The 144,179-nt window shown below is 42.6% G+C and overlaps 1 pseudogene; it reads left to right on the top strand.

Annotated features, from left to right (window-relative positions):
- Nucleotides 1-65,210: 65,210 nt before the first annotated feature.
- LOC128657155 (zinc finger protein 260-like) lies at nt 65,211-119,570 on the top strand (annotated as a pseudogene).
- Nucleotides 119,571-144,179: the final 24,609 nt, after the last annotated feature.

Here is a 144,179-nt window from a genome sequence, read left to right as displayed (position 1 = left end):
AGTTACTATTTCAGACCATGCCCCAGTTACTCTAATCATTCAGCCTCAGCTTCCTAAGCCTCCAAATAATACTTGGAGATTCCCTCTTCACCTCTATAACAATATTGAGTTTCGTCGCCATTTAAAGGCCTCCTGGACACACTACGCGTCGGACAATGCTTCCCACTCAAGTGCTCCAGATCTATTTTGGCATGCCTCCAAAGCGGTGATGAGGGGCCACATAACCTCTTTCACAGCACATCATAACAAGCAACTTAAGAGGGTGGATGGGGCTCTTCTTTCTCAACTCACTGAGGCCTATAATAACTATCTATCTACCCCTATATTGCTGACTAGGAAAACATACTATGACCTTAAACAAACTAGGGATACATACCTCGCTCAACAAGACAATAAAGTCAATATTCACAGGCAGGGGCGTTATTATCGGCATGGTAATAAGGCTGGCAGGTTACTCGCCAAATTGGTTCACTCTTATAAGCCTAAGTCCCAGATCCTAGCTATTAAATCCAAGGGTATCATAACTGTCGACTCTAAAGACATCATGGCCGAATTTGTAGACTATTATACTTCCCTATACTCTAAACAATTAATTAATTCAGAAGCAAAGCACAAGTTTTGGGATGCAGTGCAACTCCCTACTCTTACGGAGGACCAGACCTCCCTCTTGAACTCTAGGATACACCCTCAGGAAGTTCTTAAGGCCATTCGGCAGAACAAGCAGGGCAAAGCGGCGGGCCCTGACGGGCTACCCGCTGAATATTTTAAAATACTGGATGAAGAGCTAGCCCCTGTCCTATCTTCCCTATACTCTGCGTACCTGGCAGGTACTGAGCAAATAAATGACAGATTTTCTGAAGCCAACATTTGTCTTTTATTGAAACCCGATAGGGACCCCACTCTTACCTCCTCTTATCGCCCCATTTCATTGTTAAATGGAGACTATAAACTTTTGACGAAGATCTTGGCGGATAGATTGGCAACGGTTCTACCACATATAGTCCATGCCGACCAAACTGGTTTTGTAAAAGGAAGATCGTCAGTGTTGAACATCAGGAAAACTCTTGGTGTGGTGGCCCATTATTGGTACAACGCACATGCACAACCCCCCTTTCAACTGCCAGATGCTTGCCTTTTAGCGCTTGACGCTGAAAAGGCGTTTGATCGAATTGAGTGGGACCATTTACACACGTCACTATCTCACTTCGGTATCCGGGGTAACTTTTCCAACTTTTTACAGCAATTGTACATGGCCCCCAAAGCTTCTCTCATAATAAACGGGGGGCTTTCTCCCTCTTTCACGTTGCAGAGGGGTACGAGACAGGGGTGTCCCCTTTCTCCTCTCCTCTTTGATCTGGCCATTGAGCCCCTAGCATCCTACATTAGACAGCACTGTGCGGGTTTAAACATACATGGCCGACGGCAGCATCTTTCTTTATATGCTGATGATCTGTTGCTCTTTGTAGGTGACCCGGGTGCCAATTTGCACCCTCTCTTGGATATTATTGAGGAGTTTGGCAAGTTTTCAGGATACAAGATTAATATCGACAAATCTGAAGTCACGTGGTTACAGAACTCTTGTAAGACAGATCTGGCGGGTACTGGTCTCACAATTACTGACGGCTGCTTTAAATACTTGGGCATCCGCATACATGTCAATCCTCATAAATTATATTCTCTTAATCTTAGTGGGATTGTAAAGGATATTAAACAAATGTTGCTGAGTTGGGTGAAGCTCCCCCTTTCTCTTTCAGGAAGGGTGCATCTTTTCAAGATGGTTGCTCTGCCTAAGCTTCTTTACCCCTTGCAGATGTTGCCCTTGCTTCTCACCCAGCAAGACATTGCCTCCTTGCAGACTTCCATTGGCAATTTTATTTGGCAGGGTAAGAAACACAGGATAGGTAAGACTCCTCTGTCAATGCCGGTGGGTGGGGGTGGGCTCCGTCTTCCTAATATCATGTGGTATAATTGGGCAGCCCTTTCTAGGTTCATACTGGATTAGCTGGTAGGGAATGACTTTTACACAGTCCCTAATCTAGAGTCTAACTTCATCAAACCGCTACACTTGGCTTTCTTGCCTCATGCGGATTTTAAATCATTACCCATATTTGTACAAAATCATATCTTATTTAGTGACCCTTTGAGAGCCTGGGACAAGATTTGTAAACTATGGGGATTGCAGAAATCTACTAGTAAATACCTCCCAATACAGGGTAACCTCAACTTCCTTCCTGGTTATACTACACAAGCATTTCAGATATGGCAAGAATCAAAAGTGACCAGACTTTATCAACTACTGCATCCCTTGACCTTTGACATATTACCTTTTCAAGACTTGCGGGTGAGTTATGATCTCCCCAGCACCCACAGGTTTGCGTACTTCCAATGCAGACATTACATTTCTACACTAATTTCAGGGGGACTGTTGTCTAAGGAACCTTCCAATATAGACAGACTTTGTGCCTTGGCAAAACTGGGACCTCACAGACTCTCACACACATATACTCTGTTGTATCGTCATTTTGAGGATTCCACTCTGCGTGGGATCGTATCGAAATGGTCTCATTTTGAAGATTTAGAGGTGGACACAACGCAGATTACTTTGAGAGGGCAATTCAGGGTACCATTTCTGCAAAATTGAGAGAATCGCACCTAAAGTTCTTGCACCAAGCTTATATTACCCCTGGCATGCGTGCAAAATGGGTTCGAGGGGCACGTGATCTATGCAGTAAATGTAGCCGGGTGTCCCCTGACTGGATTCATCTGATGTGGGGGTGCCCAAAGGTGCAGAGGTTCTGGCAGAAGATTTAGTTTTGGCTGGGCAAACTAACCAAGCAAATTCTACCCCTCTCAGCACAGTATGTGATTTTTCTGACGCCTAGAGACCAGACACATAAATCCAACACTTTCATAACTACAGTTCTCATGCTAGCTAAACAGGCTATCGTTAGGGAATGGGTGGGAGAGAGAACCCCTCCATTTCAACAGCTGCTTAGAGCGGTACACACTCAGATGTTAATTGAGCAGGCAGACACAAGGGGAGACCCTGAGAAAAGAGTGAAGAGGTTTCTTCTTAAATGGGAGGTATATTTCATGCAGTTACCAAACATAGTTAGGGATAGAGTTCTCCTTCCCTCTAAAAACAGTCTGTATGTCTTAAACGAAAATCTAAAGGGTAACTGGTGTCTTTCCACTGATTCAAACTGTTGAGAATTCCTTTCATTTGCGGAGGCGCGGTGTTGGCTGGATGGGGGGGGGATCCGGAGATACCCTGGGTGAGTATGAGCATATTTGTTGTTTATTGATCTTTCCGTTTTTCCTTCTATGCTATTCTCTTTCTTTCCTTATCTTAGTTTGCTTTTTCCCTTTTCCTTTTCCTTTCTTTTTCTTCCCTTTGTTTGTCTGTATATTTAGATATTTTCGATAAAAAACGAGTCCAAGTACATGCATGAAGATTTCATTTAAGTATCGGGCCTTTTAACACGGTCACTGCCTTATATGTCTTACTATGCATATGTTGATATCGAAACCTATAATACCAATGTGATTGTACTTGTTTTGTATGTCTTGGATTCTTTTCTATAAATAAAGTTTAAAAAAAAAAAAAAAAAAAAGTGCACACTTTTTTTTACTGAACTTAAAAAATGATCCAATCTTCCTGAAATTTTCAACACATTATACTAATGCCTTGAAATGGTTGCACATTTAATTTCAAGCCAATTAACCCATTAATGCCCAAACCGGAGCCACCTAAAGTAAACAACCGGTTAGCAAACTACAGCACCATGCCACAGCAATCTGCCGTGGCCCTACCTGCCCCTGGGGATTAGATGAATGGAAAATAAGCCTCTATGAAGTCCTCAAGAAGTCTTAGGACCCTCCACGTGAAGCTGCATGAAGCTGTCTGCAAATGTAACTGCGCAACTGAGGCGCGAAATTTAGGGCCCCCCCCCTCCACTCCGGAGTTGTGGGGCCTTCAAAAATCCTAATTAGGTGTCTAAAATATGCCATGTGGAATAAAACCCCGTAAAACACATCCAAAGTAATAAAAAAAACTTGTATAACGATTATATTTTGCTTAAAAATAATCGATTGCCCCTTTGACAGTGTCCACCAGTGTTTGAGCCCTTATTTAAGCCTTCCTTCTATACTGAGTCTAGAATATGGCTTACCTTCCCCACGTGGGGATTCTTGTCAGTCTTCTAGCATTACTAAGTCTTGACTAGAAAAAATGACTACACATACCTTATAGCAGTTAAGCCTGCAAACTGTTCCCCCCAACTGAAGTTTTCCGGTACTCCTCAGTCCTATGTGGGAACAGCAGTGGATTTTAGTTACAACATGCTAAAATCATCTTCCTCTCAGCAGAATTCTTCATCACTTTCTGCCAGAGAGTAAATAGTACAAACCGGCACTATTTAAAAATAACAAACTCTTGATTGAAGATATAAAAACTACAAATCTAACACCACATTCACTTTACCCTCCCGTGGAGATGCTACTTGTTAGAGCGGCAAAGAGAATGACTGGGGGGGCGGAGCCTGAGGGGGAGCAATATGGACAGCTCTGCTGTGTGCTCTCTTTGCCACTTCCTGTAGGGAATGAGAATATCCCACAAGTAAGGATGAATCCGTGGACTGGATACACCTTGCAAGAGAAATTAAAATTATTCCTATTCTAGAACCCTTTTACAAAAAAAACAGCCTAATCTAGAATAAACTACCAAGGGCCCTTAAAAGGGCCTTTTGTAGGGCATTGCCCTGAGTTAAACAGCTCTTTTGTCCCCCCAAAAATACAAACACCCCCTAACACTATACAAACCCCCACCCCCCAAACTACCAAGGGCCCTTAAAAGGGCCTTTTGTAGGGCATTGCCCTGAGTTAACTGCTCTTTTGCCCCCCCAAAAATACAAACACCTCCTAACACTATACAAACCCCCACCCCTCAAACTACCTAAACTAGAAAAATAAAACCCACCCAAAAAAACCTTAAAAAAGCCTAACACTAACCTTCTTCAATCCGCAAAGTCCTGATCCAAGTGGTGAGAAGTCTTCATCCAGACGGCCTCTTCAATCTTCATCCAGACGGCATCTTCTATCTTGATCCCGGAGGCGAGGAACAGGTCCATCCTGAAGACATCCGGCGCAAAGCATCCTCTACATACGGTCGTCGCCGTACACTGAATCTTCAATGCAAGGGACGCGATCCAAGATGGCGTCCCTTGCATTCCTATTGGCTAAAAAATTTGAATCAGCTGTTCAACTGTTCAAATCAGCCAATAGGATTTAAGCAGCTCTAATTCTATTGAATGATGAATCAGCCAATAGAATGAGAGCTGCTTAAATCCTATTGGCTGATTTGAACAGTTAACAGGTTTTAAGCAGCTCTCATTCTATTGGCTATTGGTGTGAAGAGGATGCTCCGCGCCGGATGTCTTCAGGATGGACACGCTTCGCGCCTCCGGGATCAAGATAGAAGATGCCGCCTGGATGAAGATTGAAGAGGTCACCTGGATGAAGACTTCTCGCCGCCTGGATCAGGACTTCAACTCCGGGATGAAGATCGTTCAAGTGGGACTTCAAAAACTGTAAGTGGATCGTCAGGGGGTTAGTGTTAGGCTTTTTAAGGTTTTTTGGGGTGTTTTTTTTTTTTTTTAAATAATTTAGACTTGGATTTCAGTCCTACATAAATTATATCACTGGGGCATTATGTTTTACTAAAATGAGACAAGGCTCTAAAATGTCTCTCTCTCCCCTAGTAAAAACCTCCCTGTGCTTAGTGGTACAGATGATCTGTATCTCTCAGACATATCACACATGTACACTTACCTGTACTGATATTGTCACTGATATCCTGCTTCACAGGTTCCAGCTTACATGTCACAAATGTAAACTCACTTGTGACCTGCATCCCTCAGACACATCACACACATACACTCCCTTGGTCCATGCACCCATCAGACGCATCACACATGTACACTCACCTGTGACCTGCGTCCCTCAGACACATCACACATGCTCTCACATGTACCCTGCACCCCTCAGATACGTCTCACACGTGCACTCACATGTACCCTGCACCCCTCAGATACGTCTCACACATGCACTCACATGTACCCTGCACCCCTCAGATACGTCTCACACGTGCACTCACATGTACAATGCACCCCTCTGACATATCACACATGTACACCTGTACTGATATTGTCACTGATTTCCTGCTTCAGAGCTACCAGATCATCAGTCTGTTCAGCATTAATTGTGACTTCAGTCTTAACATCACCTGCATAGATCATATAAAAATGGTTAAATTTTAGCACTGATCAAGGAAATTATATTAGACACATATACACTCACCTGTACCCTGCACCCCTCAGACACATCACTCACATAAACTCACCTGTACCCTGTAGATACATCATACACATACTCACTTGGTCTCTACGTCCCTCAGACACATCACTCACATAAACAAACCTGCACCCTGTAGATACATCATACACATACTCACTTGGTCTCTACGTCCCTCAGACACATCACTCACATAAACTCACCTGTACCCTGTAGATACATCATACACATACTCACTTGGCCTCTACGTCCCTCAGACACATCACTCACATAAACTCACCTGTACCCTGTAGATATATCATACACATACTCACTTGGTCTCTACGTCCCTCAGACACATCACTCACATAAACTCACCTGCACCCTGTAGATACATCATACACATACTCACTTGGTCCCTGCGTCCCTCAGACACATAACGTACACACCTGTGTGCTGCATCCATGAGACTAAGCGCAACCATTGACATTAACTTTAGTGTGATGCTGCGCACAGTCATTATCAGAGACATGAAATTGTCAGACAGATTCAGAGAGCAGGCAATTTGTAACAACTTTCCAATTTACTTTTATTATCGAAATTGTTTTGTTCTCTTCGCATCCTTTGATACCAAGAAAATTAAGAAAATTATATAATAGAAGTAAATTTGAAAGTTGTTCAAAATTTTATTCTATCTCTGAATTATGAAAGAAAAATGTGGGGTTGCATGTCCCTTTAACAAGGCTGACATTTATTTAGCGCACCCTATACTTTGAATGGATAGCACAGGATTTGTTACTAACGCTCGTATTACATTGGCGACATAAGTGTTACACTCAAGCACATTACAAAATAGCATTGGAAAAATTAGTGCTTTTGGAGACCTGAAGTAAACCTTTCACAATACAGATAGAGCGTGCACTTTTAAAAAACTTTCCAATTTACTTCTGGTACCAAGAGAATGAAGCAAATGTTGTTATATTTTGTTGAAGGAGCGGTTAAGCACTACTGGGAGCTAGCTGTACACATTTGGTGAGCCAATGACAAGAGACATATGTGCAGACACCAAACTTTAGCTAGCTAGTAGTGCATTGCTGCCCTTGAGCCTACCTACCTAGGTATGCTTTTCAACTAACTATACCAAGAGAACACAGAAAATTAGATAATAGATGTAAATTGGAAATATGTTAAAATTGTACTCTTCATCTGGAGCACAAAAACATAATTTATGCTTACCTGATAAATTCCTTTCTCCTGTAGTGTGATCAGTCCACGGGTCATCATTACTTCTGGGATATTACTCCTCCCCAACAGGAAGTGCAAGAGGATTCACCCAGCAGAGCTGCTATATAGCTCCTCCCCTCTACGTCACCTCCAGTCATTCGACCAAGGACCAACGAGAAAGGAGAAGCCAAAGGGTGTAGTGGTGACTGGATTATAAATTAAAAAATATTTACCTGCCGTAAAAAACAGGGCGGGCCGTGGACTGATCACACTACAGGAGAAAGGAATTTATCAGGTAAGCATAAATTATGTTTTCTCCTGTTAAGTGTGATCAGTCCACGGGTCATCATTACTTCTGGGATACCAATACCAAAGCAAAAGTACACGGATGACGGGAGGGACCGGCAGGCTCTTTATACAGAAGGAACCACTGCCTGAAGAACCTTTCTCCCAAAAATAGCCTCCGAAGAAGCAAAAGTGTCAAATTTGGAAAATTTGGAAAAAGTATGAAGCGAAGACCAAGTTGCAGCCTTGCAAATCTGTTCAACAGAGGCCTCATTCTTAAAGGCCCAAGTGGAAGCCACAGCTCTAGTGGAATGAGCTGTAATTCTTTCAGGAGGCTGCTGTCCAGCAGTCTCATAAGCTAAACGTATTATGCTACGAAGCCAAAAAGAGAGAGGTAGCAGAAGCTTTTTGACCTCTCCTCTGACCAGAGTAAACGACAAACAGGGAAGACGTTTGTCGAAAATCTTTAGTTGCCTGTAAATAAAATTTTAGGGCACGAACTACATCCAGATTGTGCAGAAGTCGTTCCTTCCTTGAAGAAGGATTTGGACACAAGGATGGAACAACAATCTCTTGATTGATATTCCTGTTAGTGACTACCTTAGGTAAGAACCCAGGTTTAGTACGCAGAACTACCTTATCCGAGTGAAAAATCAAATAAGGAAAATCACAATGTAAGGCTGATAACTCAGAGACTCTTCGAGCCGAGGAAATAGCCATTAAAAATAGAACTTTCCAAGATAACAACTTTATATCAATGGAAGGAAGGTGTTAAAACGGAACGCCCTGTAAAACGTTAAGAACAAGGTTTAAACTCCATGGCGGAGCAACAGTCTTAAACACAGGCTTAATCCTGGCCAAAGCCTGACAAAAAGCCTGAACGTCTGGAACTTCTGACAGACGTTTGTGCAACAGAATGGACAGAGCTGAGATCTGACCCTTTAAGGAACTAGCGGATAAACCCTTTTCTAAACCTTCTTGTAGAAAAGACAATATCCTAGGAATCCTAACCTTACTCCAAGAGTAACCTTTGGATTCGCACCAATATAGGTATTTACACCATATTTTATGGTAAATCTTTCTGGTAACAGGCTTCCTAGCCTGTATTAAGGTATCAATAACTGACTCAGAAAAACCACGTTTTGATAAAATCAAGCGTTCAATTTCCAAGCAGTCAGCTTCAGAGAAGTTAGATTTTGATGTTTGAAAGGACCCTGTATCAGAAGGTCCTGTTTCAGAGGTAGAGACCAAGGTGGACAGGATGACATGTCCACCAGATCTGCATACCAAGTCCTGCGTGGCCATGCAGGCGCTATTAGAATCACTGATGCTCTCTCCTGTTTGATTCTGGCAATCAATCGAGGAAGCATCGGGAAGGGTGGAAACACATAAGCCATCCTGAAGGTCCAAGGTGCTGTCAAGGCATCTATCAGGACCGCTCCCGGATCCCTGGATCTGGACCCGTAACAAGGAAGCTTGGCGTTCTGTCGAGACGCCATGAGATCTATCTCTGGTTTGCCCCAAAGTCGAAGTATTTGGGCAAAGACCTCCGGATGAAGTTCCCACTCCCCCGGATGAAAAGTCTGACGACTTAAAAAATCCGCCTCCCAGTTCTCCACTCCCGGTATGTGGATTGCTGACAGGTGGCAAGAGTGAGACTCTGCCCAGCGAATTATCTTTGATACTTCCATCATTGCTAGGGAGCTCCTTGTCCCTCCCTGATGGTTGATGTAGGCTACAGTCGTGATGTTGTCCGACTGAAACCTGATGAACCCCCGAGTTGTCAACTGGGGCCAAGCCAGAAGGGCATTGAGAACTGCTCTCAATTCCAGAATGTTTATTGTTAGGAGACTCTCCTCCTGATTCCATTGTCCCTGAGCCTTCAGAGAATTCCAGACGGCGCCCCAACCTAGTAGGCTGGCGTCTGTTGTAACAATTGTCCAGTCTGGCCTGCTGAATGGCATCCCCCTGGACAGATGTGGCCGAATCTCTTGATCCAGATTCAGAGAAGGGGATAAGTCTGAGTAATCCCCATTCCACTGACTTAGCATGCACAATTGCAGCGGTCTGAGGTGTAGGCGTGCAAAGGGAACTATGTCCATTGCCGCTACCATTAAGCCGATTACCTCCATGCATTGAGCCACTGACGGGTGTTGAATGGAATGAAGGACACGGCATGCACTTTGAAGTTTTGTTAACCTGTCTTCTGTCAGGTAAATTTTCATTTCTACAGAATCTATAAGAGTCCCCAGGAAGGGAACTCTTGTGAGTGGAAAGAGAGAACTCTTCTTTTCGTTCACCTTCCATCCATGCGACCTTAGAAATGCCAGTACTAACTCTGTATGAGACTTGGCAGTTTGAAAGCTTGAAGCTTGTATCAGAATGTCGTCTAGGTACGGAGCTACCGAAATTCCTCGCGGTCTTAGTACCGCCAGAAGAGCACCCAGAACCTTTGTGAAGATTCTTGGAGCCGTAGCCAATCCGAATGGAAGAGCTACAAACTGGTAATGCCTGTCTAGAAAGGCAAACCTTAGATACCGGTAATGATCTTTGTGGATCGGTATGTGAAGGTAAGCATCTTTTAAATCCACTGTGGTCATGTACTGACCCTTTTGGATCATGGGTAAGATTGTCCGAATAGTTTCCATTTTGAACGATGGAACTCTTAGGAATTTGTTTAGGATCTTTAAATCCAGGATTGGTCTGAAAGTTCCCTCTTTTTTGGGAACCACAAACAGATTTGAGTAAAACCCTTGTCCCTGTTCCGACCGTGGAACTGGATGGATTACTCCCATTAATAAAAGCTCTTGTACGCAGCGTAGAAACGCCTCTTTCTTTAATTGGTTTGTTGACAACCTTGACAGATGAAATCTCTCTCTTGGGGGAGAGTATTTGAAGTCCAGAAAGTATCCCTGAGATATTATCTCTAGCGCCCAGGGATCCTGGACATCTCTTGCCCAAGCCTGGGCGAAGAGAGAAAGTCTGCCCCCCACTAGATCCGTTCCCGGATCGGGGGCCCTCAATTCATGCTGTTTTAGGGGCAGCAGCAGGTTTCCTGGCCTGCTTGCCCTTGTTCCAGGACTGGTTAGGTCTCCAGCCTTTTCTGTAGCGAGCAACAGATCCTTCTTGTTTTGGAGCAGAGGAAGTTGATGCTGCTCCTGCTTTGAAATTCCGAAAGGAACGAAAATTAGACTGTCTAGCCTTAGGTTTGGCTCTGTCTTGAGGCAGGGCATGGCCTTTACCTCCTGTAATGTCAGCGATAATTTCTTTCAATCCGGGCCCGAATAAGGTCTGCCCTTTGAAAGGTATATTAAGTAATTTAGACTTAGAAGTAACATCAGCTGACCAGGATTTTAGCCACAGTGCTCTGCGCGCCTGAATGGTGAATCAGGAATTCTTAGCCGTAAGCTTAGTTAAATGTACTACGGCATCTGAAATAAATGAGTTAGCTAACTTAAGAGCTTTAAGCTTGTGTGTAATCTCATCTAATGGAGCTGATTCAAGTGTCTCTTCCAGAGACTCAAACCAAAATGCTGCTGCAGCCGTGACAGGCGCAATGCATGCAAGGGGTTGCAATATAAAACCTTGTTGAACAAACATTTTCTTAAGGTAACCCTCTAACTTTTTATCCATTGGATCTGAAAAGGCACAGCTATCCTCCACCGGGATAGTGGTACGCTTAGCTAAAGTAGAAACTGCTCCCTCCACCTTAGGGACCGTTTGCCATAAGTCCCGTGTGGTGGTGTCTATTGGAAACATCTTTCTAAATATCGGAGGGGGTGAGAACGGCACACCGGGTCTATCCCACTCCTTAGTAACAATTTCAGTAAGTCTCTTAGGTATAGGAAAAACGTCAGTACTCGACGGTACCGCAAAATATTTATCTAACCTACACATTTTTTCTGGTATTGCAACTGTGTTACAATCATTCAGAGCCGCTAACACCTCCCCTAGTAATACACGGAGGTTTTCCAGCTTAAATTTAAAATTTGAAATATCTGAATCCAATCTGTTTGGATCAGAACCGTCAGCCGCAGAATGAAGCTCTCCGTCCTCATGTTCTGCAAGTTGTGACGCAGTATCTGACATGGCCCTAACATTATCAGCGCACTCTGTTCTCACCCCAGAGTGATCACGCTTACCTCTTAGTTCTGGTAATTTAGCCAAAACTTCAGTCATAACAGTAGCCATATCCTGTAATGTGATCTGTAATGGCCGCCCAGATGTACTCGGCGCCACAATATCACGCACCTCCCGAGCGGGAGATGCAGGTACTGACACGTGAGGTGAGTTAGTCAGCATAACTCTCCCCTCGTTGTTTGGTGAAATGTGTTCAATTTGTACAGATTGATTTTTATTTAAAGTAGCATCAATGCAGTTAGTACATAAATTTCTATTGGGCTCCACTTTGGCATTAGCACATATAGCACAGATGTCTTCCTCTGAATCAGACATGTTTAACACACTAGCAAATAAACTAGCAACTTGGAAATACTTTTCAAGTAATTTACTATAATATGAAAACGTACTGTGCCTATAAGAAGCACAGAAAGAGTTATGACAGTTGAAGTTAATAAACTGAAAGGTTATAGCATCAAATCTTTGTAAAAAACACAATTTTAGCAAAGGCTTGTTCCCATTAGCAAAGGATAACTAACCCTGATAGCAGAAAAAAAGTTACAGAAATAAACGTTTTTTATCACAGTCAACTACAATCTCACAGCTCTGCTGTGAGTGATTACCTCCCTCAAAACAAGTTTTGAAGACCCCTGAGTTCTGTAGAGATGAACCGGATCATGCAGGAAATACAATGAGCTTCTGACTGAATTTTTTGATGCGTAGCAAAAGCGCCAAAAAAGGCCCCTCCCCCTCACACACAACAGTGAGAGAGATCAGTAAACTGTCATAAATTAAACAAAACAACTGCCAAGTGGAAAAAATAATGCCCAAAACATTTTATTCACCCAGTACCTCAGAAAATGAAACGATTTTACATGCCAGCAAAAAACGTTTAACATAAATAAATTGTTATTAAAAAGCCTGTTGCTAGTCCCTGCAAATTAGGCTAAAGTCTTATGCACACAGTATAATTCCAGTGAAGTGCCATTCCCCAGAATACTGAAGTGTAAAATATACATACATGACAGCCTGATACCAGTTGCTTCTACTGCATTTAAGGCTGACTTTACATTATATCGGCATGGCAGAATTTTCTCATCAATTCCATTGTCAGAAAATAATAAGCTGCTACATACCTCTTTGCAGATTAATCTGCCCGCTGTCCCCTGATCTGAAGTTTACCTCTCCTCAGATGGCCGAGAAACAGCAATATGATCTTAACTACGCCGGCTAAAATCATAGTAAAAACTCAGGTAGATTCTTCTTCAAATTCTGCCAGAGAAGGAATAACACACTCCGGTGCTATTATAAAATAACAAACTTTTGATTGAAGATATAAAACTAAATATAATCACCATAGTCCTCTCACACATCCTATCTAGTCGTTGGGTGCAAGAGAATGACTGGAGGTGACGTAGAGGGGAGGAGCTATATAGCAGCTCTGCTGGGTGAATCCTCTTGCACTTCCTGTTGGGGAGGAGTAATATCCCAGAAGTAATGATGACCCGTGGACTGATCACACTTAACAGGAGAAAGTGTAATTTTGCCTTTACTGTCCCGACCCTATGAATATATGCACAACAAAACATACAGTGGCTCACAAAAGTGAGTACACCCCTAACATTTTTGTAAATATTTTATTATATATTTTCATTTGACAACACTGAAGAAATGACACTTTGCTACAATGTAAAGTAGTGAGTGTACAGCCTGTATAACAGTGTAAATTTGCAGTCCCCTCAAAATAACTCAACACACAGCCATTAATATCTAAACCGTTGGCAACAAAAGTGAGTACACCCCTAAGTGGAAATGTCAAAATTGGGCCCAATTAGCCATTTTCCCTCTGCGGTGTCATGTGACTTGAAGTGTTACAAGGTCTCAGGTGTGAATGGGGAGCAGGTGTATTAAATTTGGTGTTATCGCTCTCACACTCTCTCATACTGGTCACTGGAAGTTCAACATGGCACCTTATGGCAAAGAACTCTCTGAGGATCTGAAAAAAAGAATTGTTGCTCTACATAAAGATGGCCTAGGCTATAAGAAGATTGCCAAGACCCTGAAACTGAGTTGCAGCACGGTAGGCAAGACCATACAGCGATTTCACAGGACAGGTTCCACTCAGAACAGGCCTCGCCATGGTCGACCAAAGAAGTTGAGTGCACGTGTTTAGCGTCATATCCAGAGGGTGTCTTTGGGAAATAGACGTATGAGTGCTACCAGCATTGCTGCAGAGGTTGAAGGGGTGGGGGGGGGTCAGCCTGTCAGTGCTCAGACCATATGCCGCACACTGCATCAAATTGGTTTGCATGGCTGTCGTCCTAGAAGGAAACCTCTTCTAAAGATGAGGCACAAGAAAGCTTGCAGTTTGCTGAAGACAAGCAGACTAAGGACATGGATTACTGGAACCATATCCTGTGGTCCGATGAGACCAAGATAAACTTATCTGGTTCAGATGGTGTCAAGCGTGTGTGGTGGCAACCAGGTGAGGAGTACAAAGACAAGTGTGTCTTGTGTTGCCTACAGCCAAGTATGGTGGTGGGAGTGTCATGATCTGGGTCTGCATGAGTGCTGCCGGCACTAGGGAGCTACAGTTAATTGAGGGAACCATGAATGCCAACATGTACTGTGACATACTGAAGCAGAGCATGATTGCCTCCATTCGGAGACTGGGCCGCAGGGCAGTATTCCAACATGATAACGACCCCAAACATACCTTCAAGACAACCACTGCCTTGCTAAAGAAGCTGAGGGTAAATGTGATGGACTGGCCAAGCATGTCTCCAGACATAAACCCTATTGAGCATCTGTGGGGCATCCTCAAACGGAAGGTGGGGAAGCAAAGACTCTAACATCCACCAGCTCTGTGATGTCGTCATGGAGGAGTGGAAGAGGACACCAGTGGCAACCTTTTAAGCTCTGGTGAACTTCATGCCCAAGAGGGTTTAGGCAGTGCTGGAAAATAATGGTGGCCACACAAAATATTGACACTTTGGGCCCAATTTGGACATTTCCACTTAGGGGTATACTTACTTTTCTTGCCAACGGTTTAGACATTAATGGCCGTGTGTTGAGTTATTTTGAGGGGACAGCAAACTAACACTGTTATACAGGCTGTACACTCACTACTTTACATTGTAGCAAAGTATAATTTCTTCAGTGTTTTCACATGAAAAGAAATAATAAAATAAAATATTTACAAAAATGTGAGGGGTATACTCACTTTTGTGAGATACTGTATATAATATAACAAAAATAAAGTATTTCACTCAGTTATACATATTTAATACAAAAACAAATATTCTATCAGTGATTTAAAGAGATATGGTCTATGATCAGGTGCTGGACTGGAACAGACACAAAGTTGTATATGTAAGTGTTTTTATTTATATGTGTATAAATATACAGGAGTCTATGCAGAAAGGGACTCAGCGAGATCACAATAAACGACCTCCAGATGTTAGCGCCTGAGGCTTTGACTCTTCCGATAACATTCTACTTTCAACTTGTAATATGAGTACAAGAATAGGAGCACTATAGATTTAACTTGAGTGGAGTTAGCACTCAGTAGTGCTTATATTTGTGTGCTTCATGTGTAATCTAGCCCTTAGTTATTAATACATGAGCTGCTCACTGACTTGTGTCTGCTGTGTAACCATCTGAGAAAATATAACTGTTTAAATGAGACAAAATGTCACCATCAGAATATTCCCTTTACTTAAAGGGACAGGATACCTACATTTTTTCTTTCATGATTTAGAAAGAGCGTGCAATTTTAAACAACATTCCAATTTATGTCTATTATCTAATTTGCTTCATTTCCCTGATATCCTTTCTTGAAAAGCATATTTAAATAGGCTCAGTAGCTGCTGATTGGTGGCTGCACATAGATGCCTCATGTGATTAGGTCATCCATGTGCATTGCTTTTTCTTCCACAAAGGATATCTAAAGAATGAAGCAAATTAGATAATAGAAGTAAACTACAAAGTTGTTTAAAATTGTATTCTCTATCTGAATCAAGAAAGAAATCTTTTGGGTGTCATGTCTCTTTAATTAACCTTGGTTAAATATAGATAATGACTTGTTTTTCAAGACCTGTACAGGCCCTGTAGGTTTGTGGTCATTTTGGGTTTAACTAGCACAGCTTCGCTGGCAAAGCTGTGCTAGGACTGTATGCCGGAGTCAAGACCTGTGCTATAGCTGGCGGATATTTAAGGGTAATGTGTTAATTAGTGCAAATCACCTGTAGCCGTATTGATAGGAACTTCATCCTCCTCAGTCTTTATGTGATCACACAAATACGGTTCTCCTCTGAGCTCAACCGCTGAGCCCTCTAAAGGCGTCACATCCATACGGCCTGTACAATAAGAATATACATGTATGTGTAAGTTGTGTGCAGTGCTCGTGGGATGTATCAATGTATCTCTCACACACAATATATGTGCACACTCACCTGTAACCCACATACCTCACACACAATATATATGTGCTCACTCACCTGTAACACACATACCTCACACGCAATATATATGTGCTCACTCACCTGTAACACACATACCTCACACACAATATATATGTGCTCACTCACCTGTAACACACATACCTCACACACAATATATGTGCTCACTCACCTGTAACCCACATACCTCACACACAATAAATATGTGCTCACTCACCTGTAACACACATACCTCACACACAATAAATATGTGCTCACTCACCTGTAACACACATACCTCACACACAATATATATGTGCTCACTCACCTGTAACGTAGATACCTCACACACAATATATATGTGCACACTCACCTGTAACTCACATACCTCACACACAATATATATGTGCACACTCACCTGTAACTCACATACCTCACCTCACACACAATATATATGTGCTCACTCACCTGTAACGTAGATACCTCACACACAATATATACGTGCACACTCACCTGTAACCCACGTACCTCACACACAATATATGAGCACACTCACCTGTAACGTAGATACCTCACACACAATATATATGTGCACACTCACCTGTAACCCACGTACCTCACACACAATATATATGTGCTCACTCACCTGTAACGTAGATACCTCACACACAATATATATGTGCACACTCACCTGTAACTCACATACCTCACACACAATATATATGTGCACACTCACCTGTAACTCACATACCTCACACACAATATATATGTGCTCACTCACCTGTAACGTAGATACCTCACACACAATATATATGTGCACACTCACCTGTAACGTAGATACCTCACACACAATATATATGTGCTCACTCACCTGTAACGTAGATACCTCACACACAATATATATGTGCACACTCACCTGTAACTCACATACCTCACACACAATATATATGTGCACACTCACCTGTAACTCACATACCTCACCTCACACACAATATATATGTGCTCACTCACCTGTAACGTAGATACCTCACACACAATATATACGTGCACACTCACCTGTAACCCACGTACCTCACACACAATATATGAGCACACTCACCTGTAACGTAGATACCTCACACACAATATATATGTGCACACTCACCTGTAACCCACGTACCTCACACACAATATATATGTGCTCACTCACCTGTAACGTAGATACCTCACACACAATATATATGTGCACACTCACCTGTAACTCACATACCTCACACACAATATATATGTGCACACTCACCTGTAACTCACATACCTCACACACAATATATATGTGCTCACTCACCTGTAACGTAGATACCTCACACACAATATATATGTGCACACTCACCTGTAACCCACGTACCTCACACACAATATATATGTGCACACTCACCTGTAACGTAGATACCTCACACACAATATATATGTGCACACTCACTTGTAACCCATGTACCTCACACACAATATATGTGCACACTCACCTGTAACACACGTACCTCACACACAATATATGTGCACACTCACCTGTTTCCCACGTACCTCACACACAATATATATGTGCACACTCACCTGTAACCCACGTACCTCACACACACAATATATGTGCACACTCACCTGTAACACACATACTTCACACACAATATATGTGCACACTCACCTGTTTCCCACGTACCTCACACACAATATATGTGCACACTCACCTGTAACACACATACCTCACACACAATATATGTGCACACTCACCTATAACCCACGTACCTTACACACAATATATGTGCACACTCACCTGTAACACACATACCTCACACACAAAATATATGTGCACACTCACCAGTAACCCAAATATCTCACACACACACACACAACACCCATGTTACCTTCATCCCTCAGACACATGTACACTAACCTGTAAACCTGTGCCCTGGAGAAACAATACACATGCCCACTCACCTGTAACCTGTATCCCTAAGACACAACATATGTGCACATTCACATGTATCCTGTGTTCCTGAGACACAACACACATGCACACTCATCTGTAACACTCATGCACACTCACCTGTAACCCATATCCCTCAGACACAACATACGTGCACACTTACCTGTGATCTGCATCCCTCAGGCACAACACAAGTGTTGTATCCTGTGTCCCTCAGACACACCACAAGTGCACACTCACCTGGGCTGATGCTGTCACTGGTTTCCTCATCTGGTGCTTCCAGCTGATGCCTCACACACAGATCTTCTGTTATCTCAACTTTCACTATATCAGCGTTATCTTCATCTGTACAAATAAAGCAGATTCAGTTTTTATATCACATGATCTAGTTTTTTTTTAACTTTACCATATATCGTTTTTTTATTTCCCTAACAGACAATAGCACCAAATTCACACATTCTCCTCCTTTTCCCTCTCATTCCTTTTTTTTACTGTGATCCTCTATGATCCAGTATAAAAAAACAACATGAACTAAACAAGGGTTAAACTCATTGTGTTATCTGTGCTTATAAAGCAGACAGTAAACTACAAGGGAGAGCAGTAAGTAACTGTGTGCACAGCCCGGCAGACTCTCACATATTACTACTCACCGGCAGGGAGGGAGAGCAGTAACTGTGTGCACAGCCCCTGCAGACTCTCACGTATTACTACTCACCAGCAGGGAGGGAGAGCAGTAAGTAACTGTGTGCACAGCCCCGGCAGACTCTCACGTATTACTACTCACCGGCAGGGAGGGAGAGCAGTAAGTAACTGTGTGCACAGCCCCGGCAGACTCTCACGTATTACTACTCAGCGGCAGGGAGGGAGAGCAGTAAGTAACTGTGTGCACAGCCCCGGCAAACTCTCAAGTATTACTACTCACCGGCAGGGAGGGAGAGCAGTAAGTGACTGTGTGCACAGTCCCTGGCAGACTCTCATGTATTACTACTCACCGGCAGGGAGGGAGAGCAGTAAGTGACTGTGTGCACAGCCCCTGGCAGACTCTCATGTATTACTACTCACCGGCAGGGAGGGAGAGCAGTAAGTGACTGTGTGCACAGCCCCGGCAGACTCTCACATATTACTGCTCACCGGCAGGGAGGGAGAGCAGTAAGTAACTGTGTGCACAGCCCCGGCAGACTCTCACATATTACTACTCACCGGCAGGGAGGGAGAGCAGTAAGTAACTGTGTGCACAGCCCCGGCAGACTCTCACGTATTACTACTCACCGGCAGGGAGGGAGAGCAGTAAGTAACTGTGTGCACAGCCCCGGCAGACTCTCACGTATTACTACTCACCGGCAGGGAGGGAGAGCAGTAAGTAACTGTGTGCACAGCCCCGGCAGACTCTCACGTATTACTACTCACCGGCAGGGAGGGAGAGCAGTAAGTAACTGTGTGCACAGCCCCGGCAGACTCACATATTACTACTCACCGGCAGGGAGGGAGAGCAGTAAGTAACTGTGTGCACAGCCCCGGCAGACTCTCACGTATTACTACTCACCGGCAGGGAGGGAGAGCAGTAAGTAACTGTGTGCACAGCCCCGGCAGACTCTCACGTATTACTACTCACCGGCAGGGAGGGAGAGCAGTAAGTAACTGTGTGCACAGCCCGGCACTCTCACGTATTACTACTCACCGGCAGGGAGGGAGCAATGTATTTCAGTCTGATGACTATTCATGTCATCTGTCTCATCCTCTTCCTTCACATTTAATAGCCCAGTGCCCGGGTTTTCCTCTAGACGCCCTGTAATTACAGCAGGAAGTTACCTGATAGAGCACAGTACAGGGTGTAACATAAACTTATATAACAGAATTTTTTTTTTTTTTTTTTTTTTAAATAATATTCTTAAAGGGACATGAAACCCAAAAAAATGATTTCATGATTTAGATAGAGAATACAATTTTAAACAAATTTCTAATTTACGTCTACTATCTAATTTGTTTCATTCTCTTGGTATCATTTGTTGAAGGAGCAGAAATGCACTACTGGTTTCAAACTGAAAAAAATGGATGAGCCAATGACAATCGGTATAAACATGCAGCAACCAATCAGCAGCTAGAAACTAGGTTCTTTGATGCTCCTGAGCTTTTCTAGATAATATTTCAGCAAAGGATAACAAGGGAAGGAAGCAAATGAAATAAAAGTAGTAAATTGGAAAGTTGTTAAAAATTGTACTCTCTATCTAAATCATGAAAGAAAAATGTTGGGTTTCATGTCCCTTTAAGCCTAATAATCTAGATAATAAAATCACGCTTTGTATTAAATGCAGTCACTTACAGCATTGAGTAATATTGAATCACTTTTGGGAAGAAATTGGAACAGATTTTATATAACACAATTTAAATAATAAAAAAAAAAAAGTACAATAGCTCATCTAAGAAGAAAAAAAATCCCAATTTAAACTTTCATTATTCAGATAGGACTTGTAATTTTAATCAACTTTCCAATTTACTTTTATCATCAAAATTGCTTTTTTCTCTTGGTATCCTTAGTTTAAACTAAACCTAGGTAGGCTCATATGCTAATTTCTAAGCCTTTGAGGGCTGCCTCTTATCACAGGCTTTTTAAATCTCTTTTCAACACAAAGAGACAGAAAATACACGTGGGCCATATAGATAACACTGTGTTCAGGCACAGGGGGTTATTTAAGCTCTAGCACAATACAATGCTAAATTTAAGACAATAGATAATAAATAGTCAGTGTCATGTGATCAGGGGGCTGGAAGAAGGTTCCTAGATACAAGGTAATGACAGTGGTAAAAAGTATATTAATATAACTGTGTTGGTTATGCAAAACTGGGGAATGGGTAATAAACAGATTATCTATCTTTTAAAACAACTCTATGGTAGACTGTTCCTTTAAAGGAATATTCCAGCCAAAATTGGAATCCACGTGGATGCATTTCAGTTTTGAATTGTAGCATTTTTGTAATTTACATGTATTAGCAAAAGTGCTTCTATTAAAAGCTATAGCTGTTTCAAAAGTGTATTTAAGTATGCCCCGTGCACCAGCATTTTCAACACAGCACTTATGAGGGAGCCTAAAGTGCTTGTACCATCTGTTAATGAGCAGCTGCAATATTTAAAATGCTGCTGCACTGAGAATATCTAGCTGTGCGTCACATGCACGTGCAGAGACAAATGCTAACACTAAAACAGTGATAACTTTTACTAGAAGCATTTTTGCCAATACTGTATACTGCAAATATGTTTCTATTCAGAGATGAAATTCATCTATGCGCATTTAAATTTTGATCGGAATGTCCCTTTAACAGATACCAACTATGGGCCCAAATAAACCAGCGTCTTGAAATACTGTAGTCACTAACGGCTAGATTTGGAGTTTGGCGGTAGCCGTGAAAACCAGCGTTAGAGGCTCCTAACGCTGGTTTTAGGCTACCTCCGGTATTTGGAGTCACTCAAAATAGGGTCTAACGCTCACTTTTCAGCCGCGACTTTTCCATACCGCAGATCCCCTTACGTCAATTGCGTATCCTATCTTTTCAATGGGATCTTTCTAACTCCGGTATTTAGAGTCGTGTCTGAAGTGAGCGTTAAAAATCTAACGACAAAACTCCAGCCGCAGAAAAAAGTCAGTAGTTAAGAGCTTTCTGGGCTAACGCCGGTTCATAAAGCTCTTAACTACTGTGCTCTAAAGTACACTAACACCCATAAACTACCTATGTACCCCTAAACCGAGGCCCCCCCACATCGCCGCAACTCGATTAAATTTTTTAACCCCTAATCTGCCGACCGCCACCTACGTTATCCTTATGTACCCCTAATCTGCTGCCCCTAACACCGCCGACCCCTGTATTATATTTATTAACCCCTAACCTGCCCCCCTCAACGTCGCCGCCAGCTACCTACAATAATTGACCCCTAATCTGCCGACCGCAAAGCGCCGCCACCTACATTATAGCTATGTACCCCTAATCTGCTGCCCCTAACACCGCCGACCCCTATATTATATTTATTAACCCCTAATCTGCCCCCCTCAACGTCGCCTCCACCTGCCTACACTTATTAACCCCTAATCTGCCGAGCGGACCGCACCGCTACTATAATAAAGTTATTAACCCCTAATCCGCCTCACTAACCCTATAATAAATAGTATTAACCCCTAATCTGCCCTCCCTAACATCGCCGACACCTAACTTCAATTATTAACCCCTAATCTGCCGACCGGAGCTCACCGCTATTCTAATAAATGTATTAACCCCTAAAGCTAAGTCTAACACTAACACCAACACCCCCCTAAATTAAATATAATTTTAATCTAACGAAATTAATTAACTCTTATTAAATAACTTATTCCTATTAAAAGCTAAATACTTACCTGTAAAATAAATCCTAATATAGCTACAATATAAAATTATAATTACATTGTAGCTATTTTAGGATTAATATTTATTTTACAGGCAACTTTGTAATTATTTTAACCAGGTACAATAGCTATTAAATAGTTAAGAACTATTTAATAGTTACCTAGTTAAAATAATAACAAAATTACCAGTAAAATAAATCCTAACCTAAGTTATAATTAAACCTAACACTATACTATCATTAAATAAATTAAATACAATATCTACAATTATCTACAATTAAACCTAACACTACACTATCAATACATTAATTAAATACAATATCTACAAATAACTACAATGAAATAAACTAACTAAAGTACAAAAAATAAAAAAGAACTAAGTTACAAAAAATAAAAAAATATTTACAAACATAAGAAAAATATTACAACAATTTTAAACTAATTACACCTACTCTAAGCCCCCTAATAAAATAACAAAGACCCCCAAAATAAAAAATGCCCTACCCTATTCTAAATTACTAAAGTTCAAAGCTCTTTTACCTTACCAGCCCTGAACAGGGCCCTTTGCGGGGCATGCCCCAAGAAGTTCAGCTCTTTTGCCTGTAAAAAAAAAACATACAATACCCCCCCCCCCAACATTACAACCCACCACCCACATACCCCTAATCTAACCCAAACCCCCCTTAAATAAACCTAACACTAAGCCCCTGAAGATCATCCTACCTTGTCTTCACCTCACCAGGTATCACCGATCCGTCCTGGCTCCAAAATCTTCATCCAACCCAAGCGGGGGCTGGCGATCCATCATCCGGCTGAAGTCTTCTATCATCCGGCGGCTGAAGAGGTCCAGAAGAGGCTCCAAAGTCTTCATCCTATCCGGGAAGAAGAGTAGATCCGGACCGGCAACCATCATCTTCCAAGCGGCATCTTCTATCTTCATCCGATGAGGACCGGCTCCATCCTGAAGACCTCCACCGCGGACCCATCTTCATCCGGCGACGTCCAACTGAAGAATGACGGTTCCTTTAAGGGACGTCATCCAAGATGGCGTCCCTCGAATTCCGATTGGCTGATAGGATTCTATCAGCCAATCGGAATTAAGGTAGGAATATTCTGATTGGCTGATGGAATCAGCCAATCAGAATCAAGTTCAATCCGATTGGCTGATCCAATCAGCCAATCAGATTGAGCTTGCATTCTATTGGCTGTTCCGATCAGCCAATAGAATGCGAGCTCAATCTGATTGGCTGATTGGATCAGCCAATCGGATTGATCTTGATTCTGATTGGCTGATTCCATCAGCCAATCAGAATATTCCTACCTTAATTCCGATTGGCTGATAGAATCCTATCAGCCAATCGGAATTCGAGGGACGCCATCTTGGATGACGTCCCTTAAAGGAACCGTCATTCTTCAGTTGGACGTCGCCGGATGAAGATGGGTCCGCGGTGGAGGTCTTCAGGATGGAGCCGGTCCTCATCGGATGAAGATAGAAAATGCCGCTTGGAAGATGATGTTTGCCGGTCCGGATCTACTCTTCTTCCCGGATAGGATGAAGACTTTGGAGCCTCTTCTGGACCTCTTCAGCCGCCGGATGATAGAAGACTTCAGCCGGATGATGGATCGCCAGCCCCCGCTTGGGTTGGATGAAGATTTTGGAGCCAGGACGGATCGGTGATACCTGGTGAGGTGAAGACAAGGTAGGATGATCTTCAGGGGCTTAGTGTTAGGTTTATTTAAGGGGGGTTTGGGTTAGATTAGGGGTATGTGGGTGGTGGGTTGTAATGTTGGGGGGGGGGAATTGTATGTTTTTTTTTACAGGCAAAAGAGCTGAACTTCTTGGGGCATGCCCCGCAAAGGGCCCTGTTCAGGGCTGGTAAGGTAAAAGAGCTTTGAACTTTAGTAATTTAGAATAGGGTAGGGCATTTTTTATTTTGGGGGTCTTTGTTATTTTATTAGGGGGCTTAGAGTAGGTGTAATTAGTTTACAATTGTTGTAATATTTTTCATATGTTTGTAAATATTTTTTTATTTTTTGTAACTTAGTTAGTTTATTTCATTGTAGTTATTTGTACATATTGTATTTAATTAATTTAATGATAGTATAGTGTTAGGTTTAATTGTAACTTAGGTTAGGATTTATTTTACAGGTAATTTTGTAATTATTTTAACTATTTTAGCTATTAAATAGTTAACTATTTAATAGCTATTGTACCTGGTTAAAATAAATACAAAGTTACCTGTAAAATAAATATTAATCCTAAAATAGCTATAATATAATTATAATTTATATTGTAGCTATATTAGGATTTATTTTACAGGTAAGTATTTAGCTTTAAATAGGAATAATTTATTTAATAAGAGTTAATTAATTTCGTTAGATTAAAATTATATTTAATTTAGGGGGGTGTTAGTGTTAGACTTAGCTTTAGGGGTTAATACATTTATTAGAATAGCGGTGAGCTCAAGTCGGCAGATTAGGGGTTAATAATTGAAGTTAGGTGTCGGCGATGTTAGGGAGGGCAGATTAGGGGTTAATACTATTTATTATAGGGTTAGTGAGGCGGATTAGGGGTTAATAACTTTATAATAATAGTGGTGCAGTCCGCTCGGCAGATTAGGGGTTAATAAGTGTAGGCAGGTGGAGGCGACGTTGTGGGGGGCAGATTAGGGGTTAATAAATATAATATAGGGGTCGGCGATGTTAGGGCAGCAGATTAGGGGTACATAGGGATAATGTAAGTAGCGGCGGTTTACGAAGCGGGAGATTAGGGGTTAATAATAATATGCAGGGGTCAGCGATAGCGGGGGCGGCAGATTAGGGGTTAATAAGTGTAAGGTTAGGGGTGTTTAGACTCGGGGTACATGTTAGAGTGTTAGGTGCAGACGTAGGAAGTGTTTCCCCATAGCAAACAATGGGGCTGCGTTAGGAGCTGAACGCGGCTTTTTTGCAGGTGTTAGGTTTTTTTTCAGCTCAAACAGCCCCATTGTTTCCTATGGGGGAATCGTGCACGAGCACGTTTTTGAGGCTGGCCGCTTGCGTAAGCAAATCTGGTATCCAGAGTTGAAGCTGCGTTAAATATGCTCTACGCTCCTTTTTTGGAGCCTAACGCAGCCTTTATGTGGACTCTCAATACCAGAGTTATTTTTATGGTGCGGCCAGAAAAAAGCCGGCGTTAGCTTTTCGGGTCCTTACCGACAAAACTCTAAGGCCTAGATTTGGAGTTTGGCGGTAGATGGGCTGTTAACGCTCTGCGGGCTTTTTTCTGGCCGCACCATAAAATTAACTCTGGTATCGAGAGTTCAATAAAATGCTGCGTTAGGCTCCAAAAAAGGAGCGTAGAGCATTTTTACCGCAAATGCAACTCTCGATAATCAAGTTCAATCCTATTGGCTGATCCAATCAGCCAATGAGATTGAGCTCGCATTCTATTGGCTGATCAGAACAGCCAATAGAATGCGAGCTCAATCTGATTGGCTGATTGGATCAGCCAATAGGATTGAACTTGATTCTGATTGGCTGATTCCATCAGCCAATCAGAATATTCCTACCTTAATTCCGATTGGCTGATAGAATCCTATCAGCCAATCGGAATTCGAGGGACGCCATCTTGGATGACGTCCCTTAAAGGAACCGTCATTCGTCGGGAGACAACGGAAGAAGAGGATGGATCTGCGTCGGCTGCTTCAAGATGGACCCGCTCCGCACCGGATGGAAGAAGATCGAAGATGCCGCTTGGAGAAGATGTTTGCCGGTCCGGATGTCCTCTTCTTGCCGGATAGGAGGAAGACTTTGGAGCCTCTTCTGGACCTCTTCAGCACCGGATGCCAGGACGGATCGGTGATACCTGGATGGTGAAGACAAGGTAGGAAGATCTTCAGGGGCTTAGTGTTAGGTTTATTTAAGGGGGGTTTGGGTTAGATTAGGGGTATGTGGGTGGTGGGTTGTAATGTTGTGGGGGGGTATTGTATTATTTTTTTTACAGGCAAAAGAGCTGATTTTCTTGGGGCATGCCCCGCAAAGGGCCCTGTTCAGGGCTGGTAAGGTAAAAGAGCTTTTAACTCTATTAATTTAGAATAGGGTAGGGCATTTTTTTATTTTGGGGGTCTTTGTTATTTTATTAGGGGGATTAGAGTAGGTGTAATTAGTTTAAAATTGTTGTAATATTTTTCTTATGTTTGTAAATATTTTTTTATTTTTTGTAACTTAGTTCTTTTTTATTTTTTGTACTTTAGTTAGTTTATGTAATTGTAGTTATTTGTAGCAATTGTATTTAATTTATTTATTGATAGTGTAGTGTTAGGTTAATTGTAGGTAATTGTAGGTAGTTTATTTAATTAATTTATTGATAGGGTAGTGTTAGGTTTAATTATAACTTAGGTTAGGATTTATTTTACAGGTAATTTTGTTATTATTTTAACTAGGTAACTATTAAATAGTTCTTAACTATTTAATAGCTATTGTACCTGGTTAAAATAATTACAAAGTTGCCTGTAAAATAAATATTAATCCTAAAATAGCTACAATGTAATTATAATTTATATTGTAGCTATATTAGGATTTATTTTACAGGTAAGTATTTAGCTTTAAATAGGAATAATTTATTTAATAAGAGTTAATTAATTTCGTTAGATTTAAATTATATTTAAGTTAGGGGGGTGTTAGTGTTAGGGTTAGACTTAGCTTTAGGGGTTAATCCATTTATTATAGTAGCGATGAGCTCCGGTCGTCAGATTAGGGGTTAATAATTGAAGGTAGGTGTCTGCGATGTTAGGGAGGGCAGATTAGGGGTTAATACTATTTATGATAGGGTTAGTGAGGCGGATTAGGGGTTAATTACTTTATTATAGTAGCGCTCAGGTCCGCTCGGCAGATTAGGGGTTAATAAGTGTAGGCAGGTGTCGGCGACGTTGAGGGGGGCAGATTAGGGGTTAATAAATATAATATAGCGGTCGGCGGTGTTAGGGGCAGCAGATTAGGGTACATAAGGATAACGTAGGTGGCGGCGCTTTGCGGTCGGCAGATTAGGGGTTAATTATTGTAAGTAGCTTGCGGCGACGTTGTGGGGGGCAGGTTAGGGGTTAACAAATGTAATACAGGGGTCGGCGGTGTTAGGGGCAGCAGATTAGGGGTACATAAGTATAACGTAGGTGGCGGTCGGCAGATTAGGGGTTAATTATTGTAAGTAGCTTGCGGCGACGTTGTGGGGGGCAGGTTAGGGGTTAATAAATGTAATACAGGGGTCGGCGGTGTTAGGGGCAGCAGATTAGGGGTACATAAGTATAACGTAGGTGGCGGTCGTCAGATTAGGGGTTAAAAAATTTTAATTGAGTGGCGGCGATGTGGGGGGACCTCGGTTTAGGGGTACATAGGTAGTTTATGGGTGTTAGTGTACTTTAGGGTACAGTAGTTAAGAGCTTTATGAACCGGCGTTAGCCCAGAAAGCTCTTAACTCCTGCTTTTTTCCGGCGGCTGGAGTTTTGTCGTTAGAGCTCTAACGCTCACTTCAGAAACGACTCTAAATACTGGCGTTAGAAAGATCCCATTGAAAAACATAATTTATGTAAGAACTTACCTGATAAATTCATTTCTTTCATATTAGCAAGAGTCCATGAGCTAGTGACGTATGGGATATACATTCCTACCAGGAGGGGCAAAGTTTCCCAAACCTCAAAATGCCTATAAATACACCCCTCACCACACCCACAATTCAGTTTAACGAATAGCCAAGAAGTGGGGTGATAAAAAAGTGCGAAAGCATATAAAATAAGGAATTGGAATAAATTGTGCTTTATACAAAATCATAACCACCACAAAAAAAGGCGGGCCTCATGGACTCTTGCTAATATGAAAGAAATGAATTTATCAGGTAAGTTCTTACATAAATTATGTTTTCTTTCATGTAATTAGCAAGAGTCCATGAGCTAGTGACGTATGGGATAATGACTACCCAAGATGTGGATCTTTCCACGCAAGAGTCACTAGAGAGGGAGGGATAAAATAAAGACAGCCAATTCCTGCTGAAAATAATCCACACCCAAAATAAAGTTTAACGAAAAACATAAGCAGAAGATTCAAACTGAAACCGCTGCCTGAAGTACTTTTCTACCAAAAACTGCTTCAGAAGAAGAAAATACATCAAAATGGTAGAATTTAGTAAAAGTATGCAAAGAGGACCAAGTTGCTGCTTTGCAAATCTGGTCAACCGAAGCTACATTCCTAAACGCCCAGGAAGTAGAAATTGACCTAGTAGAATGAGCTGTAATTCTCTGAGGCGGAGTTTTACCCGACTCAACATAGGCAAGATGAATTAAAGATTTCAACCAAGATGCCAAAGAAATGGCAGAAGCTTTCTGGCCTTTTCTAGAACCGGAAAAGATAACAAATAGACTAGAAGTCTTACGGAAAGATTTCGTAGCTTCAACATAATATTTCAAAGCTCTAACAACATCCAAAGAATGCAACGATTTCTCCTTAGAATTCTTAGGATTAGGACATAATGAAGGAACCACAATTTCTCTACTAATGTTGTTGGAATTCACAACTTTAGGTAAAAATTCAAAAGAAGTTCGCAACACCGCCTTATTCTGATGAAAAATCAGAAAAGGAGACTCACAAGAAACAGCAGATAATTCAGAAACTCTTCTGGCAGAAGAGATGGCCAAAAGGAACAAAACTTTCCAAGAAAGTAATTTAATGTCCAATGAATGCATAGGTTCAAACGGAGGAGCTTGAAGAGCTCCCAGAACCAAATTCAAACTCCAAGGAGGAGAAATTGACTTAATGACAGGTTTTATACGAACCAAAGCTTGTACAAAACAATGAATATCAGGAAGAATAGCAATCTTTCTGTGAAAAAGAACAGAAAGAGCAGAGATTTGTCCTTTCAAAGAACTTGCGGACAAACCCTTATCTAAACCATCCTGAAGAAACTGTAAAATTCTCGGTATTCTAAAAGAATGCCAAGAAAAATGATGAGAAAGACACCAAGAAATATAAGTCTTCCAGACTCTATAATATATCTCTCGAGATACAGATTTACGAGCCTGTAACATAGTATTAATTACAGAGTCAGAGAAACCTCTTTGACCAAGAATCAAGCGTTCAATCTCCATACCTTTAAATTTAAGGATTTCAGATCCTGATGGAAAAAAGGACCTTGTGACAGAAGGTCTGGTCTTAACGGAAGAGTCCACGGTTGGCAAGAGGCCATCCGGACAAGATCCGCATACCAAAACCTGTGAGGCCATGCCGGAGCTACCAGCAGAACAAACGAGCATTCCTTCAGAATCTTGGAGATTACTCTTGGAAGAAGAACTAGAGGCGGAAAGATATAGGCAGGATGATACTTCCAAGGAAGTGATAATGCATCCACTGCCTCAGCATGAGGATCCCGGGATCTGGACAGATACCTGGGAAGTTTCTTGTTTAGATGGGACGCCATCAGATCTATTTCTGGAAGTTCCCACATTTGAACAATCTGAAGAAATACCTCTGGGTGAAGAGACCATTCGCCCGGATGTAACGTTTGGCGACTGAGATAATCCGCTTCCCAATTGTCTATACCTGGGATATGAACCGCAGAGATTAGACAGGAGCTGGATTCCGCCCAAACCAAAATTCGAGATACTTCTTTCATAGCCAGAGGACTGAGTCCCTCCTTGATGATTGATGTATGCCACAGTTGTGACATTGTCCGTCTGAAAACAAATGAACGATTCTCTCTTCAGAAGAGGCCAAAACTGAAGAGCTCTGAAAATTGCACGGAGTTCCAAAATATTGATCGGTAATCTCACCTCCTGAGATTCCCAAACTCCTTGTGCCGTCAGAGATCCCCACACAGCTCCCCAACCTGTGAGACTTGCATCTGTTGAAATTACAGTCCAGGTCCGAAGCACAAAAGAAGCCCCCTGAATTAAACGATGGTGATCTGTCCACCATGTTAGAGAGTGTCGAACAATCGGTTTTAAAGATATTGTTTGAGATATCTTCGTGTAATCCTTGCACCATTGCTTCAGCATACAGAGCTGAAGAGGTCGCATGTGAAAACGAGCAAAGGGGATCGCGTCCGATGCAGCAGTCATAAGACCTAGAATTTCCATGCATAAGGCTACCGAAGGGAATGATTGTGACTGAAGGTTTCGACAAGCTGCAATCAATTTTAGACGTCTCTTGTCTGTTAAAGACAGAGTCATGGACACAGAATCCATCTGGAAACCCAGAAAGGTTACCCTTGTCTGAGGAATCAAAGAACTTTTTGGTAAATTGATCCTCCAACCATGATCTTGAAGAAACAACACAAGTCGATTCGTATGAGATTCTGCTAAATGTAAAGACTGAGCAAGTACCAAGATATCGTCCAAATAAGGAAATACCACAATACCCTGTTCTCTGATTACAGACAGAAGGGCACCGAGAACCTTCGTAAAAATTCTTGGAGCTGTAGCTAGGCCAAACGGCAGAGCCACAAACTGGTAATGCTTGTCCAGAAAAGAGAATCTCAGGAACTGATAATGATCTGGATGAATCGGAATATGCAGATATGCATCCTGTAAATCTATTGTGGACATATAATTCCCTTGCTGAACAAAAGGCAAGATAGTCCTTACAGTTACCATCTTGAACGTTGGTATCCTTACATAACGATTCAATATTTTTAGATCCAGAACTGGTCTGAAGGAATTCTCCTTCTTTGGTACAATGAAGAGATTTGAATAAAACCCCATCCCCTGTTCCGAAACTGGAACTGGCATAATTACTCCAGTCAACTCTAGATCTGAAACACATTTCAGAAATGCTTGAGCTTTTACTGGATTTACTGGGACACGGGAAAGAAAAAATCTCTTTGCAGGAGGTCTCATCTTGAAACCAATTCTGTACCCTTCTCAAACAATGCTCTGAATCCAAAGATTGTGAACAGAATTGATCCAAATTTCCTTGAAAAAACGTAACCTGCCCCCTACCAGCTGAGCTGGAATGAGGGCCGCACCTTCATGTGGACTTAGAAGCAGGCTTTGCCTTTCTAGCTGGCTTGGATTTATTCCAGACTGGAGATGGTTTCCAAACTGAAACTGCTCCTGAGGATGAAGGATCAGGCTTTTGTTCTTTGTTGAAACGAAAGGAACGAAAACGATTATTAGCCCTGTTTTTACCTTTAGATTTTTTATCCTGTGGTAAAAAAGTTCCTTTCCCACCAGTAACAGTTGAAATAATGGAATCCAACTGAGAACCAAATAATTTGTTACCCTGGAAAGAAATGGAAAGTAAAGTTGATTTAGAAGCCATATCAGCATTCCAAGTTTTAAGCCATAAAGCTCTTCTAGCTAAAATAGCTAGAGACATAAACCTGACATCAACTCTGATAATATCAAAAATAGCATCACAGATAAAATTATTAGCATGCTGAAGAAGAATAATAATATCATGAGAATCACGATGTGCTACTTGTTGCGCTAAAGTTTCCAACCAAAAAGTTGAAGCTGCAGCAACATCAGCCAAAGATATAGCAGGTCTAAGAAGATTACCTGAACACAGATAAGCTTTTCTTAGAAAGGATTCAATTTTCCTATCTAGAGGATCCTTAAACGAAGTACCATCTGACGTAGGAATAGTAGTACGTTTAGCAAGGGTAGAAATAGCCCCATCAACTTTAGGGATCTTGTCCCAAAATTCTAATCTGTCAGACGGCACAGGATATAAATGCTTAAAACGTTTAGAAGGAGTAAATGAATTACCCAATTTATCCCATTCCTTGGAAATTACTGCAGAAATAGCATTAGGAACAGGAAAAACTTCTGGAATAACCACAGGAGCTTTAAATACCTTATCCAAACGTTTAGAATTAGTATCAAGAGGACCAGAATCCTCTATTTCTAAAGCAATTAGTACTTCTTTAAGTAAAGAACGAATAAATTCCATTTTAAATAAATATGAAGATTTATCAGCATCAACCTCTGAGACAGAATCCTCTGAACCAGAGGAGTCATCAGAATCAGAATGATGATGTTCATTTAAAAATTCATCTGTAGGGAGAGAAGTTTTAAAAGATTTTTTACGTTTACTAGAAGGAGAAATAACAGACATAGCCTTCTTTATGGATTCAGAAACAAAATCTCTTATATTATCAGGAACATTCTGCACCTTAGATGTTGAAGGAACTGCAACAGGCAATGGTACTTTACTAAAGGAAATATTATCTGCTTTAACAAGTTTGTCATGACAATCAATACAAACAACAGCTGGAGGAATAGCTACCAAAAGTTTACAGCAGATACACTTAGCTTTGGTAGATTCAGCACTAGACAGCGATTTTCCTGTAGTATCTTCTGACTCAGATGCAACGTGGGACATCTTGCAATATGTAAGAGAAAAAACAACATATATATATAAAGCAAAATTGATCAAATTCCTTAAATGACAGTTTCAGGAATGGGAAAAAATGCCAAAGAACAAGCTTCTAGCAACCAGAAGCAATAAAAAATGAGACTAAAATAATGTGGAGACAAAAGCGACGCCCATATTTTTTCGCGCCAAATAAGACGCCCACATTATTTGGCGCCTAAATGCTTTTGGCGCCAAAAATGACGCCACATCCGGAACGCCAACATTTTTGGCGCAAAATAACGTAAAAAAAATGACGCAACTTCCAGCGACACGTATGACGCCGGAAACGGAAATAGAATTTTTGCGCCAAAAGAGTCCGCGCCAAGAATGACGCAATAAAATGAAGCATTTTCAGCCCCCGCGAGCCTAACAGCCCACAGGGAAGAGTCAAATTTTTTGAAGGTAAGAAAAAATGATTAAATCAAATGCATTATCCCAAATATGAAACTGACTGTCTGAAAATAAGGAAAGTTGAACATTCTGAGTCAAGGCAAATAAATGTTTGAATACATATATTTAGAACTTTATAAACAAAGTGCCCAACCATAGCTTAGAGTGTCACAGAAAATAAGATTTACTTACCCCAGGACACTCATCTACATGTTTGTAGAAAGCCAAACCAGTACTGAAACGAGAATCAGCAGAGGTAATGGTATATATAAGAGTATATCGTCGATCTGAAAAGGGAGGTAAGAGATGAATCTCTACGACCGATAACAGAGAACCTATGAAATAGACCCCGTAGAAGGAGATCACTGCATTCAAATAGGCAATACTCTCCTCACATCCCTCTGACATTCACTGCACGCTGAGAGGAAAACCGGGCTCCAACTTGCTGCGGAGCGCATATCAACGTAGAATCTAGCACAAACTTACTTCACCACCTCCATCGGAGGCAAAGTTTGTAAAACTGAATTGTGGGTGTGGTGAGGGGTGTATTTATAGGCATTTTGAGGTTTGGGAAACTTTTCCCCTCCTGGTAGGAATGTATATCCCATACGTCACTAGCTCATGGACTCTTGCTAATTACATGAAAGAAAGATAGGATACGCAATTGACGTAAGGGGATCTGCGGTATGGAAAAGTCGCGGCTGAAAAGTGAGCGTTAGACCCTTTAATCACTGACTCCAAATACCGGCGGTAGCCTAAAACCAGCGTTAGGAGCCTCTAACGCTGGTTTTCACGGCTAACGCCAAACTCTAAATCTAGCCGTAAGTATGTATTTAACTCCTTGATACAACTTAACCTATCTCAGTATGCTCTCACGACAAGCACTGGTGTCATACATAAAGCACGCTCCTGAGCCTACTTCTGTGTGCTCCCATGACTGCTGCTTCATAAAGAGCATGATCCTGTACCTACCTCAGTATGCTCTCATTACAAGCACTGCTGCCTCATATAGAGCATGATCCTGTACCTACCTCAGTATGCTCTCATTACAAACACTACTGCCTCATATAGAGCATGATCCTGTACCTACATCAGTATGCTCTCATTACAAACACTGCTGCCTCATATAGAGCATGATCCTGTACCTACCTCAGTATGCTCTCATTACAATCACTGCTGCCTCATATAGAGCATGCTCCTGTACCTACCTCAGTATGCTCTCATTACAATCACTGCTGCCTCATATAGAGCATGATCCTGTACCTACCTCAGTATGCTCTCATTACAATCACTGCTGCCTCATATAGAGCATGATCCTGTACCTACCTAAGTATGCTCTCATTACAAACACTTCTGCCTCACATAGAGCATGATCCTGTACCTACCTCAGAATGCTCTCATTACAATCACTGCTGCCTCATATAGAGCATGCGCCTGTACCTACCTCAGTATGCACTCATTACAAACACTACTGCCTCATATAGAGCATGATCCTGTACCTACATCAGTATGCTCTCATTACAAACACTGCTGCCTCATATAGAGCATGATCCTGTACCTACCTCAGTATGCTCTCATTACAATCACTGCTGCCTAATATAGAGCATGATCCTGTACCTACCTCAGTATGCTCTCATTACAAACACTGCTGCCTCATATAGAGCATGATCCTGTACCTACCTCAGTATGCTCTCATTACAAACACTGCTGCTTAATATAGAGCACACTCATGTGCCTAGCTCAGTATGCTCTCATTACAAACACTGCTGCCTCATATAGAGCATGATCCTGTACCTACCTCAGTATGCTCTCATTACAAAAACTGCTGCCTCATATAGAGCATGATCCTGTATCTACCTCAGAATGCTCTCATTACAAACACTGCTGCCTCATATAGAGCATGATCCTGTACCTACCTCAGTATGCTCTCATTACAAACACTGCTGCCTCATATAGAGCATGCGCCTGTACTTACCTCAGTATGCTCTCATTACAATCACTGCTGCCTCATATAGAGCATGATCCTGTACCTACCTCAGTATGCCGTCATTACAAACACTGCTGCCTCATATAGAGCATGAGCCTGTACCTACCTCTGTATGCTCTCATTACAAACACTGCTGCCTCATATAGAGCATGATCCTGTACCTACCTCAGTATGCTCTCATTACAAACACTGCTGCCTCATAAAGAGCATGATCCTGTACCTACCTCAGTATGCTCTCATTACAAACACTGCTGTCTCATATAGAGCACACTCCTGTGCCTACCTCAGTATGCTCTCATTACAAACACTGCTGCCTCATATAGAGCATGATCCTGTACCTACCTCAGTATCCTCTCATTACAAACACTGCTGTCTCATAGAGAGCATGATCCAGTACCTACCTCAGTATGCTCTCATTACAAACACTACTGCCTCATATAGAGCATGATCCTGTACCTACCTCAGTATGCTCTCATTACAAACACTGCTGTCTCATAGAGAGCATGATCCAGTACCTACCTCAGTATACTCTCATTACAAACACTGCTGCCTCATGTAGAGCATGATCCTGTACCTACCTCAGTATGCTCTCATTACAAACACTGCTGCCTCATATAGAGCATGCACCTGTACCAACCTCAGTACCTTCTCATTACAAACACTGCTGCCTCATATAGAGCATGTGCCTGTACCTACCTCAGTATGCTCTCATTACAATCACTGCTGCCTCATATAGAGCATGCGCCTGTACCTACCTCAGTATGCTCTCATTACAAACACTGTTGTCTCATATAGAGCATGATCCTGTACCTACCTCAGTATGCTCTCGTTACAAACACTGCTGCCTCATATAGAGCATGATCATGTACTTACCTCAGTATGCTCTCATTACAAACACTGCTGCCTCATATAGAGCATGAACCTGTACCTACCTCAGTATGCTCTCATTACAAACACTGCTGCCTCATATAGAGCATGCGCCTGTACCTACCTCAGTATGCTCTCATTACAAACACTGCTGCCTCATATAGAGCATGCGTCTGTACCTACCTCAGTATGCTCTCATTACAAGCACTGCTGTCTCATATAGAGCATGATCCTGTACCTACATCAGTATGCTCTCATTACAAACACTGCTGCCTCATATAGAGCATGCGCCTGTACCTACCTCAGTATGCTCTCATTACAAACACTGCTGTCTCATATAGAACATGATCCTGTACCTACCTCAGTATGCTCTCATTACAAACACTACTGCCTCATATAGAGCATGATCCTGTACTTACCTCAGTATGCTATCATTACAAACACTACTGCCTCATATAGAGCATGATCCTGTACCTACCTCAGTATGCTATCATTACAAACACTGCTTCCTCATATAGAGCATGATCCTGTACCTACCTCAGTACCTTCTCATTACAAACACTGCTGCCTCATATAGAGCATGTGCCTGTACCTACCTCAGTATGCTCTCATTACAATCACTGCTGCCTCATATAGAGCATGATCCTGTACCTACCTCAGTATGCTCTCATTACAATCACTGCTGCCTCATATAGAGCATGATCCTGTACCTACCTCAGTATGCTTTCCTTACAATCACTGCTGCCTCATATAGAGCATGATCCTGTACCTACCTCAGTATGCTCTCATTACAAACACTGCTGCCTCATATAGAGCATGCGCCTGTACATGCCTCAGTATGCTCTCATTATAAACACTGCTGCCTCATATACAGCATGATCCTGTACCTAACTCAGTATGCTCTCATTACAAACACTGCTGCCTCATATAGAGCATGATCCTGTACCTACCTCAGTATGCTCTCATTACAAACACTGCTGCCTCATATAGAGCATGATCCTGTACCTACCTCAGTATGCTCTCATTACAAACACTGCTGACCTCATATAGAGCATGATCCTGTACCTACCTCTGTATGCTCTCATTACAAACACTGCTGCCTCATATAGAGCATGTGCCTGTACCTACCTCAGTATGCTCTCATTACAAACACTGCTGCCTCATATAGAGCATGATCCTGTACCTACCTCAGTATGCTCTCATTACAAACACTGCTGCCTCATATAGAGCATGATCCTGTACCTACCTCAATATGCTCTAATTATAAACACTGCTGCCTCATATAGAGCATGATCCTGTACCTACCTCAGTATGCTCTCATTACAAACACTGCCTCATATAGAGCATGCGCCTGTACCTACCTCAGTATGCTCTCAATACAAACACTGCTGCCTCATATAGAGCATGATCCTGTACCTACCTCAGTATGCTCTCATTACAAACACTGCTGTCTCATATAGAGCATGATCCTGTACCTACCTCAGTATGCTCTTTTTACAAACACTGCTGTCTCATATAGAGCATGATCCTGTACCTACCTCAGTATGCTCTCATTACAAACACTGCTGCCTCATATAGAGAATGATCCTGTACCTACCTCAGTATGCACTCATTACAAGCACTGCTGCCTCATATAGAGCATGATCCTGTACCTACCTCAGTATGCTCTCATTACAACCACTGCTGCCTCATATAGAGCATGCGCCTGTACCTACCTCAGTATGCTCTCATTACAAACACTTCTGCCTCATATAGAGCATGCACCTGTACCTACCTCAGTATGCTCTCATTACAAACACTGCTGCCTCATATAGAGCATGATCCTGTACCTACCTCAGTATGCTCTCATTACAAACACTGCTGCCTCATATAGAGCATGCGCCTGTACCTACCTCAGTATGCTCTCATTACAAACACTGCTGCCTCATACAGAGCATGATCCTGTACCTACCTCAGTATGCTCTCATTACAAACACTGCTGCCTTATATAGAACATGATACAGTACCTACCTCAGTATGCTCTCATTACAAACACTGCTGCCTCATATAGAGCATGCGCCTGTACCTACCTCAGTATGCTCTCATTACAAACACTGCTGCCTCATACAGAGCATGATCCTGTACCTACCTCAGTATGCTCTCATTACAAACACTGCTGCCTCATATAGAGCATGATCCTGTACCTACCTCAGTATGCTATCATTACAAACACTGCTGACTCATATAGAGCAGGCGCCTGTACCTACCTCAGTATGCTCTCATTACAAACACTGCTGCCTCATATAGAGCATGATCCTGTAACTACCTCAGTATGCTCTCATTACAAACACTGCTGCCTCATATAGAGCATGATCCTGTACCTACCTCAGTATGCTCTCATTACAAACACTGCTGCTTCATATAGAGCATGATCCTGTAACTACCTCAGTATGCTCTCATTACAAACACTGCTGCCTCATATAGAGCATGATCCTGTACCTACCTCAGTATGCTCTCATTACAAACACTGCTGCCTCATATAGAGCATGATCCTGTACCTACCTCAGTATGATCTCATTACAAACACTGCTGCCTCATATAGAGCATGCGCCTGTACCTACCTCAGTATGCTCTCATTACAAACACTGCTGCCTCATATAGAGCATGATCCTGTACCTACCTCAGTATGCTCTCATTACAAACACTGCTGCCTCATATAGAGCATGATCCTGTACCTACCTCAGTATGCTCTCATTACAAACACTGCTGCCTCATATAGAGCATGATCCTGTACTTACCTCAGTATGCTCTCATTACAATCACTGCTGCCTCATATAGAGCATGCGCCTGTACGTACCTCAGTATGCTCTCATTACAAACACTGCTGCCTCATATACAGCATGCGTCTGTACCTACCTCAGTATGCTCTCATTACAAACACTGCTGCCTCATATAGAGCATGATCCTGTACCTACCTCAGTATACTCTCATTACAAACACTGCTGCCTCATATAGAGCATGATCCTGTACCTACCTCAGTATGCTCTCATTACAATCACTGGTGCCTCATATAGAGCATGATCCTGTACCTACCTCAGTATGTTCTCATTACAAACACTGCTGCCTCATATAGAGCATGCGCCTGTACCTACCTCAGTATGCTCTCATTACAAACACTGCTGCCTCATATAGAGCATGATCCTGTACCTACCTCAGTATACACTCATGACAAGCACTGCTGCCATATAGAGAGAGCACTTCTGAGCCTACCTCAGTATGATCTCAGGACAAACACTGCTGTCATATACAGAGAGCGCTCCTGAGCCTACCTCAGTATGCTCTCATGACAAACACCTCTCCCATATATAGACACAACAGATAATTTAAAGCTCAGCACCTGGAACTCCCATCTGGGGTAGTGCACGTAGGACTGGAGCCACGGCCAAGGCTGCTAACCGGTATAGCAAAAAGGTGTAGAGTCCACAGCACTATGAATAAGCATCTGTTTACTAAAGCATAACGTGCACATTTACCCGACTGTTATGCGTTAGTTCCCATGGGAATAGGGTCCTCAATTCCTCCTGTATGCGTTTGTAAATTTTGTCCGGTCTCTTACAAGTCTTAAATTGTTTTATTTAAATGAATTGTATCCATGGACAGCGCTGCGGAATATGTTGGCGCTTCATAAATAAAGAATAATAATAATAAACAGATACTTATGGTGCTGTGGACTCTACACCTTTTTGCCATATAAACAGTGCTCCTGTACCTACCTCTATATGGTCTAACGACAAGCACTGCTGCAATATATAGAGTGCGCTCCTGTTCTACCTCAGTATGCTCTCATGACAAGCACTACTGCCATATATAGAGCACGCTCCTGTTCTACCTCAGTATGCTCTCATGACAAGCACTACTGCCATATATAGAGAACGCTCCTGTTCTATCTCAGTATGCTCTCATGACAAGCACTGCTGCCATATATAGAGCACGCTCCTGTTCTACCTCAGTATGCTCTCATAACAAGCACTACTGCCATATATAGAGTGCGCTCCTGTTCTACCTCAGTATGATCTCATGACAAGCACTGCTGCCATATATAGAGTGCGCTCCTGTTCTACCTCAGTATGCTTTCATGACAAGCACTACTGCCATATATAGAGCACGCTCCTGTTCTACCTCAGTATGCTCTCATGACAAGCACTGCTGCCATATATAGAGTGCGCTCCTGAGCCTTGTCTCATGACAAGCACTGCTGCAATATATAGAGCACGCTGCTGTGCCTACTTCAGTATGATCACATGACAAACACTGCTGTCATATATAGAGAGCGCTCCTGAGCCTTCCTCAGTATGAGCTCATGACAAACACTTGTCCTGTATATTAACGGTGCTCCTGTGCCTACCTCTGTATGGGCTCATGACAAGCACTGCTGCCATATATAGAGAGTGATCCTGTGCCTACCTCTGTATGGGCTCACGACAAGCACTGCTGCCATATATAGCGTGCACTCTCCTGTTCTACCTCAGTATGCTCTCATAACAAACACTGCTGTCATATATAGACAGTGCTCCTGTGCCTACCTCTATATGGTCTCACAACGAGCACTGCTGTCATATATAGAGCACTCTCCTGTTCTACCTCAGTATGCTCTCATGACAAACACTGCTGCCATGTATAGAGTGCGCTCCTAAACCTACCTCAGTATGCTCTCATGATAAGCACTGCTGCCATATATAGCGTGCGCTTCTGAGCCTACCTCAGTATGCTCTCATGACAAGCACTGCTGCACATATAGAGCATGCTCCTGAATCTACCTTTGAATGCTCTAACGACAAACACTACTGCCATTTATAGAGCACACTTGTGAGCCTATGTCAGTATACTCTGATGACAAGCACTGCTGTCATGTATAGAATGTATTAGTTGGTGTTGTACAAATGAAGCACACCAGAGTAAGACATCGTGCAATGCAAAGTGCCTAAAAAAACAAACAAAACCATGTTTAGATATTTTGTATATAAGAAATTGGCAACATGTGCAATAGCAGATTGGTTGGTACACTATGCATGCAGCTTACCTACCAATAAGCGCTCTTTACGCACACAGATTCACAATGGCCATGAGCACAGTGCCGATCTGGTCAATAACAACAAGAGTAAAGCAGGATTTTATAAACTGTAGTAGAGACTTCTGTACATTACCAATATACACCAGAGGCAGAACCTTTTCTTTTACAAGATACGATGAGTCCACGGATTGCATCCTTACTTGTGGGATATCGCCTCCTGGTCAGCAGGAGGAGGTAAAGAGCACCACAGCAGAGCTGTATATATAGCTCCTCCCTTCCCTCCCACCCCAGTCATTCTATTTGCCTGCGTTAGTGATAGGAAGAGGTAAAGTGAGGTGTTAGTTTAGATTCTTCAATCAAGAGTTTATTATTTTTAAAATGGTGCCAAAGTGTACTATTTTACTATAGGGTGTAGCCGTATTCCTTGTCAGCCTCTAGAGTAGAGCTACAGGTGGCTTTTAAGCAATGGGAACTGGTGGGGTTTTACCCGCACTGTGCCTCCCATACTAGTGCTGCCCCTTTGTGTCTACAGAGCTGCTAGAGGGAGAAGACCTCTTGATCCTGTGGACCTGCTCAGGCTGTTGATCAGCACTGAGGTAAGTGCAGTTTTTTAATCTGGGACACTGGCTAACTCAGAAGGGACTGTGTCATTATAAGTGGTTGGAACTTGAGCACTGGCTACAAGTAGAAGGGCTGTTCTATAACGATGTGTGTATGTCCCAAGGGGGTTACATTAGAGGCTAATGTTATACCTATTGTGGTCCTACGAATGGGGCTTAATTCAGGGGCTGGGAACATAGCTGCAGTGTAAATGCTTAGGGCTATGGTGCCTCTGTGTTAGGCGCTGGCGTGATTACCGGAGTCCTTGCATAGGACTCCGGTTTACGGCTGCATGTTTTTCTTTGGTTTCTGTAGCAGGGGTTAAGAACCGGCTTTTATTGCTGCGCGGTGAACTTCACAGATATGGAAGTTCTTTGCCGCGCGGAGTTACAGCCAATGCGACGCCCACGATGGGCGGGACTTCCTTTGGTGTGCTGTTAGCCGCGCAGGCTGTCTTGCATCCGGAATAGACTAACTCACGACGAGACCGCATGGTAATACACACACGAGCGGTCTTAGGCGTTTTTTCTGTCAGATTTCTCTGGTTCCTTGTTGAGTGTGGTCGTTAGACCGTGGGGGCAGGTAGGCGCCTCAGCAGAGCTGTGGCGAGGTACTGACATAAAATATAGACAGATTGTTTTTTTGATTGTTGCCTTTTGAAATCGTTAATACATATTTAAAGGCACAGTAACTGCCCGTTTCCATATATTCTGTGCTTGTTAACCCTTTCAGGCTCTGACTAAATTGTTTATGCCTCTTTGTTTTTAAAGGCACAGTAGCTGCCCAGGTTTAAAATAATATGTGCTGCTGTTTTTTTTCTATGCAATTAGCTACAAATTTGTGAAATAATTTTCAGACCAAATTGCTTCTTTCTTTCTGTTATGATGGAAGACGATATCCAAACTGTAGCGTGCTCAATGTGTTTGGATGCCACTGTGGAACCCCCTGCTCCATTTTGTTCCATTTATGTATTGAGAGGGCCTTGCATTTTAAAGAGAAGATTGTTTTTGACAAATCATTGACTAAGCTGAATGCTTCTCAAGAGTCTACAGATGAGATGCAGAGCATGCCGCAGCTTTCTCCCCAAGCGCCACAGCCCTTAACGCCCGCTCAAGCGGGACCTTGTATTTCACCAGTATCTGCAGCTTTTACATTTAAAGACATAGCTGCAGTGACGTCCTCTACTCTTTCTGATGCGTTAGCTAATTTGCCCATATCGCACGGCAAGCGTTCAAGACAGGACAATTATGTAGTAAATTCTGCCTCTGATTCTATGATGGCGATTACGGACGTACCCTCCCGGGGTTCTGAGTTGGAGAGTACTGCGGTACTTTCAGAAGGTGATCTGTCTGACTCAGGGAGTGCCTTACCTCTGACCGACTCTGACGTAGTTTCTTTCAGGTTTAAACTTGAGCACCTCCTTTTATTACTGAGGGAGGTGTTGGTTACTCTGGATGATTGTGACTCAATAGTGATCCCTCCAGAGAAATTGAGTAAGTTGGACAGATATTTGGAAGTTCCATCTAATTCGGATGTCTTTCCAGTCCCGAAAAGGACTTCAGAGATCATTGCAAAAGAATGGGAGAAACCAGGTATTCCCTTCTCTCCTTCTCCAGTTTTTAAAAAAATGTATCCTATAGCCGATGCTATTAGAGATTCTTGGCAGACGGTCCCTAAAGTTGAAGGTGCTGTGTCTACTATGGCCAAGCGGACTACTATTCCTATTGAGGATAGTTGTGCGTTTAAGGACCCTATGGATAAGAAATTGGAGGCAGATAAGAAATATAGGCAACACAGACACAAGTATGATGCGAATATTATGTGAAATTTATTTACAGGTAGCGTAACAACTCTTAAGACTGAGACTCCTTTGGAAGAGATACAGGATCGAATTAAAGCTCTTAAGTTAGCTAATTTGTTTATTACGGATGCTTCCCTGCAAATTACTAAATTGGCGGCTAAGAGTTCAGGTTTTGCCATCTTAGCACGCAGAGCTTTATGGTTAAAATCTTGGTCTGCAGATGTGTCATCCAAATCTAAGCTTTTGACTATTCCTTACAAGGGGAAAACCCTATTCGGGCCTGACTTGAAGGAGATCAGTTCTGACATAACGGGAGGAAAGGGTCATCTCCTCCCTCAGGATAAAAAGTCCAAACAGAGAGGGCGACAGAGTAATTTTCGTGCCTTTCAAAATATCAAGGGAGTTCCCTCTTCCTCTTCCGCTAAACAGGAAGGGAATTATTCACAAACCAAGTCAACTTGGAGACCCAACCAGTCCTGGAACAAGGGTAAACAATCCAAGAAGCCTGCTGCTGCTACAAAGTCAGCATCTGGTGGGGGGCAGACTCTCTCTCTTCGTCCAGGCTTGGATAAGAGATGTTCAGGATCCCTGGACACTGGAAATTGTGTCTCAGGGATATCAGTTGGAGTTCAAAAACTCTTCCGCCAGGGGAAGGTTTCTTCTTTCAAGATTATCTGCAAACCAGATAAAAAGAGATGCGTTCTTACATTGTGTAGGAGACCTTGCATGGGAGTAATACGTCCTGTTCCAATACTGGAACAGGGTCAGGGGTTTTATTCAAATCTTTTTGTAGTTCCCAAAAAAGAGGGAACGTTCCGACCTATTCTAGACCTCAAAAGTCTAAACAAGTTCCTCAGAGTTCAATCCTTCAAGATGAAACTATCCGTACCATTCTTCCATTGATCCAGGAGGGTCAATTTATGACTACCGTGGATCTGAAGGATGCATATCTACATGTTCCTATCCACAAAGATCATCACAAGTTCCTCCGTTTTGCCTTTCTGGACAAACATTTTCAGTTCGTGGCTCTTCCTTTCGGTCTGGCCACGGCACCCAGAATCTTTACAAAGGTTCTGGGATCTCTGCTGGCGGTTCTCAGGCCGCGGGGCATAGCAGTGGCGCCTTATCTGGACGATATTCTGATCCAGTCGTCGTCTTATCAGATAACGAAGTCTCATACCGACATTGTTCTGTCCTTTCTAAGGACTCACGGGTGGAAGGTGAATCTAGAAAAGAGCTCACTAGTTCCACGGACAAGGGTTCCTTTCTTGGGAACTCTAATTGACTCTCGATCCATGAAGGTCTTTTTGACGGAAGTCAGAAAGTTAAAGATTCTGAATACATCCCGAACCCTTCAGTCCAATCCTCGGCCGTCAGTGGCTCAGTGCATGGACAAATGCAAAGAGTGTGGTGTACCCAAATGTATCCCACACCCATAGGGGGCGCCTCCTGGCCACTATAAGACCCTAACACCAAAAATTATTATTCAATTATAGAATGGTTATATCACCATAACACAGAAACAAAAGCAAGAAAAATAGTTTATATATATATATATATATATATATATATATATATATATATATATATATATATATATATATATATATATATATATATACACACACACACACCACAATAAAAAAAGAAGAGAATGTCCATAGAGCCAAAAAACAAAAAGGATAATCCAAAATTGAAGTGGCTGCTCTCTGTCATAGGACGGTCATCCTGATGAATTGTAGTCTGCAAATAAAAAGAGGAACAGAGGCGCCAACATGGCCTAGTATTGCCAGAGCGTGTAAACAACAAGTGCAGAAAATGGAGTATACTCACAAGCAGGGAGCACCCATATGGTGCTATTGTAGCAGGCTGGAACCAAGCAGTGGTCCAGCTCACTAATCTCCACCAGCATAAATCCAAAGGGTCCTTGAGAGAGCCTGTTGGTTAGTATCTGAAAGGACAAAGAATACACACACGCATAGCCCAGTACCGTTTGGACCAAAGAGGTATGTGACTAATAAGTTGCACTTACAGGAGACAAAGCACCTCCAGGTGCAGTACCAGCAAACTGGGACCTCTCAGCCACCCAGTGGACTGTATCACCACGAAGCAGGACAGTAGCAATCCCAAGCGAAATGCCCGAATGGCCAGCAAAAAGTGATAATAATGTATGGTGACAAGAACCATACAACAGCAAGTGTATATTTAAAAAACTTTATTTTAAAAAAGTGACGCGTTTCTCAGCCACTTATGGGCTGTTTCATCAGGCTATAAAACATTGCAACACACTTGCTATATAACAGGAAATTATAAAAGCACAATGATCTGATAGGTCAACCAATTAATACAATTAAAAACCTACACCTGTGTTTGTTAATTGGTAGTTAGTTGATATAGTAACCTCAGTATACAAACCTAGCATGTAATACATAAAATATTAAAAATACAAATCGAATCAATACATGTATAAACTAAAATGCACATAAAATCATATATTAAGAGCCAAAACAAAAATATATACAATATAATATAAAACAGTTAAAATGATCAGTATTTCAGTAATTATCACATTTGGTAAATAGTGCGTCCAAAAACCCACAACAAACATATCAGCAGGGTCTTATATATACTAAAAATAGTTTCTTAATTCACTCTTTTTAGGCAGTAGCACACTATAGCTGAAACTCGATGCAGATACCAATGTAATAATAATAGTCGCTTAGTCCTAAAGATATAACTCTTATCAAGACGGTCTTATATTAGCATTTAAGCTTTAACATAGTGGGAGAGGGACCTATGCTTATATATATATATTCATTCCTATTATAATCATTGAAAAGGATACATTGTTTTCAGCGAGGCCCATAAATTCTAATAACTAAATGTTTGTTACCGTGATCGCCATAATGACCCGCCCTCCTGTGTTACCGAATGAGGTGTGTATCTTAGATCTAATCACAGAGGGATAGTGAAAAAGCCCAGAACTACAAAATACCCCATAACTCTACAAAGGGTGACAAAGCCCATATATGTTCAATCCCATTGTGATAGGCCCAAAAGAAAAGAACATGTTATCCACAATATGGCACTTAGTTTCTAAACTAAATGTTTGCGATCATGATCGCCGATGAGACCCAGCCCTCACGTAAGAGCATAGGGTCCCTCTACCACTATGTTAAAGCTTAAATGCTAATATAAGACCGTCTTGATAAGAGTTATATCTTTAGGACTAAGCAACCAGTATTATTACATTGGTATCTGCATCGAGTTTCAGCTATAGTGTGCTACTGCCTAAAAAGAGTGAATTAAGAAACTATTTTTAGTATATATAAGACCCTGCTGATATATGTTTGTTTGTAGGTTTTTGGACGCACTATTTACCAAATGTGATAATTACTGAAATACTGATCATTTTAAATGTTTTATATTATATGGTATATATTTTTGTTTGGGCTCTTAATATAGGATTTGATGTGCATTTTAGTTTATACATGTATTGATTCGATTTGTATTTTTAATATTTTATGTATTACATGTTAGGTTTGTATACTGAGGTTACCATATCAACTAACTACCAATTAACAAACACAGGTGGAAGGTTTTTAATTGTATTAATTGGTTGACCTATCAGATCATTGTGCTTTTATCATTTCCTGTTATATAGCAAGTGTGTTGTAATGTTGTTTTATATCCTGATGAAACAGCCCATAGGTGGCTGAGAAACGCGTCACTTTTTTAAAATAAAGTTTTTTTTAAATATACACTTGCTGTTGTATGGTTCTTGTCACCATACATCATTATCACTTTTTGCTGGCCATTCGGGCATTTCGCTTGGGAGTGCTACTGTCCTGCTTCGTGGTGATACAGTCCACTGGGCGGCTGAGAGGTCCCAGTTTGCTGGTACTGCACCTGGAGGTGCTTTGTCTCCTGTAAGTGCAACTTATTAGTCACATACCTCTTTGGTCCAAACGGTACTGGGCTATGCGTGTGTGTATTCTTTGTCCTTTCAGATACTAACCAACAGGCTCTCTCAAGGACCCTTTGGATTTATGCTGGTGGAGATCAGTGAGCTGGACCACTGCTTAGTTCCAGCCTGCTACAATAGCACCATATGGGTGCGCCCTGCTTGTGAGTATACTCCATTTTCTGCACTTGTTGTTTACACGCTCTGGCAATACTAGGCCATGTTGGCGCCTCTGTTCCTCTTTTTATTTGCAGGCTCAGTGCATGGAGGCAATTGGATTGATGGTAGCAGCAATGGACATCATTCCATTTGCTCGTTTTCATCTCAGACCTCTGCAACTGAGCATGCTCAGGCAGTGAAATGGAGATTATACAAATTTGTCTCCTCACAAAGATCTAGATCAGGAGACAAGGGACTCTCTTCTATGGTGGTTGTTGCTGGATCATCTGTCCCAGGGGACATACTTCCGCAGACCCTTGTGGGTGATAGGAACATAGATATTGACGGCAGATAAGAGCCATAGGCCCAGCAAGTCTGCCCGACCTTACCTAACAGTATAAACTTATCTAGTTTGTAGGATAGCCCTATGCTTGTCCCATGCATTTTTAAAGTCCCCCACAGTGTTTGTTGCTACTACCTCTTGAGGAAGTTTATTCCATAAATCAATCACTCTTTCTGTAAAGAAGTGCTTCCTCAAATTACTTCTGAATCTACTACCCTTTAGCTTGAGCTCATGACCCCTTGTCCTTGAATTTTCCATTTTATGTAAAATACCCACATCCTCAGTTTTACTAAACCCTTTAATGTACTTGAAAGTTGCTATCATATCACCTCTTTCCCTTCTCTCCTCTAAGCTATACATATTTAGGTCATTGAGCCTATCCTGGTAAGTTTTATTTTTTAGACCATGTACCATTTTGGTAGCCCTCCTTTGCACAGATTCAAGATAGTGACAACGGACGCCAGCCTGCTGGGGTGGGGAGCAGTCTGGAACTCCCTGAGGGCTCAGGGTGTGTGGACTCGATCGGAGTCTCTGCTTCCCATCAATATCCTAGAGTTGAGAGCAGTTTTCAATGCGCTTCAGGCTTGGCCTCGGCCAAATTCATTAGATTCCAGTCGGACAACATTACGACTGTAGCTTACATCAATCATCAGGGAAGAACAAGGAGTTCCTTAGCGATGACAGAAGTAGCCAGGATAATTCAGTGGGCAGAGGCTCACTCTTGTTATCTGTCGACAATCCACATCCCAGGTGTGGAAAACTGGGAGGCGGATTTTCTGAGCAGACAGACTTTTCATCTGGGGGAATGGGAACTCCATCGGGAGGTATTTGCCAACCTGATTCTAAGATGGGGCAGGCCGGAGTTGGATCTTATGGCATCTCGTCAGAATGCCAAGCTTCCGAGATACGGGTCCAGGTCCAGGGATCCTCAGGCTGAGCTGATAGATGCCTTGGCAGTGCCTTGGTCGTTCAACCTAGCTTATGTGTTCCCTCCATTTGCCCTCCTTCCCCGGGTGATTGCTCGAGTCAAACAGGAGAGGGCTTTGGTGATCCTCATCGCTCCTGCGTGGCCTCGCAGAACTTGGTATGCCGATCTGGTGGAAACGTCATCTCGGCCACCATGGAAGCTTCCGTTGAGGAAAGACCTTCTCATTCAGGGACCCTTCCATCATCCAAATCTAATTTCTCTGCAGCTAACTGCTTGGAGATTGAACGCTTGATTTTATCTAAGCGAGGGTTCTGTGATTCGGTCAGTGATACCTTGATTCAGGCACGTAAGCCTGTTACTAGAAAGATTTACCATAAGATATGGCGTAAATATCTTTATTGGTGCGAATCCAAGGGCTACTCATGGAGTAAGGTTAGGATTCCCAGGATTTTATCTTTTCTCCAAGGATTGAAGAAAGGGTTGTTGACAAGTTCCTTAAAGGGACAGATTTCTGCTTTGTCTATTTTGCTACACAAACGTCTGGCTGATGTTCCAGATGTTCAATCTTTTTCTCAGGCTCTGACTAGAATCAGGCCTGTGTTTAGACCAATTGCTCCTCCTTGGAGTTTGAATTTAGTTCTTAATGTTCTTCAAGGGGTTCCATTTGAACCTATGCATTCCATAGATATTAAGTTCTTGTTACAGAAGCATTAGTTATTTTGTTGTGAAGAGCTTATTTCCCAGCAGCAATGCCTGAACCAGCAAGCCAGCGCCTAAGAAGGGCTCCAAGAAAACCGTAACAAGTTTCATTTCATAAAGAGTTAACTCTTTTTTTTCAGCTTTTAGAAACTATTGTCTAATCACCTCTGGAGCCAGACTGCTAATTGATAAGATGAACTTGTAAACTTGTTATCTTAAGTACTGTAATCCTATTGTGGCCTGTCAAAGGACAGTGCTCTCTATCTAAATGTGTGATGGGGGATTTTGTGCTTCCCCCCTCTCCCCCTGGGAGTGCCCTGTGTGCATGTAACCTTAATAAAAAGCAGGCTGGGCATCCCAGTCCTGAGTTCTTGTTTGACCCTCAATCGCAGCGTTGACTCGTTTTTGTGGGCAGAAGGGTATCCTAGCTGTACTGCAGCTAAGGGAGATTATTCTATATTTGCGAGACTCATATAGAATACTATGGAAAGCAGCTTCTCCCCTCTTTAGCAATAGGGATCCAGGCTACTAAGCGGTCCATCTCTCAGCGAGACTAAGGGTAACCGTAACATTTGCCGGCAGCGGCGGGATTTTCCTGGATTTCCTAGGAGAGGTACAGAACGGATGGAGAGCGCTTACGAAAAATTGAAGCGTACAACCCTAAAGGATTTACTTGAAAGCAGAGGGGGGTACGCCAGCAACCGGCCGAGGAGAGAGCTGATCACAGAATTGACCGAACTGGATCAGAGCTTCACAATGGCGGAAACACCGACCACGATTAGTGACGAAAAAACCAGGATTGTTCGGGAAAGGCTCTCATTATACGGGCCGAACCCCTCCATGGAATTGGTACAGCAGTTGATGGCGGAGGCGGACAAGGATATACGAGAGACTCGAGCCCACGAACTCAACCTAGCGAACGCACACCGCAATGCTGAAGCCCCGCAGGTAATCATCCCTGTCGAAAATGCTGGGAGGCCCAAGATACCCTATGCGGCATTTCGACCCTTCCTAGAGAGCGAGACAGGGATTGATGAATATTTGGCGGACTTCGAAAGGCAATGTGCCCTGCACCAGATTCCCAACAGAGAGTGGCCCACGATATTGTCTGGGAAACTATCCGGGCGAGCCCTGGAAGCCTTTCGTACTCTGGGTGCTGATGAAGTGACACAGTATGAGCTAGTTAAGGAGACACTGTTGCGACGATACGCTGTAACTCCGGACACGTATCGCCGACAGTTTCGGGGCACGGAAAAGAAGCCTAACGATACCCATATGGAATGGGCGCACCGAATGCGGAGAGCGGCAAATCACTGGCTGAGCGGAAGTAAAGCGGTGACTGGGGAGGAAATTTTACAATTGTTTCTCTTAGAACATTTTTATAATGGCATGGAACAGCAAGGGAAGGAATGGCTGCGAGACAGGCGGCCTTCTACCTTAGAAGAAGCAGCCAAATTGGCCGATGAACATTATGACTCCCGTCTTCACGAACCCATGAACTACCGAGCTCCAGCACGGGTCGAACCCAGAGAGGTTTACCGTGCACCCCCTCGTGCTGAATTCCGAGCCCCGGTGCCCACAGGGCCCGTCCGACACTCAGGACCACCCAATAACAGCTCTGAGCGTCCCAGACCGACTTGCCACCGATGCAAGCAACCAGGGCATTTCATGGCTAGCTGCCCCCTTAATACGCACCAGACACCCAGGAATTACAATTACCCCTCTGGGTCCTATCGTCCGGCCCCGGGCCCTCTGTGTTAACCAAGAGGCCCCTATGGAGGGATATGTGGGGCCGCTTCACGAGGCAGACCCTGTATATGCTGCCTCAGATAACCGCCAGCACCATCGGCAGAGGGTATGGCTCGAGGGGCGATCTACCGAGGGATTGCGAGACACAGGGGCTACTATCACGCTGGTACAGAGTCATTTGGTGCCAGAGCACAAGCGATCCGGACAGACGGTGGCCGTTAGAGTGGCGGGGGGGGATGTGTACAAAATTCCAACAGCTAAAGTGCATCTTGATTGGGGAGCGGGAAAGGGGGCTGTGAACGTGGGCCTAATGGATAATTTACCTGCCGAAGTACTACTGGGCAACGATTTGGGCCCCATGACTTCTGCCTATGCTCCAGTATGCAACAACGAGGCGGACCCAGTGACTACACGGGCCCAAGCCCGGACGGAGCGAGAGCTTTCACCAGTGCGGGAGACACAGGTAAGACCTACCCCGACCTTGCCTGACAGGTTAGGCCCCATACCCTGGGACACCCCAGATGCTTTCGAGGCAGAGTCTAAGACTGACCCGACCTTACAAAAGTACCGGGAACGAGCAGAGACCGGAGGGGGCGGGGCAGATAACGAAACATTCTTATGGGAAAAAGGGAAACTATACCGCTGGACAGAGAAAAGGGGACAGCGTAGGCGACAGCTGGTAGTGCCCCACAAATACCGTCAAGAAATCCTCAAAATAGGCCACGACATCCCCTTAGCAGGCCACCTAGCCGTTACCCGTACCCTACACCGCATTACTCACACGTTCTTTTGGCCAGGGGTGCACGCTGACGTTAGAACTTACTGTAACACCTGCGATGTGTGTCAACGAGTAGGAAGGCGAGGCGATCACCCTAAAGCCCAGCTAGTAAATATGCCCATTGTAGAGGAACCCTTCAGCCGGGTTGCTATTGACCTAGTGGGACCACTGGCTACCCCTAGTCCCTCCGGTAAGCGATACATTCTTACCGTAGTGGACTACGCTACCAGGTACCCAGAGGCTGTCGCCCTATCCAACATACAAGCGGATACGGTAGCGAATGCACTAGTACAGGTGTTCTCCCGGGTAGGATTTCCAAAAGAAATCCTATCCGACCGAGGCACCCAATTTACGGCTGAATTGACCCAACAACTCTGGCAGGTTTGCAAAATTAAGTCCCTCCTAAGCTCCCCATACCACCCCCAGACGAACGGGCTGTGTGAGAGGTTCAATGGGACCCTCAAGCAAATGCTCAAGACGTTCACTCAGGAATACCGAGACTGGGAACGCTTCCTGCCGCACCTCCTATTTGCTTATCGGGAGGTGCCCCAGGAAACGACAGGGTTCTCTCCCTTCGAGTTGCTCTACGGAAGAAAGGTACGGGGACCCCTAAACCTGATCCGGGAGCACTGGGAGGGAGAGATGGAGGCTGACGGTGTCCCAATTGTGCCATACGTGCTGGAACTCAGGGACCGAATGGAGCAATTAGCCAAATCTGTGCGGGCTAATCTCCAGTTGGCCCAGAGAAGACAGAAAGTATGGTACGATCGGGGGGGCCCGAAAGAGAATCTTCACCATAGGACAAAAGGTGTTAGTACTTAAGCCGGTGAAGACAGACAAATTGCAGGCGTCCTGGCAGGGTCCCTACCAGATCGTAGAGAAAAGGGGAGACACCACTTATGTGATAGCTAGCTGCCACGACAACAATCTTAGAAAGACATTCCATGTAAACATGCTCAAGGAATATTTTGAGCGACCAGAGAACGTGACGGCCGTATGTTGTTCCCCTCAGGAAGACCCCGACAGTTTACCCATTCCAGACCTATTAGAAAAGAGCCTCCCCACAGGTATAGTGGCGCAGGTTCAGATAGGGGACCGACTTAGCCCCACTGAAAGGGAGCAGCTCAACCAACTCCTCCAGTCCAAACACCTCACCTTCTCCCCGAAGCCAGGGTACACTACTTTAACCACCCACCAGGTAGATACTCCGGGACAAGCTCCCTTGCGCCAGGCTCCGTACCGAATCCCCGAAGCAGTTAGGACAGGAATGAAGAAGGAGATCGATGAGATGCTCCAGCTCAGGGTAATTGAGCCCTCCGATAGTCCCTGGGCCTCCCCAGTTGTCTTGGTGCCCAAGAAAGATGGGACCACCCGGTTCTGCGTAGACTATCGGAGGCTCAATGAAAATACTGTGACGGACGCTTACCCTATGCCCAGGGTAGACGAGCTACTCGATCGTATAGCCAGGGGAAATTACCTGACCACTATTGACCTCTGCAAAGGTTACTGGCAGATTCCCCTGGCCCCGGAGGCTATCCCCAAGTCGGCATTCGTCACCCCATTCGGCTTATATCAGTTTAGGGTAATGCCGTTTGGGATGAAGAATGCCCCAGCTACATTCCAGCGCTTGGTGGATAGGCTCCTGGATGGCTTCCAGAGTTTTGCTTGCGCCTACCTGGACGACATAGCGATCCACAGTGAGTCCTGGGAGGACCACTTAGCTCATGTGGGAATGGTTCTGGATCAGATCCGGGCTGCTGGCCTGACTCTGAAGCCAGAAAAATGCCACTTTGGGATGGCCGAGGTACAGTACCTGGGTCACCGGGTGGGGTGTGGAAAGCAGCGACCAGAGCCGGCCAAAATAGAAGCTGTCGCCAATTGGCCCACCCCCATCACTAAGACTCAGGTCCTAGCCTTCCTGGGCACGGCAGGGTACTATAGACGGTTCGTACCAGACTACAGCACACTTGCCAAACCCCTGACTGACTTGACCAAGAAGAACTTACCTCGACAGGTCCTGTGGTCTCCCCACTGTGAAACGGCTTTCCAGGCTCTCAAAAATGCTCTAATTAACGCTCCTGTCTTGGCGGCCCCAGCCCTTAACAAACGTTTTATCGTCCATACAGATGCTTCCATGTTCGGGCTGGGAGCCGTCCTCAGCCAAGTAGGCGAAGATGGAGGGGAGCATCCAGTTGCCTACATCAGCCGGAAGCTCCTGCCCCGCGAAGTCAGCTATGCAGCGGTCGAAAAGGAGTGTTTGGCTTTGGTGTGGGCATTAAAGAAATTGACTCCCTATTTATATGGTCAGGAGTTCACTCTGGTCACCGACCATAACCCGTTGGTGTGGCTGAACCGGGTCTCTGGAGATAACGGCAGGCTATTACGTTGGAGCTTATCGTTGCAAACCTTCAATTTCACCATTACTTACAGACCTGGGAAACAGAATGGCAACGCCGACGGGTTGTCCAGACAAACCGACCTCAGCCCCGCATAACCAGCGGTCTGGACAGCCTTAGTCTGCCCCGAAAAGGGGTCAGACCGTGTCTGCCAGAGTGTTCCACAGAAAGGGAGCAATGTTACAGAAGCATTAGTTATTTTGTTGTGAAGAGCTTATTTCCCAGCAGCAATGCCTGAACCAGCAAGCCAGCGCCTAAGAAGGGCTCCAAGAAAACCGTAACAAGTTTCATTTCATAAAGAGTTAACTCTTTTTTTTCAGCTTTTAGAAACTATTGTCTAATCACCTCTGGAGCCAGACTGCTAATTGATAAGATGAACTTGTAAACTTGTTATCTTAAGTACTGTAATCCTATTGTGGCCTGTCAAAGGACAGTGCTCTCTATCTAAATGTGTGATGGGGGATTTTGTGCTTCCCCCCTCTCCCCCTGGGAGTGCCCTGTGTGCATGTAACCTTAATAAAAAGCAGGCTGGGCATCCCAGTCCTGAGTTCTTGTTTGACCCTCAATCGCAGCGTTGACTCGTTTTTGTGGGCAGAAGGGTATCCTAGCTGTACTGCAGCTAAGGGAGATTATTCTATATTTGCGAGACTCATATAGAATACTATGGAAAGCAGCTTCTCCCCTCTTTAGCAATAGGGATCCAGGCTACTAAGCGGTCCATCTCTCAGCGAGACTAAGGGTAACCGTAACAGTTCTTATCTTGGAAAGTTTTATTTTTGGTTGCTATTTCTTCTGCTCGCAGAGTTTCTGAGCTTTCAGCATTACAATGCGATTCTCCTTATCTTATTTTCCATTCTGATAAGGTGGTGTTACGTACCAAACCTGGTTTCCTTCCTAAGGTTGTTTCTAATAAGAATATTAATCAGGAAATTGTTGTTCCTTCCTTGTGTCCTAATCCTTCTTCTAAGAAGGAACGGCTGTTACATAATTTGGACGTTGTCTGTGCTTTAAAGTTTTAGTTACAAGCGACTAAGAATTTTTGTCATTCTTCTTCCCTGTTTATTGTGTTTTCTGGGAAGCGTAGGGGTCAGAAAGCTACGGCTCCCTCTCTTTCATTTTGGCTGAAGAGTATCATTCGGTTTGCATATGAGACTGCTGGACAGCAGCCTCCTGCACGAATTACGGCTCACTCCACTAGAGATGTGGCTTCCTCATGGGCATTCAAAAATGATGCTTCTGTTGAACAGATTTGCAAAGCTGCAACTTGGTCGTCTCTTCACACTTTTTCCAAATTCAATACTTTTGCCTCGTCTGAGGCTGTGTTTGGGAGGAAAGTTTTTTAAGCAGTGGTGCCTTCAGTTTAGGTTCCCTGTCTTGTCCCTCTTGCTTCATCCGTGTACTATAGCTTTGGTATTGTATCCCACAAGTAAGGATGAAATCCGTGGACTCATCGTATCTTGTAAAAGAAAAGGAAATTTATTCTTACCTGATAAATTTGTTTCTTTTACGATATGATGAGTCCACGGCCCACCCTGTTTTTTATGAGACAGGTCTTTATTTTTGTTAAACTTCAGTCACCTCTGCACCTTGGCTTTTCCTTTCTCTTCCTAACTTCGGTCGAATGACTGGAGTGGAAGGGAAGGGAGGAGTTATACAGCTCTGCTGTGGTGCTCTTTGCCTCCTCCTGCTGACCAGGAGGCGATATCCCACAAGTAAGGATGAAATCCGTGGACTCATCGTATCGTAAAAGAAACAAAACTTATCAGGTAAGAATAAATTTCCTTTTTTCCCACTTTCTGCTATGAGATTTTTTAAGTGAAAAATTTTCTGCAGATCATTTTAAATTTTTAAATTAAGCAGTTACAGTAAAGCACCAGCTCAATTGCAATGTGTTGAGTAACTGGAGAATAAAGCATTTTTTAAAGTTTTATAATATAGTACATTGCACATTAGCTACAGAGAAAAAAAAAAGTGTTGTTTTTATGTCTTGAGTCAGTCAATAATAATAAATGCACTGCTGCTTTGCAGCGATGCTCCATATTTGACTGTTCTCTTCAAACAGCACTTTGTTCTGGATGCACTTTGTTAAGGAAAACTTATGCAGTGCAGCCAGAGCACAGTGCAGTTTGAAGACAACAGCCTGATGCAGAGCAGCACTGCAAAGCAAAACAGCCAACAGTTCCTGAATGTGTCCCATTCTTTCTGCAGACATGCTGCATTTTCTGAAATGACATCTCAGATCACAGCATGTTCTGCCTTGGGGCAATATACTATCAACCCCTATGTACCTTTAAGACAAACAGATCATTGAGGTTTCTGGTTAGTTAATGTAAATATTATCCCATTGTGATGACAAAACCAGGTGACATACATGTGACATCCTGCTTACCTCTGTGTGCATCAGGAAGGTCTGAGGTTTGGTTCTTGTCAGACATTGTCTTGCTTAGCATAAATGAATTTGTCAGATATTCTTATAATGTTGTCCCCTTTACTGACAAACACAGTGACGTCTATTGTACGTGATCTTCCCAGTAACAGGAGCCTAAACACAGAGAGAGACAGTCTCATGTACAGTTCGTTGTCATAAGGGGTATACATTAAAGGGGCAGTCTAGTCAAAATTAAACTTTAATGATTCAGATAGCACATCCAATTTACTTTTATCATCAATTTTGCTTTGTTCTAAGCTAATCCTAGGTAAGGTCATATACTAATTTCTAACCCTTGAAGGCCGCCTCTTATCGCTGAGCATTTTGGCAGTTTTTCACAGCTAGAGGGGGTTAGTTCATTTGTGCCATATAGATAACATTGTGCACATGGAGTTACCTAGGAGTAAGCACTGATTGGCTAAAATGCATGTCTGTCAAAACAACTGGAATAAGGGGGCATTCTGCAGAGGCTTAGATACAAGGTAATCGCAGAGGTAAAAAGTGTATCAATACAACCATGCTGGTTATGCAAAACTGGGGAATGGGTAATAAAGCTCTAGGCACACTAAGCAACGGGTCCATATCTGGCTTCCCGCATCATCCTTAGGGAGAATGGGTAATAAAGGGATTATCTATCTTTTTAAAACAATAAACATTCTGGAGTAGACCGTCCCTTTAACTTCTCTAACAATACATAGCTTTTTTTTATTACTATTTACAAAGCTTTAACCCTTTGACAACCTTGTGCTGAAGCTGTTTCCAACCATTTACATTTATGGTTTTTGAATATCTATTCCATTATGTTTATTTCTTCTGTGAGTTACCCACGCAAACTATATGCTGTCTTTTCAATAGACCTAGCACTTTCAGAAATCAACTTTAGTTTGCATTAATGAAATAATTAATGAAAATATAAGCCCAAATTGGTGATAATTCTCTGGAATTCCCTTGTGTACCCATGCATAGTTTTACACTATACTGCATTTATTATTTTTCCACGTCATCAAAATTGTTTAAAGGCACCTGGAGTTTGATTTTGCTGCTTAAAGGGACATGAAACCTAAAAGAATTATTTCTTGATTCAGATAGAGAATACAATTTTAAACAACTTTCCAATTAACTTCTATTATTTAATTTGCTTCCTTCTCTTGTTATCCTTTGCTGAAATGTTTATCTAGGTAAGCTCAGGAGCAGCACAGAACCTAGGTTCTAGCTGTTGATTGGTGGCTGCATATATATGTTGATTGTGATTGGCTCACACATGTATTCAGTTAGAAACCATTAGTGTATTGCTGCTCCTTCAACAAAATTATACCAAGAGAATGAAACAAATTAGATAATAGAAGTAAATTAGAAAGTTGTTTAAAATTATATTCTCTATCTAAACCATGAAAGAAAAAAAAATGTGGGTTTCACGTCCCTTTAAGGTCCTAAAATGATGTTAAAGTTTGAAGTCCTCTGACTTCATGAGAATACGTTCATAATACCCAGTAGCTACAGAACAAGGCTTTTTACCACACTCCCTAAATAGTGTTTGCTGGAGCGGTCTGTGTAATGTGCATTGTGCAGTACTATGTTCAAAGGCAGAAACGATGCAGATATACACAAAAGATGCAGAATTCCACTTCCCTTTCCCCCTCCGGTTACCACAGATCTCCTCCAGTCTCTGCACAACCTAATTAAATGCTGTGGTAACTGGGAGGGGGAAGGGAAGTGGAATTCCTGCAGCGTTAGAACAGACTGTGTGAAATCAGCAGACACAGATAAACACAGAAGCTGCTAAACTCAGCAGCATATTTCCCTTCTGTCCGTTCTAACGCTGCAGGAATTCCACTTCCCTTCCCCCTCCCGGTTACCACAGCATTTAATTAGGTTCTGCAGAGACTGGAGGAGATCTGTGGTAACCGGGAGGAGGAAAGGGAAGTGGAATTCTGCAGCTTCTGTGTATATTCTGTGTTTATCTGCATTGTTTCTGCCTTTGAACATAAGTACTGCACAAAGCACATTACACAGACCGCTCCAGCAGGAGGGCTGTCTGTAAACACTATTTAGGGAGTGTGGAAAAAGTCTTGTTCTGTAGTTACTGGGTATTACAAACGTATTCTCATGAAGTCAGAGGACTTCAAACTTTAACATCATTTTAAGGACCTTAAAGTGAAGGTCAATTTCCATGTGAAAGTGCCCGTTTTTTAAAAAAACTATTAAAAACAAGGGCACTTTCATTCATGAAAATTGACATTTCAGACGTTTTTTTTATAAAATATACTTACCTTTTCTTCTTGAAGCCGCTCCAGTGCTTGACCAGCCAGTCACAAGCCTCTTCATACGTCAGCAATGACGATTACAACATCCTCCAATCACGACTTTCCCCCCGGGGTTAATCATTGCCTGAGGCAATGCCGAGATTCGAGGAAGCCAGTTTCGTCATTGCTGGGTAAGTAAACCAGGAAGGAGCAGACGGGGCATCATTTCACAAGGCCAATTCGGTGTTTCAGAAGAACAAGGTAAGTATTTTTAAAATACGGTGCTATGTCAATTTTCATGAATGAAAGTGCCCGTTTAATAGTTTTTTTTAAAACCGGGCACTTTCACATGAAAATTGACATTCACTTTAAGCAGCAAAGTAGAAAACACATGTTAATTAAAAACTTTTATTTTCTTATACTCTGGACTGAATCATTCACGTTTTGGAATCAGGGAATAGGCTAAGGCAAAGTGACATTAAAAATAGATCGGACTTGATCTAGGTCAAATTGGACTGTAAGTTCACAACATTTTGCTCATACCTTGGTTTCATGGTAATATATCTATTTGAATATATCCTGTTTTTTATAAAATCTGTATCTGACTCATACAAGTGCGTAGTTCAGTTAGATGCTATTCTTGTATACTGTATTATTTAGTGAAGTATGGTCTTATATTCCTTTTATTACGAGTAGGGATGCACCGAAATGAAAATTCTAGACCGAAACCGAAACCGAAAATGCAGGATGCCCTTGGCCGAAAACCGAAACCGAAAATGACTTTTTCCACCAAATTATTTTAAAAGTTTTTTTCTATAATGTTATTATTAATATAAGACTTTTTATTATATATATATATAATATATATATATATATATATATATATATATATATATATATATATATATATATATATATATATATATTATATATATATATATATATATATATATATATATATATATATATATATATATATATATATATATATAATATAATATATATATATATATATATATATATATATACACACACACACAGTATATATATATATATATATATATATATATATTATACACATACTTTTGAACATTTTGACACAATCCTAAATCAGCAGGCAGCATGGGGTTAAGAATTAAGACATGGGACTGAGGCACACAGAGGAATGCAGGAGATGGTATTACAAGTGTACTGCTTGTGGATTGTAGCCCAAACAATTACAGTTCTGTCAGTGTGCAAACGGCTCCTACATGTTTATATTCACTCTTATCTGGCAAACAGCTCGTTATGCAGTTCTAAGGAGGAGGAGGGGACAGCTGCTTGTAATGACACCACGCTGCAGCCCGCTCTGTTTACACAGAAGTCTCCTAATCTTGCCGTGTCAGGTGAAATTTATGACACTTGCCTGCAGAGCCATATAGTTACTTGTAACGGATCGTCCTGTCAGTGAATGTGTGAAAGGCTCATACATATATTTACCCTTATCTGGCTCCCTGTCTAATCGTGACTTTATTTGAAAAAGCAGCTCATCCTGCAGGACTCAATGAGCTGCTTTTTCAAATAAAATCACAGTTAGACAGGGAGCCAGATACGGGTAAATATACGTATTAGCCTTTCACACACTCACTGACCGGAGGATCCACAAGTAACTATACGGCTCTACAGGCAAGTATCATAAAAGTCACCTGACACGGCAAGTTCCTTCTCATGCCGCTCTGCTCTGCTTCAAGACAGGGAGTGAACAGCCCAGCCCACAGTGCCGCACCCCCTCTAACCGCGAGGCATTCTGGGGCATGTAGTTCATTTGAATATGGCCTGGAAATAACCCAGCCACACGGGGCTAAATTTAGGATCAGCTTGCAACTGGTTATAGCGGTCGGTGAGGCACGGGGGAGGACACTTTGGGGGATAAATATCTGTCTGCCAGGGGATGATTTCGTGGGGCATAAGGGTTAATTTACTTTTACATAGAAGATGCAATTTTCGGCCGATTTTCCCCTCTTTCGGCCGAAATGGGATAGGCCCATTTTCGGCCGAAAATTTCGGTGGCCGAAATTTCGGTGCATCCCTAATTACGAGGTTTATCTGTACAATGGATATGTTCATGTTAAGGTAACATTGTTTGTTTTATACCTGATCTCATCCCCATACTTTGCATGTCACTAGAAATTTAACTAAGCAGACTATTTTTCTATATATATATCACTATAGTTACCCTTTGGGGTTACCCTGCACTATCTCCCTATATTGCGCAAGTGGACTGTCAGCAGCTGAGACAGTCTGCTGTGGCTTTAGCAGGAATTATATCCGAACAACTCTGTAAAGCTAGTTAGCACAACCCTAGTTATAGTACGTTTAAAGCTTATATTATGAACGTTTATGTAACCGTATATATCTATAGCACGCCAATAATTTATATAGCTATGAAGGAAAGCATGTCTAGATATTTTATCACTATAATTGAACCTCAACTTCATTGTTAGAAATGTATTTGTATATTGAATTAAGTATGCACACAGCTGCCATACCTCTGTTATTCAAATCCCCTACTGCTATACGTGGATCACATCTGATGGTTGAGACCGGATCAGACATACTAACCACATTATTGCAGTTCCTGTCGCTTTGTATGTTTGTCTCCCTCATTTCTCTCTATCTCTGTCTGTATCTTGTTCATGCGACTAGGTTAGAGATGAGGTTATGCAATTTTGAAATTATTGGCTGTCAGCTTTTGGATATTTTTAGTTAGATCTTCTACATAGCGCCTGCCCTGTGCGTACACATAAATGACAGCCCTACTGATTAGAAATATTGCCATACTTATGTTTATGATTAACATATAATTAGAGGTTATTACATGTTGTTGTTATCTAGGTATATTCTCCAGGGCTTACTCTTCTAATCTATCTTGGTTTAGAGAATAATTTGCTATTATTCCCCGAAAATGGTGTAATCCTCGTTTTACTTCTTGCAGTTTTATTTTGTTCTGTGATGTTAGCGTTTGCTCTTGACTAGTTAGCTTTAAAACATTTAGGACATCTACATGTGAATGATTTAATTTGATAATGGTGTCCATTCTTCTATGCCTCTCAGCTATCTAATTGATTTATTCTTATCCTAACACCCATCACACAGCTCTATTTAGTAAAGTTAACTTACTTCTACCTAGAGTTTATTTGTTCCTGTTAAGCCTCTCTCCTCCCTTTCCCGCTGGTGCTTCCTGCCTGTGGGTCATATCCCTACTCCTTTTTTCCCGCATCGTCAATAGGTGGCACCGCCCTAGGAGAGGGGCTCATCTAGAAATTCCCCCTATGCTCCAAACATTCTAATCCCCCCCCTCTCCACATAATACTACAGAGTAATTGTCAAGGCCCAATACTTTCCATATTTGGGTTTTAGATTTCTCTCAGCTGCATATTTTACACAGTTACTATAAGACCTCTTCTCCATCTATCTGTTCTCATGATTCTAATATGACCATTACACTACAGTATATCCTCTTACTCTAGACAGGCAGGGAGAAGTTTAGCGGACTTTTCCGACATCGGAATCTAATAACTCTAGTATTAACCTCAGTATTTAGCTAGCAGACGAGGAAGCCAATCCATACTTAATTATACTATAAGCTCCACCGCAGTGATTGAACGGCTCCGCCCCTCCATCTCCCCTCCTTTAATTGAGCGGCTCTTGCCCGTTGATTTTCCCTCCCCCCATATACTTCGGCCCAAGAGTGGCCGACCCATATGCTATTTCTCCACAGGCTGATACTTTGATTCAGATATATTTAGGAGTGTTTACTTCTATATTATGGAGATCATTTGCCAGTAATATAACACAAAATGAAGTTCTATCCCATTTCACCTAAAACTTTTGTCTATCACCATGTTAAAATCTGATATGTAATTCTCTCTGTACATGTGCATTTTGTTTTGTTCCCAATATGTGCTTATAGACAATGTGATACTTTCTCTGATGTAATATGACTTCAATTGTGAATTTTGCTTGTAAATCTTTATTTCAACTTCAATAAAAAGTTATTTACAAAAAAAAAACAAAAAAAAAACTTTTATTTTCTTTTAATGCTTTATTTAATTAGCCCATATTTTTGAGAGTATAATGTCCCTTTAAAGGGACAGTAAACACCTTGTAATTACAGGACATTCCTGTTGTGTTGCTATAGAATAACATATCAGCCAAGTCTAACATTAACATCCTTTTTTTACAACAGTTATTTTTCAATAGCCAAACTCCACCCACCATTTTCTTTATTTAGAGACAACAAGGCTAGCTACAGTCATAATGTTAGTATAAAGTGCAGTTGTTATATGATAAAGCCACTTAGAGACATATATGTAGCTGAGTTAGCCTTGAGAAGTCAGCAGGGTGCATCTAAGTTCTTAGAATTAAAAATTGCTTAATTTTCTGAACCAGATGACACAAAAAAAGGTCAAAATAAAGAATGAAAATATATTGCAAAGTTATTTCATTACATAAAACTAAACATTTAAAATAAATAAACTTGATGAGCTTACTGTGTGTGTGTGTATATATATATATATATATATATATAGTTCCCTTTACCTACCATATACAGACCCCTCACTGTATCTTCTATACAGATATATATTATAGAGATGTTCCCTCTGCCTCTCACACACACCCTTCCCAGTACCTTATAGATATACAGTACATATTATCACAGGTTCCCTCTCACTCAAACAGAGCCAACTTCTACAAAACCTTAGTAGAGATGTTCCACCCATGTGTGGGGGTGAAATAGCATTAGACTCGCTATGTAATTTTACATCATAATAGCCCTTTGACTATGCATCACAAACTGCCCCTCCATGTACCTTATATACTATAGAGAGGTTCCCTCTGCACAAGCGCACACAAACTCCCTTCCCCAGTACCTAATATACATATACAATATTCCCTCTACCTAATATGCATTGCACTTCCCTGCAATCTAATATAAAGAACAAAAGACATAGTTTATAGACCTTATATGGAGCTACATATCATGTAGAAAGCTACACATTTATCACACACACAGTATAAACACAGTCACACACTAATACAGTTATAATAAAACAACATTGCACACATATGACACCCATCAGTCTATAGCTAAATTACTGACTTGGTTATTAGGCAGCTGAGAGTCAGCACATCCCAGGAAACAAAGAAGGGAAATTACTATAAGTAAGTCAAAGGAGACAATTGACAGCGTTCCTACCAGCGTGATCTTCAGCAGGAATTAAACGGAAGCAGGAAACCACGAACATACTCCCAGCATGCAGTGCAGCGGAAGCTGTATGCAGCAGCTTCACGTCCAGTAAAAGAGGCGGGGTCCCAACGTTGATACTTTTGTTCAATAATCCTAGTACCTTATCTACAGGTATATAATATTATATAGATATTCCCATTGCCTCACATACAAATACCTCACCAGTGCATTATTTACAGACAAATATTATTATAAAGAGGATCCCTCTGCCTCACACACACAGCCTCCTTCCAGAAGTTCCAATACTTTATCCTCGAGTAGCAGCTAGATCCCTTGCAGCAAAAGGACCGTGAACTCCCAGAAGCCACGTGACTGCAGTGACCTCATCTGTCCTCCTTTTACCGGACTGGATCTAGCTACTACCAGGTAATATATGTGATTTAAGGATATACGCAATGGTTAGTACAGCAACTCGGGAGTGATTTATATGTGATTTAAGGAAGCGTGACAACTAATATTAACCTCCTATAGGTGAGGAGGGGGGCTGTGGGTGCAGAGAGTGGGGTTAAGAGGGTGAACTGTGGGTGCGGAGAGAGAGGGGTTAAGTGGAGGAGGAGGGGTTTATGTGCCAGACAGAGGGGAGCTGAGTACTTGTACAGGCTGAGGCAGGGTGACAGCGGTGCTGTACAGGGGCTGGAGTGTAAGACAGAGAGGGACTGATGTTTGACCCAGAGGGGGCTAATAGTCTGTACAGGGGCTTAGGTGTGGGGCAGAGGAGAACTGTGAACCAGTATAGAATGGGGGGGTTGTGAGAGAGAGGGGGGCTGATAATCTGTATAGGGGCTGGGGTGTGAGGAGGGCTGAACATGGGCTGGAATGTGATACAGAGGGGAGGGCTGAAAGTCTGTATAGCGGCTGGGGGGGGGTGGTGAGACAGGGGTGTGTGTGTATGTGTGAGACAGAGGGGATTGTGTGAGGCAGAGGAGAGTGTGTGAAACAGAGGGGGGGGTGAGACAGGGTGGGGTGAGAGACTGTACAGGTGCTTAGGTGGGAGGCAGAGGGGGACTGAGAACCAATACAGGGACTGGTGTGTATGTGAGAGAGGTATCTGAGTCTCTACAGGAGCTGAGGTGTGAGAGGGACTGAGAGTCGGTGCAGGGGTGTGTGAGACAGGGGACTGAGAGTCTATAAAGGGACTGGGATGTGAGGAGGGCTGAGCATCTGTACAGTGGCTGGAGTGTGAGACAGAGGGGGCTAATATATTTTATAGGTGCTTAGGTGTGAGGCAGAGGTTGACTGAGAACCAATACCAAGACTGGTGTGTGTGTGAGAGAGAGGTCTGTGAGTCTCTACAGGGGCTGGGGTGTGATTGGGGCTGATGGTCCCTACAGGAGCTGAGGTGTGAGATGGAGGGAGGCTGAGAGTCTCTACAGGGGCTTGGGTGTGAGACCGAGGAGGAGCTGAGAATCTATACAGGGGCTGAGTTGTGAGGGTGGCTTAGGGTCTCTACAGGAGCTGGGATGTGAGATGGAGGGAGGCTAAGAGTCTGTACAGGGACTTGGGGGTGAGATAGGGGGGCTGAAAATTTATGAAGGGGCTGAGCTGTTCGGGGTGCTGAGGGTCTGTACAGGGCTGGGGTGTAAGGGGGGGTGATGGGGTGTAAGGGGGGGTGATGGTCTGTACAGGTGCTGGAGTGTGATACAGAGGGGAGGGCTGATATTCTGTACAGGGGCTGGGGTGTGAGACAAAAGAGGCTGAGAATCTATAGAGGAGCTGGAGTATGAGACAGAGGTGGCTGAGAGTCTGCACAGGGACTGGGGTGTGAAACAGAGGGGGTTTAGAACTTTTACAGGGTATGAGGTGTGAAACAGAGGGGGCTGAGAACCAGTACAAGACTGGGCTGTGAGAGAGAGGGACTGAGAGTCTTGTACAGGGTATGAGGTGTAAAACAGAGGGGACTGAGAGTCTGCACAGGGATTATTTACAAGGGCTTAGGTGTGAGGCAGAGGAGGATTTAGAACCAGTACAGGACTGGGGTGTGTGAGAGAGAGGGTCTGAGAATCCGTACAGGGCCTGGGGTGTTAGACAGAGGGGAGCTAAGAGTCTGTACAGGGCTGGGGTGTGAGGGGATCTGTGGGTATGTACAGGGGCTGGGGTGTGAGACAGAGGAGAGCTGAGAACTTGTACAGGGGCTAGGTGTGAGGCAGAGGGGGGCTTTGAACCATTATAGGAGTGCAGTGTGGGAGAGATACAGAGAGAAGAGTTGAGAGTTTGTACAGGGGCTGAGGTGTGAGACAGAGGGGGGCTGAAAGCATGTACAAGGGATGGGGTGTGAGACAGATGGGTTGAGAGTCTGTATAGGGGCTGGGGTGTGAGTCAGAGGGGGCTGAGAGTCTACACAGGGACTGGGGTGTGATACAGAGGGGTTGAGAGTCTGTATAGGGGCTGGAATATAAAACAGAGGGGGCTGAGAACCTATACTGGGATTGAGGTGTGAGAGAGAGCGAGAGGCTAAGAACCTGTACAGGGCTGAGGTGTGAGACAGAGGGGGCAGAGAGACTTCAAAGGGACTGTGGAGTGAATCAGAGGGGGAGGATACAGGGACTGTACAGGCCAGTACAGGAGCTAGGCGGTGAAACAGTGGGGTTCTGAGAGCTTGTACAGGGGCTTAGGTGTGAGACAGAGGGGGGCTGAGAACCAGTACAGGACTGGGGTGTGAGAGAGGGGTCTAAATCTGTACAGGGACTGATGTGTGAGAAAGGAGGGGGCTGATATTCTGTACAGGAGCTAGGCTGTGATGGGGCTTAGATTCTGTACAGGGACTGGGGTGTGAGACAGAGAGGGGCTGAGAGTCTGTATAGGGACTACAGTGTGAGGGGGCTGATACAATGAGCAAGCTGTATTTGAGGGTGTGAGGACTTGATGAAGTACAGTCTGTGTGTTAGGGTGATGGGTACAAGTCTGACCTGTTTATAATAATTGTATATTTATTACTTGTATATGTGATGGGGTCACGGGAAGTCAGTCTGCATGGTTGCCCAAAACAGGATGTGACATAACTGGGAAAAAGTTTGTAAAAAAATGTTTCTTTTTGCTATTAGATATTATTATCATTATTACTGTTGCTATAATTCACCATTTATGACTATCTTAATGAATTTAAGAGGTGAAAAGTAAAGGGTGACATGAAGCCATTTAACTTAATATGAAGAGGAAACCACATCCCAGAGTAATGGAAAAAAATATAATAAAATGAAGCACAAGCACAGCTGTTCAGAGGGTAGTAGGTATATTATGGACCAGTCTTACAGCACATGTAGTAGGGCAAATACTTACTTGGTGCACAGTATTTGTTGTGTCCTCAGTTTAGGATTCTCACATAATTTGTAATTTTATCCTATGATCAAGGTAATATGTGGGTTATATGATTTGGGGCAGATTCCGGTGTGAGCATAAACAGCAGATGAAGAACTAAGGTGCAGCAGGACAGAGCTAGCAGTTTGGGATAATCCCATAAATTACAGGATGCCTGGTAACCAGGGAGCTGTGGCACTTAGTGTTTTAATTCTGCTTCCTGATTTATCAGATAACATTGCATATTCCTGTGTACAGTCACCTTATTTTGCTTCTAATGAACTTAAAGGGACACTAAAGTCAAAATTAAACATTCATGATTCAGATAGAGCATTAGTTTTTAAACACCTTAGCAATTTACTTTGATTAACAAAATGTGCACCGTCTTTTTATATTTACACTTTCTGAGTCACCATCTCCTTCTGAGCATGTGCAAGAAGTCACAAAATATATGTATATGCTTTTGTGATTGGCTGATGGCTCTCACATGGTATGGGGGGAGTGGAAATAGATATAGCTTTGACATTTGTCAGAAAAAAAATCTACCACTCATTTGAAATTCAGACTAAGTGCTATTGCATTGTCTTGTTATCATGCAAATTTACTGGCCCTTTAAAGGGACATGAAACCCAACTTTTTTCTTTCATTATTTAGAAAGAGCAAGCAATTATAAACAACTTTCCAATTTACGTCTATTAGCTAATTTGCTTCATTTTCTTGATATAATTTGTTGAAAAGCATATCTAAATAGGCTCACTAGCTGCTGATTGGTGGCTGCACATAGATGCCTCGTGTGATTCGCTCACACATGTGCATTGCAATTTCTTTAACAAAGGATATCTAAAGAATAAAGCAAATTAGATAATAAAAGTAAATTGGAATGTTGTTTAAAATTAGATTCTCTATTTGAATCATGAAATTAAACATTTGTGTTTCATGTCCCTTTAATATTAAATAAATGTGTCGTCCCATAATGTCAAACATGCTATATAAAGATTGTTAAATTTTATCACTTTATGTTATCTGCGGCATATGCAGCTAGTCACATGTGTACTATTAGATTGCTCATAAGTGAAATAAACATGTTTAATATCACATAATCATCTCTTTACCATAATATAAATACAGGAAGATTTCGGATTATTTCTGATCTCTCACACTGCCGTCTTTCTTTCTTCTCGCAGGTGTCACATTTATAGCATCTGACTCAGTCACTGACAAAGAACAAGATGAACACATGCAGGAAGCTGATGGCAGAGCAGTTCCTGAGTCAGGCCCTGGGCATCATCTGCCTGCTGACCGGAGAGGTAAGAGCTGCTGGGTAATGTCATGTGACACTGGTACTATTTACTGTGCTGCTTCTGATACACCGGACCTATCTTACTAACTCTAGCTTCAGCTCACCCAGACCATCTCACTTAACCTCACTGATCGACCATCTCCTAACCCTAACTTTATCTCACCCAGACCGTCTCACTAACCCTAACTTTATCTCACCCAGACCGTCTCACTAACCCTAACTTTATCTCACCCAGACCGTCTCACTAACCCTAACTTTATCTCACCCAGACCGTCTCACTAACCCTAACTTTATCTCACCCAGACCGTCTCACTAACCCTAACTTTATCTCACCCAGACCGTCTCACTAACCCTAACTTTATCTCACCCAGACCGTCTCACTAACCCTAACTTTATCTCACCCAGACCGTCTCACTAACCCTAACTTTATCTCACCCAGACCTTCTCACTAACCCTAACTTTATCTCACCCAGACCGTCTCACTAACCCTAACTTTATCTCACCCAGACCGTCTCACTAACCCTAACTTTATCTCACCCAGACCGTCTCACTAACCCTAACTTTATCTCACCCAGACCGTCTCACTAACCCTAACTTTATCTCACCCAGACCGTCTCACTAACCCTAACTTTATCTCACCCAGACCGTCTCACTAACCCTAACTTTATCTCACCCAGACCTTCTCACTAACCCTAACTTTATCTCACCCAGACCTTCTCACTAACCCTAACTTTATCTCACCCAGACCTTCTCACTAACCCCAACTTCATCTCATCAAGACCAACCATCTCCTAACCCTAACTTCATCTCATCGAGACCAACCATCTCCTAACCCTAACTTCATCTCACCCAGACCATCTCACTAACCCCAACTTCATCTCACCCAGACCGACCGTCTCCTAACCCTAACTTCAGCTCACCCGACCATCTTACTTAACCTCACAGAGACCATCTGACTAACCCCAACTTCAGTTCACCCAGACCATCTCACTAACCTTAACTTCATTTTTTTTTTTTATTTATCAGTTTTTCAGCATTACATAAAAAGGCAACACAAATCAAACCAACAAAAAAAGAAAATGATAAATTGTGGAGGCGCAGCTCCTAGTCATATTGTAACTTCCATGGAGACACAGCTCCACATCAAAAAGGAAATAGAGATACAATAATCTACTCTACTGCATAGCCATTATCTTAACTTGTGTCACTTTTTCTATGTGCTGAGATTCAACTTTAGCTTCCCTTCAAGCAACCTTCTCTTATCTTAATTTTTGGACATAGCTAAACAGTGCGTTACCTTATTCTGTGTTACAATTTTAAGCTTTTCCTAACTAAACATCAATATAAACCTAAATTAAGGAGTTACAGCTCCAATTCACAATATCACATTCTTGAAGACGCAGCTCCACATAAAAAAAAATACAAAGCCAACCTTGATTAGCTCTCCTAGAAAACTATTGTCATAGATTACATTGCTTTTTCGTCAACTAAAATTAATCCTCATATTACCATTTTCTTTGGAACTTGCGGCATGCCTTAAAAATAAATCAAAACCAAAGAAAACATAATATATCTATAGCAATACATAGAAAAGTAGTGTGTATCAACCTATCCTACTTGGGCCCTAAGTCAGATACAATGTAAGTCATTATATATTTATTAATACAATCCAAACGTAGGATACAAAGTTAAGAAAAAAATTAACATGCGTTTGGTTTAACAAAAAAAAAAAAAAAAAAAAAAAAGGGGGGGGGGTAAGCAAAAAACACAAAACATAAAAATAAAATAGAATCCCTACCCCCCTGTCTCCCCTAACATTGACCCCAGATTATGTCACGCTACTCCAGAACATGAGTTAGCTTACTGATTTTATAACTATTAGTATATTTCTCTATATAGAGAGATCCATGATGCAGGGAATTCATCTAATAACACCAATTCGGCAAAACTATTAGAACTCAAAAAAGAATTCGATATACGTTTTTGAATTTGGTGAGGGTAAGTTTTAATTATAGGGAGCCATCCTACTAAAAAAAAAAATATTTTTTGTTCCCCTAACAATTGTGTGTGGAATGATTCAAAAATGATTTGATTCTGTATTTCTCTAATAAAAAGTGAGAAACTAGGAGCTGTTCTACTCTTCCAGGCTTTCAATATTAGATGTCTGGACAACGTGATTACTGTATTCAGTATATTTCTATAAGGATTTTGATTATCTATTTGGGCTTCAAGAAATATAATCTCTTCAAGCCCAATAGAGACATCAACCCCATAGTTTTTATTAAACCAGTAGGTGACCTTGTTCCAAAATTGGAAGATCTTTGGGCAAAGACCAAACATATGTAGAATGTCTGCATTTAAATATGAACAGTGTGGGCATAGAAATGATTGTGCTAAAAACATTCTTTTCAATCTAGCGGGGTAAAATAATAATTGTTCAGTAATTTCATGTGAGATTCTTTCCAATTGATTGAAACCCTGCATTTACCTAATACAGAGAAACTTGTCTTAATCCTCTCATGGTTCATACCCGGGAAATAAGGTGTCCATGTATTACATATTTTATCTAAAAAAAATTTGGCTCTGTTTAGCCAGCATAATGTTATATATCAAAGATATAGATGTAGTTCCCCCAACAGATTTTTGAATACATGTTCGAATATCTGACCATGAACCACTACTATCAGGTACCCAATCCTTACTATTAATAAAATGACGTATTTGCAAATAGGCAAACAGACTGTTTCTCGGGAGATCAAATTGCTTTATAAGAGTATCAAATCTTACTATCTGACCCGTATCCAGTGAAAATTGGTGTAAATATTTCAGGCCCTTCTCTTCCCATGTCTTAAATATTTTCTTGGTATTTCCAGGGGCAAATTCTGCATTGCCTATTATGGGTAAATATTCAGAAAAGGTATGGTTTATCCCAATCAAGGCGCAGAATTTGCGCCAGGCTATCACTATATTATTAATGGTAATTAGGCTGGCAACATTACCAGGAATTTTACTCAGTGGATTATGTAAGATAGTTTTTAAAGAGAAGGGATAGATAATATGACTTTCAATATCATTTGAGGAAAACCAATTAGATTCTGCTAGCCAGTCAATTGCAATTTTGACTAAGGCTGCCAGATTGTAGAAATTAATATTGGGTAAGGCAAGACCAGCTGTATTACGTTTTTGAGTTAGCTTATCAATAGAAATACGTGACACTAACCTTAACTTTAGTTCAGCCAGACCATAACACTAACTTAAAGGTACGTTCTACTTGAAAATTGCTATTGTTTAAAAATATTCACCAGTTTTGCATAATCATCACTGTTATACAAATATCCTTTTTTCTTTATTATTACCTGTATCTAAGCCTCTGCAGACTGCCACTTATCTCAGTGCTTTTTACAAACTTGCGGTTTCACAACTAGTGCTGGTTCCTGCATAACTCCATAGGAGTGAGCACAATGTTATCTATATGGCACGCATGGAGTAGCACTAAAAGCTAATAAAAAGCACTGAGATAAGAGGTGACCTGCAGGGGCTTAGACACAGGCAGAGATTCAGAGTTTTAGTGGTTATAAAGTATATTACATTGTTAGTTATGCAAAGATGGGGAATTGGTAGTAAAGGCATTATCTATCTATCTTTTTAAATAGTGAAAAAAAATCAAGTAGACTGTCCATTTAAGCTCACTCATCTGCACAACCCTCCTATACAAATCCTCTTCCAGCAAAAAAAAAAAATATATACTAATCCTAGCATCCAAGACCCCTCCCACCATAAAGAAAAAGCCCACTCATACAAAGCCCTACTACATGACCTCTGTTGCAAAAACTCACCCCAGACCATAAAGGCCCCTCTGCATGACCCTAACTACAAAAATGCTTAAAACCCAAGGGACCCCAGCACCAATGGAACCTTCTATCAACCAAGGGCTCAACATTCTGCCCCCCCCCCCCATCACACCCTCTCAAATGTTCCAGCAATGTTGATGTTCTTGGGCTCATGTCCTCAGTCTTTAGCCGCTTTTATCCATATAGGCCACACAGAATTATCCACTATATTTTATTTATGTTTTGTGATGATCGAGAGAAGTAAACAAGAGCTTGTTAGTCCCGGCAAATGGAGTCTGATGATCTTTCTCATACATATTATAGGAATACACCATTGTGAAGAAGAGGCTCTCCCACAGCAGCATACAACAGCTGAGCGGAGAGGTGAGTAATGCTGGGGAATGTGACAATATACACAGTGACTCCCTTTACTGACCCATCTGACCCTGTGTGTATTTCCTGCCTTCTGTCAGTGTCTCTGTATGGTCTCAGTAACATTATCCTTACTCTGTCAGTAAAAGTGTCTGGCAGAACCAGTCCCTGTGTCAGTGCTGAATGAGTTGTGTGTGTTTCAGGTGCCTATAAAGTGTGATGATGTTGCTGTGTATTTCTCTATGGAGGAGTGGGAGTATATAGAGGGACACAAGGAGCTTTACAAGGACGTCATGATGGAGACTCACCAAGCACTAAGGACTATGGAGATCCCAGGAAATGAGAGCTCAGGTAACGCTGTGTAGTAATAAATATCTCACTCAGGAAATGCACAAACACTGCTGACGTGAGTGACACAGAGCAAATCTACAGTGAATCTATCACATGTGATCTAACGATCCGTCTGATTATAAACTAATGTTATACCCAACAAAAATAATAAAAACACAGTTAAAGGGTTAAGAGGAATTACTGCTAAATCAATTTGTATATTCATTTATATATGTAAATGTTTAAGTGCAAAACAGATGCTTTGTTTTGTTCTTAATTGAATACATTTAAATATATATAAATTGTTTCATATCCATTTAACAAAACAAACTGATTTTATTCTTTATTAGAACTAACAGGTCACAGAGATGAAAATCTAGACACAGGAGCACATAGAGACCTTGTGCAGAATATTCAGCCAGTGGAGACCCCGTCAGACGTCTCTGCAGGTAACAGATCTATGGCAGAAGCTACTAGTAATGTTTTCTAATATTGATGTGTTGTGTAATATTACTGTATAATCAGGTTGTGTGAGATAACTGCACTTAAATCCATTTATTAAAAAAAAACCTCATTTTATTTATTAGAACTAACAGGACACAGTGATGAAAATCTAGACACAGGAGCTGCTGAACTTGTACAGATTATTCAGACATCAGATGTCTCTGCAGGTGAGTGATCTATGGTATAAGCTTCACAGTTAGAAAACTCAGATTATAAAATGTTTTCCCCCTATGTTAATGATGAGCCTCAGTACAGACAGATTGTAATAATAAAATCTATTTGGTTCACACTCCTACCTTGTCTTTTCTTCTCTCTCACCCTCTGCTTCATGTGAATAGTACACACACACACATGCCCTCTATTCGCTTTACTCTCACCCTCTGCTTCATGTAAATGGTACACACACATGCCCTCTATTCTCTTCACTCTCACCCTCTGATTCATGTAAATGGTACACACACATGTCCTCTCTTCCCTTCTCTCTCACCCTCTGCTTCATGTAAATGATACACACACATGCCCTCTCTTCCCTTCTCTCTCACCCTATGCTTCATGTAAATGATACACACACATGCTCTCTCTTCCTTCTCTCTCACCCTCTGCTTTATGTAAATGATACACACACATGCCCTCTCTTCCCTTCTCTCTCATCCTCTGCTTCATGTAAATGATACACACACATGCCCTCTCTTCTCTCTCACCCTCTGCTTTATGTAAATGATACACACACATGCCCTCTCTTCCTTCTCTCTCACCCTCTGCTTTATGTAAATGATACACACACATGCCCTCTCTTCCTTCTCTCTCACCCTCTGCTTTATGTAAATGATACACACACATGCCCTCTCTTCCTTCTCTCTCACCCTCCGCCCTCTCTTCCCTTCTCTCTCACCCTCTGCTTCATGTAAATGATACACACACATGCCCTCTCTTCCCTTCTCTCTCACCCTCTGCTTCATGTAAATGATACACACACATGCCCTCTCTTCCCTTCTCTCTCACCCTCTGCTTCATGTAAATGCTACACACATTCCCTCTCACCCTCTACTTCATGTAAATGACACACACACATGCCCTCTCTTCCCTTCTCTCTCACCCTCTGCTTCATGTAAATGATACAAACACAGGCCCTCTCTTCCCTTCTCTCTCACCCTCTGATTCATGTAAATGATACACACACACACGCCCTCTCTTCCCTTCTCTCTCACCCTCTGCTTCATGTAAATGATACACACACACGCCCTCTCTTCCCTTCTCTCTCACCCTCTGATTCATGTAAATGATACACACACATGCTCTCTATTCCCTTCTCTCTCACCCTCTGCTTCATGTAAATGATACACACACATGCCCTCTCTTCCTTCTCTCTCACCCTCTGCTTCATGTAAATAGTACACACACATGCCCTCTCTTCCCTTCTCTCTCACCCTCTGCTTCATGTAAATGGTACACACACATGCCCTCTCTTCCCTTCTCTCTCACCCTCTGCTTCATGTAAATGGTACACACACATGCCCTCTCTTCCCTTCTCTCTCACCCTCTGCTTCATGTAAATGATACACACACATGCTCTCTCTTCCTTCTCTCTCACCCTCTGCTTTATGTAAATGATACACACACATGCCCTCTCTTCCCTTCTCTCTCATCCTCTGCTTCATGTAAATGATACACACACATGCCCTCTCTTCTCTCTCACCCTCTGCTTTATGTAAATGATACACACACATGCCCTCTCTTCCTTCTCTCTCACCCTCTGCTTTATGTAAATGATACACACACATGCCCTCTCTTCCTTCTCTCTCACCCTCCGCCCTCTCTTCCCTTCTCTCTCACCCTCTGCTTCATGTAAATGATACATACACATGCCCTCTCTTCCCTTCTCTCTCTCACCCTCTGATTCATGTAAATGATACAAACACAGGCCCTCTCTTCCCTTCTCTCTCACCCTCTGCTTCATGTAAATGATACACAAACATGCTCTCTCTTCCCTTCTCTCTCACCCTCTGCTTCATGTAAATAGTACACACATGCCCTCTCTTCCTTCTCTCTCACCCTCTACTTCATGTAAATGATACACACACATGCCCTCTCTTCCTTCTCTCTCACCCTCTTCTTCATGCAAATGATACACACACATGCCCTCTCTTCCTTCTCTCTCACCCTCTACTTCATGTAAATGATACACACACATGCCCTCTCTTCCTTCTCTCTCACCCTCTTCTTCATGCAAATGATACACACACATGCCCTCTCTTCCCTTCTCTCTCACCCTCTGCTTCATGTAAATGATACACACACATGCCCTCTCTTCCCTTCTCTCTCACCCTCTGATTCATGTAAATGATACACACACATTCCCTCTCTTCCCTTCTCTCTCACCCTCTGCTTCATGTAAATGGTACACACACACACGTGATGCCCTCTCTTCCCTTCTCTCTCACCCTCTGATTCATGTAACTGGTACACACGTGATGCCTTCTCTTCCCTTCTCTCTCACCCTCTGATTCATGTAACTGGTACACACGTGATGCCTTCTCTTCCCTTCTCTCTCACTCTCTGATTCATGTAAATGATACACACACACACATGCCCTCTCTTCCCTTCTCTCTCACCCTCTGATTTATGTAAATGGCACACACACATGCCCTCTCTCACCCTCTGCTTCATGTGAATAGTACACACGCATGCCCTCTCTCACCCTCTGCTTCATGTGATTGGTACACACACATGCCCTCTCTCACCCTCTGCGTCATGTGAACGGTACACACGCATGCCCTCTCTCACCCTCTGCTTCATGTGAGTGGTACACACGCCAGCCCTCTATCACCCTCTGCTTCATGTGAGTGGTACACACACATGCCCTCTCTCACCCTCTGCTTCATGTGAGTGGTACACACACATGCCCTCTCTCACCCTCTGCTTCATGTGAGTGGTACACACACATGCCCTCTCTCACCCTCTGCTTCATGTGAGTGGCACACACACATGCCCTCTCTCACCCTCTGCTTCATGTGAGTGGCACACACACATGCCCTCTCTCACCCTCTGCTTCATGTGAGTGGCACACACACATACCCTCTCTCACCCTCTACGTCATGTGAATGGTACACACGCATGCCCTCTCTCACCCTCTGCTTCATGTGAATAGTACACACACCTGCCCTCTCTCACCCTCTGCTTCATGTGAGTGGTACACACACATGCCCTCTCTTCCCTTCTCTCTCACCCTCTGCTTCATGTAAATGATACACACACATGCCCTCTCTTCCCTTCTCTCTCACCCTCTGCTTCATGTAAATGATACACACACACACACGCCCTCTCTTCCCTTCTCTCTCACCCTCTGCTTCATGTAAATGATACACACACATGCCCTCTCTTCCCTTCTCTCTCACCCTCTGCTTGATGTAAATGATACACACACATGCCCTCTCTTCCCTTCTCTCTCACTCTCTGCTTCATGTAAATGGTACACACACATGCCCTCTCTTCCCTTCTCTCTCACCCTCTGCTTCATGTAAATGATACACACACATGCCCTCTCTTCCCTTCTCTCTCACCCTCTGCTTCATGTAAATGGTACACACACATGCCCTCTCTTCTCTCTCACCCTCTGCTTCATGTAAATGATACACACACATGCCCCCTCTTCCCTTCTCTCTCACCCTCTGCTTCATGTAAATGATACACACACATGCCCTCTCTTCCCTTCTCTCTCACCCTCTGCTTCATGTAAATGGTACACACACACACGTGATGCCCTCTCTTCCCTTTTCTCTCACCCTCTGATTCATGTAACTGGTACACACGTGATTCCCCCTCTTCTCTTCTTTCTCACCCTCTGATTCATGTAACTGGTACACACTCGCCCTCTCTTCCTTTCTCTCTTACTCTCTGATTCATGTAAATGATACACACACACACATGCCCTCTCTTCCCTTCTCTCTCACCCTCTGCTTCATGTGAGTGGTACACACACATGCCCTCTCTCACCCTCTGCTTCATGTGAGTGGTACACACACATGCCCTCTCTCACCCTCTGCGTCATGTGAATGGTACACACACATGCCCTCTCTCACCCTCTGCTTCATGTGAATGGTGCACACGCATGCCCTCTCTCACCCTCTGCTTCATGTGAATGGTACACACGCATGCCCTCTGTCACCCTCTGCTTCATGTGAATGGTACACACGCATGCCCTATCTTCCCTTTTTCTTTCTTCACGCTCTGCTTCATGTAAATGATACACACACATGCCCTCTCTTCCCTTCTCTCTCACCCTCTGCTTCTTGTAAATGGTACACACACACACGTGATGCCCTCTCTTCCCTTTTCTCTCACCCTCTGATTCATGTAACTGGTACACACGTGATTCCCTCTCTTCTCTTCTTTCTCACCCTCTGATTCATGTAACTGGTACACACTCGCCCTCTCTTCCTTTCTCTCTTACTCTCTGATTCATGTAAATGATACACACACACACATGCCCTCTCTTCCCTTCTCTCTCACCCTCTGCTTCATGTGAGTGGTACACACATGCCCTCTCTCACCCTCTGCTTCATGTGAGTGGTACACACACATGCCCTCTCTCACCCTCTGCTTCATGTGAGTGGTACACACACATGCCCTCTCTCACCCTCTGCTTCATGTGAATGGTGCACACGCATGCCCTCTCTCACCCTCTGCTTCATGTGAATGGTGCACACGCATGCCCTCTGTCACCCTCTGCTTCATGTGAATGGTACACACGCATGCCCTATCTTCCCTTTTTCTTTCTTCATGCTCTGCTTCATGTGAATGATACACACACATGCCCTCTCTTCCCTTCTCTCTCACCCTCTGCTTCATGTAAATGATACACACACATGCCCTCTCTTCCCTTCTCTCTCACCCTCTGCTTCATGTAAATTATACACACACACATGCCCTCTCTTCCCTTCTCTCTCATCCTCTGCTTCATGTAAATGGTACACACACATGCCCTCTCTTCTCTCTCACCCTCTGCTTCATGTAAATGATACACACACATGCCCTCTCTTCCCTTTTCTCTCACCCTCTGCTTCATGTAAATGATACACACACATGCCCTCTCTTCCCTTCTCTCTCACCCTCTGCTTCATGTAAATGGTACACACGCATGCCCTCTCTTCCTTCTCTCTCACCCTTTGCTTCATGTAAATGGTACACACACATGCCCTCTCTTCCTTCTCTCTCACCCTCTGCTTCATGTAAATGGTACACACACACACGTGATGCCCTCTCTTCCCTTTTCTCTCACCCTCTGATTCATGTAATTGGTACACACTCGCCCTCTCTTCCCTTCTCTCTTACTCTCTGATTCATGTAAATGATACACACACTCATGCCCTCTGTTCCTTCTCTCTCTCACCCTCTGCTTCATGTAAAATGATACACACACATGCCCTCTCTTCCTTCTCTCTCACCCTCTGCTTCATGTAAATGGTACACACACACATGCCCTCTCTTCCCTTCTCTCTCACCCTCTGCTTCATGTAAATGACACACACATGCCCTCTCTTCCTTCTCTCTCACCCTCTGCTTCATGTAAATAATACACACAGATGCTCTCACTCTCTGCTTCATGTGAGTGGTACACACACATGCCCTCTCTCACCCTCTGCTTCATGTGAATGGTACTCACGCATGCCCTCTCTCACCCTCTGCGTCATGTGAATGGTACACACGCATGCCCTCTCTCACCCTCTGCGTCATGTGAATGGTACACACACATGCCCTCTCTCACCCTCTGCTTCATGTGAATGGTGCACACGCATGCCCTCTCTCACCCTCTGCTTCATGTGAATGGTACACACGCATGCCCTCTGTCACCCTCTGCTTCATGTGAATGGTACACACGCATGCCCTATCTTCCCTTTTTCTTTCTTCACGCTCTGCTTCATGTAAATGATACACACATGTGCCCTCTCTATCCCTCTTCTAGTTCATTAAATGGTATTCTTGAAACTTTTATTTTATTGTGAACTCAGACATTTGGGCCATTAATAAAGATTAAATATAGGAATAAATTGGCATCTGGTACTTTGTAATATACTGTAAATATCCTTTTAATACAATGACAGTAGTTGAACAATATTTAATCTATAGACTATTATATATAAATTTAAAGGGACATTCCGGTCAAAATTTAAATGCGCATAGATGAATTAAATCTCTGAATTGAAACATTTTTGCGCTATACAAGAATAAGCAAAAATACTTATAGTAAAAGTTTTCACTGTTTTAGTGTTATTATTTTTTCTGCACGTGCATGTGAAGCATAGCTGGATTTTCTTTGTGCACCAGCATTTTATATTCTACAGCTGCTCAGAGCACCTGCGGGACTTGTATCATGTCAGCAATTAACAAATTGAGTCATTACCAGATGGTAAAAGCACCTTAGGCTGGGTTTAAAATGCTGGTGCACGGTGCATACTTAAATACATGTTTGAAACAGCTATAGGGTTTATTAGAAGCATTTTCGCTAATACATCTATATTACAAAATTGCTTCTATTCAAAATGCATCCATGTGGATTCTAATTTTGGCTGGAATGTTCCTTTTTAAGTTATGAAATATGTTTTGGGTGTGTATGCCTCATACTCATACCTTCAAATTTGCAGTATATTTTAAATATTTAACGTAACATCTGAATTTACAAATCTAATAAAATTACATTTTTGATGTAATTGATCAACCTTAATATGCCCTAAATATTAAAGGGACAATCTACTTTATTTTTTTTTTGTTTAAAAGCTATATAATGCCTTTACTACTTTGCTAGACATTTCCTAACATGTCATAACTCTAATACAAAAAGTTTTAAATGTTGGGGTCTAGAAAGAGCAGGAAACGTAGAACCAATTCTGTTACAAAAGGAGACTAAATGGATATTCCCACTATATTCAATGATACCGTATGGCATGAATAGGAATAATAATTATTGAGTATATTTATGAATACTAAATAATTGGGGATTATATCTCAATCTAGTGTTTTTATAAATGATACCCATCTAGGTCACTAGCGTTCAAAATACAATATGAATTAGTACCTCATTATTAATCTTATAGGCAGGCTAAATATGCCTTTGGAATTGTAAAATTATGGAAGACTGTGTTGATTTGAATCATCAGGCCATTATAAACATTTTGTGAATATAAACCTTTATTTATAAATATGACAAATCCGCATTGAGGTATAATAAGGAAAATAAATTAGAGCTATGTTGTTTCAATCTATACATATTGTTGCTAAAATGTAGCTGTTATTGCAAGCTTTACAGCTAGACCTGCACATAAGATGGAATATCTTAGGGCTATACTCCCCAGATATACATTTTGCCCATCTATAATTATCTCTGGATTTCACATATAAATAGCTTTGTTTTATTTTAGCACTGCAGTCGGCATAAATAAACGCAGCGTTAGACACAATATCAGTGAATTCTTCATGCCTGCATTGAAGGAATATCGACCTGATAGGCACACGCCCCCTTAGCATGACCAATGGCAGATGCAAGTCTGACGTTATGAGGGGGCGTGTATGCTAAGCCACAATTGGCGGCCGTTAATGGTGGTTCTTTCCCTATATAAAACACTGGATTTGGACACTCGGTTTGTCTAACTAATATTGAAAAAGGACCTTGATACTGTTTGAAACAAGTCTATTTGCTATAGCTCTCGGTGTGCTCTTCACCACCGTCACCTGAAGTCGACATATCCAGTTATCGGCCAGGAAACTTGAGAGTAAATAGCGCCACTGTTTTATGTAGTGGAATTGTCCTTTTAAGGACAGTTACATACTGGTTACTAATAGATTTTAATAGCATATATTAAAAGTTTATATTTTATCAGCTTACTCAAGCATAATACTGATAGTGAGTGCTTTAGCCCCCTTCTTTCTCTTGGTTATTTTTTGGGTCTTCATATTTACAGAGGGTGGCACCGGATATAGTACTTTTATAGTTACCTTATCCTTATTATCACATTTCTCACTGTCACAGTGAGAATATAAAACATTTTGTTTTTGTTATATTTACTACCCATTCCCCAGCTTTGCATAACTAACATTGTTATATTAATATACTTTATACTGAAATATTTGTATAGACGTTTTCAGTGAATACAATTATACATGGATAATAACACTGGCTGTAATAATAAGCATATTTTCTCCATTACATCATCTTCAAATGAGACAATTTTGTATACATTAGTGATAACAAGTGTATCTAAGATCTATACTTTATAACCTCAGTTTACCTGTTTCTAAGCCCCTGCAAGTCATCTCTTATATCCGTGCCTTTTATTAGCTTTTTATAGCCATACAGTGCTAGTTCATATGGATAACATTGTGCTCACTCCCATGTAGAATGATAATAACTATGCAGGAGCAGCACTAATTAGCTGAAATGCATGATTGTGAAAGAAACTGAGATAAGGGGGCCATCTACAAGGTGATCACAGAGGTAAAAAGTATACTAATATAACCGTGTTAGTTATGCAAAACTGTTGAATGGCTAATAAAGGCATTGTCTATTTTTAAACAATAACAATTTTCAAGTAGACTTTTCCTTTAAGTGTATGGCAATTAAGTACCCATTACTGTGTTAAATATTAGTTGCCTTTGGGGTGAAATAAAATCCTAAACCATTAAATGTTGTCTGCAATAAATGTTCTGACATAGAAACATAGATATTGACGGAAGATAAGAGCCATAGGCCCAGCAAGTCCGCCCGATATTACCTAACAGTATAAACCTATCTAGTTCGTAGGATAGCCTTATGCTTGTCCCAGGCATTTTTAAAGTCCCCCACAGTGTTTGTCATTACTACCTCTTGAGGAAGTTTATTCCATAAATCAATCACTCTTTCTGTAAAGAAGTTCTTCCTCATATGACATTAATACTGATGTAGATGTCAAAGCAGAGTATCTGAGTGTAATGTGTCAGCTGGAAGCTCCAATGCAGGAAATGTGTGACAGTGAAGGTAAGTGCACGTGTGTGACACTGAAGGTAAGTGCACGTGTGTGACACTGAAGGTAAGTGCACGTGTGTGACACTGAAGGTAAGTGCACGTGTGTGACACTGAAGGTAAGTGCACGTGTGTGACGTGTCTTCTGTTTATGGGGTATTGCCTGGTGTTTATAGCTTATTGTCTGTAAGTGCTGTACATTATATTATCAGTTAGGGTGTCACCTCACTCACACACTGAGTGCCACAGTACAATACTCACTGCCTAGTGTTTAGTTATCCTGATCACATGACACCCAAGCCCTATACAGCTGCTGTCATTTATATCTGAGTATAATCATTACTGTTGTCATGTGATCAGCTGCAGATACATCAGTAGCATTTTGTAGGAGCATAAAATAAATCTCACAGCACTATATGATCTGCTCATCTGTATGTCCTGTCTGTATATTGTGAGTTAAAGGGGCATTGTACTTAAACCTTCTATAATACATGTGAAAGACCAGCAGAGAAACAGCTTTGTAATATTTATTTTTACGTGGATAATTTTAAAGGGACATTGAACTCTGCCAGCAAGACACAACATTAAAGACAGAACCAACTAATTATTATTAGTGATAAATACCCAGTTGAGAAGTGGCAGCAGCGATGACTATGAAAATGTGCAATAGTGTACGCAGTTGAATTGCATATTCTAATGAGCTGTGAAGACGCACGTGCAAATGCAGGGATGCAGCCCGTGGGTGAAACATTTATTTTAGATCCATTTAGGGCCAGATTACGAGTGGCGCGTTGGTTAACAGGGTATGAAATGGCTCAGTGGTGAAAAGGTTAAACTTGATAACTTGCTTTATTTCTATTATTTTTACTCTAAGAGAAAATGCCTTTGTCTTGAACGATATAAATCCCTTTATATATCTGATGTCTCTATCAGATTACTGTGGTACTCTCTCTCACACAGGCAATACAAGTTAAGATCATTAAATGGGCTATAGTGGGGTTTTAATAACCAGTGGGAAATGGATTTTATTTTCAAAACCTCACAGAACCCTGTAATGCGTCTCATATGGGAATTCTGATTGGTTACAGTGAGGCTGTAGTTGTAGCAAGTAAAGTAACTGATTCCCAGCTAATTCCCTTTACTGTATGACACAGGTTGTATTTACTGTTGTGCTGATGTCATTTCATGGGATGTTTCTTCCAGATGTGACTGCTACTGATGTAGGCTCAGGTTTATTTAACTTAAATTCCACTGTTTTAAAAAAAAAAAAAAAAATTAAACTAACTTTTATAAAGATACCATGCAAAGAATGATTTATTTATTTATTTCTATTACTGATATTTTTTTCAGATGTAAACAATGCTAAAATTGTAAGTAACACGGAACAAACAGAAGATCAGTGGCTAAGTAATATGACAGAAGCTGCAGAGCAGGGAATATGTGACAATATAAGTACAGGTAGGTGTAATAGTGTGACGTGAATCTGTGGGAAGCAGGGTGTGTATTTGTATGACATATGGGGACACAGGTGAGTGTACATATGTGATGTGTCTGAGGGATACAGGGCAGTAGGGCACAGGTGAGTGTATTTGTATGACATATGGGGGATGCAGGACACAGGTGAGTGTATTTGTATGACATATGGGGGATGCAGGACACAGGTGAGTGTACATATGTGATGTGTCTGAGGGATACAGGGCAGTAGGGCACAGGTGAGTGTACATATGTGATGTGTCTGAGGGATACAGGGCAGTAGGGCACAGGTGAGTGTACATATGTGATGTGTCTGAGGGATACAGGGCAGTAGGGCACAGGTGAGTGTACATATGTGATGTGTCTGAGGGATACAGGGCAGTAGGGCACAGGTGAGTGTACATATGTGATGTGTCTGAGGGATGCAGGGCAGTAGGGCACAGGTGAGTGTACATATGTGATGTGTCTGAGGGATACAGGGCAGTAGGGCACAGGTGAGTGTACATATGTGATGTGTCTGAGGGATGCAGGGCAGTAGGGCACAGGTGAGTGTACATATGTGATGTGTCTGAGGGATGCAGGGCAGTAGGGCACAGGTGAGTGTACATATGTGATGTGTCTGAGGGATACAGGGCAGTAGGGCACAGGTGAGTGTACATATGTGATGTGTCTGAGGGATGCAGGGCAGTAGGGCACAGGTGAGTGTACATATGTGATGTGTCTGAGGGATACAGGGCAGTAGGGCACAGGTGAGTGTACATATGTGATGTGTCTGAGGGATACAGGGCAGTAGGGCACAGGTGAGTGTACATATGTGATGTGTCTGAGGGATACAGGGCACAGGTGAGTGTACATATGTGATGTGTCTGAGGGATACAGGGCACAGGTGAGTGTACGTGTGTGATGTGTCTGAGGGATACAGGGCACAGGTGAGTGTACATATGTGATGTGTCTGAGGGATACAGGGCAGTAGGGCACAGGTGAGTGTACATGTGTGATGTGTCTGAGGGATACAGGGCAGTAGGGCACAGGTGAGTGTACATATGTGATGTGTCTGAGGGATGCAGGGCAGTAGGGCACAGGTGAGTGTACATATGTGATGTGTCTGAGGAATACAGGGCAGTAGGGCACAGGTGAGCGTACATATGTGATGTGTCTGAGGGATACAGGGCAGTAGGGCACAGGTTAGTGTACATATGTGATGTGTCTGAGGGATGCAGGGCAGTAGGGCACAGGTGAGTGTACATATGTGATGTGTCTGAGGGATACAGGGCAGTAGGGCACAGGTGAGCGTACATATGTGATGTGTCTGAGGGATGCAGGGCAGTAGGGCACAGGTGAGTGTACATATGTGATGTGTCTGAGGGATGCAGGGCAGTAGGGCACAGGTGAGTGTACATATGTGATGTGTCTGAGGGATACAGGGCAGTAGGGCACAGGTGAGTGTACATATGTGATGTGTCTGAGGGATACAGGGCAGTAGGGCACAGGTGAGCGTACATATGTGATGTGTCTGAGGGATGCAGGGCAGTAGGGCACAGGTGAGTGTACATATGTGATGTGTCTGAGGGATGCAGGGCAGTAGGGCACAGGTGAGTGTACATATGTGATGTGTCTGAGGGATACAGGGCAGTAGGGCACAGGTGAGTGTACATATGTGATGATGTCTGAGGGATACAGGGCAGTAGGGCACAGGTGAGTGTACATATGTGATGTGTCTGAGGGATACAGGGCACAGGTGAGTGTACGTGTGTGATGTGTCTGAGGGATACAGAGCAGTAGGGCACAGGTGAGTGTACATATGTGATGTGTCTGAGGGATGCAGGGCAGTAGGGCACAGGTGAGTGTACATATGTGATGTGTCTGAGGGATACAGGGCAGTAGGGCACAGGTGAGCGTACATATGTGATGTGTCTGAGGGATGCAGGGCAGTAGGTTACAGGTGAGTGTACATATGTGATGTGTCTGAGGGATGCAGGGCAGTAGGGCACAGGTGAGTGTACATATGTGATGTGTCTGAGGGATGCAGGGCAGTAGGGCACAGGTGAGTGTACATATGTGATGTGCCTGAGGGATACAGGGCAGTAGGGCACAGGTGAGTGTACATATGTGATGTGTCTGAGGGATACAGGGCAGTAGGGCACAGGTGAGTGTACATGTGTGATGTGTCTGAGGGATACAGGGCAGTAGGGCACAGGTGAGTGTACATATGTGATGTGTCTGAGGAATACAGGGCAGTAGGGCACAGGTGAGTGTACATATGTGATGTGTCTGAGGGATACAGGGCAGTAGGGCACAGGTGAGTGTACATATGTGATGTGTCTGAGGGATACAGGGCAGTAGGGCACAGGTGAGTGTACATATGTGATGTGTCTGAGGGATACAGGGCAGTAGGGCACAGGTGAGTGTACATATGTGATGTGTCTGAGGGATACAGGGCAGTAGGGCACAGGTGAGTGTACATATGTGATGTGTCTGAGGGATGCAGGGCAGTAGGGCACAGGTGAGTGTACATATGTGATGTGTCTGAGGGATGCAGGGCAGTAGGGCACAGGTGAGTGTACATATGTGATGTGTCTGAGGGATGTAGGGCACAGGTGAGTGTACATATGTGATGTGTCTGAGGGATACAGGGCAGTAGGGCACAGGTGAGTGTACATATGTGATGTGTCTGAGGGATACAGGGCACAGGTGAGTGTACATATGTGATGTGTCTGAGGGATACAGGGCAGTAGGGCACAGGTGAGTGTACATATGTGATGTGTCTGAGGGATACAGGGTACAGGTGAGTGTAGCACCAAATTTAGTAGCGATCTCACCGAAAATGAGCAAGGAGAGAAGGTATATAGTATAAAAACGATCCTTTATTTCATCTGTTTAAAACCAGCATAAAGGCACAGCAAAGCACAGGACACAGCTGACGCGTTTCTGCCTCAGAGGCAGTTCATCAGAGCTAATAAACAAGCGTTACTCACAGCTGTTAAATAGTCAAGGTAAGAGGTATTTCAGCCAATTGCAACTTGTTCAACACTTTTTCAGGTTTAACACATTCAGTACCTCCATTGCAATAATCACTATACTTCATACACAAATATACACAATCCTATAACAACTATTAAGAAAGCTCATTTAAAATGTAAAACATTAAGAAAGAGAATAGAAATAATGCAAAACAATTTTTTCATACAATGTGATTTTAAATGATGATGGGAAAAGAAACACACAGAGGTTGCACATATTACATATGAATACAGTATAAAAGTCAAATGCCATATAATAATTGATAACTGTCCAATCTCTGCATATTTATTCCCCAACATCATATCACATTTCAACAGAGAACATTATACTATATGGGATATCGGTTGTTGTATAATCACATGTGTCGCATAGACACTTAACAAAACCCAAAATGCAAAATCTAGAAGAAAAAGCATAGATATGTCAGATTTCATTTATATATAAATAATATAAGATCTAACATGGACTGGAATAATTATATCTAATTCCTATCTATAAACAATTTGACATCGCTAATCTTGTTCATACCATTGGGGGATCCAGTTCTTAATGTATAGATCCAGAACACTTCCTTTCTACTTAAAGCTTGATATCTGTCTCCTCCACGTATTCCCAAGGAAACATGTTCTATTCCTTGGAAACTAAAATAGCCTAAACTACTATCATGGAGTGCAAAGTGTTTAGCCACTGGTGTCTTAGGTATTTCTGCCTCTTTTGATAGTAAATGCTCCCTTATCCTGTCCTTTAGTAATCTCAAAGTGAGTCCTACATATTGAAAATTACAATATAGACAAGTGATAAGGTAAACAACATATGTAGCGTTACAATTTATACAATCCCTGATTTTAAATGATTTACCTGTGTTTGTTGAAATAAAACTGTCACTTGTTTTAGCAAATTCACAGCATTTACAAGGCCTGCCACCACATTTATAGAAACCAGCTTTTCTGGATAGCCAATTTTTATTTGTGTTCGTCTCATTTTGATTTCTTTTGGAACTGAAATTCTTCATTATCTTTTCACCAATAGTTTCAGACCTCTTAGAGACAAAATTACACATAGTAGAAATAGATTGTAAATCTTTGTCATTTTCTAATATCGGCAACCTTTTTTTATAATGTTGTAAATATCATTGTACTGTTTACTGAATTTTGTAACAAAGTTTATACCACTATTATCTGAACTTTTTTTTGATATTATCTTTCAACAGATTGTCCCTATTGTAATGGGAGACCTGTTCAGATATTTTCTTTAGGTCATAAGGCTTATAACCCCTATCTATAAGTCGTGAAGTTAAATCATTAGCATGTTTCCAATAATTTTCAAGATTAGTACAATTGCGTCTAAGCCTTATATATTGACCTTTGGGTATGCCCTTTTTTAAATGTGATGGATGTAATGAGTCTGCTCTCAGTATAGTGTTGCCTGTTATATCTTTTCTGTAAACCTCCGTGGTTACTTTATCTTCAGAATGACAAATTAGGACATCATTGGGCTCGCTTCCATTGAGTCGTAATTCCGTTTGCGTGCACTCGCAAACCGTTAAATATGCTGTCGAAAGCAATATCGTTTATCGACTGTTTCCAATGGCGCGTTATACCTCAATATCGGCAACTGGACTCCGGCTGCCGAAAAAATCTTCGCGTCCCATAGAAAGTAATAGAAGCCCTTAATCGATAAATTATACCAGGTTTCCATTGAAAGCGCAAACCGTTAATATACTGTCGGAGGCTGTCGATACATTGAGAAATATTACACCCAGCTCAACTAGGTGTAAAAGAGGAAAATTGTGCTTTTTGAGACCTATGTTCTATAGAAATTATAAAACTTGCAAATAATGCAAAAGTTTTAATGTAGAAATAAATTGTTATAAGTAATATTTATTGTTGTCTCATGTATAGAAATAGTTGAACTTATATTCTAATAGAAATATCAGTATATATTTAAATATAATAATATATGCAAGAACATATCTACAGAATGCAAACTAGACCTATGCCTAGGGCAGCAATACATATTACTTATATTTATGAAGTGGTAAATATAATTATATTAAAAAATAGTATTTGATTATTAAAAATATGCATAAGTGTATCTTTATTTCTCTTGTAAGGTGTATCCAGTCCACGGATCATCCATTACTTGTGGGATATTCTCCTTCCCAACAGGAAGTTGCAAGAGGATCACCCACAGCAGAGCTGTCTATATAGCTCCTCCCCTATCTGCCACCTCCAGTCATTCTCTTGCAACTCTCGACACGCATGGAAGCAGTAAGAGAGATGTGGTGAAATGTAGTTGTTTTTTTCTTCAATTCAAAAGTTTGTTATTTTTAAATGGTACCGGAGTTGTACTATTTTAGTCCCAGGCCGAAAATAGAAGAAGAATCTGCCTGTGGTCTCTAATGATCTTAGCAGGTTGTAACTAAGATCCATTGCTGTTCTCACACATAACTGAAGAGAGAGGTAACTTCAGCTGGGGAATGGCGTGCAGGTTATCCTGCTATGAGGTATGTGCAGTTTAAATTTTTTCTAGAGGAAATGTAAATGCTAGAAAATGCTGCTGATACCAGATTTATTTAAGGTAAGTCTGATTAAAGTGATTTAATAGCGACTGGTATCATGCTTACTGTCAGAGGTAATACTCTTATTATTTTTCAATTCCTGTCATATAAAACGTTTGTTGGGAATGCTTAAACGTTTTTATATATGTTTTGGTGATAAAACTTTTTAGGGCCTAGTTTTTTCCACATGGCTGGCTTAAATTTGCCTAGAAACAGTTTTCTTAGGCCTCCCACTGTGTAGACATGAGTGGGAGGGGCCTAATTTAGCGCTTAATTGCGCAGTAACTTTTGCAGACTGAGACATCCAGCTTCCCTCAAGGAGTACCCTGAATGCTATAAGGACCTCTCTAAAGGGTGTTTAGGCTTTCCAAAGTCATTTGTATGGCAAGGTAGGGCCACAGCAAAGCTGTGGCAGTGTGTTGTGACTGTTAAAAAACGTCTATATATCGATTTTTTGATCCGTTTTTTAAACTAAGGGGTTAATCATCCATTTGCAAGTGGGTTCAATGCTCTGTTAGCTTATTATACACACTGTAAAAAATTTGTTTGATTTACTGCTTTTTTTTCACTGTTTTTCAAATTCTGACCTTTTTTATTTTTCTTAAAGGCACAGTACCGTTTTTATTTTTTGCTTGTTAACTTGCTCGCAGGCCAGATTGGACAATTGTAACGACAGATGCCAGCCTTCTAGGCTGGGGAGCAGTCTGGAACTCCCTGAAGGCTCAGGGATCGTGGATTCAGGAGGAGACACTCCTTCCGATAAACATTCTGTAACTAAGAGCGATATTCAATGCTCTTCAGGCTTGGCCTCAGCTAGCGACAATGAGGTTCATAAGATTTCAGTCGGACAACATCACGACTGTGGCTTACATCAACCATCAAGGGGGAACAAGGAGTTCCCTAGCGATGTTGGAAGTCTCAAAGATAATTCGCTGGGCAGAGATTCACTCTTGCCACCTATCCGCTATCCATATCCCAGGTGTAGAGAACTGGGAGGCGGATAAACTAAGTCGACAGACTTTTCATCCGGGGGAGTGGGAACTCCATCCGGAGGTGTTTGCACAATTGATTCATCGTTGGGGCAAACCAGAACTGGATCTCATGGCGTCTCGCCAGAACGCCAAACTTCCTTGTTACGGATCCAGGTCAAGGGATCCCAAGGCGACGCTGATAGATGCTCTAGCAGCGCCTTGGTCCTTCAACCTGGCTTATGTGTTTCCACCGTTTCCTCTGCTCCCTCGTCTGATTGCCAAAATCAAGCAGGAGAGAGCATCGGTGATCTTGATAGCGCCTGCGTGGCCACGCAGGACTTGGTATGCAGATCTGGTGGACATGTCATCCTTTCCACCATGGACTCTGCCGCTGAGACAGGACCTTCTACTTCAGGGTCCTTTCAACCATCCAAATCTAATTTCTCTGAGACTGACTGCCTGGAGATTGAACGCTTGATCTTATCAAAGCGTGGCTTCTCAGAGTCAGTCATTGACACCTTAATTCAGGCACGAAAGCCTGTCACCAGGAAAATCTATCATAAGATATGGCGTAAATATCTTTATTGGTGCGAATCCAAGGGTTACTCATGGAGTAAAGTCAGTATTCCCAGGATATTATCCTTTCTCCAAGAAGGATTGGAAAAGGGATTGTCAGCTAGTTTCTTAAAGGGACAGATTTCTGCTCTGTCTATTCTTTTGCACAAGCGTCTGGCGGATGTTCCAGACGTTCAGGCTTTTTGTCAGGCTTTAGTTAGCATCAAGCCTGTGTTTAAACCCGTTGCTCCGCCATGGAGTTTAAATTTGGTTCTTAAAGTTCTTCAAGGGGTTCCGTTTGAACCTCTTCATTCCATAGATATCAAACTTTTATCTTGGAAAGTTCTATTTTTGGTAGCTATTTCCTCGGCTCGTAGAGTTTCCGAGTTATCTGCCTTACAATGTGATTCCCCTTATCTGAACTTCCATGCAGATAAGGTAGTTTTGCGTACCAAACCTGGGTTTTTACCTAAGGTGATAACTAATTAGAATATCAATCAGGAGATTGTTGTTCCGTCATTGTGTCCTAATCCTTCTTCAAAGAAGGAACGTCTATTACACAATCTTGACGTGGTTCGTGCTTTAAAGTATTATTTACAAGCTACTAAATATTTTCGTCAAACATCTGCTTTGTTTGTTGTCTACTCTGGACAGAGGAAAGGCCAAAAGGCTTCGGCAACCTCGCTTTCGCTTTGGCGAAGAAGTATAATACGCTTGGCTTATGAGACTGCTGGCCAGCAGCCTCCTGAAAGGATTACAGCTCATTCTACTAGAGCTGTGGCTTCCACATGGGCCTTTAAAAATGAGGCTTCTTTTGAACAGATTTGCAAGGCGGCGACTTGGTCTTCGCTTCATACTTTTTCAAAATTTTATAAATTTGATACTTTTGCTTCTTCGGAGGCTATTTTTGGGAGAAAGGTTTTACAGGCAGTGGTACCTGCCTTGTCCCTCCCTTCATCCGTGTACTTTAGCTTTGGTATTGGTATCCCACAAATAATGGATGATCCGTGGACTGGATACACCTTACAAGAGAAAACATAATTTATGCTTACCTGATAAATGTATTTCTCTTGTGGTGTATCCAGTCCACGGCCCGCCATGTCATTTTAAGGCAGGTATTTTTTAACTTTAAACTACAGTCACCACTGCACCCTATAGTTTCTCCTTTCTCTTGCTTGTCTTCGGTCGAATGACTGGAGGTGGCAGTTAGGGGAGGAGCTATATAGACAGCTCTGCTGTGGGTGATCCTCTTGCAACTTCCTGTTGGGAAGGAGAATATCCCACAAGTAATGGATGATCCGTGGACTGGATACACCACAAGAGAAATAAATTTATCAGGTAAGCATAAATTATGTTTTTTCTTGAGAGATGATCACCGGTAAGGAGCACGGACGTTAAACGTAAATTCTATAGCGTAAGGTCGGGTTACCTTAGCAACTAATTGATTTTCAAGAAATCCGACATCAGATGGAAGCGTTAACACAACGTTAACTTACAGCTACACGAAATGAGCGACTGCACGCTATCCGCAAAATATTTCAATGGAAACCTGGTACTAAAATGGAGCCGTAAATTACTTTTAGCTGTCTGCCGCTTCGATAGCTTACGGCTCCATTTTTAACGACTCAATGGAAGCGAGGCCATTGTATGGTATTTTGTTTTCTGAGGCCTCAGATGTAAATCTTAGGTTCCCCACATTATTGTTCAAATAATCAAGAAATTTTTCTAAAGCTTGGTTGGAGCCATCCCACACTATCAAGATATCATCAATGTATCTAGTGTACATTTTAATGTTATCTCTAAACTCATTCTGTTCATTAAATATTGTCTCAGTTTCAAAGTTTGCAAGGTAAAGATTCGCATACGATGGGGCAAATTTTGCCCCCCATCGCAGTGCCTCTTAATTGTAGAAAGAAAGAATTCTCCATTAAAGATAAAGTTGTGTTCCAATAAGAAGGAAATGGCTTGTAAAATGAAATTAATTAGATTGATGTCATAGTCTGAATACTTTTCTAACATTTTCTTGACTGCACTAATCCCCAACTCATGAGGAATACAAGAGTATAGAGATATAGCATCGATGGTTACAAATTTGTAACCATCTCTCCATGTGAAATTTTGTAATAGTCTCAACAAATGTTTAGTGTCTCTGAGGAAACCTGGTAACGATTGTACAACTGGCTGAAGTTGTGCATCAACCCATTGTCCCAATCTCTCTCCCAGGGAGCCAATAGCAGAGATAATTGGCCTCCCTGGGGGATTTACCAAGGATTTGTGTATTTTTGGTAAGATCTTAAATACCGGGACTCTGGGTGTATCAACATAAATGAATTCTCCTGTTTTGATGGTCAATATAGACTCCTCTAATCCTATGTCTAGTAGATGTTTTAACTCTCTCTGGTATTTAATTGTAGGATTAAACGTTAATTTCTTATATGTATGTATATCATTTAGTTGTCTATAAACCTCAGTTAAATATTGATCTTTATTGAGTATCACTATTGAACCACCCTTGTCTGAATTGACAACTACCAAATTGGGATTATTTTTTAGAAGTGCAACTATCTCTTTTATATTTAGATTGTTATATGAATGTGTTTCCTTCTGATTCTTTATATTGATTTCTTCAGATAAAGTGATCAAATCTTGTTCTAGTATGGAATGAAACAGGTGAGTGTATGTGTGTGATGTGTCTGAGGGATACAGGGCACAGGTGAGTGTACGTGTGTGATGTGTCTGAGGGATACAGGGCACAGGTGAGTGTACATGTGTGATGTGTCTGAGGGATACAGGGCACAGGTGAGTGTACGTGTGTGATGTGTCTGAGGGATACAGGGCACAGGTGAGTGTACATGTGTGATGTGTCTGAGGGATACAGGGCACAGGTGAGTGTACATGTGTGATGTGTCTGAGGGATACAGGGTACAGGTGAGTGTACGTGTGTGATGTGTCTGAGGGATACAGGGCACAGGTGAGTGTACGTGTGTGATGTGTCTGAGGGATACAGGGCACAGGTGAGTGTACGTGTGTGACGTGTCTGAAGGATACAGGGCACAGGTGAGTGTACGTGTGTGACGTGTCTGAAGGATACAGGGCACAGGTGAGTGTACGTGTGTGACGTGTCTGAAGGATACAGGGCACAGGTGAGTGTACGTGTGTGATGTGTCTGAAGGATGCAGGGCACAGGTGAGTGTACGTGTGTGACGTGTCTGAAGGATACAGGGCACAGGTGAGTGTACGTGTGTGATGTGTCTGAAGGATGCAGGGCACAGGTGAGTGTACATGTGTGATGTGTCTGAAGGATGCAGGGCACAGGTGAGTGTACGTGTGTGATGTGTCTGAGGGATGCAGTGCACAGGTGAGTGTATGTGTGTGATGTGTCTGATGAACGCAGAGCACAGGTGAGTGTACGTTTGTGACATGTCTGTGGGAATCAGGGCACAGATGCTTTTACGTGTTTTCCTGTGGGAAACAGGAGAGTGTACGTGTGACATGTCTGATGGATGTGTGGCACAGGTGAGTGTACGTGTGTGGCATGGCTGAAGGATGCAGGGCACAGGTGAGTGTACGTGTGTGATGTGTCTGATGGACGCAGGGCACAGGTGAGTGTACATCTGGGACATGTCTGAGGGACGCAGGGCACAGATGAGTGTACGCGTGTGATGTGTCTGAGGGATACAGGGTACAGGTGAGTTTACATGTGTGTGACATGTATGGGGGATGCAGGGCACATGTGAGTGTACGTATGTGATGTGTCTGTATGTGATGTGTCTGAGGGATGCATGGCACAGGTGAGTGTACATGTGTCTGACATGTATGGGGGATGCAGGGCACATGTGAGTGTACGTATGTGATGTGTCTGAGGGATGCAGGGCACAGGTAAGGGTATGTTTGTGACATGTAGGGGGGATGCAGGGCACAGGTGAGTGTATGTGTGTGATGTGTCTGAGGGGTGCATGGATTTTGTTTTCAAAAACCTCACAAAACCCTGTAATACGTCTCCTATTGGAATTCTGATTGGTTACAGTGAGGCTGTATTTGTAGCAAGTAAAGTAACTGATTCCCAGCTAACTCCCTTTACTGCTTGACACAGGTTGTATTTACTGTTGCGCTAATGTTATTATATGGGATGTTTCATCCAGATGTGACTGCTAGTGATGTAGGCTCAGGTGTATTTAACTTAAATTACACAATGTATCACACTAAACTAATTTTTAAATAGAGCCCATGTAAATATGGATTTATTGATTGATTATTTTTTTGTAGGTGAAAAAGATGCTAAGATTTCATGTAACACAGAACAAGCAGAAGATCAGTGGCTAAGTAATATGCCTGAAGCTGCAAAGCAGGAAATATGTGACAATATAAATACAGGTGAGTGTACATGTGGGACACAAGGTACAGGTGACTGCACGTGTGTGAAGGGTCTGACCATGGAACTCTTCCAGTAAAGTAACCTACACGTTTCAGGGTACAGGTGAGTGCATGTGTGTGATGTGTCTGAGGGACGCAGAGCAAAGGTGTGTGTACGTGCCTGACCATGGAACTCCAAGTAAGGTGAGTGTACATGTGTAGCATATCTGTGGGTTGCAGGGCACAGGTGAGTGTACGTGTGTGAAATGTATGAGGGATGCAGGGCACAGGTGAGTGTACGTTTGTGATGTGTCTGAGGGATACAGGGTACAGGTGAGTGTACGTGTGTGATGTGTCTGAGGAATGCAGGGCACAGGTGAGTGTACATGTGTGATGTTTATGTGGGATGCCGGGCACAGGTGAGTGTACGTGTGTGATGTGTCTGAGCGATGCAGCGTACAGGTGAGTGTACGTGTGTGATGTGTCTGAGGGATGCAGCGTACAGGTGAGTGTACGTGTGTGATGTGTCTGAGGGATACAGGGCACAGGTGAGTGTACGTGTGTGATGTGTCTGAGGGATGCAGAGTACAGGTGAGTGTACGTGTGTGATGTGTCTGAGGGACGCAGAGCAAAGGTGTGTGTACGTGCCTGACCATGGAACTCTTCCAGTAAAGTAACCTACAAGTTTCAGGGTACAGGTGAGTGCATGTGTGTGATGTGTCTGAGGGACGCAGAGCAAAGGTGTGTGTACGTGCCTGACCATGGAACTCCAAGTAAGGTGAGTGTACATGTGTAGCATATCTGTGGGTTGCAGGGCACAGGTGAGTGTACGTGTGTGAAATGTCTGAGGGATGCAGGGCACAGATGAGTGTACGTGTGTGAAATGTCTGAGGGATGCAGGGCACAGATGAGTGTACGTGTGTGATGTGTCTGAGGGATACAGGGCACAGGTGAGTGTACATGTGTGATGTGCCTGAGGGATACAGGGCACAGGTGAGTGTACGTGTGTGATGTATCTGAGGGATACAGGGCACAGGTGAGTGTACATGTGTGATGTGTCTGAGGGATACAGGGCACAGGTGAGTGTACATGTGTGATGTGTCTGAGGGATGCAGGGCACAGGTGAGTGTATTTGTATGACATGTATGGGGGATGCAGGGCACAGGTGAGTGTACATGTGTGATGTGTCTGATGGGTATAGGTGAGTGTACATGTGTGATGTGTCTGAGGGATGCCAGGCACAGGTGAGTGTACATGTGTGATGTTTATGTGGAATGCCGAGCACAGGTGAGTGTACATGTGTGATGTTTATGTGGAATGCCGAGCAAAGGTGTGTGCATGTGTGTGATTGAGGGATGCAGGGCACAGGTGAGTGTATTTGTATGACATGTATGGGGGGTGCAGGGCACAGGTGAGTGTACATGTGTGATGTGTCTGAGGGATGCCGGTCACAGTTGTGTGTATGAGGCCGAATTTTCAAGCTCCGAATTGAGCTTGATGCCCCGTGTTTCTGGTGAGCCTTCAGGCTCGCCAGAAGCACAAGTTATGAAGCAGCGGTCTAAAGACCGCTGCTCTATAACCTGTCGGCCTGCTCTGAGGAGGCGGACAGACATCACCTGAAATCAACCAGATTGAATGCGATTGGGTTGATTGACACCCCCTGCAAGCGGACGATTGGCCGCAAATCTGCAGGGGGCAGTATTGCACCAGCAGTGTACCAGAACTGCTGGTGCCATGATAAATGGCGAGAGCGTATGCTGTCAGAATTTATCGATGTGCAGCGGACATGAGCCGCAATATCGGATCATGTCCGCTCACATCATGATAAATAGGCCCCTATGTGTGTGAAGTGTCTGAGGGATGCAGGGCACAGGTGAGTGTATGTGTGTGATGTGTCTGAGGGATTCAGGGCACAGGTGAGTGTACGTGTGTGATGTGTCTGAGGGATACAGGGCACAGGTGAGTGTACGTGTGTGATGTGTCTGATGGATACAGGGCACAGGTGAGTGTACGGGTGTGATGTGTCTGAGGGATACAGGGCACAGGTGAGTGTACGTGTGTGATGTGTCTGAGGGATACAGGGCACAGGTGAGTGTATGTGTGTGATGTGTCTGAGGGATACAGGGCACAGGTGAGTGTACGTGTGTGATGTGTCTGAGGGATACAGGGCACAGGTGAGTGTACGTGTGTGATGTGTCTGATGGATACAGGGCACAGGTGAGTGTACGGGTGTGATGTGTCTGAGGGATACAGGGCACAGGTGAGTGTATTTGTATGACATGTATGGGGGGTGCAGGGCACAGGTGAGTGTACATGTGTGATGTGTCTGAGGGATGCCGGTCACAGTTGTGTGTATGAGGCCGAATTTTCAAGCTCCGAATTGAGCTTGATGCCCCGTGTTTCTGGTGAGCCTTCAGGCTCGCCAGAAGCACAAGTTATGAAGCAGCGGTCTAAAGACCGCTGCTCTATAACCTGTCGGCCTGCTCTGAGGAGGCGGACAGACATCACCTGAAATCAACCAGATTGAATGCGATTGGGTTGATTGACACCCCCTGCAAGCGGACGATTGGCCGCAAATCTGCAGGGGGCAGTATTGCACCAGCAGTGTACCAGAACTGCTGGTGCCATGATAAATGGCGAGAGCGTATGCTGTCAGAATTTATCGATGTGCAGCGGACATGAGCCGCAATATCGGATCATGTCCGCTCACATCATGATAAATAGGCCCCTATGTGTGTGAAGTGTCTGAGGGATGCAGGGCACAGGTGAGTGTATGTGTGTGATGTGTCTGAGGGATACAGGGCACAGGTGAGTGTACGTGTGTGATGTGTCTGAGGGATACAGGGCACAGGTGAGTGTACGTGTGTGATGTGTCTGAGGGATACAGGGCACAGGTGAGTGTACGGGTGTGATGTGTCTGAGGGATACAGGGCACAGGTGAGTGTACGTGTGTGATGTGTCTGAGGGATACAGGGCACAGGTGAGTGTATGTGTGTGATGTGTCTGAGGGATACAGGGCACAGGTGAGTGTACGTGTGTGATGTGTCTGAGGGATACAGGGCACAGGTGAGTGTACGTGTGTGATGTGTCTGATGGATACAGGGCACAGGTGAGTGTACGGGTGTGATGTGTCTGAGGGATACAGGGCACAGGTGAGTGTATTTGTATGACATGTATGGGGGGTGCAGGGCACAGGTGAGTGTACATGTGTGATGTGTCTGAGGGATGCCGGTCACAGTTGTGTGTATGAGGCCGAATTTTCAAGCTCCGAATTGAGCTTGATGCCCCGTGTTTCTGGTGAGCCTTCAGGCTCGCCAGAAGCACAAGTTATGAAGCAGCGGTCTAAAGACCGCTGCTCTATAACCTGTCGGCCTGCTCTGAGGAGGCGGACAGACATCACCTGAAATCAACCAGATTGAATGCGATTGGGTTGATTGACACCCCCTGCAAGCGGACGATTGGCCGCAAATCTGCAGGGGGCAGTATTGCACCAGCAGTGTACCAGAACTGCTGGTGCCATGATAAATGGCGAGAGCGTATGCTGTCAGAATTTATCGATGTGCAGCGGACATGAGCCGCAATATCGGATCATGTCCGCTCACATCATGATAAATAGGCCCCTATGTGTGTGAAGTGTCTGAGGGATGCAGGGCACAGGTGAGTGTATGTGTGTGATGTGTCTGAGGGATACAGGGCACAGGTGAGTGTACGTGTGTGATGTGTCTGAGGGATACAGGGCACAGGTGAGTGTACGTGTGTGATGTGTCTGATGGATACAGGGCACAGGTGAGTGTACGGGTGTGATGTGTCTGAGGGATACAGGGCACAGGTGAGTGTACGTGTGTGATGTGTCTGAGGGATACAGGGCACAGGTGAGTGTATGTGTGTGATGTGTCTGAGGGATACAGGGCACAGGTGAGTGTACGTGTGTGATGTGTCTGAGGGATACAGGGCACAGGTGAGTGTACGTGTGTGATGTGTCTGATGGATACAGGGCACAGGTGAGTGTACGGGTGTGATGTGTCTGAGGGATACAGGGCACAGGTGAGTGTACGTGTGTGATGTGTCTGAGGGATACAGGGCACAGGTGAGTGTATGTGTGTGATGTGTCTGAGGGATACAGGGCACAGGTGAGTGTATGTGTGTGATGTGTCTAAGGAATGCAGGGCTCAGATGAATGGATTTTATTTTCAAAACCTCACAGAACCCTGTAATACGTCTCATATGGGAATTATGATTGGTTACAATGAGGCTGTATTTGCAGCGAGTAAAGTAACTGATTCCCAGCTAGCTTGCTTTACTGTATGACACAGGTTGTATTTACTGTTGTGCTAATGTCATTATATAATTTGTTTCATCCAGATGTGACTATTAATGATATAGGCTCAGGTGTATTTAACTTAAATTACACAATGTATCACACTAAATTAATTTTTAAATAGAGACCATGTAAATAGTGTTTTTTCCAGTTTAAAAAAGATGCTAAGATTTCATGTAACACAGAACAATCAGAAGATCAGTGGCTAAGTAATATGCCAGAAGCGGCAGAGCAGGAAATATGTGACAATATAAATACAGGTGAGTGTACATGTGGGACACAAGGTACAGGTGACTGCACGTGTGTGAAGGGTCTGACCATGGAACTCTTCCAGTAAAGTAACCTACAAGTTTCTAATAAAATTGTGCATAGATAAATTGCATTATAAACACATTTTTCAAAGAAATTCATTGTTATTTGACTGCTGTGCTAGCTTAGCCCTAAACATGTCAGTAAGTCTCCTTTTTACTGGTTCCTAGGCACCGCTATGGACAAGTTTACACCATGCGCCAGTAATGATTCTGTGACATTTATTGTTTGCTCGTGTACTATAGATCTTTCTGATATAGTATTATTTTACATTTTTTATATTTATAACCCATGTTCTCATTTTAATTTACCTTCTAAATAATACATGATTTATTGAGACTGGTGTACAGTTCTTTGGGAAATCATGGGTTTAAAGTGAAGGTAAAGTTTTCCTGTTTTTTAAGCATTATTACATTACGCATATGCTATATAGTATGATCGCTATTTTTTTTTTTTAGTATTGCAATATATATGATGGTATATAAACTATTCTTATTTACTCACGCTTCCATTATTAGCTCCTCCCTCCATGAATTTCCTTGTTTTTCACCCTATTACGTACAGAGCGGTCCCACCCGCTCTATACGTTCTTCAAAAGCGCGTTCTCGCTTGCCGGAGATTTTGCGCATGCGCAAACACTTCTCCATATATTCTATTTGCGCTTGCGTGAGTCACATTCTATTGCGACCTTATGCTTGCTTTAATCTGCGCAGGCGCAAAACGGGAGCGAGCCCGGCTTGAAATGTAGAGCAAGTAACCCAAACGCATGCGCAGAAAGACAAGAACCCCAAACGCATGCGCAGAAGGACAAGAACTATTGTGACGTCAAATGACGGCCGCCTAACGGCCAGAGTTACCATTGGATGATGCACAAACGTGACCGGAGAATTAAAAAAAACAAAAAAAAAACGGGTTGTTTGGAAAACGGAACAATATAGAAAGAAATAAGGTGAGAACTGTGTTAATATATGAAATTATAAAAAATCATGAATTAAAGTACCATTATTTTTATTAGTATTAACATTAACTGTAATCGAATCCTGCTAAGTTTACCTTCACTTTAAGTCCTCATGTACAAGAAAGGAAAAGAGAAACACAGTGCATCCGTGATACACAGTATCGTTTATTCTTACAGCTAATCACACATGAACAAAACACACTTACAAGATAACAGTGTGAAAGAAGCACTTTGCCCACTGGCCTGATGATATAGCCTGCTGTACTCTTCGAGGGAATCCTAGAGACGCCGACCTGCAGCCCCTTGTTTCCCACTCCTCTCCGCAGCTAAGTGTAACCAACTTTCCACTGTTCAGCACAGTCCTGATGTTTCCTGTAGGTACCTCCTTCCTACGCATTTCCTCTGCTCACAGGCAGACTTCTTTTTATGCTTCTTTTCGTACGTCCTACATACGTTTTTTTCACATTTACTTTTAGTTGAGCACTAAGTTTGAATTAGTGCTGACAAAGCAGGCTGGATCTTAAAGCCTCCAGCTGGCTGTCACCAACAGCAGATTATTGTTGTTCCCTCTAGGCTGTGGGTTCAGCTCTCTCCAGTCTGATCACGTGACCTCTACCTCTGGATAGCTGATCTTTCACAGAGTAAATCCTTGCTCTTTCAGTTTATCTGTGCTGTGTAAAGTCACCTGCAAAGCTGCATCGTGCAAACCACTCAGTGTGTGAGCAGAGGAAACGCGTAGGGAGGAGGTACCTACAGGAAACGTCAGGACTGTGCTGAACAGTGGAAAGTTTGTTACACTTAGCTGCGGAGAGGAGTGGGAAACCAGGTGCTGCAGGTCGGCGTCTCTGGGATTCCCTCGAGGAGTACAGCAGGCTATATCATCAGGCCAGTGGGCAAAGTGCTTCTTTCACACTGTTATCTTGTAAGTGTGTTTTTTTCATTGTAAGAATAAACAATACTGTGAATCGTGGATGCGCTGTTTCTCTTTTCCTTTCTTGTACAGCTTGCCGCCTCGGGACTTACACAGCTGGAGCCCTGTGAACTATCAGCTGCTCCGGATAAGATTCTAACATCACCATCACATTCAGAGGTTCTTTGAGTCAGTGTTTCATTACCTAGACTTTCAGCCACTTACAGGACTGGGACTAAGCTTATCAATTTTTATACACTTTGACCTTTTTTCATACATTTTGTTGTATGATTTTACATTTGTATTTATTAGGTGGACTACTAGTATTATTCGTTTCATTGTTAATTCATTTTTTATGTATTAATTTTTGTGTGTATATATATATATATATATATATATATATATATATATATATATATATATATATATATATAATTTTTTTTTTTTTTTTTTTTTCATCCCCTGATATGGTTGTTCAACTGACATTGGTGTAGTATATTGGAAGTGTTGCTGCAGCGCGGGTCTTCTTGATTCATATTCCGCTGTTTGTTTTTCCTATTTTAAGTACTCATGTAGCCACAATTTGGGCTGCCTCGTTGTTTTGTAAAAAATTCTTATCCTTACAATACCCCATATAGAAAAAGACACTCATAGATAGACAGATATTTAACATTTAATAACTGTAATAACTGTCTGAAACCTCATAGCTTGCTTCATTTTGGTGCACACAAGCAATAGTTATAAAATCTAGTTTTCTGACTGAAGTAATTTTATTACATTATAATACTTTTGATAACATACAGCTAGTTTTGAGCGCTATAGGGAAAATAACGAACTCAACAAAAGTTGCGTTATTTAATCCCCTATAGCGCTGCCATTACAAGTTTTAAAAGTTCTGGCTTGTGCGGGCGATATGGAGATTTTGAGCTCCATACCGCAGCAAAAACAAGCAGTGTTTTGACGTGCTCGTGCACGCTTTCCCCATAGACATCAATAGGGAGAGCGGGTCAGAAAAAAGTCTAACACCTGGAATGAAAAGCTCCGTAATGCAACCCCGTTGATGTCTATGGGGGAAAAGAAGTTAATTTTAAACCTAACACCCATAAACTCCACGTCTAAACTACCAAGGGCCTTTAAAAGGGCCTTTTGGGGGGGCCCTTAAAAGGGCCTTTTGTAGGGCATTGCCCTAAGTTAAACAGCTCTTTTGCTACAAAAAAACAAATACCCCATAACAGTATACCAATAGGTTTTAAGCGGCTCTCATTCTATTGGCTGATTCATCAGCCAATAGAATGAGAGCTGCTTAAATCCTATTGGCTGATTTGAACAGCCAATAGGATTTCTTTTTTAAGACACAATGAGTCCACGGATCATCTTAATTACTAATGGGATATTCACCTACTGGTCAGCAGGAGGCGGCAAAGAGCACCACAGCAGAGCTGTTAAATAGCTCCTCCCTTCCCTCCCACTCTAGTCATTCTCTTTGCCTACGTTAGTGATAGGAAGTGGTAAAGTGAGGTGGTATCTTTTAGGTTTAAACTTGAACACCTCCGCCTGTTACTTAGGGAGGTTTTGATTACTTTGGACTACTTTGACTCCACGGTAGTGGTTGCCCCTACGAAGTCTAGTAAATTGGACAGATATTTCGAAGTTCCTTCTTACTCAGACGTATTTCCTGTTCCAAGGCGAGCTTCGGAGATCATTACTAAGGAATGGGAGAGACCTTTTACTACGGACGCTTCCCTTCAAATTATTAAATTGGGAGCTAAAATTTCGGGGTTTTCTATTCTGGCATGCAGAGCCTTATGGTTAAAGCCTTGGTCTGCGGATGTATCATCTAAGTCTAAGCTTCTAGCGATCCCTTACAAGGGGAAGTCCTTGTTTGGACCTAGCCTCACAGAAATTATCTCTGATATCACGGGAGGTAAGGGTCATCTCCTACCTCAGGATAAGAGAAACAAACAAAAGGGGCGACAGAGTAATTTTAGTTCCTTTCGAAATTTCAAGGAAAATTCTTTCTCTTCCTCCTCTAAGCAGGAACAATCTAAGCCTACATAGAAACCCAACCAGTCTTGGAATAAGGGTAAACAATCCAAGAAGCCGGCTACTGAATCCAAATCAGCATGAAGGGCATGCCCCTGATCCGGGTCCGGATCTTGTAGGGGGCAAACTTTCCTTCTTCATTCAGGCTTGGGTTTGGGACGTTCTGGATCCCTGGGCAATAGAAATAGTGTCTCAGGGATACAAATTGGAGTTCAAAAGATTACCTCCCAGAGGCAGGTTTCTTCTTTCAAGATTATCTGTAGACCAGACAAAAAGAGAGGCGTTCTTACTTTGTGTAGAACACCTCTCCGCCCTGGAAGTAATTGTTCCCGTTCCAATTCTGGAACAGGGTCAGGGGTTTTATTCCAATCTGTTTGTTGTTCCTAAAAAGGAGAGAACCTTCAGACCAATTTTAGACCTCAAAAGTCTAAACAGATTTCTCAGAGTTCCGTCATTCAAGATGAAAACTATTCGTTCCATTCTTCCTTTAATCCAGGAGGGTCAGTTTATGACAACAGTGGATTTAAAGGATGCGTATCTTCATGTCCCTATTCACAGGGATCATCACAAGTTTCTAAGGTTTGCCTTCCAGGACAAACACTTCCAGTTTGTGGCGCTTCCTTTTGGCCTGGCCACTGCTCCCAGAATTTTCACAAAGGTTCTGTGGTCTCTGTTGGCGGTACTTCGGTCAAGGGGCATTGGAGTGGCACCTTATCTGGGAACTCCATCCGGAAGTGTTTTCCCATCTGATTCTCAAGTGGGGTCAGGCGGAATTGGATCTTATGGCATCCTGACAGAATGCCAAGCTCCCGAGATACGGGTCGAGGTCCAGGGACCCCCAGGCAGAGCTGATAGATGCTCTGGCGGTCCCTTGGACCTTCAGTCTAGCATACCTATTTCCTCCATTTGCTCTTCTTCCTTGGGTTATTGCTCGAATCAAAGAGGAGAGGGCGTCTGTATTCCTCATAGCGCCGGCCTGGCTGCGCAGGATTTGGTATGCGGATTTGGTGAAGATGGCATCTCTGCCACCCTGGAGACTTCCGTTGAGGAAGGACCTTCTAATACAGGGACCCTTCCTTCACCCAAATCTAGTTTCTCTGAAGCTGACTGCTTGGAGATTAAACGCCTAATTTTATCCAAGCGGGGGTTTTCTGATTCGATCATAGAGAACATGATTCGGGCACGTAAACCTGTTACTAGAAGGATTTACCATAAGATTTGGTGTAAATATCTCTATTGGTTTGAAGCCAAGGGTTACTCATGGAGTAAAGTTAGGATTCCTAGAATTTTGTCTTTTCTTCAAGAAGGTTTGGAGAAAGGTTTATCGATGAGTTCCCTAAAGGGTCAGATCTCGGCCTTATCTATTTTGTTACACAAACGTCTGGCGGGTGTCCCAGATGTTCAATCCTTTTGTCAGGCCTTAGTTAGGATCAGGCTTGTGTTTAAACCAGTTACTCCTCCATGGATTCTTAATCTTGTTCTCAAAGTTTTTCAAGGGGCTCCATTTGAGCCTATGCATTCCTTAAATATATATATATATTTTAATAACTTTATTTATAGCAAATAAGAACAAGAGATCCAATACATACATGACAAATAACAAAGAAGAGTAGAATGACAAAAGACCTTTGTTGGTTCCACAAAATCCATCATAATAATAGATATGAGTACAGCGAATAATAACAGGATCACTAGTTTGTCATGCAGAGGCAAGGAATCAAATGTTCCCTAATGTTGTTTATACATTAAATAAGAACAAAAGAAACAAAACCAAACAATAAATATATAACACTTACCCGGAGCGCCTCCAGCTCACTCAGCAGACCAGTGCTCAGGAAAAAAGAAGAGCAATAAAAAGACAATCCAAAATACGTTTATGGTTCCTTGGGGGCCTAGTTGGGCCTAGCCATCAGATAAACACCATTTACCTCTGAGGTTCTCATTTAGAACATAAAGGCTGTTTGTTTCTAAATGGGAAAATAACTCTATATCTAACACTAGCCGGTAAAAATAATAGATAAGCCTCCCATTTGTGAAGAAATCTCTTAATCCGTTTTTCTGGGTCTCACTTTGTGTCTGCCTGTTCAATCAGCATCTGGGTGTGTATCTTACTAATTAATTGTCGGAAGGGAAGAGATCTTTCACTAGCCCATCCCGTCAGAATGACTTGTCTAGCGAGCATAAGGACTGTGATTATGAAAATGTCAAACTTATATTCTCTGTCCTTAGGGATCAAGAAAATCACATGCTGTGCTGTGAGTGTTACCTGTTCTTTTGTCACCCTTGTCAGCCAGTAAGCAGTTCTGTGCCAGAATCCTTTCAATTTGGGACAATCCCATAGCAAATGAGTCCAGTCGGTAAGTTGGTATCTACACTTGTTACAAATGTTCTTCGCCCCCGGCACCCATTTTGAACGCAGACTAGGAGTAATGTAAGCTTGATGTATGAATTTCATATGTGACTCCCTCAGCTGTGCAGAGATTGTACTTGTATGTGCCTTTCTAAAACTGGCTTTGAGGAGATCAGGGTCTATCTGTAGCTCTCTGTGATTTGACCACTTTAGTAAAATCCCCTGTACAGTAGATTCCTCAAAAAGGAAAATATCATATATGTAGGAGATTTTGTAAGATCCTTGCTTGGCTAATGCGCATACCTTTTCAATGTTAGAGGGTTCGTTAGTTAACAGCTTATCTGAAATCAACTGGTATAGGTAATGTCTACACTGAAAGTACGCAAACCTGTGTGAGTTAGGGAGACCATACATGTTACAGAAGCATTAGTTATTTTGTTGTGAAGAGCTTATTTCCCAGCAGCAATGCCTGAACCAGCAAGCCAGCGCCTAAGAAGGGCTCCAAGAAAACCGTAACAAGTATCATTTCATAAAGAGTTAACTCTTTTTTTTCAGCTTTTAGAAACTATTGCCTAAATACACATTTTTGCTGGCCTCAGCTCTAAGTTTAGGGATAACCAATCCCATTGTCTAATCACCTCTGGAGCCAGACTGCTAATTGATAAGATGAACTTGTAAACTTGTTATCTTAAGTACTGTAATCCTATTGTGGCCTGTCAAAGGACAGTGCTCTCTATCTAAATGTGTGATGGGGGATTTTGTGCTTCCCCCCCCTCTCCCCCTGGGAGTGCCCTGTGTGCATGTAACCTTAATAAAAAGCAGGCTGGGCATCCCAGTGCTGAGTTCTTGTTTGACCCTCAATCGCAGCGTTGACTCGTTTTTGTGGGCAGAAGGGTATCCTAGCTGTACTACAGCTAAGGGAGATTATTCTATATTTGCGAGACTCATATAGAATACTATGGAAAGCAGCTTCTCCCCTCTTTAGCAATAGGGATCCAGGCTACTAAGTGGTCCATCTCTCAGCGAGACTAAGGGTAACCGTAACATTTGGCGGCAGCGGCGGGATTTTCCTGGATTTCCTAGGAGAGGTACAGAACGGATGGAGAGCGCTTACGAAAAATTGAAGCGTACAACCCTAAAGGATTTACTTGAAAGCAGAGGGGGGTACGCCAGCAACCGGCCGAGGAGAGAGCTGATCGCAGAATTGAACGAACTGGATCAGAGCTTCACAATGGCGGAAACACCGACCACGATTAGTGACGAAAAAACCAGGATTGTTCGGGAAAGGCTCTCATTATACGGGCCGAACCCCTCCATGGAATTGGTACAGCAGTTGATGGCGGAGGCGGACGAGGATATACGAGAGACTCGAGCCCACAAACTCAACCTAGCGAACGCACACCGCAATGCTGTAGCCCCGCAGGTAATCATCCCTGTCGAAAATGCTGGGAGGCCCAAGATACCCTATACGGCATTTCGACCCTTTCTAGAGAGCGAGACAGGGATTGATGAATATTTGGCGGACTTCGAAAGGCAATGTGCCCTGCACCAGATTCCCAACAGAGAGTGGCCCACGATATTGTCTGGGAAACTATCCGGGCGAGCCCTGGAAGCCTTTCGTACTCTGGGTGCTAAGGAAGTGACACAGTATGAGCTAGTTAAGGAGACACTGTTGCGACGGTACGCTGTAACTCCGGACACGTATCGCCGACAGTTTCGGGGCACGGAAAAGAAGCCTAACGATACCCATATGGAATGGGCGCACCGAATGCGGAGAGCGGCAAATCACTGGCTGAGCGGAAGTAAAGCGGTGACTGGGGAGGAAATTTTACAATTGTTTCTCTTAGAACATTTTTATAATGGCATGGAACAGCAAGGGAAGGAATGGCTGCGAGACAGGCGGCCTTCTTAGAAGAAGCAGCCAAATTGGCCGATGAACATTATGACTCCCGTCTTCACGAACCCATGAACTACCGAGCTCCAGCACGGGTCGAACCCAGAGAGGTTTACCGTGCACCCCCTCGTGCTGAATTCCGAGCCCCGGTGCCCACAGGGCCCGTCCGACACTCAGGACCACCCAATAACAGCTCTGAGCGTCACAGACCGACTTGCCACCGATGCAAGCAACCAGGGCATTTCATGGCTAGCTGCCCCCTTAATACGCACCAGACACCCAGGAATTACAATTACCCCTCTGGGTCCTATCGTCCGGCCCGGGCCCTCTGTGTTAACCAAGAGGCCCCTATGGAGGGATATGTGGGGCCGCTTCACGAGGCAGACCCTGTATATGCTGCCTCAGATAACCGCCAGCACCATCGGCAGAGGGTATGGCTCGAGGGGCGATCTACCGAGGGATTGCGAGACACAGGGGCTACTATCACGCTGGTACAGAGTCATTTGGTGCCAGAGCACAAGCGATCCGGACAGACTGGCCGTTAGAGTGGCGGGGGGGGATGTGTGCAAAATTCCAACAGCTAAAGTGCATCTTGATTGGGGAGCGGGAAAGGGGGCTGTGAACGTGGGCCTAATGGATAATTTACCTGCCGAAGTACTACTGGGCAACGATTTGGGCCCCATGACTTCTGCCTATGCTCCAGTATGCAACAACGAGGCGGACCCAGTGACTACACGGGCCCAAGCCCGGACGGAGCGAGAGCTCTCACCAGTGCGGGAGACACAGGTAAGACCTACCCCGACCTTGCCTGACAGGTTAGGCCCCATACCCTGGGACACCCCAGATGCTTTCGAGGCAGAGTCTAAGACTGACCCGACCTTACAAAAGTACCGGGAACGAGCAGAGACCGGAGGGGGCGGGGCAGATAACGAAACATTCTTATGGGAAAAAGGGAAACTATACCGCTGGACAGAGAAAAGGGGACAGCGTAGGCGACAGCTGGTAGTGCCCCACAAATACCGTCAAGAAATCCTCAAAATAGGCCACGACATCCCCTTAGCAGGCCACCTAGCCGTTACCCGTACCCTACACCGCATTACTCACACGTTCTTTTGGCCAGGGGTGCACTCTGACGTTAGAACTTACTGTAACACCTGCGATGTGTGTCAACGAGTAGGAAGGCGAGGCGATCACCCTAAAGCCCAGCTAGTAAATATGCCCATTGTAGAGGAACCCTTCAGCCGGGTTGCTATTGACCTAGTGGGACCACTGGCTACCCCTAGTCCCTCCGGTAAGCGCTACATTCTTACCGTAGTGGACTACGCTACCAGGTACCCAGAGGCTGTCGCCCTATCCAACATACAAGCGGATACGGTAGCGAATGCACTAGTACAGGTGTTCTCCCGGGTAGGATTTCCAAAAGAAATCCTATCCGACCGAGGCACCCAATTTACGGCTGAATTAACCCAACAACTCTGGCAGGTTTGCAAAATTAAGTCCCTCCTGAGCTCCCCATACCACCCCCAGACGAACGGGCTGTGTGAGAGGTTCAATGGGACCCTCAAGCAAATGCTCAAGACGTTCACTCAGGAATACCGAGACTGGGAATGCTTCCTGCCGCACCTCCTATTTGCTTATCGGGAGGTGCCCCAGGAAACGACAGGGTTCTCTCCCTTCGAGTTGCTCTACGGAAGAAAGGTACGGGGACCCCTAAACCTGATCCGGGAGCACTGGGAGGGAGAGATGGAGGCTGACGGTGTCCCCATTGTGCCATACGTGCTGGAACTCAGGGACCGAATGGAGCAATTAGCCAAATCCGTGCGGGCTAATCTCCAGTTGGCCCAGAGAAGACAGAAAGTATGGTACGATCGGGGGGCCCGAAAGAGAATCTTCACCATAGGACAAAAGGTGTTAGTACTTAAGCCGGTGAAGACAGACAAATTGCAGGCGTCCTGGCAGGGTCCCTACCAGATCGTAGAGAAAAGGGGAGACACCACTTATGTGATAGCTAGCTGCCACGACAACAATCTTAGAAAGACATTCCATGTAAACATGCTCAAGGAATATTTTGAGCGACCAGAGAACGTGACGGCCGTATGTTGTTCCCCTCAGGAAGACCCCGACAGTTTACCCATTCCAGACCTAATAGAAAAGAGTCTCCCCACAGGTATAGTGGCGCAGGTTCAGATAGGGGACCGACTTAGCCCCACTGAAAGGGAGCAGCTCAACCAACTCCTCCAGTCCAAACACCTCACCTTCTCCCCGAAGCCAGGGTACACTACTTTAACCACCCACCAGGTAGATACTCCGGGACAAGCTCCCTTGCGCCAGGCTCCGTACCGAATCCCCGAAGCAGTTAGGACAGGAATGAAGAAGGAGATCGATGAGATGCTCCAGCTCAGGGTAATTGAGCCCTCCGATAGTCCATGGGCCTCCCCAGTTGTCTTGGTGCCCAAGAAAGATGGGACCACCCGGTTCTGTGTAGACTATCGGAGGCTCAATGAAAATACTGTGACGGACGCTTACCCTATGCCCAGGGTAGACGAGCTACTCGATCGTATAGCCAGGAGAAATTACCTGACCACTATTGACCTCTGCAAAGGTTACTGGCAGATTCCCCTGGCCCCGGAGGCTATCCCCAAGTCGGCATTCGTCACCCCATTCGGCTTATATCAGTTTAGGGTAATGCCGTTTGGGATGAAGAATGCCCCAGCTACATTCCAGCGCTTGGTGGATAGGCTCCTGGATGGCTTCCAGAGTTTTGCTTGCGCCTACCTGGACGACATAGCAATCCACAGTGAGTCCTGGGAGGACCACTTAGCTCATGTGGGAATGGTTCTGGATCAGATCCGGGCTGCTGGCCTGACTCTGAAGCCAGAAAAATGCCACTTTGGGATGGCCGAGGTACAGTACCTGGGTCACCGGGTGGGGTGTGGAAAGCAGCGACCAGAGCCGGCCAAAATAGAAGCTGTCGCCAATTGGCCCACCCCCATCACTAAGACTCAGGTCCTAGCCTTCCTGGGCACGGCAGGGTACTATAGACGGTTCGTACCAGACTACAGCACACTTGCCAAACCCCTGACTGACTTGACCAAGAAGAACTTACCTCGACAGGTCCTGTGGTCTCCCCACTGTGAAACGGCTTTCCAGGCTCTCAAAAATGCTCTAATTAACGCTCCTGTCTTGGCGGCCCCAGCCCTTAACAAACGTTTTATCGTCCATACAGACGCTTCCATGTTCGGGCTGGGAGCTGTCCTCAGCCAAGTAGGCGAAGATGGAGGGGAGCATCCAGTTGCCTACATCAGCCGGAAGCTCCTGCCCCGCGAAGTCAGCTATGCAGCGGTCGAAAAGGAGTGTTTGGCTTTGGTGTGGGCATTAAAGAAATTGACTCCCTATTTATATGGTCAGGAGTTCACTCTGGTCACCGACCATAACCCGTTGGTGTGGCTGAACCGGGTCTCTGGAGATAACGGCAGGCTATTACGTTGGAGCTTATCGTTGCAACCCTTCAATTTCACCATTACTTACTGACCTGGGAAACAGAATGGCAACGCCGACGGGTTGTCCAGACAAACAGACCTCAGCCCCAAATAACCAGCGGTCTGGACAGCCTTAGTCTGCCCCGAAAAGGGGTCAGACCGTGTTTGCCAGAGTGTTCCACAGAAAGGGAGCACTGTTACAGAAGCATTAGTTATTTTGTTGTGAAGAGCTTATTTCCCAGCAGCAATGCCTGAACCAGCAAGCCAGCGCCTAAGAAGGGCTCCAAGAAAACCGTAACAAGTATCATTTCATAAAGAGTTAACTCTTTTTTTTCAGCTTTTAGAAACTATTGCCTAAATACACATTTTTGCTGGCCTCAGCTCTAAGTTTAGGGATAACCAATCCCATTGTCTAATCACCTCTGGAGCCAGACTGCTAATTGATAAGATGAACTTGTAAACTTGTTATCTTAAGTACTGTAATCCTATTGTGGCCTGTCAAAGGACAGTGCTCTCTATCTAAATGTGTGATGGGGGATTTTGTGCTCCCCCCCCCTCTCCCCCTGGGAGTGCCCTGTGTGCATGTAACCTTAATAAAAAGCAGGCTGGGCATCCCAGTGCTGAGTTCTTGTTTGACCCTCAATCGCAGCGTTGACTCGTTTTTGTGGGCAGAAGGGTATCCTAGCTGTACTACAGCTAAGGGAGATTATTCTATATTTGCGAGACTCATATAGAATACTATGGAAAGCAGCTTCTCCCCTCTTTAGCAATAGGGATCCAGGCTACTAAGCGGTCCATCTCTCAGCGAGACTAAGGGTAACCGTAACAATACACATTTTGCAATTCCTGAAAAGATGTATTTGCTAAAGTTAGTGGGTTGAAGAGTTGGTGAAGCTTAATGAGATGTTTTCGTTGCCATACAGCAAACACCTCTGTCGTGTATCCCGGAAGGAAGTGTAAGTTGTCTTGAATCGGTAAATATTTGCTCACTGAGTTCTGCACCCCCCATAGTTTACAAATCTTGGACCATGCCCTCAGGGGATCCCTAAAAAATATATGGGATTGTATACAAGGGGGAAGAGAGTTGAAGTTTGCAGGAGGCAGAAATGCCAAATGTATTGGTTTAATGAGGCTAGTCTCTAGGTTAGGGATGGTAAAGTGATTGTTGCCCACAAGCCAATCCAATGTGATCTTAGACAGGGCGGCCCAATTGTTCCACATTATATTTGGGAGGCGAAGCCCACCCCTACACAATGGCATTGACAAATACGATCTGCTTATCCTATGTTTTTTACCCTGCCATATGAACAATCCAAGAGAGGCCTGGAGTGAGTCAGTGTCTTGTTGAGTGAGGAGGAGGGGTAACATCTGTAGAGGGTAGAGTAGCTTAGGCAGAGCAACCATTTTAAAAAGGTGAACCCTGCCAGAGAGGGAGAGGGGAAGCCTCGCCCAGCTCAGGAGCATTTGTTTGATGTTAGCAATAATGTCACTAAAATTGAGGTGGTACAACTTAGAAGGGTTGACATGTATCCATATCCCTAGATATTTGAAAAGGCCCTCCGTAAACCTTGAGACCGGTGTCTGTCAATGTAGTTTTGTGGGAGTTCTGCAACCAGGTAACTTCGGACTTATCGATATTGATCTTATAGCCCGAAAAGGTCCCAAAATTGTTAATAATATCTAGGAGTGGTTGTAGATTGTTGAGGGGGTTATCCACAAAGCATTCCTTAGATATTAAGTTGTTATCTTGGAAGGTTTTATTTCTTGTTGCTATTTCCTATGCTTGTAGAGTATCAGAGCTCTCTGCGTTACAGTACAAGTCTCCTTACCTTTTTTTCCATTCAGATAAGGTAGTTTTACGTACTAAGTTAGGATTTCTTCCTAAGGTTGTTTCTAACAGGAACATTAATCAGGAGATTGTTGTTCCTTCTTTGTGTCCTAATCCTTCTTCTCAGAAGGAACGTCTTCTACACAATTTGGACGTGGGCCGTGCTTTAATGTTTTACTTGCAGGCGACTAAGGACTTTCGTCAGTCGTCTTCTTTGTTTGTCACTTTTTCAGTAAAACGTAAGGGACAGAAAGCTACAGCAACTTCTCTTTCTCTTTGGCTGAAGAGTATCATACGTTTTGCTTATGAGACAGCAGCCTCTTGAGAGAGTTATGGATCATTCCACAAGGGCTGTTGCTTCCTCATGGGCATTCAAAAATAAAGCTTCTGTGGAACAGATTTGCAAGGCTGCACACTTTTTCAAAATTCTATAAATTTGACACTTTTGCCTCGGCTGAGGCCGCTTTTGGGAGAAAAGTTCTTCAAGCCTTCCGTTTAGGTTCCCTGTCTTGTCCCTTCCGTATCATCTGTGTACTCTAGCTTTGGTATTGGATCCTATTAGTAATTAAGATGATCCGTGGACTCATCGTGTCTTAAAAAAGAAAAGAAAATTCATGCTTACCTGATAAATTTATTTCTTTTTTGACACGATGAGTCCACGGCCCGCCCTGTTCTTGTAAGACAGGTTTTTTGATTTTTATAAACGCCAGACACCTCTGCACCTAGGCTTTTCCTTTCTTTCCTTAACTTCGGTCGAATGACTGGAGTGGGAGGGAAGGGAGGAGCTATTTAACAGCTCTGCTGTGGTGCTCTTTGCCGCCTCCTGCTGACCAGGAGATGAATATCCCATTAGTAATTAAGATGATCCGTGGACTCATCGTGTCAAAAAAGAAATACATTTATCAGGTAAGCATAAGTTTTTGATACAATTACATTTTCTTTTTAGCAGCTCTAATTCCTGTTGGCTGATTCAAAATTTTCAGCCAATAGGAATGGAAGGGACGCCATCTTGAATTGTGTACCTTGCATTAAAGATTCAGTGTACGGCGGAGACCATATGAAGAGGATGCTCCACCTCGGATGTCTTTAGGATGGACCCGCTCTGCGCCACCGGGATCAAGATAGAAGATGCCGTCTGGATGAAGATTGAAGAGGCTGCCTGGATGAAGATTGAAGAGGCCGTCTGGATGAAGACTTCTCTCCGCTTGGATGAGGACTTTGCCACCGGGGTGAAGATTGAAGAGGCCGTCTGGATGAAGACTTCTCTCCGCTTGGATGAGGACTTTGCCACCGGGGTGAAGATTGAAGAGGCCACCTGGATGAGGACTTCGCCGCTGGGATGAAGATTGTTCAAGCGGGACTTCAAAAACTGTAAGTGGATCGTTGGGGGTTAATGTTAGGCTTTTTAAGTTTTTTGGGGATTTTTTTTTTTTTTTTTAGGGTTTGGGCAGTAAAATAGCTAAATGCCCTTTTAGGGCAATGGATAGCTTAGCTTTTTTAGATTTAGGTTTTTTATTTTGGGGGGATGGTTGGGTGGTGGGTTTTACTGTTGGGGGTCTTTGTATTTTTTTTTTTTTACAGGTAAAAGAGCTAATATCTTTGGGGCAATGCCCCACAAAAGGCCCTTTTAAGGGTCTTTGGTAGTTTATTGTAGGCTAGGGGTTTTTTTTATTTTGGGTGGGCTTTTTTATTTTGATAGGGCTATTAGATTAGGTGTAATTCTTTTTTTATTTTGGATAATTTTGTTTGTTATTTGCTGTAATTTAGTGTTTGTTATTTTTTGTAACTTAGTAGTATTTTTTTGTAATTAGATACTTTGTAATTTTTAGAGTAGTGTTAGGATTTTTTTAATGGTAGTTTAGTTTTTTTTTTAATTGGTAGTTAGTTTAATATTAATTTAATAGTTATATTACTTTAATTGTTAGTTTAAACTTAGTTTTTTTTAATTTGACAGGTAAGTTTTAATTTAAAAACTACTGCTGTAATACCTACATATCCAGCTCCAGGGGGCGCTAAGATATATTATGGCACAGAAACGTTATTATTATAACATATATAACAATAGTATGTATACAGATGTATATATAATTTATATTAGTGCCTTAACTGAGTCCTTTAATGTCAATAGGATCGGATGTAAGATGACGTCCAAAAAGATTGTTCACTATGATTAAAGTGCAGGTATGCAGAGTGCGGGCAGCGCCTCTCATGGGCAACAAAGAAATCCAAAAATCTGTGAGAAAAATCACAAAGAGGGCGCCTCCTAGTGCAATATTGCAGTGGTGCTGACAACTGACAATTATTGTATTAAAATAATACTCACAAGGGTTTGGCTGTGTACTAAATGATGCAGGCTGGGGACTCACAGTGGTCCAGCAACACTGATCCGACCATCGGATAAACAGGAATACACAGGAACTCCAGGTGGTGGGAGAAGCAATAGATGCTCAGGCTTCCAATAGATACAACAAATATTTATTAAAATCTTATAAAAACAATGGGTATAGTGTGCACCCAATAAAGTTAAAAAAACAACAATAGTGGAAATAGTGGTAACAGATTGCAACGCGTTTCTCAGCTTGTCTAGCTGCTTACTCAGGCATCTGTTAACAATAAGGAAGCTTTAGATTTAAAACCTGATACAGAGCCCATATGCTCCTCCCTGCACCTGATAAACAGGTGTGACAAATCAACGATCTACCTAATTAATATGTGTCATATGATACCCTGAACAAAGAATAGTACATGTTATTTTCAAACAACCTGTAATCCTTTTAAAAAACATTACAAAAAGTCCTAAACAGTTAAACAACTGGTGCCAGAGTTCCTCTACCAAATGTTTGAAACACCAGTGAATGCCTATAGTGCAACCACATACCTCATAGGAGTTCCCCTTCCTAGGCAAACCTCAATGTTTCACTGATATGTAAGTAAATATATACAATCATATCTGGCGTCTGTTCATTTCCCTCAGGAGATATTGATGCCAATATGCGCTTATGTTAATCTAAGCTTTGTTGGTGATAATATTTTTTCGGTAGATGTGATACTTATATGTTTATGATGGGGCCGTTTTACTTTTCTTTTGTTGTTTTAGAGTTATCCTTGTTTTAACTACAAGCACACAAGAAGTAGTTATAAAGATTTGTTTTGGGACTAAAATAATTGTATTACTGAAATTTTCTGAGATCACAATTTTAAAAGGCTCTAAATAATACATTTAAGAAAAATAATAGGAACAAAATTACAACATTAATTTTAATTTAGTTCAGTGATTGGTGTATATGGTATATTTGTGAGTCCTTTAAAAATAGTCACTGATGTCCAGTAAACTGTTGTTAAGCCTTAGCATGGAGCAGGGTAAAGGTGTAGGGGTTACGGAACGTCCCCTACCTTTGTAGTATACACTAACTTAGAACAGTTAAAATTTCTCATGATTAAATATTTATTAATAAATAACGTTACTTCCGTTGTCTTTCTTATTGACAGGTGAATTCACAAACCACAATAATCCTAGTCATGATCAGAGTGCAGATGCTTCTTTAAATCTTCATCAAAGAAGCCAAGTGGGAAATTTATGTTCTATATGTGGGACATGTTTTAACCGTAAAGGGAATCTTGTTGTTCATCAGAAAATTCATACAGGAGAAAAAAAAAAGTCATGTTCTGTATGTGGGAAATGTTTTACTCGGAAGTCGTATCTTATTGTCCATCAGAAAATTCATAGAGGAGAGAAAGAATTTTCATGTTCTGACTGTGGGAAATGTTTTACTCAGAAATCAAATCTTATTACGCATCAGAAAATTCATACAGGAGAGAGAGCATTTTCATGTTCTGACTGTGGGAAATGTTTTACTCGGAAACCATATCTTATTGATCATCAGAAAAGTCATACAGGAGAGAGAGCATTTTCATGTTCTGACTGTGGGAAATGTTTTACTCGGAAACCACATCTTATTCGTCATCAGAAAATTCATACAGGAGAGAGAGCATTTTCATGTTCTGACTGTGGGAAATGTTTTACTTGGAAACCACATCTTATTCGTCATCAGAAAATTCATACAGGTGAGAGAGCATTTTCATGTTCTGACTGTGGGAAATGTTTTACTCGGAAACCACATCTTACTGATCATCAGAACATTCATACAGGAGAGAGAGCATTTTCTTGTTCTGACTGTGGGAAATGTTTTACTCGGAAACCACATCTTATTCGTCATCAGAAAATTCATACAGGAGAGAGAGCATTTTCATGTTCTGAGTGTGGGAAATGTTTTACTCAGAAATCAAATCTTATTACGCATCAGAAAATTCATACAGGAGAGAGAGGATTTTCATGTTCTGACTGTGGGAAATGTTTTACTCTAAAATCATATCTCATTGATCATCAGAAAATTCATACAGGAGAGAGAGCATTTTCATGTTCTGACTGTGGGAAATGTTTTACTCGGAAACCACATCTTATTCGTCATCAGAAAATTCATACAGGAGAGAGAGCATTTTCATGTTCTGACTGTGGGAAATGTTTTACTCAGAAATCAAATCTTATTACGCATCAGAAAATTCATACAGGAGAGAGAGGATTTTCATGTTCTGACTGTGGGAAATGTTTTACTCGGAAACCACATCTTATTCGTCATCAGAAAATTCATACAGGAGAGAGAGGATTTTCATGTTCTGACTGTGGGAAATGTTTTACTCGGAAACCACATCTTATTCGTCATCAGAAAATTCATACAGGAGAAAGAGCATTTTCATGTTCTGAGTGAGGGAAATATTTTACTCTAAAGTAAAATCTTACTAAGCATCAGAAAAGTCATATTAAATGAAATAAGAACATAACCACTTAAAGGACCTCTCATTGCAGAAGAATTGCATAATAAACAAGTGCATAATAAAAAGACAATTATTTAACACCTACTCTGAATTTCAAATAAGCAGTTGATTTTCTTCTGACAAATTAATTTTTCTCCCATTTTCCGGCACCCTGTATCATGTGACAGACATCAGCCAATCACAGACTAGTATGCATAAACCCTGTGAGCTTGTGCACATGCTCAGTAGGATCTTGTTCCCCAGAAAGTGTGAAGATAATTTGATAATGGAAGTACATTGTAAAGTGTCTTTAAACTTTTATGATTCAGAAAGAGCATGCAGTTTTTTTTTACTTGAGTTTCCCTTTAAGAGAAGAGTGGCATGTAGTTATCACCCACACAATAACTAGTAATGATAATGACTACATGTTATCCTTGGGGGGGGGGGCGCTTTTGAAGTAGTTTGAGGCTCCTTCTGCACTGCAAGAATTTACTAGGTGGCTTACTGTATTTGTCATACCTGGGGGCATCATGAGTCCCTAAATTGGTTTTAATAGCCAAGTGATCACATGGCACAAATAAAATGCCCTGTTGATGAAGCCGTCTTTGCAATTTAGGTACTGTTGAAGGCATTCTAGTCAGTTTATCACTGAGGTGACAGAGTTCGGAATTTAAATTGACCAGTTGTTTAGGATATGCCCCTATGTTATTATAAAAAATGCAAAAGCCCTTGTCTGGAATAGGAGTGCCCCCCTTGTTGCTTAAAATGATAACACTACATTTTTTTTTTCATTTTTGATGTTTAATTGCAAAATTATATATTATAAATATATTCTCTATTTATGCTATGATCCAGAACAGTTTTGACTAGAGTTGAGAAAAAAAAAACTATTTTTACACTGTATTGTTTATGACCTTGTTTATTAAAATGGTTATAAAAACAAAAATATGCTTTTTTTTTTTACCTTTTGATGCATAGTGCTCATATAAAATAATAGTATAGTTTGGGTGTGTTTATCATTGGAAAATTACTTCTAGTAGGGCTTAATTAAATGTAAGCAGATTTTAAAAGCTCAAAACATCTCAACACAGGGGTGTAAAATGGTTCCGCAGCTAAGGGGTGAACACGACATGAAACACATTGAAATATAAAATATTTAATTGTGTTTATTAGGACTACTTTGTAATATACTTTCATTTTTTCATTTGTGTGGATCCATGGATGTAATAACCACTGTAATAAGGATAATTAAGACACCTCCTTTAGCAACCACATGATCAAACCAAACAGGTATGTTTAGTTCAGTGGAGTAAATAGCTCTATTTGTGTCCATCAAGCTGAAGAAGCCATTTATATTTTTATGGGCCGAAAAACATCTTATCCTAACCTGTACAACATTCAGGTGAACCAGAGACCTTATTGCCTTAACACAGCTCACCATTCCTTTGATATTGTGGGTGTTGTTGTAATCTTAAAGAAACTCATTACACATGATCACAAAATACTGCTATACTCTTCTGGTGACATAAATAAGCCTGATCCAGAAACCATTTGTTACATATCCATTTTATCTGGGGGGTCTATGGAAAATTGTGTACCATATGATATCTAATAAAATTTAATTGGGAGGGTAGTGCCAGCCACTAAAGCATCAGGACACAGTTTGAAGGAGCTCCTGTTCCATTTTACCTACTTGGTTTAGTTAGCATATCCATGTGAAGTTTTATTCCAGCAAGTCTGAAAGCATGTAACAAATCTTCATACCTGACCTATGTTCTTTAGTGAAACTGTGTGGTTCCCAAGAGAGTCCATTACTTCTGCAACGTTGCCTATTTGTTTCGATCAACGATGACCAGAGTCTATGCTGCCACACATTACCTCCCAGGAGACTGGGTTATCGAGCAGTGAGACTCATAATAGCATAAGTAAAATTGCATCACATATTTAGCTGCAGACTTATATTTTAAACTTGAGCACTCCCTGAAAGGTTTCCAGAAATTTTCCAGAGCTATTTAGTTCATCTTTGATGGTTTTGAGAGGAGGGTCTGCAAGAGTATTGATCGCCTAGTTTTATGTTGTTGGGGCGGGAGAAAGCGATTTAGCCCCTACTTCTGAGGTGGCTGGGGAAGACACCAATCCGCTATACAGCATAGAAAACAACTTCAGATTTCCTGCACTAAGACCTCTGGATAACATGTCACGGGTTCCTAAAACCAGGAATGTAGAACAAAGTACACTTAAGCAACCCCCCAAGATTCCTTCTTTGCCCCCCCCCCGTACTACAGAAAAGTTTGTAAACTTTGCTGAGAATGGCTTAGAGCTGGAAGAAGGGTCACCTGTCAGTTTGCTATCTACAGACAGGGGGATGTTACTTGGGAGTGTAATGATTTGGTACACTTTTGATATTCCGAGGACAGCGGCCGGCTCCCTGGATCGCCAACTGGATACACTCCAAAAAGGGACAGTTGCAACTATGGGAGGGTGGGACCAACACAACCTAAACTGTTCTGGCAGTCCTTTGTAACAGTGTCATCTGTGAAATTTTTATGATACCCTTTATTGCACTTGACTGGAGGAAATATAATGGGCCTGAGATCCTGGAGGTCTTGCATATGGTAAGTCCGTCTGTATTTCTCCCAAGAGATTGCTTTCCTTTGTTAACACGGCAGGCTCCTTGAAACCCAGCTATTTTTTTATAATGGCTAAACGTTTAATTCTTTAAGCCTTTAATTGCTCTATATATTTTTTTTAGCTCTGCAGCTTTTTAGTGACTCTTAGAGCTGTTAAATGAGTTAACCCCTCATTAATGTTTGGAGACTATCCATTGCTTTAAATCAGGGGTTTTCAAGGTCTTATGCTATGGGCCTCCCCTCTTACAAAATTTATGAGACAGCAACTCCCCCCCCCCCCCCCATCAAAACATTTTTACTTAATTTTTTTCTCTTGTAAATTGTAATATTTATTTCTCCTGTTAAGTGTAGTCAGTCCACGGGTCATCATTACTTCTGGGATATTAACTCCTCCCCAACAGGAAGTGCAAGAGGATCACCCAAGCAGAGCTGCTATATAGCTCCTCCCCTCTACGTCACACCCAGTCATTCTCTTGCACCCAACTAATAGATAGGATGTGTGAGAGGACTGTGGTGATTATACTTAGTTTTTATACCTTCAATCAAAAGTTTGTTATTTTAAACAGCACCGGAGTCTGTTGTTCCTTCTCAGGTAGAATTTGAAGAAGAATCTACCTGAGTTTTTGTATGATCTTAGTCGGAGTAACTAAGATTAATTTTGCTGTTCTCGGCCATTCTGAGGAGTGAGGTAAACTTCAGATCAGGGGACAGCGGGCAGGTTCACCTGCAAAGAGGTATGTTGCAGTATATTATTTTCTGAGGAATGGAATTGACTGAGAAAATACTGCCAATACCGATATAATGTAAGTTCAGCCTTAAATGCAGTAGTAGCAACTGGTATCAGGCTGTTATGTATATATATATATGTTTTCACTTCAGTATTCTGGGGAATGGCACTTCACTGGGACAATACTGTATGCATATAACTTTTAGCCTAACTTGCAGTGGGAACGACTAGCAGCAGGCTTTTTAATGATATTTCATATTATTATATTTTAAACGTTTGCTGGCATGTTAAATCGTTTAATTATCTGAGGTACTTGGTGAAAAATTGTTTTGGGCACTATTTTCCACATGGCTGTCGTTTATTTTAAATTTAAAACAGTTCACTGAACTTCCCTCACTGTTGTGTGTGAGGGGAGGGGCCTTTTTTTGGCGCTTTTGCTACGCATCAGAAATTCAGTCACAAGTCTGTTTTCTCTCCCTGCATTCAGTGGCTCAATGCATGGAGGTAATCGGCTTAATGGTAGCGGCAATGGACATAGTACCCTTTGCACGCCTACATCTCAGACCGCTGCAATTGTGCATGCTAAGTCAGTGGAATGGGGATTACTCAGATTTGTCCCCTACTCTGAATCTGGATCAAGAGACCAGAAATTCTCTTCTATGGTGGCTTTCTCGGCCACATCTGTCCAGGGGGATGCCCTTCAGCAGGCCAGATTGGACAATTGTAACAACAGACGCCAGCCTACTAGGTTGGGGCGCTGTCTGGAATTCCCTGAAGGCTCAGGGATCATGGACTCAGGAGGAGAGTCTCCTTCCAATAAACATTCTGGAATTGAGAGCAGTTCTCAATGCCCTTCTGGCTTGGCCTCAGTTAACATCTCGGAGGTTCATCAGGTTTCAGTCGGACAACATCACGACTGTAGCTTACATCAACCATCAAGGAGGGACAAGAAGCTCCCTAGCGATGATGGAAGTATCAAATATAATTCGCTGGGCAGAGTCTCACTCTTGCCACCTGTCAGCGATCCACATTCCGGGAGTGGAGAACTGGGAGGCGGATTTCCTAAGTCGTCAGACTTTTCATCCGGGGGAGTGGGAACTTCATCCGGAGGTCTTTGCCCAAATACTTCGACGATGGGGCAAACCAGAGATAGATCTCATGGCGTCTCGCCTGAACGCCAAGCTTCCTTGTTACGGGTCCAGGTCCAGGGACCCGGGAGCGGTCCTGGTAGATGCTTTGACAGCACCTTGGACCTTCGGGATGGCTTATGTGTTTCCACCCTTCCCGATGCTTCCTCGATTGATTGCCAGGATCAAACAGGAGAGAGCATCAGTGATTCTAATAGCGCCTGCGTGGCCACGCAGGACCTGGTATGCAGATCTGGTGGACATGTCATCCTGTCCACCTTGGTCTCTGCCTCTGAGACAGGACCTTCTGATTCAGGGTCCTTTCAAACATCAAAATCTAATTTCTCTGAAGCTGACTGCTTGGAAATTGAACGCTTGATTTTATCAAAGCGTGGATTTTCGGAGTCAGTAATTGATACCTTAATACAGGCTAGGAAACCTGTTACCAGAAAGATTTACCATAAAATATGGCGTAAATACTTACATTGGTGCGAATCCAAGAGTTACTCATGGAGTAAGTTTAGGATTCCTAGGATATTGTCTTTTCTACAAGAAGGTTTAGAAAAGGGTTTATCTGCTAGTTACTTAAAGGGACAGATCTCAGCTCTGTCCATTCTTTTACACAAACGTCTGTCAGAAGTTCCAGACGTTCAGGCTTTTTGTCAGGCTTTGGCCAGAATTAAGCCTGTGTTTAAAACTGTTGCTCCACCATGGAGCTTAAATTTAGTTCTTAACGTTTTACAGGGTGTTCCGTTTGAACCCCTTCATTCCATTGATATCAAATTGTTATCTTGGAAAGTTCTGTTTTTGATGGCTATTTCCTCGGCTCAAAGAGTCTCTGAGTTATCGGCCTTACATTGTGATTCTCCTTATCTGATTTTTCATTCAGACAAGGTAGTTCTGCGTACTAAACCTGGGTTCTTACCTAAGGTAGTCACTAATAGGAATATCAATCAAGAGATTGTTGTTCCATCATTGTGTCCTAACCCTTCTTCAAAGAAGGAACGACTTCTACACAATCTGGATGTAGTCCGTGCCCTGAAATTTTATTTACAGGCAACTAAAGATTTTCGCCAAACTTCTTCCCTGTTTGTCGTTTATTCTGGACAGAGGAGAGGTCAAAAAGCTTCTGCTACCTCTCTCTCCTTTTGGCTTCGTAGCATAATACGTTTAGCCTATGAGACTGCTGGACAGCAGCCTCCTGAAAGAATTACAGCTCATTCTACTAGAGCTGTGGCTTCCACTTGGGCCTTTAAGAATGAGGCCTCTGTTGAACAGATTTGCAAGGCTGCAACTTGGTCTTCTCTTCATACTTTTTCCAAATTTTACAAATTTGACACTTTTGCTTCTTCGGAGGCTGTTTTTGGGAGAAAGGTTCTTCAGGCAGTGGTTCCTTCCGTATGAAGATCCTGCCTGTCCCTCCCGTCATCCGTGTACTTTAGCTTTGGTATTGGTATCCCAGAAGTAATGATGACCCGTGGACTGACTACACTTAACAGGAGAAAACATAATTTATGCTTACCTGATAAATTCCTTTCTCCTGTAGTGTAGTCAGTCCACGGCCCGCCCTGTTTTTTATGGCAGGTCTAAATTTTTAAATTATACTCCAGTCACCACTGCACCCTATAGTTTCTCCTTTCTCATTTGGTTCTCGGTCGAATGACTGGGTGTGACGTAGAGGGGAAGAGCTATATAGCAGCTCTGCTTGGGTGATCCTCTTGCACTTCCTGTTGGGGAGGAGTTAATATCCCAGAAGTAATGATGACCCGTGGACTGACTACACTACAGGAGAAAGGAATTTATCAGGTAAGCATAAATTATGTTTTTTAGATTTAAAGTGAGGGTAAACAATGTATTTATCGATGCTGCCATTATAAAGTTTAGCAAAAATTAACTAAAAGTATTTCCAAACCCTTATTTTTTTTTTACATATTTTCTTAGTGGTCATGTGCGCTGTAAAACCGGCCCTGCTCTTTTGTCCTCTTTTTGTTTTTTGTTGGTTTTTTTTGTTTGTTTTTTTTAATCATCATCCACCAATCCTAAACTGAGTCAGCTGCCTGGCAGTTTTCTGTGAGTAAACGGACCGGAAAATCATGCATCCGTATTACTGCTCTCTATTACTGCAACCCCACGAAGTCAACCATCTCGTTCATGTGAATTTTCGCTCATGCGTGCTAATTGTAGTGGGCATAACATAGTGACGCAATTGCAAACTCTGAATTGTAGATACTGTTACAATTCAGTGTTTACTTGAAAGAAAGCCAGTGACAAAATTAGAGCATGCGCTTTGTAACAAGTAGCGCATTGAGTGATGTCAGTAACTCCGCTTAGTACAGCCCAATTTTGAGACGTGCCAATAGATCAATCCACCATGTACTGTACGTCATGGAAAGGAATAATGGAGTTTCTAAGTGGGAGGAGGGAAGCTGTTGATGGACAGGTAATGAAATGTATTATTTTGAAGAAAAATAAAAAAAATTGTAAAAAAAATAATATTGCGATTAGCATCTTAAAAATTCTTAGAATACATGCATATAAAATTAGTGATAGTTTTTTGGGGTTTTTTTATTTATTTTTCAAACTTAAAGGTTTACATACATGTAACATACACAAAAAAAATAAAAAAAAAATATCATCATGTTGTCCAAAATACAATAATTGTATGGTCATATAATTGTTAGCACCAATGAACAACAATAGTGTTTTTCTCCTGAGTGATATTTGTTAATACATCTCCGTTTTAAATCTGATCTGCAAACCTCTAAGAGTTTTTTCTTTTATTATACATATATAACTACTAACTAACCAACTAAACCTTGTAACCGTTCAATAATTCAACATATTGTTTTGGTAGCCTAAGTTTCCCCATAAAGATTAATAAGCAACTGATTGTTGCTAAGTTTCACAGCAATGCCCCCAGGGGTCACCCACTCTCCTCCTCTCTCCTCTTTCAAGCTATTGTACTCTTCATGCTTCTTTTCATTCAAAGTTTAACAGCCATTCGCCTTTTAACCTTCCGTTTAGTATATATTCTGTGTTTCTTATTGGGAACAATAAGTGTACTTGTGTTTGTTGTGGTAGCGTGCGTATGAAACCCTCCCATTTGTTCATAAAGCTATGTGTCCTGAGTGTCATGTCCCCTACAGAGTCATACAATTCGATCGTCATTTGATTGATAAGGGAGTTCTTAAGTTGGGTTAATGTAGGTGTAGTCTTGGTTGTCCAGTTTTGAAACACTAGTCTTCTAGCTAAGAGAATGGTGGTGATCAGCATTTTACTTTGTTTCTGAATTCCCCTGGGAAGTTTCAAGAAAAGTATACTGTCGTCTGTTATTTCCACCCTAGATCCCCCAATGCTTTTAAGCCATTAGGCTATGGTGTTCCAATATTTGACTAGGCGTGGGCAGCGCCATATCATATGAGATAAATCAGGGTTAGGTTTGTGACACTTGGGGCAGATGTTATCTATTTGTGGTGCCCACTTCTTATAAATCCCGGGTGTAATATAGGCTTGATGTAGTAAACGAATATGTGAATCACGTAGATCTTGTGACAATGTGCCTTTTCTCAAAGTCATTATGCTATTCTGAATCATGTCAGTTGTGACTGGTTCTCCTAAAGAGGAAGCCCATTTTGTTGCAATAATCTCTGTAGTTTTGGAATTTATAGGTTCTAGCAGTAGTCTATATATTGGGGAGATTGAAAACATTCCTTGTGTAAACAATGAAACTAGTTGTCCTACTGGGCGTGTTCTTTTTAGTATGTTTTCCCCTTGTATAAGACTTTAAACATAGTGTCTCGCTTGCAAATAGGCGAAGTGGTGTGTCCGTGGTAGTGAGTATTTAGTACATAATGATGTGTAAAGCTCCTGATTGTGTCAACTGAATCATCTAAAAAGTGTTGTATATTTTGTAGTCCCTGTTGTTGCCATATTTTAAAAGGGTGAGTATTAAGCCCCGCTATAAAATTAGGGTTTCCTTGGAATGGTAAATACCTAGTGCAAGATTGTGGGATCTCAAGCCACCTACAAATTGCTCTCCATGCCTTCAAGGGTTCTATCAGCGGCAGTAGTCCACCTGTATGGTGGTGCATTTGCTGTATCGTTAAGTGAGGGAGTGCAGCCAACGTACACGGCCCCACCTGTTCTTCCTCTAAATTTTTAAAGGTGTAATGTTCTTTTTGACTTAGCCAATCTACTACAAATTTTGACAGCAATGCCCAATTATATAATTTGAGGTTAGGGAGACCCAATCCTCCATGCATCACCGAACACGTCAGTTTCTGCACACTTATTCTATGTCTCTTGTTTGCCCACACAAAATTCAAAATCCTGGCGTTAAGTGTTTTCAAATCTATGCCTTTCAACATAACTGGTAGCATCTGGAACATGTACAATAGTTTCGGGAAGGTAATCATTTTGATCAAGTTAATACGCCCCGAAAGAGAAAGCGGGAGCCCCTTCCAACCATCTATCTGATTTGTTACTTTTTGGATTAAGGGTTTGTAGTTAATCGTGTACCATTGGGCTGGATTAATCGATAATTTTATTCCCAGATATGTGAAGTGTGTACTAATGACTTTAAAGTTTAATCCAACCATATCTTGGGGGCTATTTTTGGTGAGCCATATTAGTTCTGACTTTTCTTGGTTCAGCAGGTATCCCGATATCTCGCTAAACCCCTGGATAAGCGCTAGTATCTTTGGGAGGGTATGTCTGGGCTCTGGTATAAACAGAATCATATCGTCCGCATATAATTAAAGATTGTAAAGGTTGTATTCCCTATTCTCAATCCCTGGATTTTTTCTCTAATGGCTTGGGCAAGCGGTTCTATCGCCAGGTCAAACAATAGTGGGGAAAGGGGGCATCCCTGCCTTGTGCCCCTGAACAGCTGAAAGGTGGGCGCCACTCTACCATTTATAATAACTGCTGCTACTGGGTTTTGATATAAATTTTGTATAGCTTTTAGATAGTTTCCCCTAAAACCGAATTTCTCTAAGGCCATGAATAAATACTCCCAGATTACCTTATCAAAAGCCTTTTCGGCATCTAGGGCTAACATACATGCTTTTGTTTGTAACAACTTAGTTTGGTCTTTTCTATATTTCCAAAAATGTGATAAGATTAATAGAACTTTTCTGATGTTTTTAACAGAAGATCTGCCTTTAATGAAGCCCGTTTGGTCCTCATGTATCAAGGACGGTAGAATAAGGTTTAATCTAGTTGCTAATATTTTAGTCAGGAGTTTATAATCTAGGTTCAACAGGGAAATCGGACGATATGACCCTGTTTTTAGCGGGTCTTTACCCGGCTTCAGCAGGACACTAATATGGGCTTCAGTGAATCTACAATTCGGTATAGTGTTACCCGTGATTATATTATTGTATAAGTGAGCTAGAGTTTCTGAAATTTCCCCTCTCAATAGTTTGTAAAACTCTGCCGGCATGCAGTCAGGGCCCGGGGTTTTGCCCAGTGGGAGATCTTTGATAGCCTTGCTCACCTCCTGTATTGTGATGGGAGCATTTAACCTAAGTAGTTGTTCCTCTGTAAGTGTGGGTAATTTTAGAGTGTTCCAAAATGCCTCCACCTTGGCCCCATCTATTTGTTGTGGACTGTAGAGCCCAGAATAATATTCAGAGAAGACCTGCTGAATCTTCTCTGTGTGTGAATGTATCACCCCTCCCTTCTCTATAGCTTGTATGACATTTGGTGGTCTGGCTATTCTAGTAAGCAAAGCCAAAGATCTACCTGTTTTGTTTCCAAATCTGTAAAACCTAGCCTGCATCCTCATAGTGGATTTTAATGTGCTTTGCAGGAGGACGTTATCTCTGGCTAGCTTAATTTGGTTGAAGGAATTCCTATTGCCAATATTAGGTGTTCTAAGGTACTTATTCTGTGCATTTATTAACTGACGAAGCAGTAACTGTTCCTTCATTTTAGATTTCTTACTAACCCCTGCTGCATAATTGGTAACTACCCCCCTCAAAACCGCCTTCGCTGTTTCCCAGAACAATAAGGGATTTTGTAAATGCTGTATGTTAATGTTCATGATATGCATGCCACTCGCCGATCAAATAGTTTCGTAGATTTGGATCTTTATAAAGATATGCGGGAAAGGACCATTTATTTTCACGAGGTAGATCTTTTCTCGTGTTAATAGTTAGTTTAACTGGTGCATGATCTGACAATGTCACCACATCATTTTGAATGTCTGTAATCTTAGTAGCTAAAATTCTAGAGACTAGGAAGTAATCTATACGAGATAGTGTTAACTTAGAAGGAGGGATACAAGTAAAGTCTCTGGCCTCCGGATTACGGGAGCGCCATATATCTATCAGTCTGAGATTTTTCTGGAATTTGGTTAGTATTCTCGTTTCTCTTTTGGAGTTTGTATTCAATGTAGTCGTAACAGGTGTAAGTGCTGGGTTTTTAAACCTGTCAAAGGGGACATGGGGCGCAATATTAAAATCTCCTCCAACCACTAGAGGAAGATGCACTGATTTCAACAACTTCATCTGTATGGCTGCCCAAAATGTGGACTTATTCCCGATCGGACCATATACTCCCACTTGGGCTATTGTGATGTCACCTAATTCCAAGTGTCATATGACATAGCGTCCCTCCACATCTATTTCCCTATATAATATATTATAAGCTAGACCCTTTCTGAATAGAATTGCTACCCCTCTAGCCCTGCTTCCTGGAAATGAGGAGCTAATGACTTCTTGCACCCAGGCCTGTTTAAGCTTTGCATGTTCAGTTATGGTAAGGTGAGTCTCTGTTAGAATCGCAATATCAGCTCCCTTATTTTTTAACGTTTTTAAAATACATTTCCTCTTAATAGGAGAGGTGACCCCACCTACATTCCATGTGATTATATTTGCTTTAGTGTTAGCCATAAGCTTGTTTAGGTGGTGTCGTGTTTGTGTAGCATTCACTTTGTATCTGGTGTCTATACAATTTTTTTTGTGAGCTGGAAAACCATTCAATCATTAAAACCCACAAGTCAACATAATACTCATCCTCTCCTAGATCTCGCCTTAGTGCTTGTGCATCTTTCGGATTCTGTTCAGTAAGACCCGGTAGAAACCTCCCTGGAGCATCGCTGTGTGAAAACTTTAGTTATTGAATTAGTGCATAGTTAAACAACTTGAAACAAACATCAACAATAATACAAACAACAACATCTAAACATAATAGCAAAGGAGCTATTATTTCTCCTGTGGCGGTTCTCTTATCTCCCCCCCCCCCCCTTCTAGAAGTATGACTATGGCTGGGACTTGTAAAAGCAACTTGAAGGCATAATCATGACTCTCAGTATGTCCCCAGCAACATAAGGTAAATCAACTTATTAGTACCAGTTTCTGTTTTTTTAGTGCTAAAAAAAACAGGTTCTTCTTTTCTTTTTTATGCCATCCCAGCTATTCTCATCCTTGTTCTTGGTGTGTTGCGGCTTCACTTAAGTCCTTCTCTTCTTCCTGTAGGTATTTCTGGAGTTGTGCAGGAGAATCAAAGAACCGTGGACCCTTACTGGTTTGTAGCTTTAATTTAGCTGGAAATAGTAGTGCCACTGATCTCCCCCTCTCCAACAGTTGTTGACAGTAAGGTGAAAATTCTCTTCGTCTTCTAGTAACCTCTGACGAATAGTCCTGGAATAGCAGCACCTTTTTTCCCTCAAAGATGACAGGACCTGCTTTACGATAAGCCCTAAGCAGTTCCACTTTATCTTTAAAGTTCAGGTATTTAATTAGGACGTGCCGTGGTGATTCCTTGTTTTTTTGTTCTGGTCTTGGTTGTCCCACTCTGTGCGCTCTTTCTGCAATGCAAGGATATTCCTTGTCAGTTAACTTAAGCAGTTGTGGCAGTTGAACTTCTGCGAAATGCATAAGCATTGAGCTCTGAACGGACTCTGGTAGGCCTACAATGCGTAAATTATTTCTGCGAGACCTGTTTTCTAGGTCATCTAGACGTGCCTTTAGGTCTGAATTTTGTTTTTGTAGGTTGGTCACCGAAGTAAACATCTCTCTGTGTCGGTCGTCGTGTTCAGACACTGTGTTCCACATGTGTGAGTCTCCTTGAGAACTGTTTGAATTCTGTAGATAGCGATTCTACACCCATCTGTAGTTGTTCAATTTTGGGTAGAAATAACGCTGAGATCTGTGCTACAATAGGGTGCGTGTCCTGAGTCAGAGTATTTTCTGTGTCGTCAGTGGCAGGTGTAGAGACTTGTATCTCTGCCTGTTGTTTTGTTCTCCTGTCCGTGTGCTTGTTTTTTGCGGCCATTTTATTGGTAGCTTTGTAGAAACTGCTATAGTATCTCTGCATGCGCAGTTTTGTACTTTTTGATAGGTGTATAAGTATTTAAGATATGATTTATAACTGCTCTCAAAAGGAACGTCCTTATACAGTCTCTAGTTGTATGCTGTAGCTGAGCACTAAGTCACAAAACTTTTTTGAGTAATAAGTGTAAAGCATAACCTGTTATTCAAAACTTTATCTGGTACAGTAGGTGGAGGAGGGGAGTTTCATTTCCATATATTAGACTAGCTCATAGTCAGTCCTCTTGGCCTGTGTTCTAGACGTTTCCGTTTAATTTGGGGTCTGGTAATGTGGCAGGCTGCTATTTATTTGGATAAACTATGCTTAGGCCCTGTGGCCCCAACAGTGTCCTTCTATCTCTGGAAAAAGGAGACCTGCCGTGCGATTCTATGCCCGGGGGTATTATTTCTGATTGCGTGGCACTTTTGTCTAATCAAGACTATTATTTGTGATATCAAAGTCTTTCACCCCTGGGCCTATCGACAATATACACCCCTTCTGCAGTTAATACGTTACACACTGCTATATATAAACGTCTGTTACATTACCCTCCACGGCTCCTTTCCTTTGCCTTTGTAAAGTGCTTTTTTTCTTTTTTGTTAATCTTTGGCCGCTGCTGCTGTCTTCCTCTGTGTCCCCTTAGCTGCGCTGTAATGCGGTGCTGCTTGTTGGTATCCTGGTGCGGTGTTGAGGAGCAGTCCGTGCCTTACAATTGCCACGTGGATTAGCAATGTGGCTAAGATGGCGGCTATGCGCTCCGTCTTTTCCTTCCTGACTGCCGCGGTTAGGGTATAATCTGTCCCTCACGCTGTGTTGCTGGCAGATCACCTAGTCTGGTGATGGTCTCAGACCTGGTATAAGCAAGGCTTGTGCGTGGGAGCAAGGGAATTGCAGGCTAAAAAACAATATTAATACGGAGTATCTCCGGAGCTCACATTGCCTGCTGCTCTCCCCTTGCTCCTCCCACCGGAAGTCAAAATTAGTGATAGTTTACCATCACTTTAATGTGGGGAATTTACATCTGATCCAAGGTTTACACACAGCTCTCAAGAGCGGTTTCTGCTCAACCAATTGAGTGCTTCACTCACACTTAAATTTGCACTTTTACTCCTGTGTTAAACTCAAGTTACCGATCAAGACAAATGATGCAATGCAGTCTGAGTGATTCCAACCTCAGTGCTTCTGCTTGTGGTTTCAATCGGATAGAGTGAAGTTTCACTGCTACCACGCCTCCCCTTATCTGTTCTAATGCCCCCTGAAGAGGCCCGCTTCACACGTTAATAACCACAGATTTAAATAAAAGCATATACAGACATTTATAATGTTATCAGAACTATATGTATACTTATTTCTGTGCTTTTGCGGTCCAGATGGGGTCTTTATGGGGACCCATACAATAATGACAGGTTGCCCTCCCTGAATTCCAACACATAGCAGCGTTTCACTACTTAACCTGAGTTTGCTGAAGCTTATTGTTCTAGCTTATATATTTAATACATTTTTGTAAGTAATCTGTTGTTTTACTAATAATTCTAGGATTTCTTATTTTCAAGAATGACCAACTTGAGGTGTTGAGGAAATGTGCATCCTAGGTTATACAATTTCTCACTTAAACGGTGGGGCTTAGTTGGATATATGAGTCATTGCCTTATGCCCATTACAATAAAGACTAAAGTTCTCAATAGGCTTATAGCTTTACAAATGCTCACAGCATGGCTTATCTTTAGGCTGATATTTATAAGAATTTTGAATCCAACATTTGTTTTTTTTATAGTCCGAGAAACACTATGAGCAGTTTTAAGGGTGGCTTCTGAGTCAGATGTGATGGATATATTGAGAGTCATTTTGTCATTGGGGAAGTTGTAAATAGCCATACTTAGGGCTAGATTTATCAAAGCTGAGGCGTGCAAGGGCACGTATACGCGCCCCTGTACGCCTCAGCTCGCCTGTGGCGGGACAAAATTACCCGCAGGTAATCAACATTGCACACAAGCGCAATTTTGCACTCGCGTGCAATCCTGCCTCCTGCCCGCGCACAGCCAATCACGCGCGGGCAGGAGCTGTCAATCTCCTCGGTCGGACTCGACCGCGGAGATTTAATTTCGACACCTTAGAGGTGGCGAAGAGGTTAAGGAAGCGGCGGTCTGGTGACCGCTGCTTGATAAATTACGGCGAGCAAGTTCTTGTGAGAACTTGCAGCCGTAGGGCTTTGGTAAATCGAGCCCTAAGCCTTAGAACGGTACCAAGAGCTTTTTGGCTCCTACTATTGCCTTCCTTTTAGTCCTCCAGAAGACAGTGTCCCGCTCTTAAACCGTCAATATGACGCTAGTATTTATTTTTATTTGCAGTGCAGTTTCTATGCCTACTCCAGGTCATTTGATTATAGTGCCTTTTAACCTTGATATGAAGAGGTGCACCTTTCAGGCTTACAGATATCCTAATTGTTGGCTAAATAAGTGGAATTGCATTTCTTTATGTTGTATATATGTGTTTATTATATAATGTATATCATATTACTAGCTAAAGAGGCTAAGCTTATCCCTCCTAAGAGACTTCTGTTATAATTGTGCTCTACTTCTACAAAAATGTGGATGTGATTGCAGGTCCCTTCTTCTACATTTCTTTATATTAATAATGGAGTCCATAAGTGACTTGTTGAAGAGCTTGTTGAAGGAACAACTATTTATTATGATAGCTGTAATATACCTTTATGTTTGTCATTGCAGGTTCCTTCTGCTATATTCGTATATAATATTAGTTAAAGGGACAGGAAAGTGAAAATTAATCTTGCATGATTCTGATAGAGCATTTAATTTTAAGGCGTTTACATTTCTCTTATATTATCAAACGTGTTTTGTACTCTTGGCATCCCTTGTTGAAAAATAATTCACATATCCTACACTAGTGGGAGCTGCTGCTGATTAGTGCCTGCATAAATTTGTCTTTTGTGATCGGCTAACTAGATGTGTTCATCTAGCTGCCCGTAGTACAAAGCTGTTCCTTCAGCAAAGGATAACAAGAGAATGAAGACAATTTGATAATAAATAGTAAATTCAAAACTTATTTAAAATTGTTCTATCCAAATCATGAAATAAAATGTTCATGTTTCCTGTCCCTTTAAGTCCATAAGTGGCTTCAGGAATCTATGGAAGGAACAATCAGTTGTTATGATAGTTATAATGTATAGTTCTGTATTTAGTAAGGTCCATAAGCGGCCAATTATATAAGTTTCCTCCAAGCATTTTGTTTATTTGAGTTGCGGTGAGGCCCAAAAGTGGCTGAAATAAAAAATCTGAGGTTTGTTCTGCTCTTTTAGGTAAATATTTATACAGACGTTGTCACGGATACCGGGCTGCAAGGGTTAAACCCCTACCCCCTACAGCCTCACCCCTGTTGTTTCTCAGTGGTGTTGGGCTCCTCAGAGCAACCACAATCTCTGAAAGCTTTTTGTTTGCTTGTTTTTGTGTTCTAAACTTGTTGAGAAGAGCTGGTCTATGACCGGGAAAACCCTCCTAGGCTGGTTGGGCTCCTGGAACTCCCGGTCGGCCGCCTCACAATGGACACCCGCCTAACCCCTCTCAGGCTGGCCAGGCTCCTGGAACTCCCTGTCAGCCACAGGACAGCAGGACACCCGCTAAATTTACCCCTATTTTCTCCAGCAGCCCTTTGCCCCAGAGCTCTGCTCTTTTGGGGATTGGTAGCCCCTAGGGAGGACAAGAGCTGGGGGAATTATCGGAGGGGAGCTCCTTTGGGAACCAGGAGTTTTGGACACCCCTAACCCCATAACTTCAACGGACTGTAACTCCGGTCGCCAGTAACGAATCACGCTGATTTTTGGACTGTGGCACCTGGGGACCGAGAGCTTTAAAATGACACACTGGACGTGCCGCTCCACCGGGATCACTCCGAAACTGCCACCCTTAGGTACTGGGATTCTGTGGAACTGTGGCTTCTATGGAGGTGCCGGTCGGTCTGGAGGGGCAGGAATGGCGGGAAAATTGTGGAATTGTCCAGGGTCTTTAAAGATGAGCTGTGTGTATAAAAGGAGTGTACGTTTTACAATAAAATCAGTTCCTGTTTCACCTGAATGCTAGTATGTCTAGTTATTTGGGTGGGCTCCAGCTAAAATCACTTTCCTGGGCTACATAGCAGCCTGTTCCAAGCAGAGGAAGGACCCTCTGGCAGAGCTACCCAGTCTGGGTAGCTGGAGTCTGCCACAGGGTGGGACCCTGAATACTGGTGCTGTCGGGCATCAGGGGTGGCTACAGGCTGTGGTCACTTGCCAGCTACATAGCTGCAGTTGGCAGGGAGGAAGCAGGACCCGTTTGGCAGATCTACCCAGTCGGGGTAGCCGGGGTATCCGTCACATTGGCTGGCAGCGGTGGGATGCTTCCAACTTCCTGGGACATTCAAACCACCAGCTAGAAGTAATCTTGAATGAAGACTCGAGGAAAGACTGCGGGTACCAGGAGAAAAACGACCCCACCAAAGAAATGCTGGGAGAGGACCAGGTGGCCGGTGGGTCGGATGATGACCAGGGCAATGAGCCATCCGTTACAGCGCCAAGTTCAGCACCAAGTACAGTATCCACCCCAGGGACGTCCATGTCTGATATACAGCGGCGGGAAGTGCAGTGGCGGTTGGTGTTGTATGACACCCGGCCACCAGAGGAGGTCATCACCAAGATCATCTCGGATGTTACCCAGCTCAAGTTAGTGAAACTCCATCAGCCCACGGAGTGCAGACTCCCGACCGCCCAAGCTACCCCATGGGGCCTTCCGAGCCTACAAGAAAGAGAACACGGGGATTTTTCTCCTGCGGGCACCCTGGCCACCTCAGGCGGGAATGCACGAGTCGCAGCCGGCAGCCCTAACAGCCTGGGTGAGCGCTCCAGTCCCGACCTACTCAGCCATTGCTCACTATGCTTATGCACCGGCATCAGCTGACTAACCTGAATGGGCTGAAGAGGAGGTTGGCACTCTACAAGAAGCCCACCTTGTGTCCACAGACAACCATCAGCACCATTGCCAGACCATTTGGGTCAATGGAAAGGCAGCCTAGGGATTACGGGACACCTGCCCTGTGACCATTCGCAGGCAAGCTCAGCGTCAAGCCAACACACCGCAGCTGGGGACCCAGGTAAGACCCCCCACCCCGACTCATCTCCTTCCCCAACGCCCTACCCTCACTCCCCAATGCCCAAACCCGGTCCCTGCCCTCCTTCCCGACCAACTATCCTGGGCCTCCACCTCTAAATCCACCCAAGAGACCCTGTGCGACCCGACCCTTGCCCCCTTCCGAGACCCAGTAGGGACTGATCCCCAGGACCCCGGGGAGGAACTGTTCCAATTGGGAAACGGCCTGTTGTATCGGGTCTCCCGGAGGAAGAAAGGGCCAGTGCCCAAACACCAGCTGGTGGTACCGAAACAATATCTGTCCAACCGGCTGCGAATAGGGCACAATATCCCCTTGACCGGGCATTTAGGCAACTCCCAAACACACCACCTCCTTACTCAGGTCTTTTTTCTGGCCCAGAATCATGATTAATTAGGTAATATTGTAGGACCTGCGTGGTGTGTCGGAAGGTAGGGAAGACCGGGGACCATACGAAAGCCCCCTTAACCCTCTCCCCGTTATTGACGAACCCTTTAGCAGAATCGCTGTGGATATAGTAGGGCCCCTACCTCAACCCAGTCCCTCCGGGAAAAAATACATACGGTAGTAGACTATGCCACTAGGTATCCAGAGGCAATACCTCTGGTAAATATCCAGGCGGAGACAGTGGCAAGTGCTTTGCTCCAGATATTCACCAGGGTAGGCTTCCCCCGAGAAATGGTCTCGGACCAGGGGACCCAGTTTAGAGCGGAGGTCACCCAAAAATGATGGCAACTGTGTGGGATAAAACCCCTCTACAGTGCCCCATATCACCCCCAGACCAATGGGCTTTATGAGCGGTTTAACGGGACACTGAAGCAATTGCTTCGGACGTTCTCGGCCACTCACAAAGACTGGGAAAAATTCCTGCCGCACCTCCTATTTGCCTACAGAGAGGTGCCCCAGGAATCCACCGGCTTTTCACCCTATGAGCTGCTGTATGGCTGGAAAATAAGGGGGCCCCTAGACTTGTTGAGAGCCCACTGGGAGGGATCAGGGGAGGAAGGACCCTTCATTGTGGAGTATGTCCTAAAGTTCAGGGATCGGCTGAAGGACCTCACTGCCATGGTGCGGGAGAACCTTCAGGACACTCAAAGGAGACAGAAACAGTGTGTTAGGTGTTATTTTCAGTGGGGGAGTGTGTCAGTCAGCACATGGCCTGGATCCTATACTGCCACCTGGAAATGAATGGGTTACTTGTTGACGGGATATCCCAGAGAACAGGAATCAGACCACGCAGCAATCAGTCTAACATCTGTTCTGTTTATTAGAAGATGAACAACACTTTTTATAGGCGATAGTTACAGCATATATGGTTAAACAGTGACGTGTTCATAACTACATCATCTTACATAGTATTTTTGCAAGAACAAAGAAGCTCATTTAAAATATAATTGGTAGAAAGGAGTGTTAGGGAGTCATTTCTACAGAAATACTTAACTTCAGATAACAGTAAATCTGAGCCTTATAGGCCAGCACAAATCAAGGCCGTTTGACATCTTGTAGAGATAATAGTGCATCCAAGCACATCGTCAGGGTCATTCCCAGGGCCATTCTAGCTATGCAAGTCTCCCTAACATGAGCATATTTCTCACTACATAATAAACTGTTATAATAAACCCTTCTTAGACAAAATGGATGCCCAAGACAAAATGGCAACTAGGACAAGATGGCGTCGGTAATGCTAACATATCCTAACATACCATTCTTTTATTCTAACAGAATAACATAAAATAGGAAAGCACAGAAAATTAGTAAATCCTTTAACAACAATATAAGCCTAATACTTTGGTATAACATGAATCTATGTGAGAATACTGTAGAGAAATGTATTCACATTTACTGCTATAATTTTATAGGCCAATAGGGCACAATTGTTCACTGCACATAGGTATGGCCCCTCCAATACTCCCTGTCTACCTCCCAGCATCCTCAAACTAGATATATGTATTGTACTTTTATTTGCCATGATTCAGGTTTTCAGTATATTTCCTTTTTTTGCAGACTGTCAGTTTCATATCTGGGAAATGCTTTTTTTATAAAAAAATTATTTCTTACCTGGGGTATAGTCTCTTTTACAATTGACTGTCTTTTAAATTTGCGGGCAGAATTAGGCTCGCAAGGGTGCAAAATGCCAAAATGTATTGCGTCATTGACGCAAATTCGTCATTTCAGGCATCTTAGTTGACGCAGAGTCCTTCACAAGGTTGTGTCATCTATGACGCGAGTTTCATTTCCGGCGCCAAAAAAATATTTTTCTGTTTCTTGTGCGTCATACTTGGCGCCAAATATTTTCAATTTTTTAAACCCCATTCCTTTTGCCTCTGGCCTTTTTCTATGTCAGAGGGCTATGCTGTTTGCATTTTTTCCCATTCCTGAAACTACCATATAAGGAAATTGATAATTTTGCTTTATATGTTGTTTTTTTTTTCTCTTACATTTGCAAGATGTCTCAATCTGATCCTGTCTCAGAATTTACTGCTGGATCCATGCTGCCTGATAACAGTTCTACCAAAGCTAAGTGCATTTGTTGTAAACTTGTGGAGATTATACCTCCAGCTGTGGTTTGTAATAGTTGTCATGATAAACTTTTACATGCAGAAAATGTTTCCATCAGTAGTAGTTAATTACCTGTTGCTGTTCCCTCAACATCTAATGCACAAGATATACCTGTAAATTTAAAATAATTTATTTCTGATTCTATTCAGAAGGCTTTGTCTGCCATTCCGCCTTCTAATAAACGTAAAAGGTCTTTTAAAACTTCTAGAGTTGATGAAATCTCAAATGACCGGCAACATACTGATTTATCTTTCCCTGATGAGGATCTATCTGATTCAGAAGATCCTGCCTCAGATATTAACACTGACAAATCCTCTTATTTATTTAAAATGGAGTATATTATTATTTATTAAAAGAAGTGTTGATTACATTAGATATAGAGGAAACTAGTCCTCTTGATATTAAAACTAGTAAACGTTTAAATTCTGTTTATAAACCTCCTGTGGTTATTCCAGAGGTTTTTCCAGTTCCTGATGCTATTTCAGATATGATTTCTAAGGAATGGAATATGCCTGGTACTTCTTTTATTCCTTCTTCAATGTTTAAAAAATTGTATCCTTTGCCAACTGTTAGATTGCAGTTTTGGGAAAAGATCCCCAAAGTTGATGGGGCTATCTCTACTCTTGCTAAACGTACTACTATTTCTACGGAAGATAATACTTCTTTTAAAGATCCTTTAGATAGGAAACTTGAATCTTATCTAAGGAAGGCTTATTTATATTCAGGTCATCTTCTTAGGCCTGCAATTTCTTTGGCTGATGTTGCAGCTGCTTTAACTTTTTGGTTGGAAACTTTAGTGCAACAAGTATCGGATCATGATTTGTCTAGCATTGTTAAATTAATTCAACATGCTAATAATTTAATTTGTGATGCCATTTTTGATATCATCAAAATTGATGTTAGATATATGTGTTTAGCTATTTTAGCTAGAAGAGCTTTATTTTATATTTTAACAGTTTTCGTTCCTTTCGACATAATAAGGAACAGAAATCTAATCCTTCCCCAAAGGAATCTGTTTCCAATTGGAAGCCTTCCTCAAATTGGAATAAATCCAAGCCATTTAAAAAATCAAAGCCAGCCCCCAAGTCTGCATGAGGGTGTGGCCCTCATTCCAGCTCAGCTGGTAGAGGGCAGATTAACATTTTTCAAAGATGTTTGGATCAATTCAGTCCAAAATCATTGGATTCAGAGTATTGTCTCTCAGGGGTACAGAATAGGTTTCAGAGTAAGACCGCCTGTGAGAAGATTTTTTTGCTCTCACGCATTCCAGCGAACCCAGGAAAGGCTCAGGCTTTCCTGAAGTGTGTTTCAGACCTGAAGTTATCAGGGTAATCATGCCAGTTCTGTTTCAGGAACAAGGTCTGGGGTTTTATTCATATCTATTCATTGTCCCAAAGAAAGAAAATTCATTCAGACCAGTTCTGGATCTAAAGATTTTGAATCAATATGTAAGAGTACCAACTTTCAAAATGGTGACTATAAGGACTATTCTGCCTTTTGTTCAGCAAGGGCATTATATGTCCACAATAGACTTACAGGATGCATATCTTCATATTCCGATTCATCCGGATCGCTATCAGTTCCTGAGATTCTCTTTTCTAGACAAGCATTACCAATTTGTTGCTCTTCCTTTTGGCCTAGCAACAGCTCCAAGAATCTTTTCAAAGGTTCTCGGTGCCCTACTCTCTGTAATCAGAGAGCAGGGTATTGCAGTGTTTCCTTATTTGGACGATATCTTGGTACTTGCTCAGTCTTTACGTTCTGCAGAATCTCACACAAATCAACTAGTGTTATTGCTTCAAAGACATGGTTGGAGGATCAATTTACCAAAAAGTTCTTTGATTCCTCAGACAAGGGTAACCTTTTTAGGTTTCCAGATAGAGACAAAGTCATGGACACTGAATCTAACAGACAAGAGACGTTTAAAATTGGTTGCAGACTGTCGGAACCTTCAATCTCAGTCATTCCTTTCAGTAGCTATGTGCATGGAAGTTTTAGGTCTTATGACTGCAGCATCGGACGCAATCCCCTTTGCTCGTTTTCATATGAGACCTCTCCAGCTTTGTATGCTGAACCAATGGTGCAGGGATTATACAAGGATATCACAATTGATATTCTTAAATCCCAATGTTCGACTTTCTCTGACTTGGTGGTTAGATCTCCATCATATAATTCTAGGGGCCTCTTTCGTTCGTCCAACCTGGACTGTGATCACAACAGATGCGAGTCTTTCAGGTTGGGGAACTGTTTGGGGATCTCTGACAGCACAAGGGGTTTGGAAATCTCAAGAGGCGAGATTACCAATCAATATTTTACAACTCCGTGCGATTCTTAGGGCTCTTCAGTTTTGGCCTCTGTTGAAGAGAGAACAGTTAATTTGTTTTCAGACAGACAATGTCACAACTGTGGCATATGTCTATCATCAGGGTGGGACTCACAGTCCTCAAGCTATGAAAGAAGTATCCCAGATACTTGTTTAGGCGGAATCCAGCTCTTGTCTAATTTCTGCGGTTCATATCCCAGGTATAGACGATTGGGAAGCGGATTATCTCAGTCGTCAGACTTTACATCCGGGAGAATGGTCTCTCCACCCAGATCTGTTTTCTCAAATTGTTCAGATGCGGAGGCTTCCAGAAATAGATCTGATGGCATCTTATCTTGTTCGGATGTCTGAACAAGAAACTTCCCAGGTACCTGTCCAGGTCCAGGGACCCTCAGGCAGAAGCAGTGGATGCATTGACACTTCCTTGGTGTTATCAACCTGCTTATATTTTCCCGCCTCTAGTTCTTCTTCCAAGAGTGATCTCGAAAATCATCATGGAGCAATCGTTTGTGCTGCTGGTGGCTCTAGCATGGCCTCGCAGGTTTTGGTATGCGGATCTTGTTCGGATGTCCAGTTGTCAACCTTGGCCACTTCCCTTAAGGCCAGACCTTCTATCTGAAGGCCTGTTTTTTCCATCAGGATCTCAAATCATTAAATTTGAAGATACGGAAATTTAACGCTTAGTGCTTAGTCATAGAGGTTTCTCTGACTCAGTGATTACTATGTTACAGGCTCCTAAATCTGTTTCTAGAAAGATTTATTATCGAGTTTAGGAAGACTTACATTTCATGGTGTTCTCATAAATTTTCTTGGCATTCTTATAGAATTCCTAGAATTTTACAGTTTCTTCAGGATGGTTTAGATAAAGGTTTGTGTGCAAGTTCCTTGAAAGGACAAATCTCTGCTCTTTCTGTTTTATTCCACAGAAAAATTGCTAAACTTCCTGATATTCACTGTTTTGTACAGGCTTTGGTTCGTATCAAACCTGTCATTAAATCAATCTCTCCTCCTTGGAGTCTTAATTTCATTTTGAAGGCTTTACAGGCTCCTCCTTTTGAGCCTATGCATCCTTTGGACATTAAACTACTTTCTTGGAAAGTGTTGTTCCTTTTGGCCATCTCTTCTGTTAGAAGAGTTTCTGAATTATCTGCTCTCTCTTGTGAATCTCCTTTTCTAATTTTTCATCAGGATAAGGCAGTTTTGCGGACTTCATTTAAATTTTTACCTAAGGTTGTGAATTCTAACAACATTAATAGAGAAATTGTTGTCCCTTCTTTGTGTCCTAATCCTAAGAATTCTTTGGAGAGATCTTTACATTCTTTGGATGTGGTGAGAGCTCTGAAATATTATGTTGAAGCTACTAAAGATTTCAGGAAGACTTCTAGTCTATTTGTTATCTTTTCTGGTTCCAGGAAAGGTCAGAAGGCTTTGCCGTTTCTTTGTCATCATGGTTAAAGATTTTGATTCATCAAGCTTATTTGGAGTTGGGTAAAACCCCGCCTCAGAGAATTACAGCTCATTCTACTAGATCAGTTTCCACTTCTTTGGCTTTTAAGAATGAAGCTTCAGTTGGTCAGATTTGCAAAGTAGCAACTTGGTCTTCTTTGCATACTTTTACTAAATTCTACCATTTTGATGTATTTGCTTCTTCAGAAGCAGTTTTTGGTAGAAAAGTTCTTCAGGCAGCTGTTTCAGTTTGATTCTTCTGCTTCTAATTTAAGTTTTTTCTTTTTAATTATGAGACTAAACTTATGATTTGGGTTGTGGATTAATTTTTTTCAGCGGAAATGGCTGTGTTTATTTTTTATCCCTCCCTCTCTAGTGACTCTTGCGTGGAGTTCCACATCTTGGGTATTGCTATCCCATACGTCACTAGCTCATGGACTCTTGCCAATTACATGAAAGACAACATAATTTATGTAAGAACTTACCTGATAAATTCATTTCTTTCATATTGGCAAGAGTCCATGAGGCCCACCCTTTTTTTGGTGGTTATGATTTTTTTGTATAAAGCACAATTATTTCCAAATTCCTTTGTTGATGCTTTTTACTCCTTTCTTTATCACTCTACTTCTTGGCTATTCGTTAAACTGAATTGTGGGTGT

The sequence above is a fragment of the Bombina bombina genome, chromosome 4 (genome assembly GCF_027579735.1).
Source record: "Bombina bombina isolate aBomBom1 chromosome 4, aBomBom1.pri, whole genome shotgun sequence".
In the NCBI taxonomy this organism is placed as follows: domain Eukaryota; kingdom Metazoa; phylum Chordata; class Amphibia; order Anura; family Bombinatoridae; genus Bombina; species Bombina bombina.
This window is presented reverse-complemented; position numbering and strand designations above follow the sequence as displayed.